Below are 144,179 nucleotides of genomic sequence, written 5' to 3' on the forward strand. Positions count from 1 at the left end.
CAAGTAGCTCAGGTAATCGTGGAGCTAAGTGGCCCTATTAGCTTAGGGAGTCTGCCCATATTGCACCGCAATAAAGGGACTCAGTCAACCAGCCTCCCAGTGAACATGGCTATTGGCTAGACACTAGATTATGGCCGACAGATGCCAGTTTGAAGACAGGGGATACAGTATGGAGGTGATTTACAGCCACTCTGACCAGGACAATGACTCTGGGGAGGAGAGTATATGGCAGGGGGGGAAAGGAGAGCGGTGCAGTGAAAGAGGAGTGAGAGAGAGGGTCAGGCCTGAGCAGTGGACAAAACAACACACAGAGCTGGAGTAATGTCACATCTTACTTGGTGAGTTGAGGATTCATTTTGACCTTACCAGAGGTGATTGTGGTAAGACAAACTAAGAGTATTTCTGTTATTCTTATTTTGTTTATGTCCAGTTTGAATGAAGTGTGTTTTATTGTTACTTCAGAAAGTGTATGGTCACATTTCTGGCATACAGGCTGGGGCTAGCTGGTTAGCATTCTAACTTCAGTAGACATCTCTGCAATACATTACATACAGTAGACATCTTGGGCATAACTGTAACACAGTTGTTTCTTCACACTCTGTTGATAATGTGTAACTAAAATTAAAAAATATTACAAACTGCCGCTTTAACAAACAGCCCTTTCTCTTTCATTCTGGGTCGGACAGTCAAGCATCAGTGGCATCATATTGATGACAGCAGGGGTCCAGTCTTGTTGAAGCCTGCTGTTCTGATGAAAACAACAAATCTCATATATATGTTTAGAAAAATGTTTTTTTTCTTAATTTACAACTATGAATCTAAAGTTATTTTTACAGCATACAGTAGGATCAAACTAAAAATAATGATTAAGCTTTTCACTACAAGTTTCTGCAAAACACCCTCTTTCATTTCCTCTGATCTGCCCCCTCACTCACACACTCGAAATGTACTAGTAATCGGGATATATTTTGTTGTTGCTGCTAAACATAAAGATAGCACAGATAAAGTGAAGTGTGGTGCACAGGACAGGGAGAATAATAGAGAGGGTTTGTGTATACAGCCTCTACCATAATACACCTCCACACTGATGTGTGTGAACAGCGTCACAAAGAAAAACAGCAGTGGGCTGAGAGCTCCAGGAGGCTGCTGAGATCCAGCAGTGGGTGGGTTCAGACACGTAAAGAAGAAGAAGCAGGTCTGCCTCTCTGTGAGGACTCTCTCTCACTCTGAGAAAAGGAAGCTGCAGATATAGGTTTATTGTCTCCATCTGTGCCTGTGTGCAACAGTAACCAAGCGTAGGCAGAGACGGTTATCAACAAGCTGTGCCAATCTCACTCACTAAACCGTGACATGAATCAAACAGACCAAACATGCAATCAGGATTTTATTACCAAATGTTTTATTCGAAAATATTTTACACTCAAATCCAAAACAAACAAACCAGGTAGAAGTGGGACAGCCGAGGGAGAGGTATTAAGTTCACGGATCTGTGCTAAGTCTGTCCATAATTACCCTGCAGTGTTCAACACCACAGTATAGAAAATAAACAGTAGCCCCAAGTTCATCTCATATTCACTGTGTTTCAGTCGAGCTACAATGCTTATGGTCTCCAAACTCAACTCCCACTGTCTCTACAGTGAGCAGGTTTACATGCACAGTATTTCTGTCAATTTAAGGTTATTTTGTTCCCCCACTGGATGTCAAATGTCTAAGTGGCAAGGTAAACCAGATTATTGAAGAACCATAAAATTATTTAGTAAGAAACGGATTGCTTTTAGCAGACTGGTAATAATCATATTATTGTGCATGTAAACACACCCAGTGACTTTAGTTACAGAAAAAACAGGGGCTAAGGTCACAGTCACCATCAGTCCCAAATCACAGTGGGGTTTCAATATCCTGATGTGTCAGAACATATTGTTTGTGTATGACTGTGTGTGTGAGAGAGAGAGAGAAAAGTGAGATTAAAAGTTGTCTACAAGGTCCATGATCCTCTTGCGCTCAGCCTCTTTGAACTCATCACTCTTCCCATCTCCGATGCTCTCGGCATACTCTGAAAAAGACAAAGAGAAGTCGGAGGATTAGTTGACTTGACAGCACAGCCCGTTTGACCTCTGAGGTTACAGAGAACATCCCATGGAGCCAGAAATACACAGATCAACCCAAAGCACCAAATGAAGGGTACATTTGAATAGGAAAATAATACACGGTTTAGGAATTTAGTTCAACAGCAGAATGAGCTTATATTTATTTGATCACCAAAAATGAGATATGAAAGGTGAGTGCCTTTGTGTTATTAAACCACTCCTGAGAGAAAGATTATGTAGAAATAGAGAAGACTTTGAACAGCAGCTGGACAAAATACAAATGCATTCAGTTTATAAAGATATAAAACTCAGAAAAGCAGCAAATCCCTACAGTTGGTAAGCTGGAACCTGCAAATATTTGACAGTTATGCTTAAAAATGGACTTAAACAATTGATTTTAAATCAAATGGTTGTCATTTAATTTTCAGGTAAATCACATTTGTCTCATAAAATTTTGCACATAGCTCTAGAAACCAAACAGCTACCCTTTTAACACATTGCTACTACCTGAATATGTTGTCACAAAAAATAAATCCAGAATAAACTCTATTGCATGATTTTCTTTAAAAACTAAAGATATATATATATATATAACACGTGGAAATATGTACTTAACAAAAAAGTGTAAAACAACTGAAAATACGCCTTATATTCTAGTTTCTTCAAAGTAGCCACCTTTTGCTCTGATTACTGCTTTGCACACACTCTGCATTCTCTTGATGAGCTTCAAGAGGTAGTCACCTGAAATGGTTTTCACTTCACAGGTGTGCCCTGTCAGGTTTAATAAGTGGGATTTCTTGCCTTATAAATGGGGTTGGGACCATCAGTTGTGTTGTGCAGAAGTCAGGTGGATACACAGCTGATAGTCCAACTGAATAGACTGTTAGAATTTGTATTATGGCAAGAAAAAAGCAGCTAAGTAAAGAAAAACGAGTGGCCATCATTACTTTAAGAAATGAAGGTCAGTCTGTCCGAAAAATTGGGAAAACTTTGAAAGTGTCCCCAAGTGCAGTCGCAAAAACCATCAAGCGCTACAAAGAAACTGGCTCACATGAGGACCGCCCCAGGAAAGGAAGACCAAGAGTCACCTCTGCTGCGGAGGATAAGTTCATCCGAGTCACCAGCCTCAGAAATCGCAGGTTAACAGCAGCTCAGATTAGAGACCAGGTCAATGCCACACAGAGTTCTAGCAGCAGACACATCTCTAGAACAACTGTTAAGAGGAGACTGTGTGAATCAGGCCTTCATGGTAGAATAGCTGCTAGGAAACCACTGCTAAGGACAGGCAACAAGCAGAAGAGACTTGTTTGGGCTAAAGAACACAAGGAATGGACATTAGACCAGTGGAAATCTGTGCTTTGGTCTGATGAGTCCAAATTTGAGATCTTTGGTTCCAACCACCGTGTCTTTGTGCGACGCAGAAAAGGTGAATGGATGGACTCTACATGCCTGGTTCCCACCGTGAAGCATGGAGGAGGAGGTGTGATGGTGTGGGGGTGCTTTGCTGGTGACACTGTTGGGGATTTATTCAAAATTGAAGGCATACTGAACCAGCATGGCTACCACAGCATCTTGCAGCGGCATGCTATTCCATCCGGTTTGCGTTTAGTTGGACCATCATTTATTTTTCAACAGGACAATGACCCCAAACACACCTCCAGGCTGTGTAAGGGCTATTTGACCAAGAAGGAGAGTGATGGGGTGCTGCGCCAGATGACCTGGCCTCCACAGTCACCGGACCTGAACCCAATCGAGATGGTTTGGGGTGAGCTGGACCGCAGAGTGAAGGCAAAAGGGCCAACAAGTGCTAAGCATCTCTGGGAACTCCTTCAAGACTGTTGGAAGACCATTTCAGGTGACTACCTCTTGAAGCTCATCAAGAGAATGCCAAGAGTGTGCGAAGCAGTAATCAAAGCAAAAGGTGGCTACTTTGAAGAACCTAGAATATAAGACATATTTTCAGTTGTTTCACACTTTTTTGTTAAGTATACAATTCCACATTTGTTAATTCATATTTTTGATGCCTTCAGTGTGAATCTACAATTTTCATAGTCATGAAAATAAAGAAAACTCTTTGAATGAGAAGGTGTGTCCAAACTTTTGGTCTGTACTGTATATTTATATATATATTTATATATATATAATTGGAAGAGGCCCAGATAAATGTGAAATTGGTCTAAGAAGTCAATGATGAGAAAAGAAAAAGCTACTGACCAAAAACAGAGTTTTTTGGTTTGTTAATTTTTAGGTGGCTGCATGGGATGGGAGAAGGCTTTGGGCTTGGAAATTGGATCATGAGGCAAAAATAACACCTGTGGAACTTCAGATGTTATCAATTTTTTGTATGATTTTTAATTTAGTAATGGACGCGTATATCTGAAGGACATTTGAGATCCTGACACCACTGTTAAGTGTGTAGCAAGTATGTATTTAGATTTGGCCGAATAAAGACTCTGAGAAGAAGCCATGTTAAATTTGCAGTAAATTGTGTCAATTGGGAGGTTGGTATTTGTTCAGAGCACATTATCTGTGCATGTCCGAATATTTGCAGTTGGTTACACCCCTAATATTAACAATAAAATGTAGTACTAGATTACCACAAACTAACTGCCGTACAGTGAACCTGAATGCAGTTTCCCTTTTTATTCTGTTTGTCACCCTCAGTGAGAATTGTAAGCAAGGATCTCTCCTTCCCCCATTTAAAATAGTGAATACTTAGAAGAAGTCAAGAGATGTAGAAACTTCAGGAAAAAAAGAACCTTTTCAGCATTTCTAATTGTACTTACTTATGAATAACAGCGAAATTAAGCTACTCTTTGTGTTTCTAAGGACAAAGCTGAGACACGGTGCATTAAAAAGCTGCCATTTTTTAATAGCCTTTCACTCTATGCTAGACAGTCTTTAGTCTGTCCATCACTTTGTAACAGAAGGTCAAATTACAAGATCTTTCTTTGAAAACATGCTTATATATCTTGAGAGATCCCCTGACAGCGTCTGTACTAAAATCCACCCTGTGTCCTCAGGCGGTGAACAATAACCAATCCAGGTGTTCTGCGCAGAGCTCGTACTTCATTGTGTGCTCCTGAGCGTTTGACTGTTTTCTTCATTTCTCGCGTCAGCCTCCCACACAAGGCCTTTGAGACCGTCAGACGGTCGATTTGTGAGTCTAATGTGCAGAAAGAAAGTTGCAGCTGCCGCAGCCCCGGTGGACTCCAGGCATTCGCTTTGTCTCTCAGCCAGCCTCTGAGGCAGGGATTACACATTAAACCCAGGGATGTTGAGACAGAAAGATGAAAAAGACTACTTTTCTCTGCAGAAAGAAGAGAATGACGGGGGCTTTCCTGACAAGAGCCCACAGGGTTTAGTAGGACGAAACATGGCTGTCAAAGACACCAAGGAGATTTGTTTTTTTGAGGAGGAGAAGGATGTTTTGTGTTATTAGATAGTACATAAAGGATAGTGACAGACATAATGGGATAGAGGAGGGACCTCAGAGATATTGTTGGGGAACGCACAAACATACTTTAACATAGATAATTCTTAGTACAACTAGGGACTTTTACAGTTTTGGCCATCATTTGTATAACGTGATAATGATCAGAAAAAGCCACCAGACAAGGGCTGTCTAGTACCAACCGTGTGGGACACACTGCAAAAACTCGGCCCACAATGCACAACAACAGCCCCGACATTGGTCTACGGACTCAAAGGTGTTTTTACTGTTCTGTTTTTACCAAGTTCCTCTAATTTTTTTTGTGATAAATTGTAGAAATCACTATTCAGTGGAAATGCAAACAAATTGGACATCTGAAACATCAAAGAGCCACAACCAAATATAGTGGATTTAATTAGCTTGTCAGTTTATACATTCAAATAAATGTAGTGGAATTAAAAGTACAATATTTTTCGCTCTCTGAAATTTAGTGGATAACATGTATAAGGTGGCTTAACAAAAATACTAGATACTAGACAAATTACCTCTAAGCTGCACCTAAAGCAACTATGAGGAACTTTCAGTTTTTGTTGATTCTAGTGGCCCCTTTTGACAAAAGCAGTACGACATTACGACTTCTGTTGTAAAGATCTTTGTTAGTGCGTGCCGGTGGTGCATGCATTTGTTTTTGGAAGCAAGTGACAGAGAGACCGCAGGATGGATCGCGATGAGGTGACGTATTTATATGTACAGGACAGCACAGGCATTAATCATAACTATATAAACATAGCTGTCTTTTTGCTGATGGTCTCGTTTGCTGTTACAGGTCATTTATAATCATCAGAGGAATCACGAGATGTTTCATAGACACTTAAAAGTTCCTCGTAGTCACTTTAAAGAAGTATTTCACAGCTGGAGAGGTGGTCCATTCATAAAACTGTGCTTTCTATACAGTAGAAAGACACAAATACTTTTGAAATTGCTCAAAAGCTAGAAAACCTATAACAACCGTAATGCACTGCACCACCCTGGACCAATAGACACTCCCACTGATGGGTAACGTACTGGCAGTTGGACGGTGCCTGGGCTCGCTTGTTGTCTGTTTTGAGATAGGAAACAGCAAGGCAGCTGGCTGGTAAACAATATCATATTACAGCTAGACAGTACACTAAAACATATTCCAGAAAACATTTTAGGAGAGAAATAGACAATGATATGGATTGTGATTCATATCTGATCAATTTTGACTCCATTCACCACTGCATGACAAAGGAGCAAAAAAAAAAATCGAGCAGGTATGCATTTAAGTCAAGAGCAACATGAGATATCAGCAGTCAGAAAGGAGGCAGACCAGAACAGTACGTGAGCAGTTTGTTGAGTTATAAGTTTCACTTCAGAAGACAGTGTGACAGTCGTCCAACTCTGGAGTACAGAGGTCACTTCATCATTGGGTATTCTGAGGACAGTTGGGCGAACAAAGTTGGAGTTAAGTTATGAAAGTGTGAGGCTGGACCACTGTCTGGAGCTATGGTGGTGGAGGTTTACAGATATGCAGCTTCCACAGTGGCTTTGAATGCAGCACCAGAGATCTGAATTCATACACAGAGGAGTGGGATGTTACTAAACTAAAAAAATGGCAGAATTTTAAGGTTGACTGATAAAAGCAGGTAAGGGAACATGGAGAGCGTGACTCAACAAAAACATGAAAACCTTTCATTGCCAGCCTGTCATTGTGCCTGTGTGTGTCTCTCCACGTCTATAAACGGCGGTGCAGTCAGCCACACAGACAGAAAGGTCAGAGATTCGGTGACTCTTCAACTCTCTGCAGAACCTTTTCTTTGGCATGCTGGTACTCTCTCCTTCTGTCACCACGGCAACGCGGCAGAGGACAATACAGTACTGAGCATTGCCATTACTCAGGTCAGTGACTGGGACTGATCTGCCACAAGTACAAGGAGAATCATTTCCAGGAGCAGTCTCTGCAGCAGCAGCCAAGGATAGGGACACACTGTAGGACTTATAGTGTGATTACAGCTGCAGCTGGGACACCACCACTCATTCAAAACACTCTTATACCAGTTTGAAAGTGGTCCGATCATAAGGACAGCTGGCACAGTGTGTTATTCTAACCACCATAATGTTTCCAAATGCAGCGGAGGTCGAAGTTTTTTTCATATTTTGTTACACTGTATTATCCATCTCAAGCATGCAGCTACAGAGGTGCAAGGTCTGAAATAATGCATAGTGGAGAAACATCTCTAATATATGACCATGAAAAGATCAAAAGGACACCTTGAGATACATCACCAGCCATTTGGATGGCCACATCCAGTCAGCCATCTGCAGCTGTTCTGTGAAAATAACTGTTTCCAAGGCTATTCAAGGACATCAGCATTAACAAGTACAGCCCATGCAGCAAACAACTCGGATATACTATAACTGCATTTTGTTCAGCAATTTCTGTAACTTTCCGAAACCAATAATCCAACGTTCACACCCACTTCATGCGCTGTTTTGGCCAGCTGTGTGAAGGTGAGAAAGGAGGCAGTATTTGAACTTCTCTCTCTGGTTGTTTCATGAATGTCCTCCAAAAGGGTCTGTCTGAAAATACGCACCATTATCCCTGTTTTTAAATGGCATCGTGTCTCCCCTCTCTCTACGACGGCTGGCTTTCCACTCCTTCGAGTGTGGCCATGTGAAGCATCTATAAATACTTTTGCCTTCTGTCGAGGTCAAACAAACACGCAGTATAAACTAATTCTGTTGAGGGTAACATGACTCTAAAGCAAAGGCGAGAGCTAGCCAGTCCCTCCAGGATTTCGTGATGTTGCGATTGCACCAATTCACCAAAATTCCACCAATCGCCGTGAATTCTTTGCAATCTTGCAATTTTGTCCAATCACCGCAGCTTTCCCGCAAATTTGACCAATCACTGTAGTCCTGCTATTTTCACCAATCGTAGCAGTTCTCTTAGCTCATGTCATGCACTGACTTCAACAAACTTGCTTCCTTGTTTCCGGATTTGAAAATGCAGATATGTGGTTGGCAAATGTCTCACTGCTAAAGACTGTGCAAAACAATTACCTGATGTTCTGCATGAAAGAGGAGGTAAACTGTTTTGCATGGTGTGCAACATTGTGGTGGAACACAAAAGAAAGTCGTCGCTTGATACACTTGCACTGCAAAACACAGCTGCAGAAATGCTGAAACACGTGGACAACAGGCAAGACAAATCACCGTGACAGAGGCCGTTTCATCCAAAGCTACTGCAAATGCTGAAAGAATAGAGGTGAGTAAGTACTAATACTAAATGTGCATGTTAAGTAAAAACCTTTTGTGAAATATAAGTCAGAGCTAGAGTGATAGAAGCAAGTTTGCCTGTTTGCTTGACAAACTGTGTGTGTGTGCACTGACTAGGGCTATGTACCCTTTAGTGAATTAAAGCAATACAAAAAGAAAAATCACAACAATTTTTTGCAATTTTCACTTGCTCCTGCAACTTCATTGCAAAAATCATCTAAAAAGTCAGTGAAATCCTGGAGGGACGGACTAGCTTGTCACTAGAGCAGATCCATCCACCTGTTGTGGTGGTGTTGCCCATTTAATTATGGATCCCACTAGTTTTCTTGCAAGACCCCCCCCATTCGACTCTGATTCTGTTCCGACAGCTCCTCTTTGGGTCACTTATCCTCAGAGGCTGCTCTTCACTGAGGGAGTGTCTCTGGGCTAGGCCAAGCGGAGAAGCCTACTGTCTGTATGATGGGTTGCAGCTGGTCTAGCATGTCTGTTCTGCCTAATTAGCCCAGAGACACTGCAGCTGCAATCACTGAAGAGGTCGGTGTGTTTACTGGGGAAACTATAACTCATAAATCGCTCTAGCAACTCTATGGCTGGCTGGTTGTTTAACATATCAACTGTGAAAATAACACACAGACAACTCATTATCACCAGACAGCCACTGAACACACAGTCAGGAAATTGTGCACTACCTAGCTAATTCTTTTCTCACCTTTTTATGTTAAAAAAACCTGATGGATGTACAGTATTTAACACAGAGTGCCACGACCACATAGCTATCGAGGCTATCTACAGCACATGTCCCACTGAATGCCCTCTTTTCATATTCCTGTCATATACAGTAGTTCTCAGAGCTCCATTACCATTATCTAAAGGCTAGATACAGTGTTTTCATTTATAGTCAGAGTCTGATTATGCTAAGTCTAACTGCCTGTGACATAACCTACCTAAAGTTTCTGAAGTGGAAAACCTCACAGCAGGTTTTCACATTAGTGAAATCAATGTTCTTCCTTCCAGCATGCTAAGCCTTCCTGCCTGCAGAGCTGCTTCTCATTCAGCCAACTGAAACCATTAAGGTCAAGACAGCAGAGCCGGTGACCTACTCTGCATGTGCTTAACCTTTTTCAGCAGTTTCACATTGGGCAGGTGGGGCACTTGAAATGGGAAGGGGCTCCAGAGTGCGGCCTAATGGGAAGGGTGACACACAGCACGAGCCACACACACAGACATGAAGCAGCAATGTAATGGAGATCAGCAGTGCATATGGACACACACATAGCCTGTGTAAATCACACATACATAAACACATCAAGATCATACAAGGACAAGTACATACGACACACAAATTAGTATGTATAAAGTGCTGCATTTAAATATACACATGCAAGGACACACATGAATACAATCTGCCCACTGAACATGTAAACACCTGCATAGACTTTCTCTCAGATATCTTAAAATGTAAAACATATGCACATGAAAGCAAGCAAGGGCACATATGCACACATACATATGTAAACAGGCTGAAGGCAAACATTATATGTACACACAAACAAAAACAAATCATGTTAGTAAGCAAACACGTCCTGTAAAAACTACCTGAACAAGCAAGGGGGATGTGTATGCAAATATACAAATGAGGGGAACACATTCCCAAACAGACACACATGCATGCACACACACACACACACACACACACACACACACACACACACACACACACACACACACACACACAGTCAGAGGACTGGAGGATTGCCACGCTTGCTGGCACCGCCATGCGTGACGGATGGCTCTATCTACAGTGCTACATGCCACTGAGAGCCAGAGGGTGTGTGAACGCAGGCTCGTCCACGGGCTTTACCTGACAATGATACAGGAAGGATGGATGTCACACCGGGAAGAAAATAACACACCTGCCAGGTCTTTGAAAACCAAACAGAAAACAAATACAACAGGACAGGAAATCTTTGGGATGGGGGGGGGGGAATAACAATGAATGACAGACAGATGGTCTCTGCTCCTCTCACAATGATAATATGATTAAAGAAATTACAATGCGTACTTGCATGCCAGGATTCATTTCTGCATATTGTTTTACCATCTGTACAAAAATAATGTGAATAAGAAAACAATAAAAACTTGTACCAGGGTGTTTCAGATGCTGGATTTTACTTGTTTTATTTACTGCTGCCATAACTTTAAATTAAATTAGTGCTCCACCTGCATTTTTATAACTAATGACCTTCAAGACTGTCATATTATAACCCCTCTCCTCCTCTGTTCCTCTGCTCCAGTACGGCTCCTAATAGCCACCGGTAGGAGACTGTGTGACCAGTAATGGCCAATTAAAGCTGAGTCAATGCACAAATATGCAAAGAAGTTATGTACTGGACAGAAACATGCACAAAAAACTGGCTCAAAAAAAAAAGTTGTTGTATTCTGACACCTAAGTTTCAAAGACACTTTTCCTTTGTCCACAAGAATAAGGAAGAATGACATTTTTCAAAGCATTTTATTTCATCCAAACACAAGCACTTTGGCAGGCGAATAGTAAGGGCTTGCTATCAAACAACAACCACAGCCAAAGAAAGTGCAGTGATTATACCAACATTTCCCCATGAAATGTTGCTTCCTTGCCAGAGCCGGAAACACAGTCGGAAACAGGATTTCGAAAAAGTGCCAATAAAATGCTGAAAGAAATATGAATTGTTTTACATGAAGGAGCAGCCTCTGTAGGTATTATGTGTATTTTTGCCCTGCCAAAATACACAACATTTTTAATTTTTCTTCTTTTCTATCATATGTCACACAGATGAGAAGGATTTTTTTAGGCCTGGGCCAAGTCAACCTGTAGATCTGATAGGGATGCATATTTTTACTCAGACGCTACCACTCAGGTATGTTAAAAGGGTCAAACTTACCTTACCTGCACAGTCCATTCATTCATGTATTCATGTAATGTCAAGTTCTTATCAGGTCATTTTATTAAATTATGTCATGTGTCCTCAATGAAGAAGCCTTCATTTGAGACAAGATAGTTTTATCACATTTTAGCAAGTCGTTACGTTATTTTGTTGACAATTCCTCCATATGTTTCACATTAAAAGCTTCCAGCAGTATGTGTGGGGAGGCATAATCCCTTGCTGTGAAACATCTGCAAGAAGTGGTGCAACAGTTTGCAACAACAAATTACTGCAGAGAAAGAACAGCAACATAGAACAGATTGGAACTACTTTATCTCTTAGTGAGAAGAGTGTCTAGTGAAAAAGAAACATTCAGGGTTTGAAATATGCACAGAGCAACTTGCTGAAGAGCACAAAAAGACTGTGAGGCCTCAGAATTGCTGTTGCTGGTCAATGAACTACATCGCCATGTCATGTTTTTAACTTTCTTGTTAAACCTTCTCAGTTAGGCGAACCCCAGAAGCTTGGTTACATCAGCGACAGCGATGATTTTTTTTCCTGCAGATTCCTGTCGTTGTTGCTGGCTTCCTCAATAGCTAGCTGGTTAACTTTGTTTTAAGCTTCAGAGGCTTAACACAACTAACGTACAAAGATGTGGTGCAGACACTTTTAAACCCGGCATGGGAACATAGGTTGGACGTTTGCCCAGAGATGTGAGTTGATCTGCCAGCTTAGGCTAATGATATTCCACTGTAAACATTGTCATAGGCCAATTCAGTACACATCGCCCAACCTCGGATGATATTAAAGTAAATGAAGTTACGTACCTCTCATGATGTGGCGCACTACTTTAACAGATCCTCCTCTGAGATTGAGAATTTGATGGACCCTCTGCTGCAGCTATAAGCAGAGAAAAAATGGGTCAGTAACTTACTACAGTCGTACTCAATTTGAAATTCTTTTCGACTTAGAAATCAGTATATATATATCCCTATTTGGTCAAAATTGTATTTATCAAACAGACAAAAATTACATTGTGTTCATCTTTCTGCAGCAACAACTTCACCTTCATTAGTGTTCTAGAAATAATCGACAATGACACCAATAGTTAATTGCAGCCGTAATAAAGTTATATACAGTATAAAGGATATACTGCAGCTTTTTAAACAGCAGGTCCAAAGTGTTGTGGTGCCTGAAACATCAGAATTAGAACTGCAAGAGTCAAAGTAAATGAGCCACTGCAGTGCTCATAAAAAAACATCTGATTCCTGTTTGCTTTTAAAGCTTGTCTGATCAGATGTCTCGGCAATAATTAATCAGAGAGAAAACTCATTTGGCAAGCCAGAGTGAGTGTGTGTGTGTTTGTGTGTGTGTACCTGTGATATCCCCGAGTTGCTGATCTCCACCATAATGTAGCAGATCAACTGAAGGACGAATAGTCCGGCGTCCAGGCGGCGAAGGTAGAACTCATCCTCCATGCTGTCATCTAGGATCTCCCCCCGACGAACCATCTCCTGCACACACAAACACACACACACACAAAAGGTAAACACACTCCAAAAGAAACAACACTTTTATGCATAATGAGGTGAATAAATCACAATTTAGTGTTTGTTAGAGGGTTTCTAGTGTTCTCTGCCTACTTAAGACAGATTCAACAAACAAAGAAAACCAGAGACTAAGTTTAATTTAGGTGTTGTTTTCAGATTTCTCCACAAATCCATTTTCTTCATTGACCAGAGACACAAATCAATTGATTTCACGGCTAGGTTGCAAAAGGAGGGGTTGGGGGGAGCTCCGCTGCCGGTGCTCGCACACTCACACATATATACCCACTCTTGCATAGTTATCCATCTTAACAACCCTGTCAGTATGCCAATAACACGGTGCTGCCAATACGAACACAGCCCACATTAATCATCATTAGAGATTAAGAAACAGACCTGAGGGGGACGGGGGAGTCTGGAGTGTAAGCCACTGGAGTGGTACACAAGTACAGACAGTGTGTTAAGTGTTCTGCTGTCACTCTATGCGTGGATTGTAGGAGGAAAGTTACGGCCATACATCATCATGTTAAATCATGTTCATCATGTTAAATCACTGCAGTGAGGAAAACAAAGCTTATAAACTCACTCCTTTATGATCCTTACAATTCTCACACTCCATCCAAAGTTGCTATATTAAAGATGCAGGCTAATGTATGATTAGTCCTGTAGCCATCAGCTATACAATAGTACATTTTGATCGGTAACGTTCCATCATAAATCATTTGAGGTCCAAAAAGGGGGTTGAAATGTAGGTTTTAAAAGGTGTTAACATTCAGCCACTAAGTGTGGCAATCCATCTCCCCCTTCCATTACATTCACGTCACAACACCCGTTTGTATGTTGTAGCTAACGTTGCTAACGCTAGCAAGTTAGCGCTAACGTCACTTAAAGTTAACATCACTAACGCTAGCTAACTAAAGTAAGGGCAGTACAGTATGCTGGGTGCATACTGTAGAAATAATGTAAAGCCTTTATTATGTTTTTTCCCCACAAACTCTTTGCGGTGTTATATTATTGGCTGAAGTGGCAAGCAACAATCAGACTTCTTACACAGTGATAAACAAAACAATCATTTTGAACCCTACAAGCACTGTAACATTATTTATTCACAATCATCATAATGTTTTTAAGGAAAATAGATACTTTTATTCTGCACTTTTCTTCAAGCTCTGTAGATGTAATATTTTGTCTACATTAAAATGCTATCAATATGACCTTTAAGCTCTGATGACTTCAAGTATTCAATTTTTCGAGGGTTTCTAGTGTTCTCTGCCTACTTAAGACAGATTCAACAAACAAAGAAAACCAGAGACTAAGTTTAATTTAGGTGTTGTTTTCAGATTTCTCCACAAATCCATTTTCTTCATTGACCAGAGACACAAATCAATTGATTTCACGGCTAGGTTGCAAAAGGAGGGGTTGGGGGGAGCTCCGCTGCCGGTGCTCGCACACTCACACATATATACCCACTCTTGCATAGTTATCCATCTTAACAACCCTGTCAGTATGCCAATAACACGGTGCTGCCAATACGAACACAGCCCACATTAATCATCATTAGAGATTAAGAAACAGACCTGAGGGGGACGGGGGAGTCTGGAGTGTAAGCCACTGGAGTGGTACACAAGTACAGACAGTGTGTTAAGTGTTCTGCTGTCACTCTATGCGTGGATTGTAGGAGGAAAGTTACGGCCATACATCATCATGTTAAATCATGTTCATCATGTTAAATCACTGCAGTGAGGAAAACAAAGCTTATAAACTCACTCCTTTATGATCCTTACAATTCTCACACTCCATCCAAAGTTGCTATATTAAAGATGCAGGCTAATGTATGATTAGTCCTGTAGCCATCAGCTATACAGTAGTACATTTTGATCGGTAACGTTCCATCATAAATCATTTGAGGTCCAAAAAGGGGGTTGAAATGTAGGTTTTAAAAGGTGTTAACATTCAGCCACTAAGTGTGGCAATCCATCTCCCCCTTCCATTACATTCACGTCACAACACCCGTTTGTATGTTGTAGCTAACGTTGCTAACGCTAGCAAGTTAGCGCTAACGTCACTTAAAGTTAACATCACTAACGCTAGCTAACTAAAGTAAGGGCAGTACAGTATGCTGGGTGCATACTGTAGAAATAATGTAAAGCCTTTATTATGTTTTTTCCCCACAAACTCTTTGCGGTGTTATATTATTGGCTGAAGTGGCAAGCAACAATCAGACTTCTTACACAGTGATAAACAAAACAATCATTTTGAACCCTACAAGCACTGTAACATTATTTATTCACAATCATCATAATGTTTTTAAGGAAAATAGATACTTTTATTCTGCACTTTTCTTCAAGCTCTGTAGATGTAATATTTTGTCTACATTAAAATGCTATCAATATGACCTTTAAGCTCTGATGACTTCAAGTATTCAATTTTTCTAACAGTAAGATGTAACTTTTCTATATGCATTTACTAAAGCTAACATTTACCAATAGAATTCAGTCAGTTTAGTTCATAGAAAGAAAATGAGCACTTAACCCACATATTACAAGTCTAACTTATAATATTTCAACATATATACTGTACATTTAATTCATGCACTCACATTGGCCTAGTCCAGTTCTGTTTTAGTCTAAGAGAGGATGGTCTAACACTAAAAAAAGCTAACCAAGCAATAGCATGTGACAGTAAATCAAGAAAAAGGGCAACTTTTCAAAGCGTTGCTAATGAAAACAAATAGCTTTGAGCGTGGAGCTAAAGGGTACCTCACATGACATTTACATCCCAATGATTTAATCTCGGAGAAAATTAAAACTTTCAAAAGGCCTTGTCCTTAAAGATCAATTACACTGTAAAACCCTATTATAGCTGAAGTTCAGCTCATTAATAGACCTCAATCAAAGGGCAATTCCTGAGGGCTACAGTACACGACTATTCTGGGGACACCATTTGAGCTGCAGGTTGCAGAGCTGTGATTCAATACAACATATCCATTTTTGTGACATTGTGTTTTGAAAGCAGGATGTCAACTGGCTTTAATGATTTCTGATGAAAGAAAAGACAAGAAGACACAACATTCAGAACAAAGCCCTACTGTACAGTGTCAACTGCGGCTTGTTAAAGATGCAAAACAATGCAGATAATTATAACAAGAACCTTTAATAAAGCCATTGAATGTGGGGCATTTGTCTCCTCTGTGTCTTCTGGGTAAAGCACTGGCCCAGAATTCTGTTTTATTACAAAGCGGAGTGTTATCTCATTGTAAAATAGTCCCAAAGCTTTGCCTTGTTGCCGTCAACTAGCGCCCATTAAAGATGCAATAAACTTGAAACAAAGCTATTTGAATGTAAACTGTGTTTCCTCTCTTTCCTGTAGGAAAAACAGATTATCTCAGTTTCCAGGACAACTCTGCTCATTATTCTGAGCCAATACAGTCGCTTGAGGCAAAGTTACACAAATCCAACAATCCAACTTCAGCAAAGATATAATACACAGGAAGTAGGCCTTAATGGCTAATGGATAGGACACGATACGTACATGTGAGACCTGAGGGAGCGTGAAGAACAGCACACGTATACACAGAGGTGTTTCACATAAATGCTGCATTTGCATTGTCCTTCATTGTTTCACTCAGGAAGCAATTTCCTGTCATCCTCATTACTGTTTATGGCCACCAGTGCAAAGCAGAGCTGGAGGCCTTTTCAGAGAGGCCTTGGAGAGTTCAACTACTGTATACACATCTTTCTATTATAGCCGATCAGCTGTGGAGGATGGGACCATAAACAACGTGACTGCAGTTTGGTCTATCATGTATGTACTGGCAAAGTTTGTAGAAACACATTACATTTGAGTACAATGTGTGTCAACAACTAGAATTTAATAGAGACAAGAAGATGATGGAGACTCATAATCTAGACTATGGATTCTCAAAGTTGGAGTTAGACAAGGCAAGCTTCCACCGGGATTCACCTGGTTTATCTTCAGTAGGTTCCTGATGTCTTCCATACTCACTCTAAATGAGTCTCAGTAAATCTTACTTTACTTCATTATATTTTTATCTTATATATATTATATAATAGTAGATTAATACTGAATGTAAAATGTTTTTTCTGTGTCAAGATTTGCATGTGACCCTGCAGTGAGAGGATCTGTCTACTTTATTTACTGCACAAAGAATCTGCCTAGGAGGAAGTTGTAGTCGTCAAAATGACGAGGATGATGAGGAGGAAGAGGAGAAAGCTCAGGATTGGGACACTCCTCTTAACTTGGCAGGGACAAATATATTCTTAAGTGCTTCATCAGCTCCACCTTTAAAAGGAGACAAAATCTACACAAATAAAGGCCCAAAACATAGTATTTATTGTTGTACCCTCTGTCTGGGGGCTGTGATTGTGGCTTGTCAAGGCAAAGAAAGGCAGGAAGTGTCATGACATTAGCAATCCAGGATCAAACAAAGAACAAATTTACAGCAAAAGCAAGTGAATGGATTCATTTCATTCCTTGCTGCTACTGTCTCAATGAGCTAGAAGAGCTCAAAGGCAGCAGAGCTGACAGCTCAGATGATGGACCACTCTGGTATGTTGACTGGCCAGGAATCAGGCAGTGTTAGATTGTCCCAAAGGGCTCATCAGGCAGTTCATCAAAATAACTGACAAATGCTGGGGCGTTAAGAGCTCCACCTTAAATGCATTCAACCACATGAATGCAAATTGTAGCTCGGAATTAAAGCAACCTGCTTTCAGCTTGATTGTGCTCAGAATCTATCAGCTCCCTGTAGAGGTGTGAAGTGAAACTAACCAATTCTGAATGAATTTTCATTTCACGGCAGTGGTGTGGCTCTTTGGACGACAACATTGGTCAACAACTTTTGGATGGATCGGCATAAAATTCTGTACATGTTCAAGAGGGCGAGTCCTAACGACGTTGGTGATACCCTGACTTATCAACTATGAGGTTGATATTTATGGTTTAAAGTGAAATGTCCCAGCAACTACTGGATGGACTGTCTTGAAACGTGGTACATCCATTCATGTCCCTTTCAGGATCAATTATAATAATTTAAGTACTCAACTTTCAATCAAGCACAACCATCACATTAAACTTAAAAAAAAAATTAATCTAATACTTTGATTTGTAGTAGACCTACACAGGTTTTCAGCGCCAACACAACTGTCTTACTATCTCAGAGTCTGAACACAGAGTAGGAAGAGAGGCATACATGTCGCTTGGGTGTGTGGTTTTCAACTGAAACCAGTTCTCAACTTCCATCCCTTGCCATGACTCCTTCTCGTTGCAAGCTTCCAGCAGCCTAGATGCAAGAGTATGATGTCATTGTTTTTGCAATGCACAACTGATAGAAAAATAACCCAGCATCGATAAGAGGAATGTTTCCAGTGGATCGAACAATTTGGAACCAGTTCTCAACTGGAACCAGACTCCCAATCCCTACCAGCTAAATTAATGACATTTCCATGGCCTCCTTGATCTTTCTCTGGCTGCCCACCGATTCCTGGTCAATGACTCTAACCCCTTCTCAGTTGGTGTTAATGGTCACAGGATAAAAGCTTAACAATCTGAACAAACTCTGCTGAAGAAGAATGTAGGATGTGCTTGAAAGCTCCAGAAAAAGCATTTAAGTGGCCCAACAGCTAAGTATTCATTCATTTGCTGTGAATCAATTTTTCCAAGATCCAAGTCTGAACATTTACGCACACACACACACACACACACACACACACACACACACACACACACACACACACACACACACACACACAGTATTATCAATGCTCCTCAAAGTATCTCTTGGATAATTTAAAGGTACTATAGGTTTCCTCAGTGGACTCGAGGAGAAAAATAAAGAAAAACGTTTTCAAACAAGGTGAAGTCAATTGCTTTCAGCCTGGCTGATATTGGATGGCAGAAAAGATGTTGAACACACGATGAATCAAGCCAGACCTTTGAATGTGTATACGGTGAGAGGAAGGATTTGAACCATGACAAATGCGTTAAATATTAATTATTGTGAGCAGTGGAAGTGGACATTTGGGATATTAAAACCTGCACCGTGGCAGGTAGTGTGCGGTATTCATTACAGCGGCAGAGTTTTGTCCACTTGTGAGTTTTGACATTGTGGCTAATATCTTTTGTGTGGCAGCTCTGTCCCTCTGGCAAACACCGGACAGAAGAGGCGGAGAAAGAATAACGCGTTGAAAGGAGGGATTGGACAAGTCAATTACCGCAACCTCAGGGGAGCCTGGCAGCCTCGCTCCAGTACAGACAAAGTAATAAGCAGTGATTTTCAGTCTCAGTCCCTTTACTGTAACTCAGCTGCATTGTATGTGTGTGTTTGTGTGACAGGGTGTGTATGATTTATGGAACACTGTGTGTGCAGTGCGAGTGTTGTTGTGCATATTACAAACCATGTAGGCATGCTTGTGTTCCTGTGTGACATGCATATAGTGTGTGCGTCTTCGAATGAGAGCCTTTATCTGGGTGTGTGCACTTTAAAATATGTATATCAGGTTTTGTTTGACTGTGTATGAGATGTATGAGTGTGTGTGTGTGTGTGGCTTTTTGTTATTCCTGTGCTTTCTTTTCCGCTGGGATGCTTAGATGCAGAATTAAAGTGATTTCTTTGTCAGCACTTTGCAAAAACCCACAGTGACTGCGAGTGTGTGTGTGTGTGTGTGTGTTTGAGTGTGTGTGTGTGTGTGTGTGTGTGTGTGTGTGTAGGGCGTAATGCTCCTTATGAGGCTTAAGCAAACACCAGAAAGAGAGAGGTTAGATATCCTCATTAAAAACCAGCGATACAGAGGTTGATAATGAGGTAAACTTTCAGGAAAAATCTGTAACTTTGTGAGAGTGTGAGACAACATGCTGATTTCAGGTTTATGATAATCTCCCAGAAAAAGAACAGCCCTGTGCTTTGGGCGCACATCAATTAGAGTTTGTTCACAAAGTGGGGCAAAGCAAAACAGCAGTGTTACCAGGAGGGAGGAAGTGCTTTCTACCATTAAACACCACGTCATTTAGCCTGTGTTGAGCTCCAAACCATAAAACGTTGGGCAGGGGAAAACACTTATTACAGATGTAATAAAAAATACACTGACCAAGCCTCCTCCTGGACTGTCTCTTGTGATGCATATGAGACCTGGATGGTTTACTCAGAGAAGCTTAGAGAGGCAGCTCTATGTTGCTCTTTATCTGAGGTTGGGAATTTAACCAGACGTACATTTGCCAAACCAACCACTTAGTCTTCAACCTTGAAGTGTTTTCTCTCATAAAAATGAAAAATACTGTTTGAAAACACTTATGGTAAAGCATTAATCTCACTTATGTGTTGGTTGTCAGAGTTCATTTTATGTGAGTCAAATGTAGGGCTGATCGTTATTGGAAAAAAAACCTTATTGCAATATTTGGTTTTCTGCGCTACATATTGCACTGTGAAAAGACTTTTCTACAAAATAACTTAAATCATTCTAGGATGGCTGAGGTGATTTTGTATGGGAGTGCATTTTTTTAAACAACCAAAGTAGGTCCTCCATTGTTTGATAAATTGATCAACAATGATTGTGATTGGTGGTTTGTTGTGCCTGAATGTCTATTTCAAGCAACAAACTCCAATGTATCGAAGAACCCTTGAATTAGGCTAAATTAGACTTCTCCTGTATAGTGATCACAGAAAATGAGAACATTGTGAGTTTTGTGTTTGTATCAAGCAGCAAAACAGTTGTAGCAGGATGTGTTTGGGTGAATTTGCCTTGATTGACATTGCACATCCTGCAATGAGACTACTGTTTATGCGCACATTGTGATATCGAACCTGTAATGATATTTTATGCAGCTCTGGTGGAATGGTCTCATTGTTGCCGCTTGTGGCTGTTTGAGGAAAAACACCCACTGCAGTTCTTAGTTTCAATTTTTCAGCCCTCAGGCCTCAGCTAGAATCTGCTCTGGACAAGTGACACAAACAGGAGATTTATATGGTAACGCAGTGTACCTCCATACAAATACAAATCATCCACTTCTGGGAAGGATACCATGTTGAGTTCGTGTTGAAACAGATGTAGTGCTGTTGAATCTTTTTATAAAGCACTGAGTTTTTAACATTTAACAATATAATATTCATGCAGGTAGGGTTCAGTGTAAGACTGTCGTAAAACTGTATTAGATTTGGTTAGGTACAGTATATCTCAGTCATGGTCACAGGTGGTCACTGGTCATTTTCAGTGTTTGCCAAGCTTCAAGCGTCTTATCCAATATGAGCCGGCCTGAGGACAGAAGCTGGAGGAGTATTAAAGCAGGGCTCTATGAAGCAAGCATTTCATTTGCAAATATCTGGGTTGTGATAACTGGACTGGAGCTCCCACGGAACCAAATCTGTCATCAAATCTTCTATCTCTCATCTCTCTTATTAGCAAAGAGCACTGTACAAAGCATCTAAGCAGCAGCTTCTTAGTTTTAGCTGGGTGGCTAAAGCTGATTTAAATGACAACCGTCGACAGAGGCAGGTCGTCAGCAGTAAATAGTTTAAGTAAATTCTGTGAGTAAATTGATGGCAGGCCAGATTAAAACTTGCCTGTTGTCAGGTTAAAGTGCTGTCTGTACTCACTGAAGCGGTTTTGTGAGGGAAGAAGCTCCACTCTGTAACATCACTGTAGAACCACAGGTGGGCTAAGCGTTTCTGTCATTGCCAAAGGACAGAATGACACGTCTTCTCTAGTAAAACGATCTAGCTGATCATGTCATGTCAATTTCAGGAGACAGATTCTCACTGTTTCATTTTCATTCATATCATATCGATGATTTAAAGCTATGAGTTTGATAGTTCTGAATCAGGACTTCTAGTATTTGGAGAAAGTCAATAGGATCCTGTCATTGTCAGCGTACCTGACACATGTTTAAAAATCTTGTTTGTTATCTTGTTTAAAAAACTCCTCAAACACCACCTGTTCCCTTACATTTAGGGCATTTAGCAGATGCTTTTGTCCAAAGCAACTTAAAGTACATCTGTCACAAGAAAGAGACCGTTGATAAAGTAGAAAAGAAAAAATGGAAACAATTTTCAAGCCCCCATTTGAGCATGATAGCTGCTATTTATCAAGGAGACCTTAAGTACATAAGTGTTAAGGGTAAGAACATACAAGTGCATATACGTTTTTTTTTTTTGTTCTGTTCACTTCAGCCTACAACCTCTCTTAACTCTTCTTCCCCTGCAGACACTCATCTGTGTTACCATTTTCAATTGGTTTGTTTTTCTCTTAGTTTTAAAAAATTAATGTGCCCTTAAATGTTTGTCTGTGTTGCTTTATATTATTTAATAATTTAAATAAAAAAATAAATGTAAGCTGCTGAATTGCAAAGATTACCGTCTCTTCCAAAACGCCGTTATAAATATGTTGTAAGCTGAGGACTGACACATTTTCCGGCTTCTGGGTGCCAATTTTTGCTGCAATCTAGAATGAATAACCTGCTGAAATGAAATGGACTTCAAGGGTGAAAGCTCTTAAGCTGAAATAAACCAATCCAAACGTTTATGAGCTGGCCGCACTGCAGGAGAAGTTCACTTCTGGAACAAAATTACTCAGTGCTGTGAAATGCTTCACTCATCCTCAATGAATGAATGAGTGACTGAATTAATTAATAGTGATTTATGAAGGAATGATGGATGAGGATTAAAATGCAATGATGAAAGGAAAATACACTGTGACAGACAAACAGTGTGAATCAGGAAAAAGAAAGAGAGTGACGGATAAAGAGAGGGAGAATTTATTCCATGAAGACATTTATGAAAACAAAATATATCACATCCAGGTGCAAAACCAATTTCAACTTAACACAGAGTTTCTTTAAAACTGTCTACTGTCAGCAATGCTAAACCTGCCCCATTCTGCTCTACACTCTTGCTACAGCCCAGTAAAGCAAACACACACATACTGTCTCACACACTCACACACACAAACACACACAAACACACACCAAGCAACTGGGTGCTTAGGTACTAGGAAAGTGCACTCAGGCATTTTACAGTATTGAGGTCGGCCTCAGCCATGTTTTGCTGAGCTTCATCAATCTCCAAGAGCTGTTACCAACAAGCCGTGAGGAGAGAAGGGCTTGGAAAAGAGGTGGAGAAAGAGAGGTGAAAGTAGTTGTATTAGAGAAGAAGAAGACGAGAAGAAATAGGAGAAAATGGGAGGAGGAGGAGCAGGGAGAAGGTGTGATGGAGGGAAGGAGGAGGGAGGAGTAGATGTGAAAGCCAGACAGAAATGAAGGATGAAAGGAGAATGAAACTAGAAAGACGACAGGTGTAAGTGAGTTGATTGCACGCTAGTAAAGGAAGTAGGGAAGATACAAGAAAAAGCAAGGCAGGATACCAAAATTAAGGAGCCCACAAAGGGAGAGTAAAAGAAGACACCTAGGAGAGCAGGGAGCAGAAGAGTAATGGATGTTCGGGGTGAGCAAAAGACAGGAAAGAGGGATGAAAGAAACAGAAGGTCAAAATTGAGAAATATAGCAGGAGGGGTAAAGCAGCTTTAGGCAAGAGAAAGAGCGAATGGGAGGATAGAAAGAGAGGAGGGAAGAGAGATACCAAGGTGGGAGAAAATAAGCAGCTTATTAAAGGGACTGGGCTCGAGACACAGAGAAAGAGCAGCAGCAGCTTTTTCTTTGCTATCCTCCTGAGAAATCTGTGGGTAATATGTTGCAGAGGAAAAACATTTTGCTTACCGCCCCTTAAAAACAGGCTTAACTAGGGGAAACCAAAAGGCACAGCAGAGAGAGATAAAACACCGCTGCTGACGGCAGCCGATTCAGCTGCGGCGCCGGACTAAACTGGGTCTGCCGTCTTTATCACCTTGTTTAACATAACGTGACATTTGGTGGAAGCTTTGATTTACGCACACTTACAGTATCATCTGGGCATTAAGAGTTGTACCAGCAGAAGTGAAACCACTGCATTTTGCTTAATCCCTTGGGCTTCTCAGGACATGGACTCCCTGTTAATAATATGTTACAGTAGTATCAAATTAGACCCTACAAATAATTGACTACATTGCAAAAAATACCAAAACACAACCAAGCAGGACTTACTTGAAACCACCTCTTGACACTAGCTTATAATGAGGTCAATGCAGAACACTGTGACCTCAAAGATTATAACATTTTAGATTTCCTATGAGCAGTGAAACTTCAGAAATTCAAGATAAAGGTGCTTTATGAGAGCAGAGATCTGTGTTTGAATTCAGCTCGGCTCAGACGTTCAGTTCTGACTGTGCCTTTTAATTTTTTTATACAGTTGGTCGAAATCAGGTGTGCCCAATTTTTTTTCTTTAGGAGGACCAAAGACCTAAACTCAGTGGTGGGCCACAGGATGAAAGCAAACACCTACTGTAATGTATTGTAATTATGCAAAAATGGTACTAAAGTTCTCTTAATTGACTGACTTCCTGTGCAGTGTCACTCTGCTCGCCACGCTCAGATAATGAAAACAAATAATTATAAGGAATACTACATTATAAAGAGCATTGTTAGCATTTATGTTTATCATAATTAAAAACATTAAAAAGAAGTTTCTGGCGGGCCAAAGTTTGATTAAGACCCTGGTCTACAATCTATGAAATGATAATGTTTACCACAACAACACACATTATTGCTGAGGCTGATGGGAAAGTGAGTTTTGCAGGTAGATGGTCATGAACAAAAGCACTGGATAATTTTGTTGATGGATCATTGAAGTTGTTCAGATTTCAATGTCAATCCATCCAATAGTTGTTCTGTAATCCATCAATCTGAACCAAAGTGGGGAACCGACCATTGTCAGCATCACTACAGCAATGCTACTAGCCTTACTAAAAATCAGGACCAGTTACCCTGTACAAGATTAGAGTAATATGTAATAATTATTTCCATGATTGATTAATCTGAAAATTATTTTCCTGATTAATGCATTAATTGTTTCGTCTAAAAGACATCAAAACACTGTAAAAAAAATGGCATAATCATAGTCCATGGTGTCTTTAAATTGCTTGTGGACTGCAGTCTCTTCATTATCTCTGCTTTAGAGATGTAGCCTGGAGCCTGCTTTAGAGGCTCCAGGCTACGTTAGTCACTCCTAACATAACACAGCTAAATCTCTAACTGGAACTGTCAGGAGTTGAGCTGCATCATATCAGCATTATGTTTATGACACAGCATTTTTCAAGGACAGAATGAGATGAGAGTCTTTTCTATATAACATACACAATATTACATGTTCGTATTCATGTCACTTTTCATAATACGAGCAGTGTGAGGAGCTTGACATGGCACTAGAGTCCTGTGTGGTCAACTTCTTTCACTAAAATGAATAGAATGTTGCAGCTGCGCCACAAATAGGTATTTTATCGCTTTCTGCCTTATGGGTGCCGAGCTAACTGTATGGCTCTGAACAGGTGAAGGCTGAGCGTGTGGCTTCAAAGATAGTGGCGCACGCAGACAAGGTTTCTTATCAGCAGGCTATCACAAAGTCATAGTTTTGCCTTCCTGGAGGAAGAGGCGAGAGAAGAAGACAGACAGAGAGAGAGAAGGAGAAAAAGAAAGCGGGGTGAGAAAATGTCAAACTGTCTGGCCTTTTCTTGGCAATCCCACCACGATGTCTGTCTGAGAAATTAATCTTCAGTCATCTTTAGATAGGAACTGTACGCTGATCTGTCTCCTCCCACACCTCCCCCCACTCTTCATTCCCTCTATCACTCAAATTCCTTCTGCCTTCTCCTTTTCCCTGCATTTCCCATGTTTCACCATCCACTCCTCTTTTGTTCGCCGTACTTCCTGCTCTGATATTTACAGTATCTCTATCTGCCTTTTTTCTTGTCTTCTTCCCTTTCTGAGAAGAGGATGCTCTTTCCCTCTCTGTTGAAGCCATTATCCCCTGCCTGGCCACTTATCTTCCATCTGTATCCCTCCATCGGTCTGTCTAGCCCTCAGCTCAACACACTGACACAGACACACATGCAGACAGCTCAATAGAGCCCTCACACACAGCTATCAAGTGTGCCATTCCTCTGTAAACTGTCATATTGTTATCAGCAGGATTGTGATGGTTTTTTGGTCTCTTCCCTCATGGCTTTTGATGTGATACTGTGTGGGACTGCTCATCTTATCTACCAAAAAGAGACGACATGTTGAGCGCACACCCCAACTCTTTATAACAAGGATATCTGAACATCTATAATGCAATTTGAATTTTTGTAGGCTATAAAGAAAACCATGAATGTGTGATGGGACTGCACTGGAGTACATGTTTTTTTTCTGCCTGTAGATAATTCCAACAGATGGTTATCTGCGGCACGCACCGCCGCAGCCAAATGGACTACCCTCATTAAAATGAATGGGGAAAGCTGCATTTGACTTTGTAGAAAGATTAGACCCTAAGGCTGAATTCACACTGCATCCGGCGCTGCGGCGAAAACGCAGCTTTCCCCATTCATTTTATTGAGGGTAGTCCATTTTGGCTGTGGCGGTACAGGGGGCTCCGCAAAAAGCGCACATGGCTGCGGTGTAAAGGTTGAAGCCCGACGTCACGATCCAGTGGACAATCACATAAGCTGGCGATCATACTATGACTGAAGCCACTGTGTAACGTAATGTGTCGTGTGCATTCACTCAGTTTGGCATTGTGCACCACTTTAAAACACATCCATGGATGCCGACGATCACTGTAGGACCGGCATGTTTGACCTACTGTGTCAGAGGCTTGACCGGAGATCATAAGCAGAGTAGAAGGGGTCAGAAGCAGGATGTGTTAGTTAGCATGGATAAATACAACAAACGAAACACAACGGACATTTCTCTATGTAGCATTAAGTTTCACTTCCACTTTGGTTCAGCCTTGTGCCCCAGTTTGAAACCTCATCCTGGTGGTTTACTGTTATTTTTAATGCGTCGATGAGGACAAACAATCACTAGTAGGACCAGCATGAACACATAGCAGCTTCGCCTTTCGGCAAACTGATCAGCGGGGGTTCCCAAGACGTCACACACTGACCATGGAGTGACACTCCTACAACGCCGCAGGTTGGTGCAGTGGTGTGGGAATGTCACTCCATGGTTTCGCTGCAATGCCGGATTTGGTGTAAATGTAGCGTAAGACAAGATTCTTAGTTTCCTTAAACACTAAAACTAATTATTTTCCACTTTCTTCCCAGTGCCTGTTTGTGCTTAAAAGTAGCTTTTAAATACAAGTGACCATTACAAGTTTGTAGTCAAGTGAGACTGTTGAATGAGTGAGACGGTTATCATCCTACGCCGTTTAATTTATTTCAACAAAAGACTGTATGCCTCAATACTAGACTAAATGGCTTGGACACCTTCACCCAGTGACACAGACAACTCATTAAAAAGAATACAGACAATTATAATGGCAACACTGACCAGTGGAGTGTGTTACCACAATATTAAAACCATCCTCAGGTTAAGAGGCAAACAATATACACCGTGTGATGAGCTGCAACATGCTCAGCAATAATAAGAGCTGCAATGTGGCTAATCACCGCTAACTGAGCTAACCTTGGGATAACCCTGCATTCACACGCTCCTCAGATGGTTCCATTTACCGTGTTTGGAGGTCGTTATTCCAACCTTCAGTGTGTTCATAAGCTTTTAAGCCTTACTACTGCACAAGCTTGACAACGCATCAGTTTGGTGTCTCAATGAGCTGTAAGGAGCCATTTTATGTGTCCCCTAATACTTCAGTTGTTTAGGAGAATCCTGTGAAGGGCCAGTTTTTACAGACTATGAAACTTGAAAATGACCTTACCTTTTAAACAACATACTGACTTAAAAAGTGATTTTGTCCAACCCTTTTTCTGCACCAGTACATACCCCAAAACCACTACAAATATTGCTCCACCTGCTAATTTTTTCTAACTAATCTAGGCCACTCTATGAGGACAGCAGCTAAAGGTTTGGTATTACAAATTACATTTGGTCAACAAATTGATAGACAATATAATAACAATATATACTGTACAAAGTCGGTCGTTCACATACTTTCCAGTCAGAAAGTCATTTTTCACTGTGTAATGACACCACTGCATTGTTACAGTCTATTACAGTCTAATAAAACCAATCACGTGCGTGTCTCAACCTTTGTCAACCTTTTGGTTATTTAAAACATGGTCTGAACACCCAGCAGTGCAGTAGTCAGGATTTTGGAGGGATGTTTTCTAAACCTGCTGCAAATTACAAGTGGAGCATTTACTGAGACTACAGATGCAAATGAAACCAAACAGTTCCTCTGATTTGAATAAATTGCCAAAGTGATTTGACACGTGTTGTTCTCCAGAGTGGACAAAAAGGTGTTTTTTTGCTGCCTAAATGACTGCTGGAAGGTGGTGGAAGAGAAGATCCTTTTGAAACTTTAACTGTGCGTTCATGCTGCAAGAGGGAGGCTGTGTGTGAGGAAGTATTGGTTAAATAGCCAGATGCAGTCAGCGAAACAAAAATATGAAATTATGAAAATCAGTGAGGAGGACAGGAGCTCCTATAAGCCATTAAAAGTCAGTGAGGAGGGACCTACGGGAAACGATACCTTAACATCATGTGATAAACAACACTCTGTTGCAGTGCAGCTCTTTAGTCTTGTGTTGTGGTTCTAAACTGAGAACTCTGGTAAAATATGCTTGTAATGCATCCTATTATTATTTACTGTTTCGACCAGGCTGTAGCCTCTCATTCTCCCTCTGTTTTTGGCACATAAAACAGTGCAGCAGATTTTACAAGTGCTTTTTCCAGAGTTAAATTTCAGAAACAGTTTCCTCTGCCGCAGTGTAGTCAGTAATACAACAGCTGCAACAAACACTTCTATAAAGGTCCATTCCCTGCTCCCATATTTTACTTCCAAAAACAGAAACCTCCCAAATTAAATATTGCTAAGAAAAAATTATCAACAGGGTGCAAAACCTCTCTGAAGTACACTGGTAAAAGGACATACGCAATCGGGCTGTTAAGCACCTCGTACAGCGCAGTAAATATTTCCCATGGTCTCTGTAGCTGTGGAGCCCACCCACACATGCACGGTCTGTCAGACTAAACAGTATACTTAAACTGGTTAATCATCCAAACAGTAATCACTGACATTTTGTCAAAAAGATAATTGGTCTTGTTTTATTTGACTGTAAAGCTGTAATGTTTAGTGATGCATGTCATTGCACAACAACAACCAAGGTGCTGGACCAAGCCATAACAACACCTTAATATGAGAGTTATTTAGATTCAAAGCTGTTGCCTGGCATCAACTTATGGATGAATTCACCCAATTAAAGCCACCCAAAATAAAGTGAATGTTGGATGACTTTTTACAAGGAACTGATTGATACTGATGATGAATGACAGTCATAAGGTTAACACAGCCTGTCATTAATACTACCACTAATGGTCAGGACTATGGAGCTTGTGGTGGTCAGTTTCAGATCAGGTTTGGATTTCTTAGAATACAGTTGGTTCAGGATCAAACTGCTGGTCTGGTTCATTCACTCACAACACCAAAAAGGTACCGTAGAACATCATAACCTCTAATAATTTCTTTTACACAACTCATTGATGGCATTTCATTTGTGTTTAAGAGAGCAAAGCTGAAAGCGTCAGTGTTTTGTGTGAATGCATTCGTCCAACAAGCTGCGTGATACAAAGCCAGTGTCGAAGAGACGGCACAGAGAGAGGGACGGGGGGGGACTGGTTGAGAGGGTGGGAGGGAGGGATGGGAGGAAAAGGAGAGATGCTTACATGTTTCTCTCCTTCGATCCTCTTGTCAGCCTGTTGAACAGCCTCCAGGTACTTAAAATGCAACTCCATCAGTCGATCAACCTGGAGAGAGAATGAAATTGAGACAGGCAGAGAGAAGGTGAGAGATGCAGCACATGAGAAGGCAACAAGAAAATGAGGGAAATATGAGGGGGAAAGGCCAGAGCACAAAGAAGAGACAGAACAAGATGAGACTCGGAGGGCAAATACGAAGAAATATTCCTACTATTCATTTTTCTGCACATCTATTATTCTTTGATTCTTTTAACTGTTTGCTGCCAACCTCTTAGATTGTTACAGGGGGAGGTTGTAAAACAGAAATCAAAGATAAGTAAAGAAATCATTATCAAGAATCTAATTTGTTGTGTGAACATAAAGTCAAAGACGTTAAATGAACAAATAATATAGGAAGTCCATGATGAAAATGAGACTGTTGAGGATTGTTTAGTGGTGAAGAAGACATCACGTTTGATTTACACGGCAGGTAGCGTCTACGTCACATGTCATTGTGGGAGTAGCGGTAGTTGAGGTGTCTGGTGTTTGATATTTGAATCACTTTCTCAAGATCAGTAACAAGTAGCAGAACTTAATATACTCAAGTACAGAGTAGTGAGAAAGTCCAGCCTGAATATGAACCCCAATGTATTCAAAGCTTTACAAAGGTTGGTGAGATATTCTAGAAGCATTTTTTGTCAAATTTGTAGAAGAAGTCCTGTACACTGTTCACCTCACTTGACACCAGGAATAAACTGTCAATAACAACGTTACACACCAAAGACCTTCATCAGGTTAGTTTAAAAAATAAAATTAACCATTTAAAGTCAGTTTGTGATAATATTGTAATGATAATGACTTCTGTGTCCCTCTCCCCTCCCCCTTTGAAGCCTGATTATAGGTAATTGGCCTTAAAAAGGTACATGGATGATGACAAAGAGGTTTGAACAAAGGGCAAGGAATGCTTATCAACACTGAAAGTAACAGTTTGAAAAGATCTTTGATAAAACCAGGTTTCCTCACAATTATTCAGATTTTTTTTAAATATTCATTTGATCATTATAGTCAAAGCATTACTGCCGTACCTCGACAATATACAAGAAATGAGGAATACAATGCAATGTTACTGATTAGGCCCTGAACAAATACAATTATTAGTATTTACAGCATCTTCTTCTACATCTTCTTCTTCTTCTACACATTTAAGCTATGTGGAATGAAAAAGTAATAATCAAAACATTTACAGCTGCACAAGGCTTTATTTCCAAGTATTAATGGGCAGTATGAGAACAGGAACATCAGGTAATACCATTTTGAAGAAAATAGTGTCTAGCTTTATTTATTAAAAAATAATGTTATACTATTTTCATTATTGATTAATGACATGTCAAAAACAGAACCCAAAGTCAAGTCATTAAATAGTTATTTTTGTCTGAATGGTTGTCCAAAACTTAAAATAATAAATAAAATATATTATATTTACTATCATATGTGGTAAAAACAAGAAGCCAAATCCTCACATTTGTGAAACAAGAACCAACAAATATTTGTAATTTTTGCTTGAAAGTTTTTGACTAACTGGAACAATTATCACTTGTTGACTAGCCATTGCAGCCCTAAAATCATGAAATAAAGACACCAAAATAAACCTGTGTTTGTCCAGTATGATGAAAAATATACTGGACTTTGATCTTAATTTTGTTTTTCTTAAAGCCCCCAAAAGCTTAGTTTCATTTTCAATCTCAAACATAAACATCCTTAATTTAATGTTAAATTAAGAGTTTTGTGCTTAAAACATTCTATTACTGCTTAACCAGGAGTGTGTGGGTGTAGACTGATCAGTTTCAATTGACAGTGTTCCAACAACTGTCAACACATTTCAACATAAATCTTGCTGATTGGTGCATGGAAATAGGTGAAGATGTCAAAAAGAGGAGAGCAGCAAGAAGATGACTAAGATGAAAATGAAACTGAAGATGAAACTAACCTTCTCGCAGTCGTTCTCTGTGAACTTGGTGAGGAGTCTGCTTCTCTGTTGGGACTTGAGATTTCTCAGCATGGAGGCGATGATGGAGCTGACGTGTTCTAAAAACAAGTTAAGTGAGGAGACAAGTTAAAGCTTCCTTGTTAATATCACCAGGACATATCTTAAACGCTTTCCAATAGTTCAGTTTTATTACATGTTTATTCAGAGGAGATCTTACACCCCATAATTATTTAAGTAACAACTGCGATATCTGCTAGAAGCGCTCTCCTCGAACTCTCTAAGACAAACACATACAGTAAGTAAGCCTCCTACATCAAAGCAATTCATCATGGAGCTCATAGTTTTAACAGAGGAGCATTACAGTCACTAAAAACACACCTCGTTCACACACACATCCACAGGCCTCAGAAAGAACAAATCGATTAGCACTTGATAATTTGTAATTACAGCACGCAGTCAGCTAAGCATGGATACTCTTACTGAGAGTGCACAGAATGAGGGGAGGAGAAAATGTTAATGAAATTTTGAAATAAATTTTCAGTTTAAGGGCATGCTGGAACATGCATAACAGTTTTGGCTGGGGCTAAATTACATTTCTCACAGTGATAGAAATGTGTCTGTGGCAGGCCATGTACCATGCGGGAGGTCTAACATTTTAATTGACTGAAATTAGCAACAAAAACTAGTTAGTTCCATTGAGTGCCCTTGTTAACCCAATTCATGCGATGTACGGTGTATTGTTATTCAAAGACCGTTGCCTTCACAGGCTGCACCAGAAGATGACAACCGCAGTATAATATTTCTCTATGATATTGAATAAACAATACACTGTACACAGGGGGAGCAGAATATGACACTGTAAAATCTCCAGATATACAGAGTGGGGAAAAAATGTAATTGGACTTTATCAACAAGAGGTCAATATTCTCTCTCAACAAGGATTCGCAGTTGCTAAGCAACAAGAGCACAGGAATCAATCCCATTTCTGTTTTTTTAAAAGGGGTCGTGTTTGCTGTCAGCTCCTTTTCTGCAATCCCATATGACCCGCAGCGTGCTCACTCACAAGACTTGAAGGCTGAGGAAACTAAGGGCTATAACACATCAAATCTTTCATAATAGTAATAACATAACTGGCAGCACTGAAACACAGTACAAAACAAACTGGACTGTGTTCCTTTAGAGAGAAGGTCCAGTAAAAATTTGATCCTATCAAAAGCTGATATAAATTGAATTTTGTGGAATTACTGCTCAATCTGTGAGCCACAATCAAACCACTGACTTAAAACTCGCCTGTTACCCTTGTTACCCTTCTTACTATCAAACTGAATCAGTCAATGTTTAACCTTAAAACTCTATTAATGTACCCATTACTAATGATGCTATTAAAGCTCCCGATAACTTTGTTTGAAAGGCGCAATATGTTAGAATTGACTACTCAAAAAACGAGCAGCATATCACCAGAGTAACTGCTAACTGCTGCTAACTGTAGCTGTCATTAGCTACTCAACTCAGTTAACCGTGCAGCTAGCGGTCGTATTAGCTGACATTGCCCGGACTGGGAGCTCAGAGCAGCGGGGGAGCGTCGGTCTTTTTTGATACTCAAACTATCACCTCTGGAGGTACAAGCTGGCTAGGGACTACCGGATAGAATGCTTACTATCTCTTTATTTCTTCATATTTTGGTGATCATTTCAGTTAATTCTGTTTTAAAACATGCCTTTAAATCAACTAACATATTTGTACATACTTGAGGCTGACTAACAACGATAGAAATTGGAAAACAACATCCTAACTTACTATTTATTACAAGTGCTTTTTAAGCAGTGAAAACATCTCAAAAATGACCAAATAACATGAAAGCAATCCCTTTAATTATTCCTTAAAGGGGACATAAAACTTAAATTAAGGGTAAATATTTAGATATTGCTTTCATGCAATTTGCTACATTTTAAGGGCTCTATGGATGGTAATAGCTACTTTGGTGCAGTATAGGGTTGAGCCAATGTAAACATTTCCAAACCAGTGACAAAAGAGAGCTCTGGAGTGGAATATAAGAGTCCATGAATGTGAGTATAGCAGCACCACAATCCATCAGGACAACTGTGACACATCAACCAGTCAACTTAACTTTTCTAAGGTTTGACAACAAAATATAAACATAAAACTTGATAGTTGCCGGTCCAGAAATCTACTCAATCCTAGCCCAGAATGAAATATTTTGACAACTATTAAAAGATTTGCCATGAAGTTTCATCACCCCCAGAAGATGACTCCTACAGCCACTGACTTTTCCTCTAGCATCACCAGCAGGATGACATTTTTTGTTTTAATGAAATAGCTCAACAAAAACTTGATGGGTTGTCATGAAATTACAGTGTTTGGTATATTTGCAGGGGTAAATTAAGGGTTAATTAAGGGATTTTTGTTTGATAGTGTCACAGTGTAATCCCCTCTCTACATTTCTCTAAAAGCATGAATATCATGGAATGTCAGAAGAGCAGATAAACTTCACAGTGTTACTGACAGACTAAGTGGCTGACTGGTATGACAGGTAGTACATGTAGTACATGTATTTAAAACTGTGTGCTCTGATTGTACATCAGGTATCTTTAGCCTGAGGTTCACTTATTTTCATGTTTACAAGCTTATTTTCTGTACACAATGACAAGGAGGCTAACTGCCATTTCCGAAAGGACGCTACTTTATCAGCTTGATCCGAGCGGTAATTGATGTCGCCACCTCCACGCCCTGCCGGGGAGGCTATTGATCGCTGGCTGTGGAATGTTCCCTCCAAAGGGTTTAAAACTAAACAGCGACTGCTCCGCTGAGATTTGTGAAGGGGTGCAAGATGGAGGGCAATGCCGAGAAAAAGAGCCTTTAGAAAGGTGTCCAATCAATACTTCATTTGCATGCTTTGCTTTACCCTTGAATGTTGAGTATAAAGACAAGGAACAAACAAGGAAACAACTATTTCCATCAAATCCTTTTGATATTAGCAAAATCCACAGAACAATAGTAATCAAATGCATCATAAAGATTTTATATTCAAAATGTGCATAAGTAAGACCTATTTGTACAATGCTGTTACAATCAACCACATAATCTGTGGAAAGACATCACCAGAGCTGACAGTAACTTGGGTTAGCATATACTTGTAATGGATGTGCGGCAACTCAATATGTAAGAATGTTGGTTAAAGACATTCAAAACTTCACTACAATTATCAGCAGAATGTGAAGGAATAACAATTTTGACATTGTGATGTTTATGCATTGTGTTGCAAAGCAAGCTTAGCATGCTAATCAGCTAGCCCAGACTCGCCCCGGTCCAAAGCTCCTGTGCTAGCTGTATACACCAACACTTCTGCAGTGCCTTGAAATCGCATTCTGGACTGCTAGCTACATTGCTAACAAAGCTAACAGCAGCTACAGTTGGCAGCAGGTAGTGGTTACTCTGGTTAACGTTTGTTCAACAGGCGGCCAATTCTTCCCTATTTCACCTTTAAGGAACAGGTCTGATCAGTCTGGATGGATCAAATACATACAACATATTATGTCAACTTAAATTAGTAAAGCCCAATCTGGTTTCCCACTATTGTCACTAACAAACCAGTAATGGACTCTGCTGCCACTCAGATAATGATCAATTTTATGTCAAGTTGGGTTAAATCCAGGAGCTCATGATATGTGTTCTGACAATAGCATCGAAAGACAACAAACACTGCCCTGGGTAACTGAAGGTGAACTTGGATCAGATAAAACTAGAAGCTAAAGGTTTATGAGTTATAAGACTTGGAGCAGCTGTGAACACCTGAGAAGATAGTTAGAGAAGAGAGAAGAACCTGAGAAGTGAACTACACATCACAGGGCCAGGAGGTGAAATGTAATATCATTCACAAAGAGAGCATTTCTGGTTAATGCAGAGCAACATGGTGTTCAGGGCAGGACAGAACCTCCTGCTGTGAGTGGAAATGCTACAAGCGACATTAACACGAACACGGGCTTCCCTAGGAGCCAACATATTAAAGATTTAAACAACTACAACCTCTGTGGTGACTGTGGCATTTGTATAGACTGCTGTAGAGTTTAATCTTTTAAAAGAAGCACAACGTCAGCACTTACTGCACAGACCTACATCTTTACAAACACTGTGTGAGCAGAGGAGAAAATAAGGTGACTTCAAAAGTCTACTTGCTGCAAACTGAAGCTCCTACAGTGACCCTGCACGCTGGCAAACAATGAAAGACTGTTGTTGGAGTTGGCACCTCCTAAAGGAAATGCATAAAACCCACCCATCACCTGCACCTAATGAGCTCCAGTCAACTTTAACTCAAGGGATATTCACAGTCAGATAACACTATGCATGTCCAAATGCTAGCCTTCACTCATCCTCCACTAATCATTCACCCTTTGCCTTGTCATTGCCCCAGGTGGTCCACAGCACTAAGTTAACATGCAAATAACCATAAGTGGCCTGGATTCATGTATTGATTGACAGCTGAACGAAGTACAGTGTAGCTCTGAACCACAGAGGAGAACAGATAGGTGGTACCTCACTGGGAGACAGATTGGGCCTGGACTAACTGTACCCTGGGGAGAGCAATCAGCCTCCCAGCACCACAGGCTAGTCTGTCAGGGGTTATAGAGACTGCATTCACTGTCTGAAGCAGCAGGAATGAAGGCTGGTGCTGAACTCTCAAAGGAAACAGAAGAACAAGAAAGTCAGGTGGTGTATATATTATTGTAATTGTCTGTTAGAAAATTCATCACAATGTATATTTTAGCAAATTTGAGCAAAGTAGAGCTGCAACAATTAGTTGATTCATTGATTGAAAGAAAATTAGCTGCCAACTATTTTGATAATTAATTAATTGGTCGTCTGTGAAAGGAAACAAAGAGTCTTTGGGCTTTGGACTGTTGGTTGGGAAAAAAGTAATTGGAAGATATCACTTTGGGCTCTGGGAAATTGTGATGTGCATTTTTCACAATTTTTTTGACATCTTATAGACTGAACTAAAACTAAATGGTCGATTAATCAATAACGAAAATAGTCATCACTTTGCTCTTGGGCTGCAACTACCAAAGTTTTGTTGTCGGGTTATTGTTCTGCTTTCGTACGTAACATTCAAACAATTCGCCTAGTCTCTGTTTCCCACCTGGCTCTTCTTTAGCAAATGAAAATTTCCTTGTTCATAAATGTAAAAAAGTAAGGCTTCATTGCCAGCTTCGCGACCATTTTGAAAAAGAGAGAGGCCGTGCAAATGAACTGACAGATGAGAGTCGAGAGGGCTGCGAGTCTGTGCTGAGTGTGTTTTAAAAGCTGCTGTCGCTCTCTATATTCACAGTAAGTGTTATGCTTTATATGCAGGAACAAAGTGTTGAATGTTGATAAGACTCTAAGTAGAACCTTGAACAAATCACTATATATTTTTTGATGCTGTTCATAGTACACCATTAACTAAATATAGCACCACATACTCATATTAAATATACAAGCCCAGTCAACAGCATGGTTGCTTTTATCCCGTTTCTAGGAGACACACTGTAACAACAGAGGGAACATTTTTCACACATTTCTTTCTCTCTATTTACAAAACAATACAATCTGACTTTCACTCAAATGTCTTATGAAACAAACAGCATATTACAATTTATTTATTTTATTTAATGGAGATAAGTTCCACTTCAAAAAACCGCAATACTTCCAAAATTGCTGACATGAGAACGTTAGAGTAATTGAAGTCCAACTGAAATCACATTCAGTGTTCCTTTTTTGTAGTTAATAATAATGTCAGTGTGGTTTTAGAGGTGTTAAACCACAGGGGAAAGAGACGAGGTAAGAGAGCCCCGTAGCCCACAAATCATGGGCTGACAGTGTGTTGTTAGTGCGATTGAAAAGTAAGGAGCACTCCAGCATCTCACTGGACCAAAGAGACATTTGGAGTAATGTTTACATGCTGTTTAATGTGCTGGAGCTGAGCAGCTAATGAGCTATCTATCTGGAAAACTGATGTTAGGAGTGCACTTTCAAATGTTTGTTTGGTCTACAGGTTAAGGTGCAGGACAAGCTGGGTGTCAATGTGTGTACACTAGATAAGAGGGAGACTTTAGCAGTAACGGTAATGTGGGTTGTTTAAAGTCTGTGGCTCAGTGTGACCGTCTGCTCTGCCTATAACAGAAGGTCTCTGCTTCATGCAAACACTTAATTGGCTGTGTTAAAATAAGGTCTCTGTCTATGCATATGGATAATTTCTTCCTTTTGGTGTCAGATTTTTTTTTTTTATTTCAGGAGAACACAGGACAATTGAATATTCTTTTAGATGTTGAGCATATCCTGTCCTCAACGCAGCATATTTCATTAGAGTACAAGTTTACATAGATGGAATGCTAACAATCCCCACCAGAGGAAAGACCAAACGTGAAGATGTTAATTAGATGCGTCTTTACACAGGGATCCAACAGTAAATCTCTCCCTCTGAAATACACTAATAATAGGATTACACAGCATGACTCTGACAACACAGATTAAAATCAAACTCGTATCATGGAAAATGTTACTGATCTCAATCTGTGCCGAAGGCGCTCGGTGCTGGGAGAAGGGTTGATCAAATGGGAGCTCCATTTGATTCTCTGCTTTTGACTGAAATATGTGATCCAAGTTTCATCATTAAATCCAGATAACCAAGTTTCTCTATTACAGTCACTTATCTAGTCTCATATATTCTGCTCTGTAGTCATGCTTTCTAAATCCATTTGTTAATATCAGAGGATAGATACTGGTGATAAAGTAATGGGCTGATAAAATTCCATGTTTTATCTTTGTAATGAAACTGCCATAATTTGAGCGGGAGGTGGATGTTTTAATAAAAGCATCGCACTTCCATTAAATGGGCCTTTCCATCTTTTACCCTTCACTGCGTGCTTCCAACAGAGCCACAAAATGTGACAGATTTTCAGATGCAGGTCTCTTTCCGCTAGCATGCCTCACTCATTACCTATTTCTGTGCATTCATTAGAGAATAAGGGTCATGAAAAGGGCATCCGTTACACTCAAAGGTGTTTGTGTGGCGTTCTAAACATATCAGCTACAAAGGCCTCAGTTCCCTCCCTGTCCGCTCTCTCCACCAAACAAATGGCAGCAAGCACACAAGCACACAAATAGACACTTTCTTTCCCCGAGTTGGAGCGGGAGACGGAGCTATGACTATTGTCCCTCGCCGTGTAAATTAGTTGTTTACTTCTGTCGCCTCTCAGGCTCGCTCGCATCATTAGCCACCTAAATATAACAACCGGCTGCCACCAATTTCCATCATACAATCTCATTTCACTGGTAATGACAGAGTACATAAACCAATAAACTGAGACCCTAAAAACAAGGTGAACCACAGTGTTGTGACATGAATATTCATGAGTGAAGAAATGTTATTTGTTGTTTGGATTTTTTTTCTTTTCCCCTTCAGTTATTTTTCTTCTATCCACTTACACTGTCTCTATTAATTATGCCGTTCTGAATGCTAATGTGGCCTGGCAATCCCTGGTCATTTGGGCTGTGTCATTTTCAGAAAGGATTTCATGGGGATCAATCTCTGCACCGAGGTTTATGATAGAGAGAGCCACGGAGTGAATGTGGGAGAGAGAGAAAGCATCAAGAACAGACAGAGAGGTCTCTACCTCCTAATTACTTTTGTTTGAGGAGGCTGATAGTTAATTAATCTACAGTGTCATTGTGTTATTCTGGAGAACCACTTGATTCACAGCATTTTCAATTAGCAGTCTTACTGAGAGGGAGGGTTCATTCAATGGGCCTTATATTATGACGGGCATCTCATTACGCCTATAGCTGTTAGACTAATCAATGGAGACATGATGGGAAAACCTATACAGGCTGCAACTCTCATCACAAAGAAATAACAATATGAATTAATTATGGAAAAAGTCATTCTAAAAGGAAATGCTGCACATTGGCATTTACATATTTAATTGCTACAATTGTATGGCTGAATACAGACTAATCCACCAGATGATGTATTTGTTGGGCTCTCTAACAACACTGCCATTACTGCGGTGGTCTGTAGTCCAACTAAACATAATGCCACTTACAATTTATCACAGTTTGCGACGCATCTTTTTAAAATGACCCCCCTTTTTTAATGTTGGGCGTGCAGTGGGTAAAGATGTCTGCAAGAAGTGGATGAAGAATATTCTATATTAATTATCATTATAAGTAATTTTGACCCTCTCTGAAAGTCCTGTGGTGGGTATTTTGTTTTTCATCACCAGGAGATTAATGAAATGATCTTGAATACCTATATAAAAAAAGTCATATTTTAAAATGTCTTATTAAATCTGCTAGCTAGTACAGTAACAGTAGTGTATTACACAGTACTTCATCACTAGAAATGTGTCAGATGGTTGAGATGTCCCCCGTTTCTCCTGTATCTATTCTGGCTATTGTCATAGACAATGTCTTGTTAAGGTCGCCATCTATATAAGAATCCTTCATCAGTAACTGGGGGCAACTGTCCAACGTTGTCAATCCAACTACCCATGTTGCTGTTACTGTCAGAGACAGACAGCTTGCCACCGCAGTAATGGTGGTGCTGCTAGATGGCGGAACACACAAATCAGCTGCTGGGTTCGTCTATAAAACGTCAGGAAAAAAGTCAAAATGCCAATCACAATATCCTCCGGCACTATGTGATGTCATTCAATGTCATGTTTTGTACAATCGACAAACCTCAAATATATTTCAATTACTATAATGTAACAAAAACACTATTTTTGCTATTTCAATGACTTAAAACCATAAGGTTTATTCTTGACCTTGGGGACACACATACAATTATTTCATGTTAACTATCTGAACTTTGTGACTTTGATCCTCTGGTCTTCTCAGATTAAATATAATTAACTTTCAAAACACAAGTCTGAGATGGGTTTGAAAGTGGCCCTGGGGTAATAAAATAACACCACTTTTATCTGACCTTTACAGGATGGATATGAAAGTTGTGTAGTGTTAAGCCCTAAGTGGGGTTACTTTTCATAGTTACCCAGCTAATGATTATAAATCAAAACCTGCTTTAAAGAAACTCAAGCAAGTCCAGCTGCCTTTGTGAAGCACTTAGCACAATGTATTATCTGAGTGCAATATCTGAGAGTGTGGTCGTAGAAAGAGCAGGAGGATTTCATGAAAATGTATTACAATTAGTATGGCTTCAAGGAGCATACACCTGTGAGATGTAATTGTTTATTTTCTGAAAATGAAGTTTATTGTTGGAGCAGCTGATGACAGCACAGCCTAGTGCGCCTGGTTTGGGTGATTTGATCCCATAAATCCCATAAAACAGTTGTTTCAAAAGCATTTGATGGCCATAATTTAACATGTAGTAGGTTCTGTAGGATGTCTTTGACATATTAAATAAACTTTGCATGTTTTGCATTCACTGCAGTGTTATTTAGTGGGTGGTAATGGCAACCTGCTTGATTCTGCCTTTAACCCAAGCAAGTCTACATTTATGCGTACTTAAACAAGTTATGTTATTAGTAATATATATGTGGAGGGATCAGAGGTTATTCTTGCATTTACATAGTGGGCTTTGAAGTACTCAAAAATGTCTCCATCAGGGGTTTCACACTGATAACAGCTCTATAGCAGGAGTTGTCAACAAACAGAACTGCTAAGTTAAAAGGCCAGCATCATACTGTGGATCTCTAGGTACAGCTTTGGATGAGAAATACACATAAATCCAGCGCTCACAGGGAGAGAGGACCTTCGGGTTGCATTTCCACATCTCTTTTTAAAGCCTGTCTTTTAAGTGTGTCTGCCACACCAGGGGCTTCAACACACAGGTTCAACTGTTAGGATGGGTTATCTTTCTCACTCTTCCTCCTGCTGCTTGAGGAGGTCAGAGGTTAATTCATCCAGTCCCCGGGTGAGACGGGACACAATGGAAGACAATTTCTTCTTCGCTGCAGGGCTTGGAGGCCCTGGCGGATGAATCAAACTTAATTAATACAGACAGAGAGAGAGAAGGGGTTCCACATTTTGGACGTAGGTAATCAAACAGAGCAGAGAGATGGACAGAGCTTCTAGCTCTTCTTCTTTCCCTCTCTTCTTTATTTTATTTTCTTGCCCTGTTCCACACAGACATCCATTCTCTCTCTCTCTGGCTCTTGTTTGCACTTCCTATCTCTCACTCAGAGACAAGAGAGGTTCAAGAGCGCAGGCAGGAAAATCAATCAAGATTGGATTGATAGTGTAAACTGACAGGCCGAAGAGGCAGCAAACCGTGATACATGAGCAGATTAGGATTGAGTGCATCTGCAGGAAACGGGTGTGACTACACGTTGCAGAAGAAGAAATAAATTACCCTGTCATGATTAGTGCAAGCACTTCAATGAGTACAGTCAGTAATCTATAGATTTCTTTACTTGAAAAATAACAACATTTCTCAGATTTGAAGGATGTTAAGAAGGTAGCCCTGACACTGTCAGTCATTTTCTTCAGCTTGATATCATAATGACAGGTGACATTGAACCTTTAAATGAATGTCACTGCATTTTTGTTGATCAGGTTGGATTAAACCTGTAACAATATCTAAATATTTAGAATCGTTGAAACAATAAGAACTTATTTTTCTGAGGAATGAACTAACCTATTTCACTTCTGTGGAAACAAATTACATCTAAAAAAAAATATTGTTATTATAAAACACTGACCTTCTGACATCCTGCGCATTACTAAATAAAAATCAGATTACATGCATACATCACTGTCCTTTGATGCCCTTGATATACTGATATATAGAAATACCAAATGTAAATACACTGAATGCCTATTGTAGAAAAAGTAGCCAGAAATTGCATGAACATGGGATTTGATTACGTGAAACTCTTCAGAATTCTAACTTTAAATCAGTCTAAAATTTGGGGAGACAATGTGGTTTTCGAAATTAGATAAAGTGCACCACATACACCGATCAGGCACAACATTATGACCACCTGCCTAATATTGTAAAGGTTCACCTTGTGCAGCCAAAACAGCTCTGACCTGTCAAGACATTGACTTAAGACCTCTGAGGGTGTCCTGTGGTGTCTGGCACCAGGGCGTTTTATAGTGGATCCTCTGGGTCCTGTATGTTGGGGGGTGGGGCCTCCATGGATCAGACCTGCTCCAGCACCTCTTACAGATGCTCGATCAGATTGGGATCGGGGGAATTTGGAGGCCCAGTCAACACCTTGGGACCTTTATTGTGTTCCTCGAGCTGTTCCTGAGCAGTGTTTGTGGTGTGTCAGGGCACATTGTCCTGCAGTCACACTCGTCACCTGTTACTTTTACAGAAGCATGTGCAAGAAAATGTGTGTGGAAGCCTGAGCTCATTATCTGACAGACATCTGGTAACTTTTTAGGCAAGTGGTTTAGTTTTCATTGTTTTTTTTCCTTTTTAAAATTTCATTTGATGCTGATTGCATTTCTTTAACAAATAGTGGAATTACATATCTCACTGCAGCTTTCACTGCTTGGTCCAATTGGTCAAACTACTCAACAGGCCAATACTGGGTGCAGCTGACTGCAGCCTTTGTGAAGAGATCTCATCTGCTGTTGCTTTGTTCTAATTAGTCACTGACCTTCATGCTCCTTCTCTGAAGTACCGGTTTTCTTCATCTTCTTGGGGGTTTTCATGAAAAGTGGAAAGATGGTTCGCAAGCCCAGGATGTCCACAAACTTATGGCAGTTATCTGCTCCCTCTGGTCCAATCATGCCATGGTCCAGGACCTTCAGAGCACTGGTGCGAGACAATTTCTTTTCTCTGCAGCAGAGAGAAAATTATGCTTTAGTCAGACATATTAAATGTTGGTTCAAAACATATAAAGAACATGCACATTTTCAAGTGCCCTGAAAATGTAGGGCCACCATTTCTACAGCTGTCACGCTGTTTTGCGTGAACTGGTAATAACACAACGCTAACTACGTATTATTTCAGCTTTGAGCATTTCTAGCAGAATCACTTCTATATATTTTTGCTTATGGGAATGACTGAATCCACTAAAGCATGGGTAAAAAAACAAAAAAAAAAGGTTATGCTGCTACAAAAAAGAATGTCAGTACTCAAAATGCTATGAAGTACATGCAAGAACGACTTGTAGGAACAGATTTGACTGAGATATGCCTCGGGGGCTTTTGATGTTGCTGTTAGAGGAAACGTCCTCTGTGGTACCACATGATGAATGTGACAGTTTAACATCACCTGCTGTATAATATTTTCTCGTCTATAATCTTCACATCCCCTTGACCACCTTCCATCTTAGTCATGGACCATTTTGCTCGAGCTGTAAGTCAACCCATTCACTTCTGTCACAGCATGCTCCTCTAAGGTCACATTGTTGAAAGCTGTACTATTAATATTTTCCAGTTATCTCAGATTCCCTATTGATACTGACATGGCTAAATTTACTACTTTCAATTTCTAAGTAAAATTTTTGTGATTGACACTTGTAGCCTGGTATGGGAATTAGGGGTTTTAATTATGCTGAATGATCAAATCTCACAAGCACGCACCAACTCATGAACACGCGGCATCCATCGTGTTGAAACGAGCAGTCTACAACAAATATGAACAGTTAATACTACGTTATGACATTTTTTAACCTTAATATAACAGCTTCAAAATTCATGTTGATGGTACACTGTCTTGTAATAGGGTGAATGGTGTTTCTGTCTTAGCTACTCCACCCGTCTATTACTTGTTTCTGCACTATGTAACTTCAGTGAGAGGGTAGGATCACAGTGTTACATACATGTTTACTTCAACATACAAGTTCATAAGTTTGTTTGCAGTTAGCACCTACATTACATCTGACAAATTGTTACGGACCAGAGATTTGTATTTATGACAGTAGTGTTGCACTCAGAAACTGTGGGGTACGCCAAATTGCACAAAATGCCAATTTCTACATAAAGAGTTTGGTGGATCTGATTCAGAAGAACACTCATACAAACAACGCTCAAAGAAAAAAGTACAAAGCTCAACATAAGAATACCAAAATGTTCTCTTGCATGAGAAAACATTTTTGATTTGAGATTTCCAGCACACTGCAAACTCAATAATATTCAACAAACTCCAATTCCAACAACAAACATTCCACTCACAAGTTTTTATTGTTAGCCAATCAAAGTCCTGTACACTGCATGTAAGAACTCAAAATGAATCCAATTCATTTTAAAAATACACCGCCAATTTTTCTATGGCACCCAAGAACAAAGAAAATTCCCCAAATGTTTTCTTACACACAACTTACAGTTAAGCTATGGCAAAATCAGAGTATACATTCAACCACAAAGAACATTATTCTCATGATGAGACATAGAAATACCTTCAATGAAATCATGGAAAATAAATGTTTCACCTGAACCTTTTTCAAGGTAGCAAATAAATCCAACAATAAATTACCACAATCAATCTCTAAAGAGCGTTGCTCTCTCAAATGAATCAATTGTAAAATGTTTTATTCACCCGTTTTCCATCATCGAAGCACTGGCTGTTTCCCACTCTGTCTACATCACCCACCACCCAACCCCGACTCCAAGCCTCCTCTCAGGAAATGTAGCTGTCTGTCACTGTGTCATTTCCTCCATTCCCTCCAATGACAGATGACAGTGTTTATCTCAGAGGAGGGACACATATTTCAGGCAGTTGAGTCTGGTTCTCCAGACAGACACATTACATATGATGGACGGTTGGAGAGGCCAGGGGGGAGCGATACACAGTGTATTTTCTGAAGGGAAACTGGGCAATTCAGATGTGGACAGCTGACTTAACTCAACATCCCCGTGTCGTGAACTATGCCGTCGTCAACACACAATGTCCATGTCTGCTGTGCAACACCATGACGGCAGCAGTTTATGACTCGACACAATTTTAGATGAGACCAAACCACTCAGAGACTCAAAGTCTGACCAAAACATTCTCAGATGTGATCAGGAAACGGCAACATCCCTTTGTATTACAAAGCAAAATTCAAAACATAAACATGACGATTAGAACATTTAAAGATTAGCAACAGGCAATATGCTTATTTTCCGGGATTAGTAGAAATGGCTAAATTTCCCATCATCACTCTGTATCAAAACGTGACCAGAAGAATATAAATGTGATACCTTAGGGGTCTATGACTAATGCATATCAACGGCCTGATGTGGTAGGTCACATCCATCTACTTTTGAAATGGTATCGACAGGTGAAATCCAACACTGAGCTATACGTCAGTTATGTCAAAGGGACCTGCAGCTGTCCATCCGTGTTCACCAATGTTCATATTTTAAACAAAACTCACGTTTGTTACTCTGTGCACTAACGTTTACGCAGAATCACATAGATCAGAAATGTACTTATCTTGCCTTCTTGCAATTTCACAATTAATTTCTAAAAGACATTTCATGGTCTGCTCCTCCTCCCACTTTTCTGTCTTTTTCTTCTTCCTTTTCCCTGATGACTAATTTAACAGAAATGGGTTCTTGCATTCAAATAATGAGATATCGATCCAAGTCTTAAATCTACATCTCCAGTGATGTGATTATCAACGCACAGGTTCAGACGCTGTGAAGGTTTCATAAATGCGTGTAATGTGTCTTTATGACTCTTTAAGGTCACATCACTGCCTTTGCTGCGCTCCGCCCACTGGTGATTGATTAGACCGACGGTCTCATCAGGCAATAGGGCCGACAGACGTGCTGTTCAGTGTAGCGCTTAGGATATGAGTGTTCAAATTTTCACAGTACAGAGAGCAGTGGAAGAAAAAGGCTCTGAGCAGAGCTGCGAGGCCCAGATTGTAGATCAAGAGATGTTTTGTGCTGGGCTCAACACCGTATATTCTCCTCTTAAAGAATATCTTTTATAGCACTGAAGCATTTATCACGCGTTTGTTGTAAATTCCACCTTACTATAGCACTTCAGTGTGTTGTAGGAGGTTAATATTACACCAGGAACAATCTTCATACATAATGCATTTGTGTTTCTGGAGAATGTGTGAGGAGTTCTGCAAAAACAAACCTATTAAGTGACGCTGATTGTATCTAATTATTAACTGCAGTACTGCAATAAAGATTTTTTGCATCTCTTAAGTAGATGAGTCTTAAGACTTTGCCAAGTAACATCACCGATTTCCTCCTATATTGCATCTGCATTCAAGTGACACAGTATGCACAGTACCATTTAAAAAGAACTACCCTGCCTCAACTAAATACAACTGATGCAGCCACTCAAGTTAAATAATACACTTGGAGGTCTTCATAGTTTTGTAGTTTTGTCTAAATTTGAAAACTGCTTGCAACACAAAGGTCGCTGTTGCCACAGCTTCCCTCAAGACATTTTAAAACAAATTGAGAAGAAAGTTCTTTCCCACAGTTCAATGGTCCCTCAAGATCTTTCATCTGTTTCATAACAAAACTAAAATAATAGCTTTTCAAATATTAACTAAATAGTCTGCAGTTGTCTCTATATTTGTGGACCTCTAAAAAACATTGTTATTAAAGTTTTCTTTACCAAAGTAGCCCTTTCTGAGCAATTAATTAACAGTAACAAAACACTGCAATCATTAGTCCACCATGCATGGTGGTTAAACAAATTGGTAAGAGATAATGAACAAGAGGATGACGTAATGAGTGACTGTCAAAACCATGTTAGTGATAAATAAAAAATTTATTCCCAGCCACACATCTGAAAAATTAGAAAATACTGTTGAGTTCATAATAACTGGATGTTGGTTATGTTAGTGCCGTAAAGTAAAATGTGTTTTATCACAAGCTCAATCTACTGATTTCTAGGGTGCTACGATCCATTGACTCCGATCAATATATTGATTTAATGATAAAATCATCAATGCGAAGTGAAAACATCGATCCATGTCAGCATCTTTTAAGATATGCCTTTATTTTGAAAGGTCCTACGGCACGTCGGTGTCACTTTTTCCATCAAGTGCACCTCCTTCCACAACATTCAAACAGTGCTAATGACGGCTGGATCATGGCTAGCACCAAAGAGAAAGACGATGAGGATATTTACTACCCTTGCAGGAAGAAATAAGCAGCGTGGGAATATTTCGCATTTCGGAGAAAAAAAACGGTCAACAGACAAACAGGGCATCTTACTTAACCATCCACTAACTTGTTGCTCTCCCTACAGCAATATTAGCTGCTATGTTTACACCCAGACCGATTTCCATTGTGCTATTGAACTACATTTTGTATGTAGTGATATTTATCACTGCCATGAGCGATAACAGCATTTCTTAGAATAAAAACACGATCAGGATTGACAGCAAGCATTAGTTAGCTTATCTAAACAGCAAAAGAGCACCACCTGTTACTCTAGAGTTTTTGAGCACTATGAGCCTGATTAAGCAAAGCTCTTATGAGAGGGTCACCATTTTGTTGTTATCATGCACAAGGATGCACATGCACACACCAGTCGTTGGGCCATGCAGTGCAAATTCCTACAACCAGTCTAGACTACAACCAGTCTTACCCCTTTCCACTGGTTGGTGTTGCAAAGAAAATGTTGTAATATGCCAAAAAAAAAAAAGGCAAGGAAGAAGACTGCAAGCTAGCAAACGCAGACACACAATTCTTTTGTTTGTTTACTAGGAAGCTGCGCATCTGACAAAAGAGGAAAAATATACATCTAAATTAGAAAGATTAAAAGAAGCAAATGTTCCACTTCCACATTCAAGTAGCCTCGGAGCGAGTGCCACTGCTGCAGTCTCACCTGAGCATGAGATTCATAAGCTGAAGCCCTTCCCCTCTGAGGAATCGGTCCCGATTGGCTGGCAGCATCAGGCAGGAACAGAGAGCATCGAAGAGGTTCTCCATCATCTCCTGCTCCTCGGCTGTGGACGGGTTGTGACGTTTGAACACCTGAGAGGGAAGGAGAAGGAGGAGAGAGCATTTAGAAAGGACACCCAGGAAGGCGTGTTGCTCGTGCATGAGAAGGAACTTTGTCGAGCAACAGTCTCTGAAACTGTTTATTAGAGTAGTTTGGGATTGAGGGCGGTATGTGCTCTTTTAATGATGAAAGCAAATAATCATAACTTTACAAAAAATACTAGCCAGGTTCGCAGAATGATTAAGAGAACAGAGAGGGGATAGGAAGGAAAAAGCAAAGTTCTGGTCTTAATTAGAGGGTTATAAAAAATAAATCAAATGTCCAACTCTTGTTGGCTGAGTACCCAAAATGTCACAGGGTGTTCATGACAGCCATCCATGCATTGATAGGGCTAATCGTAAGGCCAAAATTAAGGTTAAAAAGGGGCTTGGCATACACTTACAGGTTATGCACTGTATACATCTGAGAAGTTATTGTGCTTTACCTCAGCCAGGCTCACTTGGATGACAGGTAAATTAGAAGGGTGGTAGTAGGGCAAACTAAAAAATAGAGAGTTAAGCAAAAAATCTTACAGATAGTTGCTGCAGTAACACATCGATGCCATCCATCTCTCCCAATAGTTCTCTGGTATCTGTGAGAGAGAGAAATAAAGAGGGAAGCAGACTAAGAGATACAAATGGAGTAAAAAGGACAACGGGTAGATAACATTGAGATAGCTGCAAAAAAACAGACATTTAGGGAGTGGGATGGAGGACAAAAAACAGTTTGAGAAAAAAGGTTTAAGTAGATGAATGAAGTAAGCAAAAGAGTACAATTCACAGAGAGGGAGGGGGTGGCTGAAGTGCAACAGAGGCATTCAATGAGCTTAAACACTGACGAACACATTGACCATGGGGGACCTCCAGAGAAAGAAAATGAGGAAAATTGAAGGCACTGATAAATATACTGTTAGTCTACAGAAGTTATTCCATCTTCTTTTAAAGTTATACAACAATGCTCTGCCTCATAGCAGCACAAATGACTTACATTTACGGATCTCAACGAAAATGTGTGCTTTGCATTTGTAACTTTCTTTAGGTAGTAGAGCGTTCATAACAAACGGCAGAATTTTACTGAAAAAATTTGGTGCGTCTACAAGAGCCCGACCGATATATCAGTTGGCTGATATTGGGCTATCACAGATCTAACTGTATTGGTATATATGTTGTCTGATATGTGTTCACATTAAATGATTGTTTTTAAATTCTGATCAAAGTTTACCGTTTCAGTGCACTGATGTTTGGACAAAGTTTGATGTAAACCTGTAAAATATTCTGCCTTCATGACATATCTTTGTCACAAGTTTTTGATAACCACATTTGAGAGATTACTGCAAATAAATGTGTATATTTGCAGATCAAGTCAATATCGTAATGTTCTACTCCCTAATATCAGTATCGGTGCTTAATAAAAATAGATTTTCCCTGCTCGGTATTAAAATTTCACATTTTGAACAGGATGCAGTGGTTAAACTGCTATCTATGCGTATTCATAGACAGTATTTAAATCACTGCATTAACTGCATGTGCACCAATCCATGTAGCAAAAATTTGAGACCTGCTCAAGATAATGTTTTCAGACATCGCTCTATAACATTACAAGCAGAACGGCAATCAGCAAGTAAGGGGGATGTTTCGACAGTTCTTGACAAAATAACCTTAATGAATGTGCAGTGCAAGAAACGTTAAACTTACTTATCAACAACTAGGGTTGATGACTGGCCATTTAAGCACAAGGAGAATAAAGTGAAGACAGATAACAGGAAATCCCATCACTTCATTTGTTAGCAGTGTCAGCACTATGATGCTACCACCGCAGAGAAGATTAATCTGCCCATCTCAGCATGGTGACTGGAGATATGGTCCACTTAAGCTTTGTGGAAGGAGAAGGCTTCTGTGACATGATGGTGTTTGTTGAGCCGGAGTACGAGCTAATATCACGGTGAACAAGATATATGAGGAAAAACACTGTGAAACTAAGGGCTGATCTGCAAAGTGCCAACGAGGTAGCCATTACTACTGACAGCGGTGTTAAAGATGTGTCACTAACCCTGACTCCTACCTGCACGTCTGCTTGGGTGTTTATTTGCGGTTACTATTCTCACGTTAAATATTTTAGTCTCTGAATATTTAATGCAATACTTGAATATGAAAATTACTTCAATTACTCCCATCCCTAGAATTGACAGGGTTGAAAGGAGGAATGAGATGTTTTCTCCTTCCCAGCAGCAAAAGCCTTGAGAGAAGATGTTTAAGTCAAACTTGACAGCAAGAAGAAATATTTACATTCAAATTAGAACATCAAGGATTTTCCCCAATTGTCATTTTCCTATTAGTAGTGGTGTGATATGCCGTATTCTTACTTCAAGACACTGACAGTATTTTAATAGGGAACATTATTCATGTGAAAAATAACTTTTTTGTTGAATTTTATTTTGGATTTAAAGGGGGAGGATAAATAGAGGCAGCACTGGCGGAAAAGAGAAGAACCAGTGTAAAATGAATCACGACTCCCACTGAATAACAATACAGTTCGTACCATTAATGAGAACCTGTCCAAGGACCTGATAGTCCTGTAGCTATTTGGGGCTTTACAGGGTTTTAGTGAGGGAGGGAAGGGTGGAGGAGACAGCAAATTGACAAGGAGAGAAGAAGAATAGAGATACTGCAGTAGGGGGAGTGGGGGAAAGAGGAGAGATGGAAAGTAGACAAATGGAAACATGGAAAGTAATATGAAATCAAAGAGTAAAGGAGCAAAATGGTGAAGAAAATGGGACAAATAAGAGACAGTGATGGGAATGGTAATAGAAAGAGATGGAAAGAACACAAAATGGAAGGAGGAAAGAAGGCTGAAAGAGAACAACAATAAGATGGGTATAATATAAAGATAAAAAAAGAAAGAAAATAACAGAATAGGGTGAATAAAGTAAAAGTAGGAGAGGAAAGGAAAGAAAAGGAAAGGAAAAAGGAGAAAGTGCATTTTCTGCCTGTTTGAGAAAGCTGGGAGGTGAACGAAAGCGAAGATAAATTAGCATCATTTGGAAGCCAGAAACCATTTACTGAGACACACTTACTGTCATTGTTTTGCAGCAAGATAGCCAGGATTTCACTGCAGTACAGCTTGTTAGCATCAAACGGCATCTTTGCCTGAGAGCAGAAGGGAAAGAGACCAAATTCAAATTAGCCACTCATCCTGAGAAACTCTGTTCTCCAGAGTCCAAGTATTCTGCAACAAATCATGTTGTTTCTAACCATCAGCAGAGATTCTGCCTGGTAAATTATACAACTGTTGGATACAGCAACAGCAAGTTATAATCTTTTCATTTCTGGATCACATCACTCAAATGTACATTTCAATGTTTGCATACAAGCGCATGTTCAAACTAAAACTACTTCAGTATAACCTAAATTACTTCAGTGTATCATCATCACATGGGCGATTTCTACACATATCAGTCAAATTTCAGTGTTCTTAACAACCCAATAGTGAAGTGAATAAATGTAGTTATAATACAATATTGTAGGCAAGTCTGACCAACTGAGCCTAAAATCAGATTTGAAACAAGTGAAGAAATGGAGTCATACAATTTCACCAATTTACAAAGAAAACTAGTTTGTTTCTTTTGTGGAAGCGACTGATATTATCTCGTGGAACGATGCCCACAGAACAATGTGAAACACATCATGGTGAACTGTGCATGGGTGACCACACCACAAAACAACTTGTCTTGTTTAAGAGGAATGTGACTTACTACTACAAGCATTTTTTTTGTAGAACAAGGTTTTGCAGTAAAGAAAATAAGCAAGGCTGCAACTAATGATTAATTTCTTGATTGATTAATCTAGGGTTATTTTCCTGATTAACAGTTTGGCCTGTATGTCATCAGAAAACAGTTACAATTGCCATCACAATTTCCTCCAACCAGAGGAGATGGAAACATATTTAAGTATAACATTAAGTAAAAGCAGCAAGTTGTCACATCGGAAAAACTTAAACAGGAGACTATTTGGACTTTGCATTTAAATTAGTTAAAACAATGAATCCATTACAAATAGCTGCTTATTCATTTTCTGTGAATTAACTAACTGATCAATCGCTGCAGCATTAAAATCAAATTTAGTCAATGCTCTGCTACATTCTTACCTTAATTCTCTTAAGCAGCCACTGCATTAGTCCCTGCTGAGCTGCCTCGGTGCACAGGCCTGGTCTGAACTCTGCCATATTTTCTATGATAGCTGAGGAAGAAAATAACAACAATTAAACATCTAAATTCAACTTCTAAATGTGTAATTTGACAAATATGGACAGAATCCAAAGATAACTCCAAAAACATAGGGGGCAGCATATCACCACAGTAACTTACAACTGCTGCTTTTTCTAGCTATCCTTGGCTGTAGCTAGGTACTGTTGGCTCAGTTAACCGTGAAGCCAGTGGCCCCAAAGTTTGCCGAGACCAAGATCTCGTATCACGGGGGGAGTCACCACAGGTACAGTACGGAGGTGATTTATAGCAGCTCTGACAGCATCAGCAGCTGTTGAAAATGGCGTGTAGGGCCAGATTATTTTCACATCTTCTTCGGTAGGGGGAGGATTTGTTTAGATCAAACCAGAGGTGATTGTAGAAAGACAAACCAAGATTGTTTTGGCGACTTGTATGTCGTTTATGTCGAGTTTGAATGAAGTGTGTTTTACGATCCCCCACAGGGATCAAAAACGTATTTCTGATTCTTATTCTGCTTCTGGTGAGTTAACAGGGCAATTAAGATCGTCTTATTGTGGTAGAAGAGACAAACTGAGGCTGTATTTTTCTGTTCTTCTGTATTTTCTTTCATCACATTTTGTAAGTATAATTTGTAATATTACACTAAAAACTAAGGGGGGCTTTTAAATGAAGTGACTGCCACTGGCAGGATCTCTCTGCTGAAACTCATCTCTTGTGGTACAAAGTGGTATTACGAGACGAGGCGGAGCTAGCTGGTTAGCATGCCAACTTCAGTAGATATCTCTCCGACACAGTACATAGATGTCTTTGACATAACATCAACACTATTGTTTCTTCACTCAGTATCAGCATCTACCCTCAACTGAGGTGTTGGACAGAGAATTGAATTGAATTTGTCCATCCACACAGTCACACAATACTGGTTAGGTGTCAGACGACATTTGTTTAAGGCTGTCACACAAAATATGCTCAACTCAAACACAGGTGGTTTAATGGGAGAATAACATCTGGAGACATTTGTGTTATGGAATTTTCAGCATGGTTGACACGTTGAGTGATCCAGAGGGGAAAGTAAAACAACGGGTTATTGGTGCATCTGCTTCAGTACATGCTAGCATTTTAGTATGGAGTCTATAATCAAACACATTTTGAAGGAGGAGAACTGTGAAATACAACAGCATCTTTTTATAGAGAGTTTGTCTGGGTTGTGTCGCAGCTACTTCTAATATTATCAAAGCTGCCTCTGCCACATGATATCTCTATCACAGCAGATTGTCACAGAGGAGGACAGAGAGAGAGAAATAGATTGAGGGGTGGTGATGAAAGGATGGAGAAGACGAAAACTGAGGGGACTGAGAGAAGGCAAATAAAAGAAAAGTGGGGAAGCAGATGGGAGGCAAAGGGGTTTAAAGACAAGTCGAAGATGAGGGATGGAAAGCATAACAAACACATGAGAAAAAAGAAATAAGACGAATAAAATACAAAGGAGCAACATCTGGAGAGAGAGGCTGCAGATGATAGAGAAACGTTGAGAGGAAGAAATGGAGGAGATGGAGAGGAAGGGTGCTGAGGGAGAGAGAGGAAGGGCCTTTATCAGTGATTCAAACAGAGCAGACAGACAGCATCCTGGAGGACAGCGGGCTCAGAGCAGAGAGCAGCCAAGGCAGACAAAAGGCTTATTCAAGCTTGGAGAGCTCCCTTGATAACACACATACACACACAGAGAGACACACACACACTTGAATAGAAGATGCACTAGCACTGCTCCCTCAATATAACCCACACTCACACACAGAGCTGAATACATACACACACCTAAACGGCCCTCCTGACACTCTGCCTCAATCTGGCAACAAAGAAAAAAATCATCTCAGTAGACTCATTCAACACAAAAAGAGCTGAGAGGCAGAAAAGTCGGATTCATGCGAGGCTAAATACAGAGACCATGACTTCTCAAACTATCTGCTGGCCCATGCCCTTCTCTTAGACCTTGTGTCCACATTTAATGCTGTTCAACCTGTGACACAATCACTGATTCTGCCTCATTGTTATGGCTCAAATTGAGAAAGAACTCACACCTCATATTTAAAAAGTAATGGTGGTATTAATTGCTTCCTCCTTGTCAAAACATTTAAACGAGACACTGACAGCTTCATTTGTCCGTCAGTGAAAAACTCTAAGACACTTGTCAACAGAAGGACAGACTGTTAAAGCTTGAAGAATACAAATAAAGTTAGTCTACGCCCTCTGTGTAATGTCAAACCCAAGTCAAGGAGGACTCCCTGTCACTGTGCTGCCAAAAGCTCTAACACTGGCTCATACACACCTTAAAAAAGGCACACCTCCCTCTGGAAGAGCTTGTCACGTTTCGGTACCAAACAAGACGAGTGCGATCAATTATTCCTGCTCTGAATATTCAAATGTTATCGAGCTCGCCGTCTTCATCGAAACCTCTTTTTTATCGTGTGCGGTATAAAACCATAGAGGAGAGTCTCTGCAGTACCTACAGTACAGTGTGCAGCAAAATCTGTCCCAGATATTTGTCCCACATGTTTTGAATACAAATGAACACACAATGTCGAGCAGCCACTGAAATCATCTTCTGTTCTAGTTTAGTTTAGTCTAGTTGTTATACTGCTCATAGGAACAGCTTGATTTGTTACTTACATATATGAATGGAAAGATTTGTTAATTGACTTTACGCATTTTAAACAAGTGCTCCAACTCCCTGTCGATTTTGGTTGTGTTGGTTAACATCTGCTGCTTGTGATGAACTTGCACCTGCATTTTAGCTCATTTCTGATCAGTATCAGTGGAAAATGACTTGATGTCTTCCACAGTAAACATCAAATGCTATATACATGGCAGCACTGATTCAATCAACTGTTACCGTTATTATGTTCATGGTGACTCAGTTGGTAATAATGTTTTTCTAATGTGTATATGTGTGTGTGTATTTAACAATGGGATATTATAAGAGAGGTTGAATGATATATCATGAAATCATACTTCATCTACACTTGTTTGAAGGCTCATTTCACACTATCTCATACATCTATATGAGGCTTAGAAAGTCAGACATAAACAACATTAGTCCAACCTGGGCTTACTGTATGATAAGCTAGTTTAACTGGTCTAGGATTCCCTTCAAAGAAGTGATTAATGTTTGAATATAGTATGTCAAGTTTGCCGCTGTTTGATTTAGATTTATTTTGCATACATTGGAAGGTGACTGCATCTCTGTAGGGAAACGTATGTAGGTCCACTAGCTGAAAATATACTGCATACAGTACATAATACCTTTACTGAGTCTCAGTCTAGCAGTTTGCTGTAAGATAAACCGTGCCTGAGTGTCACTGTTAAGGCGTCAGTGTTCATCTCCTTACCCAGTGTGTTGTAGATGCCATCAGCCTCCTCCTTCACCTGTTCGTCCAGCCGCTCCATGTTCTGCACCAGCAAGGCCACCACCTGACCCTCCAACTGCAGACACAGGCAGATGAAGTTTAAGACGGAGTTCTGACACATTTTACTACAAGAGGTAAATCCAAGTCTGTCGGGGATTAAACATTTTAATCCTCTACATAGGTACTATAAAACCCTTTCAGAGATTTCCTCACACTTTTCATTTGCTAAAAGTATATTTCTTTTTGTGTATTGATCAGTGGGCAGCTACAATTGGTTGTATTACTCATCATTTGAACAGAACACTTTTTAATTGTCACAACTTCTAAAATCTTCCACCATGTTGGTATGTGTCTGTAGGAATTATCTTTTTAGTTTGCAGCATTACGTGATGTTTCAGGGAGGGTATCTATGTTCCTAAGCTTCTGTATTCCCAGCGTGCTATGTTCCCAGGGTCCTATGTTCCCAGGGTCCTATGTTCCCAGGGTGCTATGTTCCCATCATTCAATGTTTCCAGCGTCACATGTTTCAAGCGTATTATATCCACCAGTTTAATATTCCCTAAACAAACTTGACCCCTTTCAAGTTAAAATATGTTTAAAATATTATGTCAGTTCCTTTGTCTGTTTGTTTTTTAATGGAACAAGGCTTCAAAACAGCAATATAAACACAACCCTGACCCTTACCCATACAGTAGTGCATGAGAACAGAAAACCCCTTTGACAAGTTCCCACAATAGCCTACATCTTATCAAGCACAGAGCTGTGGAACACATTTTCCAGGTTCCCATTAAGTGCTATATTGAGCATAGGACCCTTGGAATATAGGAATGACCCCATGTTTCAGAAGAAAACTGACAAAATCACCTCACAAAGAGAAAGAAATGTAAAGACAGGTATGACAATGTGAATGTTTGAGTCTTGGCAGAAGAAACTCAGTTCCTGTCCGAGTGTCTCTGAACATGTCCAAGTGTTATCAGTCAAGTCAAGATCGGAGACTCATAGCCAAACAGCGCTCGCGGGGTGCCGCCTCGCTGGACAAAAGTACAATTACAGATGAAAGAAGACGGACAGTCGACAGAGATTTATGAGCCACCAGAGAGCGGTGTGGATCATTCTGATTCATCTTATCAAGGATGCCACCTGGCCTTCTGGCAACAAGGACAGAGGAGCTGGAAGCATTACAGAAAAGAGGAGAGACAAATGGAGTCAACCAACCCTTGCTGCCCCAAAACGGTTTCCCTTGGAAGAAGTTGAAAAGTAGAGTGTAGTTTATGGGCACTCCATTGCACAGTAAATGGACTGCATTTATACTAAGCATTTATCCTGAGAACGTTTCAAAACCACCTGAGCTACTGTCCAAACTGCTGTCACATCTGTTTCTGTCAAGGGTCTTTGGCCTTATCCAGACTGCCAGTCAAAATCTGTTTTTTTGGCAAATCGAGATTGTATGCAGATTCAACTTAGAAAGTCTGGACAGCAAAAGAAAAAACACATGAAATGTGATATTTGCAAACTGTACCCAAGCTACATTTGGAGCTATTTTGAAATGTGATTGCAATCAGATTTGTACAGATGCATCTCAGTTTGGACACTAAGGCCACTCAAATTGGATTTCTAAGTGTCTTCTGCACACTAGCAACCCGACACAAAATAACGTCAAATCCACGGGGATGGAGACGGAGCAGAATCCATGTTGCTACAATCAGTCAGTCATGTTGAGATTTTCTGCTCAACAACTTGAGAGTGCAATTTTTTGGAGGGGATACACAAATCCGACCTGATCGTTTGCAAATAACAGTGCAGACAGTTTGAAATGATTTAAGATTTGCCTGCAGACTGAACAAAGCCTTTGACATTTGTCAAATTGTCTGTTCCTGTCAGATACTAACCAGCCAGCTAGCCAACTAAAAGAAAAACCTCAGGATGGGCTTCAAAAAACCCCAGAGAAACATCTTCTTAAAAAGGTCATATTATGCTTATTTTCAGGTTTGTACTTTTATTTGGGGTCCTAGTAGAATAGGTGTACATACTTTAACTATCAAAAAACACATTTATCACTTTTCTCATATGGTGCATTGCTTCAGCATCCCTTTTCACACTGTGTGTTGAACGCTCCATTTTAGCAACAGAGTGACACATCCCGCCTCTGTTCAACCTTTGATGAGCGTTGCCCATGTGCATTACTTCACGGGTCATGCCGAGTAAGGTAGTGTGATCTAAGGACATTAAAATTAATCCAAAACAACACCACTACAGCTGGTAACCATGGCTGCTGTATAGCTGTATATATTTCATAATATTTATATAAATATATATTTATATAAATATACATGCACCTTTTACATGGACAAAAATGCTACATAACACAATAAAGGAAAGGCTTAAACCCAAAAGGTATAATATGACCTCTTTAAGACATTATCCTACCAATTAGTGGAAAACTGAAATACATTATTTTAACCAACAACAAAGCAGCAACACGACTAGTCACACAACTTTGGAAAAGGAAATCAAATTACCTGCAATTAAATTGGTATGACAATGTCAGATTTCCTATGGAGCTTCTAACATGCAGGTTTGTTGTATCCTCAAGCACATGTAGGTCATGGACTTCAAAGTTGTTCTTTTCTTACCATAATAAATAGAAGAGTGCTGTGGTTCGAAGCCAACTACCTACACAGTGTTACGCTATGCCTGCTCTTTTCTGTGTTGGTCAAACCAGGTCATGACTGCTTCTCTAAAAGTGTGACATTTTCTCACTCTGAAAAACACTCTGCCCAGCCTGAGAAAAAGCCAGTCATTGTTCATGGGTAAATAATGTGTCCCAAAATCACAATTTCATACATCACGGTAGCGTCTCCTTCACTGAACTACTCTATCACATGGTCAAATATGGAGTCAAACTGAACATCAGACAAAACCTCTCATTCATTGTAGTAAGAAACAACGACCAACATCCCTGATGACTGCCACTGGGATGTAACCTGGCATAAAGCACATTCATGCCAACAGATTCTTTGATAAAGTGTCACAGTGACGGCTGGGCCACACAATTCTTTCCTCCATTATAGGTCTATCAGCACATTATTGTAGTTTGACCTTTGTCTGTGTCACTCTAAATGTCAGCACACATAATGGGGCTAAAAAAAAAAATCCTCCCTGTTTCATAGACAACACGACAGGCCGAGTGACAAAAAAAGAGAGAGAGGGGCGGAGACGCAAAGAGGAGATGTTAAACAGAGAGCTGATGCCAACAGACACAGCTGGAGGGTGACGAAGAAAAGCTTTAGAAAAACGCACGGGGTGTGAGAGAAGATGCTATATTTATATGGTTGACATTACACTTCGAATTTGTTTTTCCCCTCAACAAAGTTCTTGTCACCTTCTAAATTAAATCTTAAATGTATTTAATTGCCATGACAACTAACACTGGCATATAGCTAAAAAGTGCACACTAGACAAATGACTATAAGACAGAAAGCACAAAGAAGTTGCACTTTATTGCTCTAGTTAAATTACATTGTTTGTTTACTAAAACAATACTAAATACTAAAAAGGATTTAAATAGAGAAAGAAAACATATTTATATTCTCTTTCTCTATTTAAATCCTTTTTAGTATTTTTAAGTCTACTTGTTTAATGTCCCTTGTACTTATTGTATGTCTGTCTACCTGCTACTGTCACAAGTGAATTTCCCCGATGTGGGATGAATAAAAGTCTAAAGTCTTGTTTAGTTTACAGAAACGTGTTTCAGTCAATAAGAACAAACTGACACCTTGCTTTGATACATTGATACCGTTAATCAATCAATCCCCTTGGCCTGTTTCAGTATTAGCTCCACAAAGTGCTGCTTCATCAACATAATCAAAGACTGATGTAAGTCCTGAACTCACCAGAGCATCTATGAGCACCTCAGCACCCTCCTCGCTCTCATGGAGTGTGTCGATATCTGTCAGCTCCTGTAACAGATCTACCACTGCTATGGCAACATGTGGATCAGGCTAAGGACAATATGAGCTTGTGTTAAAAAGAGAAAACTGATTTGTGCATTACACTCCAATGACTCACAATAAAGTTAACAAAAAGAAAAAGATAAAAATCGATGCAGCAGTCTTCATCATTATCAAAACCTGGTGCCTACATTACCCACTATGCAACTGTGCCGTGTGACATCACTTGAGGCAATTTATCCAACTTTGAGCAGCTTCATCTGGAGCCACCAAAGGCTTGATATAACTTTGTATAAACAGACTGTAGAGTGACGGACTTTGATGTGTAAAGTTGGTGGTTCCCCTTTAATGAGTTGTTGGAGCATCTCAAGACCTCATTTTCTCATTTAGTCTGTTCAACATGACCACAGAGAATTGTATTCAATGATTATTGAGTTTTGTTCTATATAGTATATATAGTTAGTTATGTATTTATTTGTAAAGATAATAGTTTGATTGTGTTTTTCTTTCCAAGGCTGTATGCGTTTATTTGAATTTTAACCAATTTACCTTTAAATGATTCCCTGTTCCCACTTTTTAACAACTGATAATAAATTCTGCTATAATTCACTTAAATTTACAGTTACACTACATATTATAATGGAATTGTTAAGTATATTATTATTTTTTTTTTTTTTTAAATAAGGCTGGCAAAATTCTATAATTTTTTGGAATACGAACAAATACCACGAACACAAAAATCAACAATGTGTGACTCCATCTCTCAATACTTTTTGACTCCCCTACTCTGCCTGTGGCTCTCAAGCCTGAGCCTATTCAGTCGTATCGAGGATGAAAATATTTAAAAATGGTTGAGTTGTTCCATAAAACAGCTGAGCATTGTAGTTTTTAACAAATGCTTCTGAATTCACGCTCTTGTATGTAGATTGATTAAATAAACTACAGTGCCCAGTGCATCATGTGCTTCATTGATGTGTTTTTAACAGTTTGTTGGAATTCTATGGCATACAGGAATAAGATATATCAGGCCTTGGCTACACAGGCAATACATCCAATGTGACATGCCATTTTATAAACAGGATGAATGGATCAATTTGACCAGACAGTCTGAAAACATCTAGAAGTGAAAGGATATCAGTGTTTTCATGGCTGAGGAGGCCGAGCAGTGAGTGGACAGCATTGAGCTCCACCAGCAGGTGGTAGAGGTCTGGCATTGTGGCGATCACGTGCATTTCCTGGATAATGTCGTTCAGATCCAGCTCCGACTCCATGAACCTGGTTTAAGGGGCGAGAAATTTTGGTTAGCATGTTAGCATTCATGTTAAAGTGCATACAAGGAAATACAGTTACTAGTTATATAGATATCCTGTCATGAACTCAAGAGCTTGACTGCTGCCTTTTCAATAAAGTTCATTTTGGTAATAATGAGGCACAGTATAATGTGAAGACACACTGTAATAAGTTTTGCTAAATCCACATTAAATTTGGTTTAATTCACATACTCAGTCAGTTATTAGAATATGTGACAAAGGGAGCTTACTTCTCTGGGTTGTCGGGAAACTTAATCCTCAGTTCTTGATTTTTGTACGACCTTTTCTCAAAGGTCAGGATCATTTTCTTCACGGAACTCTCATCCACTGGTTCTGCCTGTTTGATTAGTACATAAAGAAAAGAGAAGGGAGGGGAAAGGTTGAAGAAGGAAGACAGAGAGAAAGAAAGAAAAGTCTTCAATTGAGGAAACTGCTGCAATAACAATTAAGACACATTAGGGCCGCTCTAATTATGTGAGCGGAGCAGAGAAGCCAGATATTCTCTACAATCGGGTGGAATGTGAGTGTAGGTCAGTGAAAAGGGAATGTGTTTGACCTCCTGATGGGTTAAAAGCCTGTAAATTGCTGGACAGATAATGACAGGTCAGGAAATTTCAATTGTCTGACATTATGGAGCAGTGCAGCACTTTGCTCTGAGTAGCTCTTGACACAGTGAATACTTCAAATTGCTGCAGTGTTGGGTAGTAAGAACAGCATAAAGGATGTACAGTTTACTAAGGAACTACATTATATGGAAGCATTTGGTACTGATAACTTAAGCTTTCCTGGTGATAACTGCCATGAATTTTCCTTTACACATTCACAGCCTTTACAATGTGCTAGTTTTTATTTTATTAGTCTCTTAATAAGGTTAGTCCCACTGAGACCAATGATCTCCTTTACAGGGGCAGTAGCACAGTGGTACAATAGCTAATGTTGTACTGGGACAGAATTTTAAGAGTATCTTATCTTGGTTTTATTATACTTTACTTCTGTCTTTACAGGGGTTGTACAAAGGTAATAAAGTATGTCAATTAATAGACATACATTTAAATCAAATTTCTCATCAGCACTGAGAAGCTGTATAGTAGTGTGCAGCAATGTTTGCTCTATGGCATTCTTCCAGCTACTCGCTGACTTCTTAATTCCTCACAAAAAGTTTTGTTTGTCCACCCCCTGGCATTTCTGAGAATACTGCAACAGAAAGGGTGTTGAGCATAAACACCTCCGTGCTCAAGCAACATCTTGCAGGCCTGCTCCACGACGTCTTGTGTGGGCATAAACCAAGTTTAACTGACTCACATCCTAAACAACAATCCTGGATTTTACCTTGAGCCATAAACAAATTAGTCTTTGGCTACACTCAAAATTGTATAAATGATCTGTATTAAATGGACACTGATTCAAATATTGATCACTTTGAATTTGTCTTGTGTTTTTTATAAAAACAAAGGTGGACACACACAAACACACTCACAAAAAACAGACTCTCTCCACTATGTTCACTGACAGACACAAACATTTTTTCAAAATACTAAAGATATAAACATACAGTATATATATATATATATATATATATATATATATATATGTATATATATACTGTATGTGTGTGTGTGTATACAGACCCTTTCCAAAAAATTAGAATATCATGGAAAAGTTTATTTATTTCCATAATTCCATTCAAAAAATTAAACTTTCATAGATTATAGATTCAGGGCCCACAATTTAAACAATTTCAAGTATTTATTTGTACATAATTTGGGCTTCCAGCTCATAAAACCCACGAAAACAGGAATTCAAAAAATTAGAATACTGTGAAGAAATCACCATTTACTTCTCCGTTTTTGCAGAAAAAATAAGAAAGAAATTAGGATCACATCAAATCAATCAATATATGGTACTTCCAAACGATATGTCAATCTTCAATACTTTGGTTGTTGGGAATCCCTTTGCCTTAATCACTGCCTCGATGAGCCTTGGCATTGAGGCAATCAGCCTGTGGCATTGCCTGGGAGTTATGGAAGCCCAGATTTCCTTGATGCTTGCTGTCAGCTCTTCTTTGTTTTTGGGTCTGGTGCCCCTCATTTTCCTCTTGCAGGGTTCCCCCCAGAAAACTTGCTAAGCCCGGTGGTAGGGTGGCCCACCAGTGAACCACCGGTGCCCAAGCATGTTTTTTTGTGTCAGGGGCCTGACCCTGACCATTGACTGATGGCAGGGCCCTATAGGTAACAGATTCATTAATGGAGTAGTAGAATTTAGAAGGAGTGATTCCATAAGGCTTTAAGATCAATGTTAAAAGTTGACTGGAAATTTGAAAATATTATCATTATTATGTGGTATTATAAGACATTTATGTAACACCAGGTCTTACAGATTGCACTCTTGAAATGCTGTTCAACCAACCACAAAAATAAATAAATAATAAAAATACTATTTAGATAAATAAGATCAACTGTCTGCACTAAAAACTAAAAAACAACTGCCTGGTGTCTCCAGAGATTTTAGTTTTTTTCCTCAGATTTTTACAATCTGGAGTCACGTGAACATGACCACGCGTCTGTTCCGGTCAGTCGTCATGGAAACGTGACAATCACGGATCTACCAAAGACACTCTGTAATCTACTGTTTGGACCAGAGAAAACAAACGTGTGTTAATGCGAACCGTACGAGCTGAAAAATGAAACGCTGGGTCATTTTCACATCTGGTGAAAGCAGCTCGGCTCACAGAAGTCCGGAGCTCTGACGCTGCAGGGGACGACGTGCTAACAGCTAACAGCTACTAGCCGCTGCAGCAGCTGGCTGAGCCTCTAGAGGCCTGACAAGTTGTGACGTTGTCAGGTGATGAAAAAGACACCTGATCACGTGTTGATGGAGCGCAAAAACTGATTTCAAGAAAATAAATAAACGATGCTTAGCCTGGCGAGGGGGCAAGTAAGACCTGGCGGCCCGCCAGGCTTATAATACACTGGAGGAAACCCTGTCTTGATAATACCCCATAGATTCTCAATGGGGTTTAGGTCCGGCGAGTTGGCTGGCCAGTCAAGCACTGTGATGGCATGGGCATCAAACCAGGTTTTGGTGCTTCTGGTGGTATGGGCAGGGGCCAGGTCCTGCTGGAAGATGAAATCTGCATCTCCATACAGATCCTCAGCAGAAGGAATCATGAAGTCCTCTAAAACATTCTGGTAGACTGTTGCGGTGACCTTGGATTTAAGAAAGCAGAGTTTACCAACACCTGCGCCGGACATTGCATCCCAAATCATGACTGACTGTGGATATTTCACACTGTACCTCAAGCAGCTTGGGTTCTGTTCCTCACCCGTCTTCCTCCAAACCCTTGGACCTTGATTCCTGAATGAAAGGCACACTTTACTTTCATCGGAAAAGAGGACCTTGGACCACTGGCCAACAGTCCAGTCCTTCTTCTCCTTGGCCCAGTTGACACGCTTCCTACGTTGGCTCAGGCTCAGAAGTGGCTTGACCTGAGGAACCCGACAGTTGTAGCCCATCTCCCGGATGCATCTGAATGTGGTGTTTTTTGAAGCTGTGACTCCTGCCTCATTCCACTCTTTCTGGATCTCTGCCAGATTCTTGAATCTTCTCTGTTTGATAATCGGCTGAAGCCCACGGTCATCTCTTCTGCTGGTGCATCTTCTCCTGCCACATTTTGCCCTTCCACTAGACTTTCCATTGATATGCTTGGACACAGCACTCTGTGAACAGCCAGCCTCCTTAGCTATAAACTTTTGCGGCTTACCCATCCTATGGAGGGTATCAATGATGGTCTTCTGGCCAGTTGTCAAGTCTGCAGTCTTCCCCATATTGAACCGAACTGAGACAATTGAACCAAAGTGAAGCAATTTAATGACACCTGGTGAAACGTGTGCAGGTGCTTTGAGTTTAGTAGATGATTAGTGTGTGACACTCAGTTTAAAACATTCATGCCCTGCAAAATTTGGGCTGACTTCTTCACAGTATTCAAATTTTTTGAATTCCTGTTTTAGTGGGTTTTATGAGCTGGGATTATGTACAAATAAACAAATAAATACTTGAAATTGTTTAAATTGTGGGCCCTGAATCTATAATCTATGAAAGTTTAACTTTTTGAATGGAATTATGGAAATAAATAAACTTTTCCATGATATTCTAATTTTTTGGAAAGGGTCTGTATACATATATGTGTGTGTGTGTGTGTGTGTGTGTGTGTGTGTGTATGTGTGTATATATGTATATATATATGTGTGTGTGTGTGTGTGTGTGTATATATATATATATATATATATATATACATATATATATATGTGTGTGTGTATATATATATATGTATATACAGTATATATACACACCTACAGTAGAAATGCACATGAGGTTTGGACACGCACACAAAAGACTAGATAATACCAGATAATATTTAAAAATCTGTGAGGAAAGGTCAGACATTATTCTACCCTGTGGTGAGGTTTCTTTGCATATCTAAATGTGAGCCGGGCTGGGTTAAGCTTCTCGTTTTAACCACTTACGCAGAGGCTTACAGCACCCAGAGTACAACATATCAGGGAACAAAGAAGGGGAACGTGCAGATTGACGAGAGTAACAGAAACATGACTGCATTTTTGTAAAACATCCTGCATTTTCACTGAGCTATGGACATTTGGACAACCCTCAAACCTCCACAGACAATTTAATATTTAATTCATCTTTACTTGTAGAGGGACCATGTACAATATTAAACATTAATGTTGCCATTTGATGCATTGTACCAGAGTTAGCTTAGAGCTAATTTACATCTGCAATTGAGAAGCCATCTCTACTCAGCAAATACAATTATTCTACTGAAGAGGAACGGCAGGTGTGCATGCTGGGTGAGGACAATTCATCCTCAAAGCTATCCTATTCTAAAGTTACAGTGTGGACAAGTAGCATGGACAAAATCAACAGTGAAACAATAGCAACAACACCTGCAAATATTTAATAAAGCATATTATAACAGTGTTACCGCTCTTTATCAGAGACAGATTATCTCCTGCTGAGACATATTGGTATCACACATTTATTGTGACTTGCTAGTGACAGTAACAAGTACGTCCCTTGAAAAACTGTGCTGCTCTTTAATAATGAAATATAATGTTCACAACTATAAATTAAAGAGGAATACATGTTTAAATAAAGGCTTTAGATATTATCATGTTTGATCAAGAAGACACAAAGTTTGTGTAGAAAAACAACTGTTACAGTTCTGTAATAATTACAAGAAAAATTTCACCAACCTCAGGTTCCTCTTCATCCTGGTCCATCAGTCTCTCTAGGATCTTCTTCTTGTCCCCTGTAAACTCCTCACTCTCCCTCATATCACCCCCAACTTCAATTCCCATTCCTGCTGCTGCTTCCCGGTACTTGGCCAGCTCCCTGGCACTCAGCCCTTTATGCTGCTTCCCTCCTCTGGAGTCATCCTCTCCTCCCGCTGCTGCTCCATCCTCGTCCCTGGGACGCTTTGCTCCTCGATCGGGCTGCAAGATGAAAGGAGATGGCCAAATGTAATGATGCACACAGGAATTTGGTCTGTTTGAAGAAGTATATATATATATATATATATATATATATATATATATATATATATATATATATATATATAGGAGGGATGCCGTGAGGTATTTAAGTAACTAAGGTTTAGCTCACATAAAAAGTTGAAAGGTATTCTGTCTTACATTTCATGCTTTAGAAGTCATTAGAGACAAGTGATAAAATTGCATTGTGATATCCTACATAACGTGTATGTGCGTATATGTGAAATATGTATCTCCTTGTACCAGGGTAGACAGGACATGGACTCTAGCAGAGAACCTCACTAAAATAATCAGGATCTTCGTTTGATGATGAGTACATGAGTACATGTTCCAGCCAGCTGCAGCTGTTACTCTGACAAATGACAACTTTTACAACTAGCTGCAACAAGCAGATTGAACTAAGGTAACGTTAATACGTTGACATTTTTATGATATGAAGTCTTATTTGGGGCCACTCGTGTGCCGAATTTGCAAATGAATACAAACGATTAGGAAAATGCTTTTTGTCATACAGTATGTAATGCTTGCGTCTAGAATAATGAACAAAACCGCATAAATTCCAAGAATTTGCATTGGACTCTGGCTTAGAAGATAGGAAACGTAAGTGCACTGGCTGTCTATGATAAAAGCAAGTCACCCGAGCCCGTGTACAAATACATATGTTTGTCTAAATGCATCTGTTTACAACTAGCCGAGTTTAAGAGTAACTAAGTGTCGTAGGTTGCCTCTATTTTCATTGCAGACACATAGCTAGCAACCTGTGTAGCTAGCACGCTAACTGCTAACGTCATAAACAAAGACTAGGTTTCGTCGGTGTCGTCCTGTCATGCTGCGCTACCCGGCGGTATTTTAATTCAATTCACTGACGGATAACTGTGAACGTAAACAGACTAACCAAAGTATTTAACGAGACAGAAATAAAGCCTGCATGCTAACGTTCATCAGTAACTGCTAGCAAAGCTATTGCATGCATTCCAATGAATGAGAGTTAGAGTTCCCTAACGTTGACCGGCAGAGAGATATTTCCGATACCTGATAGTTGAGGAGCTCTCCAACATCCATTTCTCCGGGTTAAAAACCTACACGTAAAGATGTTTTGCTCAAGCTTAGGAAATGTATGAAAACGTAAACTCCAACAGGTATTTATCCGGCTAACAACAAGCTATGCACATACACATGCCTGCCATAAACCGTTTGTGTTGACTGTCGTAACAGTCGTAGAGAAAGATACTGTCGTAAACTTTAAATGTTAGCCATGATATATTGCAACTACTGAATTTTACAACCAATGACTTCTTTCTGTCAAGCTGGAAAAAGCATTAAGGCAAATCACTTAACGTTCTCTCCTACATGTCTACAATTAACTTAATTAAATATACATCTTTTGTTTAAAGCTTATATGCACAGAGGTGCTTCAATCAAGATTGCAGACTACATATTTAGCCGACTAATTCTGAAATGTTCATGAGAAAATACAAATCTAAGAGCTAATTCAGGCTTTCTGGTGAGGAAAGCGTTACAGTTTCCCAGTGGTGGACTAAGGTTATCTGAGGGACAGAGGCAGAAAAAATAGAAAGGGCACCTTGTTGACACAGTTCCAAACCCTGGTGAGTATTAAAATTGTTTTACATTACTGTATCTCCTTTTTTTAGGTGCAGTACAAGTGACGAATGTGAACGTACATATATATAACACAGCACAAGACAAGACAGAGGAACTAATAACAAAGAAACACAGAAACAAACAAAAATAAATTATAATAATACGAGAAGGAGGGAAAAAAAGACTAACAGCACCAGTAATTGTAGAAGGAACAAAGGGGGGAGAAATACAAAACAGCAAAAAGACACACAGGGAGAAGATTTGTAGGGTATGAAACTGTATGAAGTGAAAGAGGGCATAGTATATTATATAATATTATATTTGATAAGTGAGTAAATGAAATAATATAAATACATTTCAAAAAAAGGTTTTATATACAGTATATACCAATAATAGTAATAATAATAATCGTATACACATATATATATATTACAGAAGCCCTAAAGGGCCATGCATTCATACATTTTATTTCCTCCGTTTTCTTGTGATAACGGGATAATTTTCTCGAGATCTCGAGATAACGAAACTTTGTTTTCCTGAGATAACGATATAATTAATTCAAGATTTTGAGAAAATGAAACGATAGTGTAGTATATTAAATCATTGCAGGAAACATCATTCAGTGTAGCAATGTCAGAGGAGCAGGAGCATATTATGGAAGCCCTAAAGGGCCATGCATTCATACATTTTATTTCCTCAGTTTTCCCATGACAACGAGTTAATTTCATTTGTTTTCTACAGATCTCGAGTTATTATCTCGAAATAACAACTGCCCTTTTTGCGAGATAACGATATAATTAATTCAAGATCTTGAGAAAACAAAATGATAGTGTAGTATATTAAATCAATACAGGAAACATCATTCAGTGTAGCAATGACAGAGGAGCAGGAGCATTGATCACGGCATCACATATCTTTTCAATCAAGGCCTGACACAGGCTGAAACAGCATTATGCCTTGTTATTACAGATAATATACGCATTAGTGTGCATAATCTAAAAAGACGGTTAACAAGGCTTCAGCTATATCGGCGGCACAAGTGAGCCTGATGTCGTCGTTAACTACATAGCTGACCAGCTATGTAGTTAATGACGAGATCTCGAATTAATTATATTGTTATCTCGGGAAAACAAAGTTTTGTTATCTCGAGATCTCGAGAAAATTATCCCGTTATCTCGGGAAAAGGGCAGTTGTTATTTCGAGATAATAACTTGAGATCTTGAGAAAACTAATGAAATTAACTCGTTATCACGGGAAAACGGAGGAAATAAAATGTATGAATGCATGGCCCTTTTGGGCTTCCGCACATACATACATATACACATACTGTAAATACGCATACATACATATACACACACAAACACACACCGTGTACTAAGAAAAAGGAAAGAAAAAAAGAATAAATAAAAATAAATAAATAAACAAAATAATAGAAAAAAATGGAGCAGAGCAATAATCATAGGGAGAATAATATAACAGTAGCTTTTTGATTGACAGTAACATTACTGTATCTCTGTAACAAATGCACACAGGGAACGATTAACAAGGCTACTTAACCGTTTAAGAATTAATCTTAAGGCCAACTAATTTTCTAACATGGAGAGCAGCCTGTATGGCCCTGCATCACATTGCATTGCATTTTCTCCTCTGGAAGGGCACTCTCTAAAGCAAGGCATTGCATTTTCTCAATTTCAGAGGCACCCATTACTGCACTTCATCACATTCAAAGGGACAAAGGGGTCCTCATATGGCTGAGGGGAATCATACTGTTTGTGTCATATGTTTATACATGCGCAAATAAATTGTCTGAAGGAATTTTTAAAGACTTGTAGGTCTTTGTACAAAGAAAATGAATAAATGTGCTAAATAATATAATTACAGATGTTCAAGGTTCAAAAAGCTTTATTTGTCACAGTTATTTAAAAACATATATACATAAATATGTATACACCCAAGAAGTAATGTTGTAGTGCATAATAGTGTAATGAATGTGATAATAAATGTCACTTTTGTTAAGCTATAATGTTTTTATAGACACTGTGTCAATTCCTTTTACAAAAATATTTTTGTAGGCAAGGGTCAAGATTTTGTCATCAGAAGCTTTCTGGTTATAGTAGTAGTATAGTAGGTTTGTAGTAGTATTGACCAATCATGTTTGAGTTGGCTTTTGGTGCATGCAGGTAAACAGTCCATGTGGACAGCTTAAGAACGGATTGGCCAAACTACAGTCAACCCATCAGGTATGATCTGACAACAATTTAGCTTTTAATACGCTTTTCAAACCTACCTGCATTCATATGCAGTACCAGATATCTATTTCCATACTTTTTTATGCGTCTGCACTTAAAATTCAAATGTCCCACAGCATGCCCAGATTAATACAAGCTGACAAAAATATGTTTTTCATGTTTTTCCTGCAACAGAATCCTTTCAGCTTATTTGCCAATCCTGAAATAAACCCCCTTAATGATGCCAGTAAAACTAGACATGAGTCATGACTGTTTCCTCAACAGACCTCGCACATGAAATCCTGGTCGTAAGGGCTCAATTTAGCTGTTTTCATTCCAGGAGAGCTTTATGTCCAAGCTGGCTTATTGTTCCAGACAGGCAGAAAATCACCTTTTCAATGAGCATCATTGGGAAATGTATGAGTGGTGCATGGTGTAAGAGCCTCTATTGCCACTCCAGTCTCTGGTCAGCGATCTGTGACAGTAGAGCAATAGAAACAACATTTAAAAGGAAGGCCACTGCCAAGCAGTCAAGCTTGACATCCCGGCAAACACAAGGGAAAAAGCACTTGATCAAAGGAAAGACAGAAAGAGGGGAGAAGAGAATAAACGGAAGGAAGAGGGCTGAAAAGAGAAATTTATATGGAAATCCCAAGGCTAGAGACAAGGAGGCAGCTTCAGATGAATACAAAGCATGATTGGGAAACTACAGAGAGCTCTTTTTTTGAAAGGTTGACAACTGAATTTGGGTTACAAATAATGTGTTTACCCTTTTTTACCCTTCATTTTATGATTCTCATATATAATATACAACTGCTGTGTGTATACGTATATAGGTAGATTAGATCAGCTCAGACCAATATTTCCAAAATGATATGTTGATGTTAAAAATGATTCTTAATGGTGAGTTATCGGAGGATGATGTATTAATCACAGCTTGAGCTTTTTGTGTATGACCAGGCTCGTGATTAAATGATAGTGTTGCTGACAGACGGACAGGCAGCTGTACGCTGCATGAAAACAGTGACAATGAGCCACATGTTTGTCTGATGTGGACAAGCATGGATAGTAACAGACAACGGCTGTGGTGAAATATCAAGTCATAATCCATGCATGAAATCTTTCATACATCTTTCCTTCAAATCAATCATTTGGTTAAATGTGTAATAAACCTCACACAGAAATGTAATCACTGTATTAGTTACAAATAAAGCGGAAACATACGGTAGCCTAATGCACTGTTATGCATGTCGTAACAGCTTCAAAATAATTTTAATGTCACAGTGACTTGTAATAGCATGACTGGTGTCTCAGCCCACTGTCAACAGCAGAATCTCTTTGACAGAATGACAAAACATCTTTCTGAGCTCCTTCATATCTACACACCCTCCTGCACTCTCAGATTCTCTTCTGCCATCCAACTCACCGCACCCTCTGTCTACTACCAGGAGGTCTGTAGCCTTCGGCCGTCCGGCACCACGCCTTTGGATCTCACTCCCACAAGTCGTTTGCAATATTGACTCTTTCTCGACCTTCAAATCCCGTCTGAAAACACACCTTTTCAAATAGGTGTACTCTGTCCGACTGGTTACACTCACAGTGAGTTTTGATTATGGATTTTATAACAAGTAATTTTATTAGCTTTTATTTTATATCATTATTAAATCAGTGCAGAAATAAATATCTCCAAATTTAACAAAAAGTACTGGAAAACAGAGGGATGATACCTCTTATCTTCCCATTCTTCCTATCACAGATATCGGTGTGTAGAGACTTAAATGTGCTTCATCACTGTGCTTTATTTGAACCTTCGTAATATTTCAAAAACCAGTCCAAGACCGTCTGAGAACCTTATGGACATCCAAAGTGTTCACTATACAATAAATTGACATTTTTTGATGTATTATCATATGAGTAAATGCAGACAGAATACCATGAAATTGCGAAATATTCCAATAAATAAGTGAAACTATTATTACTATTATTATGTAACAATGTTTCCACTTTCTTTTTATTGCATGATCAGGAATTGCAGCACCTGCTAAACACCATCATTTTACAGTGGATTTTGTTACCATTAGACAGAGCCAGGCAAGCTGTTTGCTCCTGTTTCCAGTCTCTATGCTAAGCTAAGCTAAACTAAACTAAGCCAAGCTAAGCTGAGCAACTGTTGGCTTCTTTTCTAACTCTCTGCAAGAGAATGAATAAGTCCATTTCCCAAAATGTCGAACAATTTCCCAACTCAAATAGTGCGAGGTGTCATAGACACACAAAATGTTGCACATTGTCGCATTAACATGTCAAACTCAGTAAACCAGCAACCTAGAAATCAACCAACTGTGAGTTCCCTCCCCTGCTGCAGCTGCCTTCAAGCCTCCATTATTGCAAATCCTTTTTGTTCTACACAATGATTAACACATTCCACAATCCCCGAAGGAGCCAAAAGCTTTTCATACACAACTGTCTGCTTAATGACATCGCCTCATCATTTCCCTGCAGAATTATTCTGGGGTGTCGCTGTAGGATCATTTCCACAGAATCATACCCCATTTCCTTTGAAACAGAACAATACAATTTCACACAAGCTGTGAGGGCTGATTGCATTAAATCACATGAGGTCAGTGTGATTGTATCACGCTGTGCAGGCCAACATAAGTGTGCTCAAAATTCAGAGTGCCAATGCTATTATTAAAAGAGAGAGAGAGAGAGAGAGAGAGATGATGAGGACCGATTGCCCTCGTCATTTTCCCCCGCTAAGTCAAGTGGTGCAATCAAATGATTTTCTCTCCGCTTAGATATGATTTGAGTTATGCATCACATCAGCAGAGTCCTTCAAAGCCACCTCCCCCACCAACGCACAAATCAAGATGAAGTACTTGTGTTGATTTCCACAACAGTTTGAGACTTAGCAAGTTGATTGTGCCCTTAAGTAAAATAGTTTTCTATTAGTGGACAAGCAAGAAGTTTTTCTATCAACGCTGTATCATCCCCGTCGTGAGGCAACTATTTGATTTGGAAAAAGTCTGAAGTGGCAAAAAACAAGATTTATTCCAACAGAGTAAAGACCATCTGAAATCGAAAATGGCACACAGATGGACTCCTGCGCCAACATGGTTTGTATTGACTTCAATGATGGAGACCTTTCTCTATTGGAATAAATCATGTTTGTTTGTGACTTTACAGCCACCTGATATCAGACCCTGTTTCCATCTTTAGTCTGACATTGCCTCCACTATAACCGATTTCTGTGGAAGAGGGGATTCAAATTTCCCTAACCAATCCTAATCACTAGACACCAACGCATATGTTTGAATCTAGTGTCATTTTAAGTCAACGCTGATGCGTAGGTATGCCAGCACACTGGTTTTGGGTTTTAAGACAGGAGCAGAGAGTGGTATGTGTGGCAATATTGAGAAGACATACAGCAGACAGCCTTGATAGCAGCATATTGTCTGTAGCGGTGGCCATTATTGTTATTACTCTTCCTTGGTTCTCAAGCACAGCTTGACAACGCTTGAAAACAGCTTGACAACGGTGCAAGCCCCCCTGCAGCATTCATTACATCTATTGCTTTTTCAACTGAGAAAGCACTGTTTCATTTCATGCTGGAGTGGGTGGATTCAAGTACTGGACCCAGGCAAACTTTCTTTTTTTTGCATGTTTGGAAAAATTGTATGGATGGATGGATGGATGGACGGATGGAAAGACGGATGGATGTAGGACATGGGGAAAGATCAGGGTCAGCAGTGGAAGCTAACATTAGTTTCACCATGGAGGAGACAAGCTACAACAAACTTGGCACAGCAGAGATGCACAGAAAGACCGGAAAACAAAAAATGGCACTTTTATTCATAAATATTTTCTATATATTTTAATTATGTAATTCTGGGTTAGGTATATACCTATATATAGGTCATAGGTAATAATAACACGTGTTTTAGTTCACAGTGAATTTTTTTTAAGGTTAACATTAATTGCAGGTCTGTGATGGGATGCAAACTTCAGTCTTCCAAACAAAAGTTGGATGCATACATGCCCAATCACCACCAAGACTAAGACTGGAAGGTGCTGAGTTCAAATTGTATGGAAACAGGTCTGTTCTCTTAGGGGGCACAACAATTTAGTGATAGGCACATCTGTCCTGTGGATTATCCTGAGGTTATCCTAATTAATTATTAAAACTGGACCATTTGGCATTTTACACAAAAAGAATAGTCATTGAATTTGTACTAGGACTTGAGATGGATTTGTGCCAAACACTGTTTCCATGTATTTTTCAAAATCACAGAGAGACAGTGCTTTGTTTATCTAATGGACCACACACGAAAACAGAAGAGGAGTAATTTTATGCATACATTCCAATAGAGTGGGGAGTTTACAAATGTGTACATTGGAGAAACCAAGCATCCCCTTCACAAACACACATCAGAGGACAACACTCTGCAGTGTAAACACATCTAGCAGCCAGAAAACACAGTTTTGATGACCGACATGTACACATTACAGAGGCATTTAAATCCAACTGAAAAACCCTCCCTGAACAGAGGAGGGGGGTTCAGACAACACGTGTTAGCTTGTTTGCTGTTTACGACTGCACTAACACCGGTTTCTGGGATGGGATTGATGTTAGTGCAGTAGCTTCACCCACTGCTAAATTAATGACTTCCTCATTTAACAGTGGCTGGGAGGTGTGAGTAAGGTCAAAACATTAGCTTCTAATTTGCATTCATTTTATTTTGTTTTAGAGCTTGAAAATACAAGAGGTAATGTAGTTTGCTGATGTTTATCTCTGAGGTATGGAGGCTGTGCAGTGCCAGCTGTAGTCATATAACACATTAAGTGTGCTTTTATTAAGCTATTAACTGACTCAGCATTTACTGTAGGTAATTAATTTTATGATGAAAATTCCCATTTTATAAGTAAATCAATGTTTGCATTTTGTCTGTCTGTCTCTCTGCATAGAGTGAATTACCTTTAGCATTCATGTTTCGTCATGGTTTGGGTCATTTGTCATTTTGTCATTTCCTGTTTTATTTTGGTAATTATATCCTCATGTGTCATGTTCACTTTCCACTTCCTCTCTTTGTCTGTTTTTCCAGCCTTTTTCTAAATGTCTCATTAGTTAATCACCCTCTGTGTATTCAAGGCAGTGTTCTTCGCTGGTTCGTTTTGTTCTGCCCCCGTGTTTCCTGCTTCTCACTGTCTCTTCTTCCTGTCGTGTGTTTCCTGCTTTTGCTGCCTGAGTCCTTGTGTAGTGCTTTTTTTTCTTTGTGTTGTTTTGTTTGGGGATTACTCTTGTGTTGTTGCTAGCCTTTTTGCCTCCCTTTTGCTTTGGATTTTGTATTTGGGGTTTTTTGGATTTCATGGACTACAGCTTTGGTTACATTAAAGCTCGCTTTTGTTTTCAACCTTCCTGAGTCAGTGTCTTGCGTTTGGTTCCCTTTTTAATTGAGTGTGACATGTTTATTTTTTAATGATTCTGTTTACAAATCTGACCAACTTCAGTGTCTCAATTAGTTTGTCTATTTTTCCCGTTTCTGTTTTTGAATTTTTTTATTGATACGGTACAGCCATTTTTAATTGGCTCTACACTTCTACACCTGTGGTCTGTGGATTCTCAGTTTCCTGTAGCATTTGAACCCTGGTTATGTATAAATATTTAGTTTGCTGTGAAACTTGAACACATTCGCTGAGTGTGCTAAGCGTGGTAAAGGCAGATAAGAGCACAAGTACTTCAAGTTGTCATTTTTATTGGTCTAATCATTCTGAAGGTCATTCCTATATGACGTCAAAGCAGCATTATATTTTTAGCTGATGCACATCAACGATGCTGCGGCTTAGAAAAGGTCCAAATTCTTCAGTGACCTTTTTGCTGTGGAACATCAGGAGAACTTAAATTGACCCAGGCTTATATAAGTACCTGAATGACTATCTAGTAATTCCTTTGACGGTTGAAAAACTCAAGACTCATACTATGTTTTCCCACTCATATTCTGCTCTTCCTCTAACCTACAGTATATGTTAATAACAGCTAAGTATCAGGCACTCATATGCAATGGCTGCACAAAGAAAATTCCCTTTTAGTGTTGTGCTAACAATGTAACTGACAGAAAACTATAACTAATGGATAAATGGATCTGTGGTAACATGGGGCTCTTCTGATAAGGAAGAACAGGAATAAACTCAAGACTATTTCCTATAAATACTTTCAAGGCAGCCAGTAAGTGTCTAATAGCTTTCCTCTCCATTGTCGGGTACAGAAACCTGACACAGATAGTGCTGGAGGCTCCTGCCTGGCCCCGCTATAGCATGGTACAGAGACAATAAAAAAACAGGAGAGCGAGAGAAGATGGCAAGAGGCAGGACACACACTCGACTTAAGAGATAAATGCATGTAGGAACAGTGTAGGAGGGGAGAGAAGGAGCACGGGAGAACAAGAGATAGTGGAGGTGGAGAGTGGCAGGCAGAGATAGAGAGAGGAGGGAAAGCAAATTAATTTTATCTCCATTATGAATATGATGGCTGGGTGTGCTGTGGTGGTGGCCCGTGCCTTAGGACGATAGCGGACCAGTGGTAGCTCACAGGAGCAGCCAAAACACACACACACACACACATACACACACACACACACACACACTGGTGGGGTGATAGAAAAACTCTCCAATGGAACTGATACTGACGAAAGTGTTTTAGGTGGATTAGCAGCTCCTTACAGGCATGAAAATTAATTAAATTAATTAATCTGCTCACCCCTGTGTATGGTAAGTGGAAACCTAATTTAAAGTCACAGAGCCACTGATCCGTCTTCAAGAGCTTGGGAGTGAACAACTGACAACTGCGAACAGCGGACTGACACAGTGATAGAATGCTTTCATATAGACAAAACAAAAAGGGAGGTTTGAGCCATCATGTTTTTCCTTCTGACCTGAATCAAGGCTCTAAGAATAGAAGGTGTTAAACGCTGTTAGACCACTTTATGATTGGAAATTTTGGGCAGTAAAATGAAAAGTGACTGGTTAACTATGTTACAGGGATGAGGTACTGCCATTTTGCCTGTAAAGTGTAGCCCCTTCAGTTAGAAACATAGGTCTGCTTGATCTGAAAGAGTTGTACAGTACTATGCTAGCTAAAAACAGTGCGTATTCTAACACAGTGGTGCTTTGAGCTAAATGCTAATGTCAGCACACTAATAATGACAAAGCTAGCATACTGACGTTTAGCAGGTATAATGGCAACTGGCAACTGACAAGTTGTCTGCTTCAACGTATCATTATAAAGTAACTACTGATAGTACAATATAATGGCTATAGAATACTGTATGATAATTGTATAATAATCACTATACAGTTTTGTCTGCCACCGAGCACATGATTGCCTGGGAAAAGGAAGGTTTACTGGTGATCCAATTACTATTATAGACTAAATGACTGAATAAACGCTCACTCTGTCCTGTGTTGTTCTTTGGGACCCCAACAATAATGCCACTTGGAAATGCAGGAAAGTTGTCTGTTGCCACTTTAAGCATGTTTGTAACATTTACAAATGACCATAAAAAAATCACAAAGTACAGCTGAATGATGATGGGAGTGTAAGATTCACTGGTGCTCCCAGGGTGATGGGGGGTGGGGGCATGGCCACCATAATACAATTGCTGCCCCCTGGTAAGATTGACGGTTGGTCAGAAAATAAAATATTGGAACAAAAGTTACATTTGGAAAGCATTTGACAACATTATGAACCAGATCGTCTCCATTATGTTGTCGCACTTCAACTTTAACAATCTGAACCTGTCAGTGGAAAAAACAAGCACTTTACATGAGGTACACTGATTGCAATCGCCCTGAAGGATTACAATGTAGCCCACTTGGCGTCTTCTGGCTGCAGTCCTCTCGCTCAATACTGGACCAAATTCAGAAATTGTCCCCATTAGTCACTTAGACACAAACACATGGCAAAATGGGGTCCAGGATGATACATACTCAGATTGTCCTTTGAGAGGTAAGCTCGGGTCACAAGTGAAAATGTGCTTGAAAATCAAATGTGTCATTATATCACATTTTAATAAATTTTTCAAAACACAGACAAAATCCCTCTGTATTTATCACTTCATCACTCCCTCTTAGCCCTCACACACTGGATCAAGTCCCTGAAGCTTTGCTTGTCATAAATGACATTGAAAATCCACATACATATTCAATAAAAAAGGTGTATGCATAAAGTTGTACGCACCTCTTGCTCACATTCATATTCTCCATATCTTTCCTTCACTCACATGCTTTAACACACATAATCAAATTCCCACAATACCAAGGTCTGATAGCAGGATTAGCTGTTCAGAAAATTTTGCAATACATGTTGGTGCCCTACAACATTAAATCATGTTCAAAGATTAACTTCTACCAGTTAGAGAAAGAAGAAAGCAGACTTTGTTTGAGGCTGTGTGAAGATAACCTCGTTCCACTTTTTTATCCGGCTGAGTCCAGGGACAATTTACAAAAGTCCTTCTGTAAATGTGCATTAATCAGTTGGGAAATCCCTTTTACCAATGCAGGAGACATGTTCAAAAGTTTCAGAGCTCAGTCAACTACTAAAGTCACAAATTTAGAGTTTGAAAAGAAAACATACAGTAGACTTTATCACAAATAGTAATGGAGCCACTGTTATGTCACCCATTGGTGCATACCCTGCGTTATTGTCTTTTTTACTCTAAATGGAACCAAAATATTACAAAATGAACATCATGATGTATCAAAGAAGTTGAAACTAGCTATTGGGATCATAAGATCATTAGGAAACTGTTTCCTGAATTAATAAATCAAATGCAAAGCAGGGTCATTTTCTCATAAGCTTACATACAATTTGACTTATTGAAACCAGTGGATTCACCTCCTACTGGCCTCTAGAAAGAATGCAGGTTCAAGGCACTTTAGTATTGGCTTCACTTGTCAGACCATTAAAAAATGATGGTTGACTGAACTAATAAAGTTTATCCAGGCAGTCATATTTCTCTGAATTTCGACTTGCAGCTTGTTTCACCTTTAAAAGAAGCAACTCAAACAGGTCTAAAGATGACTGACAGCTGAGAGCATCATTGAGCTCAGTTGTAAATGAATTAGGAGGATATTGCATAAGTCCTTTGTGGCCTGCCATAATCAGTTTGTGAAATATACTTATTCCTTTTCTTGTGGAGATTTAGATGAGAAGATTGATGCCACTCCCTTGTTTGTACACTAGATATGAAGCTAGATGCAGGAAGTTATTAGCTTAGCTTAGCATAAAGCCTGGAGTACCAGGCTAGCTGTTTCTTCCTTCTCCCAGTCTGTGCGCTACGATAAAATGCTAAGCTAAGATAATCCTTCTGGCACTAATTTTGTATTTAGCATGCCGATATAAGAGTGGTCCTACTAATCTGTCAGCAAGAAAATGAAAAGTAAAAAGGTTTTTTTTCCAAAAACACTGCATGTGTAATCCCCACTCTAACTTCAACCTACCCAGGCCTCACAAAAAGTCAACCTAACAATGGTCAAAAGGGCTCTGCTGAACTTCTGTGTTTTACTAGAAGCCAGTCGTTTATGTCAGTGGATTTCTAAAGTCACATCCTTCAGACTGTCGCAGAAAATCCAACCTGAGTACTTCACAAAGAAATCCACAGTCCAGCACGCTTTAAACAGGTTTAGCAAATTGTCCACAGGCTTGTATAAGCAACCGAGAAACATGGGGAAGGTCTCAGTTTTCTCGTCACGTTACAATCTGCTCACATATTGCCAATAAAAAAAGTAATTAATACATATAAATTGCTGCAAATTGTTACATAGAGCCCCCTTTAACCTTGTGGGGATGAGCTGTTTGTCCGCAAATAGGAGGTGACTCCAAACAACAAGATTTACTCTCTATGTATTATGTGTTAATGGAAGTGTGGGTTGGGGGGAAGGAAACAGATGTGAGAGGTCAGCATGGGCTCTGAGCTAACAGTTTGGAGGCTGACATTAAGAAGTGAGATTGCAATAGAGTGCGAAAAACACAATATTGGTGTTATTTCTATTCAATCTTGAGGGAATAACCACAACAGGGATTAGAAGTTGCACCAGCTACATTGAGGAGCCTTCTTCCAGGACACCAGCAGAGCGCCATTCAGACCCCCTCACCCCTCTGTTAGAGGTTTGGACCATTAGTAAACATGCAGCATGTCAAGATATTCAACATTCGGTCACAAGCTCTTCTACTTATCAGCTTTACTGCTATCAGGATACCACTGCGGCAGCATGTGTAAATGTATTTTCTCTGGGCACAAGTGTGTGTGCATGTGCAGGATGTCAACTCTCCTCCCAGACTGCCTGAAGTGGCCTAAATAGTTAATGTAAAGCAACTCCAATCCACATAAAGCCAACTATAGGCAGAAATAAAACATATCAAACTGCCACCAGGCAGCTCAGATTGTGAAATACTTGTCAAAAATGGGATACTTGTGGATGAACAACAAAGCAAGATGAGATGTTTACTGTCACTTCTGAAGGACGTAAAGGACACAATCTGCATTTAGGCGAGGGGAAGAGAAATCCAATTTCGCTGTGTATACCGCAGTCGCATTTTAATGTCAGGCGTAAATGTACTCCAGCTGAATCATATCCAGAAGCAAACGGGGTGTGAGATGAATGTTAAAGGGGCTATAAGTGAAACTGTTACTGCCTCCCAGCGCAGAATGACCGTAATATATCTGCAGGGCTTTGATAAAGGCCTCTGCTGTAATTAGCAAGCTTATTTGTCTCCTTTGTGACAATACGACTTTATGGTTTAGTGACAGTTACAGGCCACCGTGGCTCAGGGCGACAGGAGATGGGGTCAAAAACTTGTCCTACAGTTCAAGCAATCACTTCTCACAGCTTCTCCTACCTTTATAGCTGACAATACATGACATTCAAGGTCAAAGATTACGTAATGACCCTTAACTCCAAGTGTAAGGAGAGTCGTGTCTGTCTGCGTGTCATTCTGTCAGTCTGTCTGTCTGTCCATGTAATCCCCACCTACAGTCCTCTGCAGTGGTGAGCCACAGGCGGTTGGCCTCTCTCTGTATGAGTCTGATCCCCACCGCCTGTGAAGTCAAATGTTGACAGAGAATCAGGAACCACATCAGAATACTAAAGAGGCCAGAGAGTGCCTTTATGTGGAAGAGATAAAGAGAGCAGGAGGGAGATAGAGAGTGTGTGTGTGCGTGTGGTTGTGTGTATTAGTGAGTGTTCATATCCTCACTGTAAAAATTACAAGCTTGGCAAAGGCTTGCATTTTGTAGCAAGAATTATCGCTCTGCACTTCAGGGTATTTTTGTGCAGCTATACTGCTGCTCGTTCTCTTGAATTCTGCTAGTTTCACTTGAAATGACCTCTCTCAGGGAATAATCATAAAGTCTTAACCAAAAAAACTATGAGACAGTTTCTCTGTTTTGAAGCAAACGGCCTGAAACAATTGCACATTGTTGCTGGGAGTCTGCAGCAGAGTAAGCTGACTGAAACTATCCTAAAATGAGGCTGATAAGCTTTGATAGCACCTAAAGTCTCTCGCCAACCCTGTCATTTTTTGCAGTGCATGCCTATTATTCTTTCTCGGCCAGCAGTTGGAGTGTGTGAAGAAAGAGAATAAGGAAAGTAAAGCAGATAGAGATCGAGATGAAAGGCCTGTGTTGACCAGCGCTAGCCTCCACGGATCTGTAGTTTCTGAAGGGTGTCTTGGCCTCTCATGCAAATAAGCTTGCATCTTATCAGCTCTCCACGACACCAGAGTCCAAGTAACGAATACTTGGCCACAGTGGTCTGGTGCACTTGATTCGGTCTGTTAAGCACATAGAAACCTCTAGAATAAAAAGCACTAAGCCGCAGTTGCAGTGAGAGCCGGGCTTAATGAAGTGTGTATAACCTCGACTGAAGAGATGTAATCTCTCTGCATAAAGCTTCAGCATATATCAACAGTATTTCTCAGGAGTGTCACAGAGTTTCCTTTTCTAGGCTTGTGTAAATTTAATGATCCAATAAGTGAAAGCTGAATTATGATCTTATGATGATGTGAATGACTAAATGTATACACTGTATGTGTGCATTATTGTTCCATCTGTAAATCAAATAATGATGAAGAGTTCATTAAATGCACATCTGCTCAGCTGAAATTGCTGTGTTCATACTTATGCCTCATATTATTGTTATTATTTAATAAAACAAAGTTGTTGTTTTCTTTTTTGAATATTAAAATGGTGATAATTACATTTTAAAAACACAGTTGTCAACACTTTTTTATTACATATAAAGACTGTGGTTTATAGTGAAGTCTGAAGCTCATCACATTTTCTTCACATTGTATTAGAGATATTTGCGATGCTTGTCACAACAGAACCTTGTTTATTTGTAAACTACAACGATCATCATGTTTCCACAGCAGGACGCACAACATAGTTTTGCCTGGAAATTTTTACAGCTTACACCTTGAACTTCTGGTTTCTCTTCGAAGTCTCAAAGTCAATTTGTTTTTTAAATGGTGACAATTAAATGCCTGAAGTAAGATCTGTGCTAAACACAAGCTCAAGGGGTTTTCACATTTTGTTTTACGACATAAAATCAGTAAATACCCATCTTCCGAATTTTAAAGCATTTACGTGTCTTACAAAAGGTGGTTGCAACAAGTGTCAACTGGCTGTCAGGGACATTGAATGTCATCATGCCGAGACTGATACACTCACTTGTCGGTCTCTACAGGCAGACTTTAATTGCAAACTATTGTAATTTTACAACTTGTAGACTGATCATTTTATAGTAAATATAGTAAGAAGCGTAGCGGTGATGGTGTTAAAGTCACGCTACTGTGATGTAGTTTGTTTATAGACTAACCTTTGCTATTTGCATTTTGTATGGTGGGTTTATCTCATCATAGCTTTTTGCAGAAAACAGCTGTCTGCTACAGCTGGAACTGAGGATTATGAGAGTTGGTGGTAATTAATCAAAACAGTAACGTTGTGGCCACGAAAAACCAAAACAATGAGCTGAAAGATGCTAAAATGCTTTATAGATCTGAGGAAAATTGCAGAGTCAGGGGATAATTTTTTTACAAGCTTCAGCTTTCATTTCACCAGTTATTTGACCCACCTTTAAGAATAAAAATGTTGATACGTGCAGCTTTAAGGTTGCTGTTTTTTGTCTACACTGAAGCAAAGAACCAGCTGTGGCTTCACTTGTTCTTCTTTTGGTAGTTGCTCCTTTTTAAATCTTTCGAACACTCAGAAGTATCCCTTGTTATTTTGTTTGAAAGTAAGCACCTCCACAAATACTAGTTATAGTTGTGCTTCAGTCTGCTGGCTAATTGATTTGTTTTCCTCCATGTTTTTCTGCCAAACGGAGACAGAGTCTTAATAACAGTTATCCGTCTGATGCAAAGTGATGTGTTTCATGTAGGACTGAAAATATCCCAATAAGGACATTTTGATCTGCAGCTGCAGCTTTACTACTGTTAAATCTCCTGCACCATCTTTTGCATTGTCCTACATTACATGCCCTCTTTGTCGAGCTTTCTGTATTCTACTGTCTTCCTGCTGCAGTCAGCCCTTATCGTCATGGCAATCATTTAACCTTAACCTTATCTTGAGTTCACATTGATTTTCTTGCCAGTGTTATTGCTATTAAAACACCTACGTGAGGAGACTAAGTCAATGTCAGTGTCAGCTTCGGTGTGAGAGGATGCTGTTTGTTTCCCCTCCCAGGCATCTCTTTTCCCATGGCATTATCCAAATTCAGGAGTTTGTGTTTACTCACAGAAAAAAGCGTGGGTTTCAAAATGACTGAGTCACTGCTCTGCCCCGCTGATGAAGTGAGCAGATTGGAAATGGGAAGGTTAATGAGATTTTCACAAAGTGTCCGTCTAGCGGTTTGAACTCAGATTAAATTGACACACTCTGATTAAAATTAATTGACCTGTGAAATGAGTGTGTCCCTCAACAGTTAAGGATTGATGGATATCGCAGAGGGGTCGAGAGGGAAAAAGACAGCGATGGCAAAAAAAAGGGAAAATTAACTTAGTTTGGCTGGAAGTAAAGGAGAGATATGGGAAGAGACAGCTCCTACTAATACTAATGATTAAACTGGAGAGTACTGTGGCGTACAGTGCCATGCATGATGTGTCATGATTCTTGTCACAGAGCTTTTATTTCAAACCTGCTGTAATAAGTTGGAAAGCTATTTGCTTCGGCACAGTTATCTATTTTCTGTTAAAACAGGCAGCTAGTGAGGGAAATGTCATGAATATTGGTGGAGCCAATAAGGCTAAATGTGTGTTATGCCCCCCTGCCATGGAGCCTGTCGTCCACTCTGCCAAGACTGCCAGCTCCAGTAGACACTGCCGGACATTGAAAATTCACAGCCTTCGAGGAGACAGAGGCCAGTTAGTGTTAACTGTGGTAGTTCAGTGTGTTAGCATGCTGACATCATAACCTGATGAAGGTGCTAGAACAAAAGTCAGGGCATCATGAATGTCTGCACCAAATTTTATGCTAGTTCTTCAAGAAGATGTAGAAACATTTCACAGGATAGATGAATATTTGACTGGCTAGTGGAGCTAAAGAAAAAGCAGAGGGTCACCAAAGTCCATTGCAATTCTCCTTTAGGCACCGCGGATATCTGTGCCAGATTTCAGGGCTATCATTACAGAAGTTGTCAAGACACTTTACTAACAGCCAAAAATATCAGGCTCATGGTGGCACTACAAGAAAATTCAGGACTGTAGGCCTCATCCTCTGGGGAACATCCATCCGAAGGTTGTACAGTAGATATATATTAGTTTGGACCGAAGTGGTGGATAGCCTGACTCACCATCCAATGCCAACATACACACATACAGTACATAGCTAAAAATGCACCAATCATCAGTGTAAATACAACAAGAAAGCTCCATTCCATTAACATTGATGCCACATTTGCATTGTTACTAAGTGAAATTTGGAAACTGTTCACCACACCACAAGGTCTGAGCCGAGGATAGGGGGCGATTCAAATCCTCAAAAAAGGATGCTGTGTTCCACATACTCTGCCAGTGACAGATCCACAAAGATGAAAATGGTGGCTGCATTCCTCTAAGGCCCATTGAGACCACCATTGAACTGGTCTGTGCACCTCCTCTATGATAGAGTTCTCCCTGATTGTTGAATGTCAGTGTGAAGTGGTGACTCTAGAAAGAAGTCTTTGCTCCTTGATTTTGTGGGATGGACACAAACACTTACAGTAAACATCCTATGAAGTGGGTACTTGAACTTACTTCAAAACATCAAGTGGCCTCATGCTGCACTCAGCTGTAACTTACAAGTCCATCTACTGTCGAGAAGCAACCTCAAATGTCATCAGCACTTCTACCTGTGTATCTGTGTATCCTATCAGATTATTTATTTCAGGCTCCTGCTGGCATCATCAGACGTGTTTTCTCCTGTATTAGAAATCACATTTTAAATAGCAAACACAGTCACATCATCATAACAACAGTAAAAGTGAAGCACCTTGTCTTTGTGCTGTTAAGATGGAAACACACTGACAAACTACTGTTTCCCATTCAATAGAAATACACACAATAGACGGACAACAACATATCAATGTAAAAATACACTTAAAGAAGCAAAATACTTGGGAATGAGACTCAAAAATCGATTTTCTTACAAAGTGGACTTTTAAAGGTGCAATATGTAAGACTTGTCCAACTGTTAAATTCACACGCAAAACAAATAGGGGGCAGGATATCACCAGAGTAACCGCTAACTGCTGCCAACTGTAGTAACCGTTAGCTAAGTTAGCTGTGTAGCTTGCAGTGTTGGTGTTTACACTGCTACAGTAGCACCAGAGCTTTGGACCAGAATGGGCTGATGCTAGCTGGTGCTAGCATGCTAAACATGCTTTGCAACACAATACACAGAGATCAAAAAGTCAAAATTGTTATTTCTTCACATTATGTTGATGATTTTAGTTCAGTTGTGAATGTTTTCAACCAAAATTCTTTCATATTGCACTTTTAAATAAAGAAGTAGCCAATAACATTCTAAATATACAGATTTATTGTCACTCGATAGTCCACATAGGAACACAATAATATTTGTTCCAATTATAAAAGACCTTGGAAGGAACAGCTGGCACGTATTGAAAGACTCATTGCTAAATCCTAACAAGAAATGAGGCAATCTTTCACATTGAACTCAAAGATTTTGAAAGTGACCTCACATCAGCTGATTCCTTGATGATATGAATATATGGCTGATAAAGCATTTTGGAGTCCACATATACTTTCACTCTATGTGTGGATGAAACTGTCTAATCTGTAATTATTGTTGTAACAGCCCAATGATTTCACCCCTGAGGTAAAACCAATTTTCACATCCCGAATGGCCCCTTTGTACAAAGAGTTGACTGCAGTCCATAGACTAGACAGCATTTGGCTAATTCACCTTTAATTCAAAGTGATGGGAACTCTAATTGAACCACCGTTAAGACAGTAATAAGAAAGACACTCTCAGGAATTAACTGAACAGAACAGAGGTGGGTATTTTTTCCTGTGAAGGGAAAACAGTTTATCACTCTGCTGATCAAATGTTTATCAGAAAGATAGTAACCGCTTAATTACCGTGTTGACTCTGAAACATTGTCCCTGTAAAGACACAAGGCCAGATAACAAGACTAAAGAGGCTGCAAACCTTGCTGGGAGCAGAGATATAAAAATCAATGTTCCTCACATTTGGTAAGGCCATGCTTCACAAACATAACAAGGATGCTGATGGTAGTAGCGACAGTCCAATGAGTGGGCATTATAGCTGCAAGGCCATAGCTGGGGAGTGTTGGATGGATGGCATTAGAGAGTGTCATGCTTGGAAAGACTTTATTGTGTTTTTCCTAAAAGGATATCCTGCTTCACTGGCAAGGGTCAGACAGATACAGCAGAGATGTGACTGAAATGGCCTAGTACAAACCCAGGCTTTCTTTTTTACTCATTTTCTGTTAAACAAAGTCCTTTTACTTCTTTGAATATTATGCTATCCTAAATAAATGGCCAACTTTCCATATAATAATAACTGAACTACTGAATATATGGCAAGGGCACAAAGTACACAAAGTAGATAGAGTCATTTTATATGCGTCATTAACAATGTGGAGACTACAGTCTGAAAACAACGCTGTTTTACTCCTCCGTTCATGACTTGTGATGCTTGATTATTCAGAATTTATTGGACAATAAACAAAAAGCTGTAGTTCCTGTAATTTGAAAAACAAATCAAACTTTTGGGGGTAGTGGAACAAACTAAAAACAGTATTGACATATTATCAACTTAAACTACAGTTGTTATGATGGACCTGTTAGCAATTAGTTGCAAACGTGTTGGCAAATGGTGATATGCTGACACAGAGCAACATTTGCGTGTAATAAAACAGCGTACATGACGATTGTGAGTCCTAAATTATTTTCTTTGTTTTCCAACAACTCCCAAGGGAAACAGCTGGCTCTTCAGCAGTTAAATGCTCCATCATGTACACCAGCTAGCTGCTAAAAGGAGGGTTTATCAGAACTTGTTCAGTGAACCAGCTGTCTGCTGCTGTAAATGAAGTTGATGAGAGCAGGGAGAGACTGAACTGAAACTTTAAAGTTGCAGTTCCAAAACAATGAGCTGAAAGATTCAAAAACCAACACATCCTACTAAATAACCATTTAGTCTTAATTAGACCATAATGAATAGACTGATTGCCAGTGACTTCCAAAATGACATATATCAGGCATAGCCTACAGGACGCTGGTCGTATTTTTTTATTTGAGTTAAAAAACTACATTACTTATGTAGCTTAAGTAATGATTTATACTTGACATACCCTAGTCAACTCACCATTGACTCCACACTGGGTGAAAGGCCTGTGCTATTATATACAGTATATATGGTTCATGTTAAGTTAGCTAATAGTAGGCTTAATCAGCTTACTATCCTATAAGCTAACTGTTTTAAACATCAGCTTTACTGTAACTTTAGCAGTAATAGGGCCTGTGTCCACATAGTGTTTTTTTTTTTTCTGAGGGCCAGCGTCTTTTTTAAATTGTTTCTAATGAGGAGCGAGCGAAAAGCAGCAATGCCATGCGCCTTTTTTCTGAGTGCTACTCCTTTTTTTGTTCGGCCGCTTTGAGCGCCTCGAGTTGATAATCTCTCAACTTTTCTACTTTTCTTTTTCCGGGCCCAGGCGATAATATTCACAAATGTTTTGTCTCCTACGGATCACGTCATGCACCCACATCCTGCTTGCTCTGATATCCCGATGTCAAATAAAAAACAAACAGATAGTAAACCGTGAAGGAGCAGTGTCAGTCATACAGCGGCGGTTGTCAAGATATTGTTGGCACAGAGACAAGTGACACGTGCAGTGTTTTTTCTCTCAGCACACAAACGCACCGCCAGTGCTTTTCTGCCTGAATAAAACGCTAGGTGGACACGGGCCCATAGTCTTTTAGCTCTTGATAGCATATTCTTTCAACTGCTGTTTGCAAAAACAAATGACAGAAGCAAAAACATCCCATACTTTGTGACTCGGAATCATTGTTTCAGCATTTGAGACTTTTTACGTTGACAGTCACATTTGAGTCACAGAAAATTGTTTTATTATTTTCTTTTCCTACTGTAGAGAAATGTGCCAGGCCTCCTGAACTAACCTCATTTTGAAGCAATATCCTTAATTTGGAAAAAACGCTTCCAAACTACCAGTGAAAGGAAATCCCTTGTGTAGGCTACAGTTAAGCAGTATCCTATCTAATATTTCCGGACCTGCATCTGTGTTTTGTTTAAGGATCAGAGACGCATCATGTAGAACAGGTCAAGACTGTTCTTCACTGTACACTGAAGGGATGCTTTTTGGACCTGTTGTGCAGCGGGGCTGTTCTGGGAGCTGAACGTGTCCCAGATGATATTGTTGTCAGATAGAAGAAGTATCTTGTCTTTAACCACATTTACCCCCCCTGCTCAATAAAACCACCTCAAACTCTCCTACAAACACAACCTCAACACCGGGAGATACAGATTATATACGATTATACAGTATTATTCTATTATCCAACATTATGCCATTACACACCGTGTAACCTGTTAATATGCAGATCAGCTCCCTCCTCTTGCTCGGTGGTGACACTGCATAAAGGGAAACGTAGCATGAAAATACAATTACCATGCAAATAAGTCATGTAAATGACACCACTATACGAAGGTGCAGTCCTATCACTGCTGTCCAATCTCCGCTATCCATTAAGGGGCTGGGATGATGTAATAAATCAAAGCAAATGCTTTAAACTCTGTCCGAACCTACATTTGCTCAACACTTTTGTGTTTTTTGTGAGGATAAAAGTTGTTTTTATGAAATATAGAGTGCTAAATTGATCCACCGTGTAGCTAGAGCGAAAGAATCAAGACTTTATTTGTAAATATGTCTTCATTTTCCTCCATCCCTCCCTCTCCTCATCTCTCCCTTCTTTATCTCTCTGGTTTTCTTCTCTCCTCCTCCCTTTCACCTCTCCCTACCTTTCTCCCTACTCCCCTTCTTCGTTCCCTCACCCTCACTTGTTATGCTTCCCTCTCCTTTCCTCCCTCCGTCTCTCCCAGGCCTGACTGATGGTGTGTTGAGGTGAGGCAGACGGACGGTGGGTGAGGGATTGCCCCTGCCAGCCTCTGACATTGGGCCCCATTCAGGCCGGGGAAATGATCGATGTTAAATCTAATTTTAAACACCCCCAGTTTAACTCCGGCAGACAGACGGAGAGTGGAGGCCAGCGTCTGGCAACACAGCTGGGGCATCCTGATAAGACCTACGGTTCAAGTCTACCTGCAGGTGTGTTTGTGTGCATGCGTGTGGCTGTGTGTGTTGCCTTCTTTCTTCAAACAGCTTACTTGACAGAGGAGCCATCTGTCCTGTACTTAAAGGGGAGTTGGAGGGCGCTACTTTATAGACAGAGTTGAGGATTTCTGTGCGCTTCACGCTAAATCCAGCAATATTACCAAATTAGACAGGACGGAAACCAGTAATTGCTGCTATACAACTTGAGGAAAGTTCTGTCAATATTGGTGCAGCTCCTTCCAACACACAATCAAGGCTGTACCTTCTTTAATTGCCATCGAAAATGTAATATTTGTCCTGACTGAACTCATTGATCACATGCAGAAGACAATATTTCTGTAGCTGCATTTTCTAAATATGAAAGCATTTGAGCACACAGAAGCAGACTCTCCCCCATGAGGATAGAAGATGCCAAGGTAGGAGGAGGAAGTGCCAGTGTCACAGGCAGAGGTGGCTTTGCATGCTGTTTGCCAGTTGAGTGAGTTGTCGAGGGGTTTCAAGTCTCTCTGCAGGGCTGACGGGATCGTGGGCATTGCAGGCATGACATACATACAGTCAAAGATCTACCAGGCTGAACAGAGCGCCGATAGACTGAGTGCTGTGATCTGATATGTGATATTGTCAAATGGTTAAATAAGAATTTGGAAAAATTTAATAATTTGAAATCTTTCTTTTTTGCTTGTCAAAAAATGTTTTGATTCAGCCTCCCAAATTTAGCATTCATAAGCAATATACAAACACTTAATAAATGGTTTATAACACACCATAATTCATTTTTTTAAGACTTTTTTTCCTTTATTTGGTTTCACATCTTGAGAGCAATTATACAATCATCTGTAGATATGTCCTTTCATAAAGTGAACCATTTTTTTTGTTTTTTTAACACAAAACAAAACAGACACAACATGGGGTGTTATAACACACTATAATTTAAATTGTATAGATATTTTTGATTAAAAATATAACATCGATAAGGCGGTTAATAGAGCATATACATGGGTGTAATCATAAAATCATAAGCTATTTAATTTCACACATGAACAAATCCTTGCAGTGTGTTATAAAACAATTAACAGTTTGTAAACAAATCCAGAAAAGTACCTGAATTAGACGAGTCACCATTACTGTGGTGGCATCTTGCCACAATGTCTTAATGTCCAGAAAATTGGGAAGAATCTGTGCAGCTCTCAGCTGCTCCAACATTTGTGGCAAACTTTAATTTTGGAACAAAACTAATAGCAGAATACATAAGCCTCTACTTCATGAGGAGTGTGCCTGACATACACTTCACTTGATTACCTGGACATGAAGACCAAGACGTTTGCCAAAAGTGGATCAAGAATATTATATTTGTTATTGATTAATTAACATTATTATTATAGCAATTATGACCCTCTATGAGTGACCTGTAAGGCTCATCGCCAGGCAGTTGGTGAAATAATCTTAAATACCTTTATTAAAAAAAACACACATATATATTTTTATTTTGTAACTGGTCTGTAATGATTGAATGCAGCTCTTGATTATTTATACTAGTTAGAAAATGGTAGTGCATTAGTTCTCATTTATCTATTCCAGCTATTGCTGTTACCAATGTCTCATATTTGTATGGACAAGCCACTGTTTAACTTCTTTAATCCAACTACCCATGCTGCTTTCACTGGCAGCAATGGTGGCGATGCTAGGTGGTGGAACACACAAATCGGTCGCTGTATTCATCTCTACATTTGTTACACTACATTATAGTGTGTTTATAATGTATTATAGACCCACCCACATCTATTAAGGCATACAGTACAAAAACAAAATCCTTAGTATGTGTCTGACAAAGAAAGTAGATTTATCAGATTCAACTGTTAAAATGTCACCTACTCCTACTCCATCATTAAAATTCCAGACACATGAACAAGTTGCACAGAAGATGTCTCCTACTTCCTGTGCTGGAGGTGTTATGCTGAATATTGGACCAGGATTGACTTCAAACTGTTTCTGATGTCACAAAACATGCTCATAAATAGACTCACCTTCTAAAAATCTCATTATTAATGAGCACGGAGAGAATTCACACTTTGAGCCATGAATGTGAAAATATCCTTCTAGTGTCAAACTCTGCATATACATCATTCTACACAGTGAAGCTTGAACCTTCAACTGGAGGAACAAGAAGAAAAACACACTCTAAGTGTTATACACTCAAAATAAGATGTTGTTAAACAATTATTAGGAAAGGAAGGCTTGCGCTCAATTCATGACAGTTAGTATTTTAAGAATCCCTACTACAATCCCTAACCCTGAACACAGCATCAGGACCACTATGGGACACTAAAACTATTGAAATATGAGATGATATTGATTTTGAAGACAATAAATACTTTAATCCTTACAGTGAAAGTGAGCTACTGTGTCATTGTATTTTATAGCACCTGGAGTTTGTTAGATGTAGTAAAACACACCAGAGTCAGGTACAGGCTAACAGCACCCAGAGATGCATTAAACAAATGTACCTCATCTCCTTGCCCTGTGAATTACCCTCCAAAATGGCCATTAGGTTTGGTTTTTAATTACAGATCACAGCAAAATCAAATTTGCCCGCACTGTTCCTATCATCTTGTTAGTGAGTCTTTCATAAAGTGACAAAATAGAACAAAGCCTTTAATTTCTGACAGTTGATGCCAGGAGCTGGTCCAAACACAGCAGGAGATCTCCTTCATGAGGGTGATGGGGATTTCCTGCAAATGTAGGAAGTTCACTCCTCATCCCCTCATTCACCTCCAGACCCCTCAGATCTACTGACCAATCACTGCGCTTCATTTCACTGTTAAAATCCAAAGGTGGTCTGGCATTTTCTGTTGTGGGCCCCAACCTGTGACACAGTTTAACACTCAATATTAGATCTCCTACCTCCACTGATATAAAGTCTGTCTAAAGTCTAAAATATTTTCTTTAGCTTTTTAATAAAGACACGACTGGACACATACTTTCACATTTGCTCTCTTAGCAGAGCTGTTGTGTTTTTATGATTTTATCTAGATTTATTCCTTTTATGATTTGATTATTTACTTATATGCTCTTAATTATATCTGTTTTTTTCTATTGATTTTAATTATCAATCAAATAATCATGTCTTTTTGTCTTTCTAAAGCACTTTGGTTAAAATGTGGTGTTTTTTAACACGCTCTATAAATACATTTACTTGTCTTTTCTGTTGCAAAACTAAAAAATACAGTTTAAAACTCTTTGAATAAAGCACAAATCTCTCTTTTGTGTCTCTTGTTCAATAATGGATGTACTACAAGGTCTAGATAACAGACCCAAAAATCATACCCCACAGATTTTTGAATTGCTTTTCTTCCCTTGAGGAAAGGTTTACAAATATAAAACATCCAGGGTTCATAAATTCATAAAAGAGTCGTAAATGACTTTGTTTGCAGTTCAAGGTGTCCTGTCAACCGTTATACAGGTGTATATTTTATAAATGTCTATGGGGATTGTTGGGCAGCAGGGGAATTTTTTTGAAGCAATACTATGGGCGGACATTTCCGTTCATAATTGGATCCATTAGGTCCGAACACATTTAGATAGTCTGGAAAGCCAAAGGGGTTAAATCATTTTATGCCCATTCACGTTAGCTGTGAGCTAAACTGAAACTCAGCTGGCAGAATTCTGCAGTGCACAGGCTCTACGGGCTCCACAACACGGAGGATGAGAAGCGATTCTATACCCGGGAAGTCAAGCATTTTTGGCTTTATGGGCCACTGAGCAGCTTTCTTAGGAATGAACGGGGCACCACCTCAAACACTGTATCCAGGTTTCCCTTGTTGGATCTGTGGTTACATGCCTATCAGGCCTTTAGCATCAAACTGATATCACAAACTATTTCTTTTTGACCATCGAAACAAACACTAAAATAAGGCTGATGATTTCTTAGAAAAACATGTATGTGTATTTAATTTCTTTTCAAAGTGATTGATTTCAAAAACTTCCACGCACCCAAGTTTTGCGGGCCACCACTCACCACACACTGGACCATGTAATTCAACTTAAACTCAGAAGTCATTGCGACAAACTTCTCCTTCAGCGACGGTGACGTGACTTCTGGTGTTTGTCGGTGGTTCCCCTTTAAGTTTTTGTAACTCAGCCTGATGATGATTTATGGCTGGCTGGGCGAGCTGATTAAATCACTGAACAGAACGCCAGGTAGCATTACCACGGCCATCACCGCTCTATGGCCGTCGCATGGCAACCACTATCTGCCTGTCTGTCGTTTGAACTGCCTGACTGTCTCTCACACTTCCTCTCTTGTTTTTTTTCACTCTCTTCGTCTCTTTCCCTTTCTCTGCACGCACAGAGGGTCTGGAGAGAGAGAGAGCGAGAGAGCCCCAATGAATCTAATTAATCTCCATGGAGACAGAGCTGAGTTTTAAGGTGTGTACTGTTATTTTGCAAAGCTCAACAAAAGAGTGCAGCGACATGTGAGGGCTCTGTAATGGGGTTTACATGTCTGAAGTATATCCATGAAGGCCTCCTCTCCAATATCGCAATCTTTCTGAAATGTGTTTGTGTATTTGTCTCCAGTTGAATGTGTTCATTCATTGTGTTACTGTGTGGGTGTTGCATGTTTTACATTGTTACTCTGAATAAAAATCATTTTGCCTTGAACTTTCTGCCTCTCTGCGATGTTTTCTCCACAAATACAATTCAAAGTTTCAAATGGAATTCCGACTTGCATCCAAAAACCTTGGCTGATCGGCCAGATCTGAAAATATTTGAATTACAAGACCCGGGCTCAGAACTCTGAAAACGCTTTGCTGCAGCACGTTTGTGTTACACACTAAACCTTCATCGATTTGCTCAGGTCCCTAAGGGCAGCATGTCAGCGAACAGGAGAGGGACTGCAGGTTAAATAAAAGTGGTGTGGATAATATGCAATTGTGCAAACACAGTGCGACCCAGTATCAAAGGTTTTCTTTATATGTTGCACTCTTTGTGTTTAAAGCGGGGACTATACCTGCCGTAAACGCTCTGTCATGTCAGACACCTAATATACCGGTTAAACAGCCTCCCAGCAGCCCCAGCAGTTGATGGCCTGTAAATTCTTGATCAGTGGCTTGGCACAGGCAGGGTAAATTGATTCCAGGAGAATCCTCCAGGAGCGAGGCTGTCTCTACAAAGGCCAAATATACAGCCATGCATCAGAATGAGATGCGGTAGAGAGAGGCTGGGTGAAGGTGGAGGGAAGGAGAGAGAGGGAGAAAGAAGTGCGAAAATGTCAGTGATTCAGTGTGTGTCGGAAAGGAGATATGCACAAGAGACACCGCAAGAAAGAGAAAGAATAACGTCAAGAATGAAAGCAATTGTTTATGTGTGTGTGTGTGTGTGTGTGTACATGTGTGAGTCAGAAGCTGAGCATGCCTGAGAGACAGAAGCAGAAACACATTTATAAAGAAACAAAGCAGAGGCAACCATGTTAGACCTCATAAATGAATAAATCCCCTTTTGGGTCAGTCACTAAGACATTACTTTGAAACCTTTAATTTAAAGTGAGATGACGAGCTTCATATCAATCTTTTGTCTTTGCATTTAAGATATAATATGTTGTGTTTCTGCATTAAGATGCCAAAAGACGACAAGACCTTTGTTGTATTTTTTGTTGTGTTGTGTTCTTAAGTTATCCTAAATGTTTCCAACAATGTTCAATCCCTGAGTAATCTGTACTTTTACTCAAGGTTACAGTGTGTTTCATTCGGTCGTCGATCAAAATAACTTCCAGGAAAGAGTCAGAGAATGAGGAAGGAACTTTAAAACATTACTTCAACCATGAACATTTCTGCCTGAGTCAGGTTGATGGGGAGTGTTTACAGAGTTTGAGTTACAACCTGACTCAGGGGGATCTCTAGCCTTAGGGGTAGAGATAAATAAATTAACCATAGCAGGGTGAATTTCCTGTCAGAGAGGGTTACTTATGCTGTTTTTCCATTACATCTGCCAGCCTGGCTCTACCCGGGGCTGCAGCCCAGCACGACCAGGGTTTTGCATTTCCACCACAACCGGGCTACTTGTTTGAAGGTGTGTCTTAAACCAGTGACGCGCTTTGTTTCGATCCCCGTAGTACTATCGAAGAATCACCCCTAACAATGTGACTATACTAATACAGTTACAAACACGTTTCATTTACCATTCCTTCTTCACAATAAAAGCCCCCCTGTTATTTAGTCATTTAAAAGCTTTTATTATGAAGCAGCATTACAAGAAATGTGTTTTCACCAGCAGTAACTAAACAGTGAACACGACTCCTGAAAAAAATGAAAGAGAACACAATGACAACAGTAAAACACAGCAGATGAAAGTACAAACAGGACGAGAGAAACTAATGAGATTCAGTTAGAAGCTACAAAAGTACTGAGAGCTGAACACGATGTCTTTTTAAGACGTCTTTCTCTCAGGTTTCCTGCATAGACATGAGTTCAGTATCGATTTTAGGGGGAGACGGGTGCTTGTCACCATGGCCCACGCAGCTTGGCCCTACTCCGGGGCAGGTCCATCGCCAGCGCAGCTCGGCTCAACTCAGCGAAGCAAAACTGGTGATGGAAAACTAAATCAGCTCGGTTTGACTCGGTGCATCCAAAAGTGCTAGTGGAAAAATGGCATTACAGTCCCATACAGCGGCCTTTTTATTTGGTGGCATGGTAGTTATTCTAAATTGTTGCTTTCTAGTCAATGTATCTTTTATCGGCTGATGATATATACGTCTGCAGCTCACACTTTCAACGGACATAGCTGTTGCAAGATTCTACTGCGCCTGGAGGCTTGGTAGTCACAGCTTTCTATTGGCTCCCAAATAATTTGAACCCAACACGATCCCACAGTACTTACGACTTTTGTTTTGTTTTGGATTGAGAGACCCCTAGTGGCAGAAATTACATACTGCATGTCTAAGTAAGAAGCTGAGTTAGGACACGGTTAGCCTAGCTTAGCTAAGACTGGAAAGAGCGGGGGACACCTAGACTGGCTCTGTCCAAAGTTTAAAAATATTCTAAACCAACAATTGTAAAACCAACCAGGGAGTTACATGGTGTAACTTTTTCTTTGGAAATCAAGAATAGTTCCAACGTAAGCAACCTTTAATCACAAGCTAATGTCTGTACACTTCAGTTCATGTAGCCTACAGTTGAGATACAGTGTGTGTACTTGACATTAGAGCTGGCATTGGAGCTGCTGGAAGACATGTTTTTGACTGTTTAGTCTTTATGCTAAGCTAGGCTAAATATGTCTTGACGCAGCTTAAGCGCCAACCACTGTATTTCTTACCCAGTTTTGAGTATACTGGAGAGAAGTGGTGATATGCATCATTTCCTTTGTGACATCAAAATCTGATCTGCAGTGTTTGTGTGTGCCAGTGCCAGATGGATGGATGAATGAAAACAAAAATGGGAACCAATTTATTGTCCCAGAAAGTCAGACAGAGAGAGAAAGATAGAGTGTGATGCTTTTATCTGTCTACTATATTTCAAATTTCAAATCCACTGCTGGAAATATTGGTACACTTGTATTCATGAAGTCTTTAGGATTCAGAGAGAGGAGTCCACTGCTGCTGCTGCATAAACAACAAGGCGTACAGACTTCCCAACAAGTGCTGGGCTCTCATTTTGCCAGGCCCTTGCAGCCAAAGCCTTTTCTCTGATGTTTCTTGGTTCTTCACTCCAGTCATCAACATGTCAGTTGGCGTGCTGCAGTGACATTGTGTTGCCCGAGGAGCCGAGACTGGCATTAGCTTTCAAAGCCAATCGAGGAAGTTGCGGGAGCGATGTTACTGCTGTTGACCTTCTACTGGCTGGCATCAGAACAATTTGGACATCTGAGGAAACACTTAGTGGAATTACATCTTGTGTGTTTTGGACATGATTGTATGAGGCAGTATTGATGAAGTCATCAAGAAGTCATTGAATGTTTGCAGATGAAAGTGAGCAAAGCCACACCAGTGTTGTTTCATGGTAACTTCATGCTTAGTCCTTGTACCCTAACATTAAATGATACAGAACAGGGAGGATGAGTGATCCAGGAAGTTCTCTCTCCATCTGATGTTGCACTGGACAGTGACTTGGCTGACATAAACAAATGTAAAATCGTATTGCTCATGGCAGAATTAAATTAGTTAGCACTGAGGAAGAAAAGCAAAGGGTTTGGATCAAGAGCAGTGGACTTTGAGGCGATCACTGCCCAAGGCATCTTTGTACTATCCAACCTGAACAGCTGGACCGCCCCAGGGACAAGAGGAAGAGAGCGGGGATAAGAGACATGCTAATCAAGCTTCAATTTAAGGCTGCAACTTGCTAAAGTCTGGTCGCAGGAAAATGAAGTGAATGAAATTTGGACTCATTCTGGCCAAGCGATGGTAAATTTCAGCTTTACAGAGACCTGTCTCCACCTCAACATCTTGGATCAAGCTGTTGAACTTGACGAGCGGACCGTGTTCGGAGCTGGCAGAGAGCAGAACTACAGCGGGACGAGGAGAAGTGCATTCTATGTTTATATCATTGATGCTTGGTGCTCAAAGTTGATGGACAGTGTTTCCCAGATGTTGAACTTTTAATGCGAGGATACTGACTATATTATCATCACCATCTTGTTGCTGCTGTTAATATTCGAGGCAATGTAAATTTAACAAATGCACATTAGAATTATTTGTTGACTTTATAGCCTACCATGTGTTCATGTGTTTGTACATATCCACATGTTATATGTTCGTGTATAGAGTTCATTTATTTTATGCAACCCTGTGTTGTATAATGACAAATAAATCATCTTTAACCAGATAGATAGATAGATAGATAGATAGATAGATAGATAGATAGAAATTGATGACAAAAACACCTTCCTACCCCTTTCAGAAAAAAACAATCATGACAAAACACACCAATTAAAACCTCAGGAGTTGTGGGACTTCGTTCATTATCTTGCAAAGTTTTGGAACAAAACAGAGACCAAATTCATCAAACAAAAGTTTAGAATGTTATTTCTACCCCGCCAGTGTAATTTATCACGTTTAGGGAAGCTGTCATGAGTTAAGTGGATTGCCAGTAATTGTGGCTGGCCCACCTCTAAGCAGAACCGACTAAACCAGCTCATCAGGGACAGACTTGTGAAATGGAGGGTAGCGATCTCTTTATCCCTGGGCAGAGAATTGAAGGTGGCAATCTCTCTTTCTCTTAACTTGCCTGTCTTTTCTGTACGCTGTTTTTCTTTATTCTCTGGCTGCCTGCCTTAATGCTTCAGAGCTCTCCGCTCTGGGTGTAAAACAGATGTATTGCTATGAATTACTTTGTTTTGAAAATGCTTAACAGAGTCATTAAATGCAGATAAATCTCTCTAAATGCATCATTCCCACATGGACTCGGCTGCTCATAATGTTGCGGCATATTTCATTATTTTCTCTTCATGCTGCTACGGATACATACCCTCTATATATTATACATCAGAGGAAAGTAGTTTTACAACTAATTTCACTGCATTAAGTAAATGGGCAAATTCTCCAAATGGCTTTGTTTGGAACACTGTGAATATGAGCGGCAGAAATGTGATTTCTTCCATTTCTCTAAAGTCTCACAGTCTTTGTTGTCTCTGTGTTCATACAGACTCAGTATGTTTGCCTAACTTTGAGGAAAATTAAGAATCCAAGACACATTGATCTGCTCACACAGCAGGCCCATGGACAGGCAACTGCAGCGCTGGATATGCCCTGAACAAGGCCGTGTGTGGGTGCCTATACTTAAAACAGACAGAGATACAGCTCTTCATTCAGGCCTGCTATGTGGCTATTCTCAACTCAATGGAATAGCATACAAAACAGCACTCAACCCCTAATGTTCAAGGTTTTTTATCTAACATTTTAAGATATTTTATTTTTATATGAGATACTTTAATTGATTGTCTTTTCAGCCAGTTGGGTAAAGCAGCTGAAGCTGTGAACACAGCATTTTTATATTATCAATACAGTATAGCAGATGTGTTTGTTCACAGTTGTCTATACACCCAGAGCAACATTAACATTCACATTTCTGTCCCCCGGGTGAAAGAAGGTAAATTATTCACTCTCCTTTCAGCTCTGATTTGGTCTTCCTGAGTAGAACATCTTTCTCTTTGGCTGCTCCACCATTTTAACCAGCTAGTATCTAACTTTGCCTGCCATTTGGACAGATATACAGTGGGCCTAACAAAACATCAGACTTTAATGTGGGAAACCAGTGTTTTATTCCCGTGGATCCTGTTACCTTAAATAAATGTTGTGTAATTATTTTCTCTTATAATAGCCACTTCAAAACCAGTGGTGGACTCAGCATGTTTGGGGGCCAAAACAAATGAAAAGGGCACCCCCTGTATGCGGTGGTGTACCAGCGCTCAGAAAGTCATGACACTTTTCCCACTAGAGGGCACTTAAACCAAGTTTTCTCCATTGGAAGGGACTTTTTGCTGTTGGACTAGTTAAGTAATAATTGCTGGCTTGCTAAGTTACATGTCTTGTATTGTCGCACTTTGCTTGATGTTTGGCTGTGTTAGCTTGTCAATTTTCTAGACCTTGATCATAGGCCAAATAAACCCATTTCAACAGAGGTTACATCTTCTACACAAACAAGCACATACACACACATACACACACACACATACACACACACACACACACACACACACACACACACACACACACACACACACACACACACACACACACACACACACAAACCTCAACCCCCAGACCACACCACGTCTTTCCATGCCAGGGGTTCACGACAATTTCTCAGAGCCAACTGATTTTTAAGAGAGATAGAGGAACTCTAGTCTTATCAGACGAACAGATGTCCCACAGAGAACTCTGGGTAATTACGCTGGGCCCACAACTCCCATCATTCCTATCGCTACCTGTTTTGAAAGGGAGGCTGAGGGAGAGGGAAAATGTCTCCTGTTATGACAGATAAATCAATCCAAATAATTACCCCGGTATGATTTGATCGTACTAACTGAATATTTTTCTATTTTGTAAGCTCCTCAAGTGATGTAGTCTCTGATGAACAGCTGGGATGATAAAAGGACCACATTTAGATTAAAAGGGGGGAAACTTAGAGAAAAGAGCATGTTATGTTAATGTTTGGGGTGAAACTAACCAGAGTTATCGATAAAATGTTAATGGGATTTCTATAATCAGGTTCTTGGTTTTATAACGTGACTCTCTTCCAGTGATAATCACTGATGGTCACGTCTATCCTGTATCTGGTGTATATGTTAAACAAGAACTGCCACTACTTCACATTCCAACCAAGGTGAATGAACTTGCAAAGCTTGTAAAGAGAAATATAGTCAACAATTCCTGTTGCCAGTAGGTGATAAATTCAACTGTAACATAAACAACAGGGGATGTGACTAGGTTTTTGGATTCCTTGTCAACTCCTATTAATAACAGACGTAGTATATAGCTGTAACAACAACAAATATGGAACAAATGTGGAAAATGATGCGCGCGCGTGTGTGTCTGTGTCTTTTAGATGTGTGCGTTTTTGTTAGAATCCAGTTCCATTGCCAGCTGGAGCATGGATACCCGAACCTGTCGGGACCCATCCTATAACTTTGTCAGACTCATGATGGATAGTTTCAAAGGGTATTAAAAATGAATGCAGAACCAGGGGTGAGGTTATTTTGTTCCATACTGTTCATTCTCCTTCCTTATCAAAACCTGATGGCTACATTACCCATGATGCAACTCGACTGCCAACATTTGGGATGGGGATTCAGGTTGGCTATGCTTGCTTGTCAAAAACACCCCAAAATGCTGGATCCTCAATTTCCCACAATGCAACTTCCTCTTTTGCTTGGCCCTCTCTGTTTGGTAGAAGGACATGTCTTGAAAACTCCATGCTCCCAGTTCGTAATGCATGTTTTGTTTTCTGTTATAAATGTGCGGTCTTTAACAGTTTTAAGTGTTTGGAAATTAGCATCTTTCACTTGGAAACAGTTTGCGAAGCTTGCGTAATGTGAATGAGTGCTCTATAAAATCATCAACAAATGTTGCCACTTCCTTCAAGACTGCTTGATTCAGATTTGTCATAACACATTCGCTAAACGCTATTTGCTGCTTTGTTTAAGGGGATTTTTAAGGCTACTTTCTATAGGAGATAAAAGAGATGCATATATTAACTGCAAACTGCATTTATAGATACTGAGACAGTAAAGCAAATTTCTGGCGAGTGTTTGAACAAAAAACAGCTGTCACTACATCAATCCTCTGCCAGGTGGAAAGAGAAAAGAAAGAGTTTTGACTCTGTGCCGTAAATTTGAATTGCAGAGTTTCTTGGTGTGTTTTTTGGAGTTGGGATGGTAATACCTGACTGCAGCTCTCTAAAGTGATTTAATTCCCTGATGTCATTACGCTGGCATCGAGTGTTGATTTGCTTTGTAGTGCTTTGTTCTTGTTCAGAGGACTGTTTGTTCATCAGCTTCTCTGCAGCCACTTTTAACAGAAATCTCTGTTTTCTTTGAGTTTGTGTACACATGTGTGTGTATGTGTGTATGTGGGGGTTTACACAAGTTGTTACTAACGAAGTTGTGCCAATTCCAGGTCTGAGCAAAGAAAGAAAATCAGCATGACTGGCAGCAGATTTCTTTGCACATATTCAACATCCAGTAAGACTTTCTATAGTTTAGCAAATGCAGTTCAATTCTCATACTCAGTCATATGCTAAAGCATTGCCATAAAAACCAGAAGAAAGAAAGGTAAAGCTTGCAAAATTATTATAATTTAGACTTCGCATAAAAAATCCCATTGCACCTACAGTATACTATATAACAAAAATTATTCTCCACTTTAAAAAAAGCTAGATATGCAATCACATATATGGCCCTCTGTAGATCACACTGATAAAGAGACAAGGGTTGGCTTTCAGTGGACCCAATATAGTTTGATTTACCTGCGGTCGTTTTAAAAGGGGAGCACAATATTCCCCCTAATGTGAATTGAAAAGCACTGGAGGAGAAAATCATTTCATCACTCTATCTGTGATGGTGTCAGCAGAGGGAGCGAGAATTGACTAATGTTTGTGTGTGTGTGTGTGTGTGTGTGTGTGTGCGTGTGTGCATGTGTGTGTGTGGCGTTTCAGTGGACCCACAGAGGATAAATGATTACCTCTGTTAAGATGGAGCTTTGAGCTGAGGAGACTGTGTGATGCTGTGATATTGAAGGCCCAGTGTGAATCCTATCGACCACAGTGCATCACCACCCACACAGCCTGAATTTATATAGAGCTGCCAGCTATACAGCGAGTGAACAGTGTCACCGCAACACCTTCTCTTTATTGAGTTGTACCGCCCCATAAACAATACATGTTTTTCGGTGCTTCGAAATCTTCACTTTCAGTCTTCGTTTACAAGGATGGATATTTCCACCGGAGATCTTACCAACAGCTCTTTGTAGAGATGTCAGTGGCTGTGTTGGTCCTGCGGTGGCCACTATAACCAGCAACTCTCTGCTGTGGGATTAGGCTTAGTAACTAATCTGGTCATGTTCCAGCTGAATTCACTCAAAAAGTCAAACCTCATATTTTTCGAAAAAGTGGTTGCTTAGCATCTCACATCTGCTAAAGATGAGCATAATCAAGAGTTTCATTCTGGCTTCTGCAAGTTACACTACAGAAATGGCTCTTCTCACAGTCTTTAATGGTAGCCTGATACACAATGAAGCAGCTGAATGTTTGATGCGTGGCTGGATCTCCGTGCAGTGTTTGATACTGTGCAACACCTTAACTTCTTTGAGAGACACCGCATCTGAACCTTCCAAGTTGTTGTGTGCCACAAGGTTCAGTGCTGGGTCCTATTCTGTTTGCCTTATGCTTCACCTTGGAAACATAATGAGGCACTCTCAGTGTATTTCCTATCACTGCTTCGCTGATGATGTTCAATTATATGTTTCATTAAATCTCAAAACATAGCGAAACTGTGTTTTAAATAATTGTAAATGAAGGTGGAAACTGGATGGCAGATCATTTCTAACAGTTAAACTCTGAAAAAACGTATTTCCACCCCTCCTAGGCTTCCACCTAAGGTAATGGATGATCTTTGGTCTCTTACCTCGGTGGTTAAATCCTCCATAAGAAATCTCGGTGTCACTTTGGACCAGGCTTTGCACCAGGCCCATTGTGTCAGGATGATTGGAAATATGTATTTGTGCTTTTATATCATCTCTTCTTGATTACTGTAACTCCCTTTTTACCTGCCTCAGCAGATCTTCCCTGGATCATTTACATGAAGGTTGCCTGCTAAACTGTTGACCAGGTCCTCCAAATGGTCTCATGACACCCATTTTGATTGCTCAACACTGGCTCCCCGTCAAATACAGAATCCAATTTAAAAATGTTTCTATCATTTATGGAGTGCTTTATGGTCAGGCACCTGCCAACATCAAATATCCACTGCAGCCCTGTGTCACCACCAGGTCTTTAAGATCGTCAAGGTTTGCTGGTGTTTTCTCAATCCAGCCAATCTTCTATCTGACTTAAGACGTGTGGACACTGTGTACATCTCTAAAAAAGTGCTATATAAATAAAGTTACTTATTGACCCACTTCCATGAAGGGTCCGCTTTGTAAGAAAAGTTTATTTTTGAGTCTTATTCCCAGCTCATCACATACTGACGCTTTGGGATTGTAGGTCGGGTCAGTCACTTTTTTGTTTTATACTATTAACTGTTTATGATGATGCTGTTGTAGATGAGTATATTTATTCTCCAGGAGTTAGGACATGAGAGAGTCTAGATCTGATCAGAGACAGTGTTTCCATCTGTTTCTAGTTGACACCCCCTATCATTGAACAAGAATATCAAGTCCAATGCCAACATTTTTAAGATTCTTAATTTTTTATAATATCATCATAATTAATGCTACAGGGAACAACTGTGGCACTGGACTTAAAATTCAGATGTGAGAAATTGTTGAATATGGACCCAGTTTCCAAACATTCCAGTCCATTGCAACCCAACAAAACTATTTGAAGGGTTTCTACTTTTTATGTTTTGGCTAATACCTAGTTTGTGTTAACTCGTTAAAGTAGGTAAATACTGTACTCACCATCATTTTTATAGAAATATTGGAGACCGGGGGCAGTCTACAACATTTGCTCCTCAGATCCTCAGATTCCAAAAATCTATTATTTTTCGTCACTATTAACATTATGCTGGCAGAATATAAGGAAGAACTGTGTTGCATGGCACAATGTAGTGTCTGGGCAGTGTAAAGTGTACACACACACACACACACACACACACACGCACACACACACATACACACACACACACACACACACACACACACTATGTGGAGTTAATCTTCAATGGGAGGAAGCATTTGGCCCCAGGAGACTGTAACTGTCTTCAAAATTATTGCTTTTGACTGTTCTAAAATAAAAATAAAAACTTTCATTCTCACACACGTTTTATTTAGCTCTCTTGTTATGAGTCAGACAGTGACCTTAAACAAAATCAGTTGGCTGAACTACCAATTATGTTTCATCTTGTAACTCAATGGAGTAAAAACAAAACGGAATTATTTGGAACACAGTTCACTGGAGTTGGAGACTGAAAATAGTGGCTCTTTACTCTTACTGCCACAATGACACTCATAACCAATGTTGGGCTTTTCCTGTAATGTTGCAGCTCTTCAGCCGAGCTCCAGTCAAAACTTCAAAAAATTTTGCATTTTTGTGGTATCTTCTCATTGATGGTCTTGTTTGCTTATGTAGGTCATAGAGAGGGATCAGTATTAAATTGAGACTGTTTCATAATCAGTTTAAACTCAGTGCAGTATGTTTAAAATTAAAATAAAATGATTACAAAAATATCTGTGAATGGGTGAGAGAAATTAACATTTGATTTAACCTTTGCTCAAAACATGCAGATTTGTAAGAGCACTCTCAGAGAGAGTAGCAGAGCAGATGTAAATCTTTGCTCTAGATGCTGGACGGAGAAGGCCTTATAGTCCATATCTTTAGTCTGCGCTCTCATCTCCTCAGAAAAGTGCCTAATGGTACGATCATTTCAAAAGGGCAGTGACCAAACAAGATGCTCTATGTATCTCTCTACTGATGTTACTATAGCAACCCAGTCTTCTGCAGTGTGTGCATGTGCATCTCTTTGTTTCTGTCGTGGTGTGTCTGACGGCGTAGATTCCCTACTGTTGATATATAGTGGATGCAGAATCCTGCATTGTGAGGAAGAAAAAGAAAGGAGGCATTGAACAAAAGTAGGAAGAAGGGAAGTGTGTAGGAGAGAAAATCGATGTATACTGCTGAGATGTAAGATGTTCCTTTTTTAAGAACCATAGTTTCCATTAATTTCTTCATAGACCATTCAAAAATCCCAGAACTGACTGCAACCTGACTGGCTTGTACCTAAATTGTATGCAAATCAAAGTAACTGATAGCATCCTCCACTCTGTTGTACAATCAGAAGGAAGACAGCTACTGAGAGCTAAAGAAACAGACTATCCTCTTCAAAATCAGTGCACTCGGGAAAGGTGGTGAACAATAGTAGCAGATGTTTATTCAAACAACCACTTTGTTTGATTGAAAAACATATTCTGCCTCCACTTGGTCCACTCCGGGTGATTTTCTTGGATAATCTAAAACACATTGAATACAAAACACTGCTTGTCTGCCTGATATGAGCTCCTCCAGCTGCAAAAGCCACTGATGGTTAAAATGCTCAAAATTATGGTTGGTTGCAATGATTAACTGACAAGTTGTTGATTTCAAAAAATAAAGTCAATGTCTAAGTTTCCTTGCTATGAAAAGATGTATCTCATTTCAAGCCTGCTGACTTTTCATGTCAAATACACACAGTGCAGCTCTACTAGTTCTAATATTTGAAACAGTGACTGGTTGTGAGGGAGAAAGAGACAGACAAAGGACGTTCGATGAAGAGGAGTGGGCTGGCATTTGTGTATATATAAGAATTATCTCTGTGTAATTGCTTTCTCATTTGAGCATGTAGAACATGTTTCTTCATGCTGGACTTTATAAAGTCATCCATCATTGTCCTTGTGTCGTCACGCAGATTGTAGCACATATTAAATTTTAAAATGAGCATGTGGTGAAGATAGATGCACATTATGTTACGTTGGCCACAATTTCCTCCTTTATGAGTCAGGATGAATTGTGTGTGTGTGTGTGTGTGTGTGTGTGTGTGTGTGTGTGTGTGTGTGTCTGTGTCTGTGGCACTCAGTCCATTTGCTGGTACTTTAAGTTGCACTTACATCCTGGTGTCTTGGCTCTGTTCTGTCCGTGGTCAGTGCTGAAGACCCAGATGATATCTATAGAGTGAAATATAGCTGCAAAGTTAACAGGCTAATTAAGAATCTTTGCTGTTTTGATATTGTTTTTCTTATGATTGCATCATTTCTGATGAAGTAACAGCAAGTTGAAATTATTTAAAAGTAGACTTATTACTCAAAAATTTGTGTGCCCGAGGAAAAAAAAAGAGTTAGCTGCTGTCAAGCTTACAGAATATCTTTTATAAGATATGACATATGATATGTGACATCAGTCATCACAGATAACAAATTAACATTTTAATGTTGACAATGGCTCACATGAATGAAACGGGTGTTGCTCATAGTGATGGACCACAGAATTACCATTCACCCCATCTTGCAATGTTGAGTGAAAGTGGAAGTGAAAGAAAATCCCTGTATCTTTCCGTTTATCCACATCTGCACCAGAAGTTAATGGGCTGAGACCCACTCGCCATCCAAGTTTAGTAGTTTTTGTGTAATCCTACCAACCAACAAACAGACACAGGTTAAAACATAACCTCATTGCCCAGCATGAACAGCGTGCAGAAAACGACGGCAGCTTGTGTATATCATGGCACATTGAGCGCTAAAGAGCCAGATATTTCCCTCAGGAAAAGGGGAAGACCAAAAACAGAGCTTGAATTAGTGAGTGCTGGATTTACATTGATAAGATGAACAGAAACGCATGAGACCATTCTGAGATGTGATCACACCAGACCTAATGTCAAATCAGTGTGTATGGTGAAATACAACTCATGACATGAGAGAAGTGAGTTTGGTGACAGATTTATTCAGTATGCCTAACCATCTACACATGGTCAGCTTTTAGCCTATGTTAGCATTGACATGTATATGTGTTTCTGAAATATAATTATTCTTATACGATTTTATACAAAGAGTCATTAAACATGGTACTACTACCTCTCAGTGGTGCAATTGGTTTGAAAAGTGACTTTGAAAAGTGGTATACTTTTGTGACTTAAGTGGTAAATATACATCTGATAAAGCCGTCATATTTTCTGAATATTAACCAATAAGCCTACTGAACATCACACTCTGTGGTATTCAATAAGGGGTACAAGCTTTACTTTAAAGCAAGGGTGGATATTTCATTTTACTGTTGGGGAAGGCATATAAACAGAAAAAAAATCTCAAGAGCTAATCCTGAAGGGGACTGTTGGTGTTGTTGTCGTGGGTTCATGCCCTCTGCAGCCTGCTTTCGTCTACCTTGTACATGAGTCTCTTAACATGGAGCAGCAGACTGGTGACTCAGGTGTTACTGTGGAACAAGCTTCCTGTACAGTATCTATAGAGCATTTAAAAGCTGATTCAGTTCAGATAAAAACAGACGGGGTCAAGGGCTGATCTGAGGAATACAGTAATATTTGTCATGTAAGATCTTTCAAAAACATACTGCTATACTTTTTGATAGAATTTCTGTCGCTAATTAGGACCCTAATTTTCTTTCTCATTATTACTGTATGATACCCTGTGTTGTATTGACATGCATGTTGTATTATTATATTATAAGTCCTTTTGACAGCTTCTCAGCTCCATAAATAGAAGCAGCTCTTGGCAGGTACAGTAAAGCAGGGAGGAGGCTGCTGGATGCAGACTGAGGCACAGAGTGACAGAACTGAAGAGAGTTCTGGGGTACTGAGGGCTTCTAATGGCACACCATGGATTTTAGGAAAGAGAGCAAGAATAGTCAGATCAATGCTCAACCATTGAGGATATATTTAGTAGTTTTCATTCATGGAAATAATGACCAAATTGTTGTTTTCCAGAGTGTTTCTTATGTGGATTCAACTTGACAATGACAAAATTAGAATGTTATTCCAACTAAAAACCTGGAACAACATACAACGTGCAACCACTATCAACCGACACCCATGTTTCCAATTGACACACACACACACACACACACACACACACACAGTATATGGAATCTTCTCCCTCATCCATCCTAATACTTCACATACCTCTGTGTTTGTGTCAACAGTGGGTGAGCTGAGGTGGTAAATGATGACATTATGTATCAGCAGCTCAGCCTACATGATAAACGAGCTGAAGCTGTAACACAAAGCGGCTGTCAAAAGAGAAACTTATACTTTCACGAACACTCAACGTCCACCACTGAAGCAAGAGAGATATCCGTCTCCATCAACACAATGCACTTTATGCATGAAAATGTAGTTTAAAACTAAAGCAAGACCAACTATCCAAGTTTCAGATGACTGATTTTTTTTAGAATACCTGCAAAAGAAAATGTGACTTAATGTGGAGTTCCATCACCAAGCGTCATGTGAATACTCAAAATCAGGTGCATCAAAACAAACAGCTGGCAGTGCTAATTCTTCTGTCTAGTGCACGGTGCAACGAGACAGTGTAATTAAAAGTGCCAGTTAATCCTCAAAAGCAGGGCTGAAATAAATGAATAGATTATGTTGTAGACTGTATTTTGGTGGTCCTCCTTACACCCACATTCTGATATCTGGTAAACAAACAAGATGACTTAACTGCCATGTGATTATTATTATGCTAATTAATAAAGTTTACCATATGGCTTTACTATTTATATTCAGATATTCATACACAATTGGATAGTCATGTTTATATAGTAAAAGTATAGCCATATGTATTTCATTCATATGCATTACTTTTATATTTTAATACATATCTTTACTTATTTAGATTTCAGTATTTAGCGGTGCAATGTGTAACATATGGCCATCTGTTAAATTCATGCTCCAAACAAATAGGAGGCACAATATCACCAGAGTAACCGCTAACTGCTGCTAAACTGTAGCTGCCTTTAGCAAGTTAGCTCAGTTAGCCATGCAGCTAGCGGTCCTATTTTAGATACTGTACTCTGCACAGAATGGGAGCTCAGAGCAGTAGGGGTGTGTTGGTATTGTTAGCACTACCAGCCCAAGACCTTTGGACTGCTGGGTGGAGAAGGTTTTAAGGTCCAAGGGAGATGTCTTTGACATAACACCAAAACTGCTATTTAATATTTAAAAATTCGTACATATTGCACCTTTAAATGCAAACAAGACATGCTATTTCTTGAATTTTAGATGAGGTGAAACCACTACTACAATACTTTTTCTGGCACACTGAAGCTTATGTGTATAAATAAATATAATGTAAACACTGACATCAAGTTTAAGATGTGACATTTTTTAGATATGAAGATATTTTTTTTAATATTTTGAAATATATGTTAAACAATATTTAGTGTAGGCACTTTATGTTCCTTTCCCTTTGTCCAGGCACCCAACTAGCAAGGAGGCCCAGGCATGTGCTTTGATTCAGCTCAGTTTAAAAGTCTGTATGGACATGATGGAAATATAATGTGTGTTTCATGTGTTCATTTGAGAAACATTCAGGAGACATTCCAGTCACGTGTAATTATTTATTTCCATTGCTTGATTGCATTTTGCTTTTACCTGCACAATGACAATGCTAATATGCAAATGTTTTACAGATGTTTAACATGTTCTCCATTTTGGTTAAGCATGTTAAAATGCCAACCTTTGCTAATTAGCACTGAACACAAATTGCAACTGAGGCTGAGAAGAATGTCATTATAGTTTTGCAGTAGTCATAAATCAAAGTAATAGGCAAATTAATTATTTGACCTGATGAGGTAACCTGGCTCACACCCAATGATAGCTGGGATGAGCTCCATCTCCCCGCGATCCTCCAAAGGATAAGCGCTTAAAGATAACGATGGATGGATATTCAAGCTATCCTCCAAGTTAATAAAACCTACAGGACATGATATTATCAAGTTGTTCTGTTTTATAACTCTCTGTGTTGTGAAGCTGTGAGCTGTGTGTCAGCAGTGACACGCCTCATTTTGAGCTGGTTGGATTCAAATGTTAATCATAATAGGACTGTCTATCAGCAGCCATTGTCATTATGCAGTCTTTAGTCTTTACAAATGTAGAGTGATGTAGGGTGTTACCTGCAAAGTGGGATTATGCTGGAAGGGGCAAAAAGTGAAGCACCAAGAGGCAAAAGCTCTTCAAACATCATTATTATTTTTTCTGATGTTCAATATGAAAAGCGTTGGAGGTAAACATTTCATTTCCAACCACGGGCGTATTGTGGTGTACAAGTGCTTTTCTCCTTTGTCCCCTCATTTCACCGTCCACAAGGAGCCGTAACTACAGCAATAACAGCATCAACGCAGCCTTTTCCTTGTGTTCATAACCTCTCTTTGACTCCACTCCCGGAAATAAAATGAAGAACTTTTAAAAGCACGGCAGCATTTGTGCCGATCAGTTGCGCACAGCTAAAGACAAACATCAAACACTGTATGAATTCAATTATTTCCGAAACAAAATTCCAATTACCTCCCTTGAATTTACATAACCTCAATATAAACCCTTCCCTGTTGCCTTATCTTATTTTCCCTCGCTCCCTCCTTTGTTTGTAAGAGTATCGACTTTAATTCTCTTTGGTATGGTGACTTTTGGCAGAAAATTAAACTTCATATATTCTCTCTCTTCCTCTTTGTCTCTCTCCGTGTGCCTCCCTTTTTCCACCCTCTTGCTGGTATCGAAATGCGTGCAGCGTGAAATTAAAGCCAATGCATTTCTGACTCCGAAATAAATTTGCCCCTCTGATGAGGTTGGAGTTGGTCCAAGGCTCTGCGATGAAAACACTTTTTACACTTATTTTCCTTCACGGTGGAATTATCCAATGCTTATTATTGTTCGGCATACATGACTCTTTCCTCTGGGAATGCGGCTGCTACGCTGGAAAGAGCTCACTGTTTTCTCTGACACTTTATTAATTTTCTTGTTCTTGTGCACGGTCTCAGAGGATCATTGTTTTTCTTCAAATTTTAACCGATTTTCCTTGGTACGGGTAAAGTATTTGATCTGATCATGTCATTCAGAGGCCTTAATGTGGCCCGCAGTCACAGGTATTGGTATAATCAGTAGATAAAACAGAGATAAAGAAAAAGCATGAAACATTTAAAGAAGTAATATGTAAGAATTCTACATTTAAATATCTAAAACAACTGACTCTTTCTTATTTTGTTGAGTTATGTACTTATGTACTAAATCTCCATAATGTTTCCAACATGTTCAGAGCCAGAGAAATATAGTCACCTGTCACAGGAAGCTGGCGTACGTGACTAAATGTAACGTGAATGAAATTTTAAAAAATTATCTCGTCACATTTGTGCCTGAGTCACGTCATTTTTATCAGGCATTCTGATTTCTTACTCTGAATTCCAATTACCTCGTCTGAACTAACTTGACCTCGTTATAAACCAAAAAGATGTAATGCGCAGATGTTTAGTGTGTCTAGCTGAAGCTAATTTGCAGCCAACATCTTTCGTTAGGCTTTTAAATTTATGTTAAATCAACTAAGCAAACAAACAGATCAAACAGATTCATCATAAAAACAACAGAGCAGATGTAACAGACTGTGTGTATGTGTATGTGCAAAAGTTGTTCTGCTCGGCTCGCATAGTTTCTCTGCCATTACAATTTAGATTTCATTTATATTACGAGTTTATTTCAATTCATTATATCTGGGACAAGGCCATTTGTCAAGTTAAATATGCTTTTTATTAAATGGAAACTTTTTAAAGTTGTCATTTTTTCACTTCTTTTTCGAGGCCAACATGAATTCACATAGCTCAAACTTCAAATAAAGAGAGAAAAGTGAAAGCAAACCTGATTTTAAAACACAATTGAAGCATCATTCAGTGACCTTGCATTGCAGCAATCTTGCCCTGAGCCTTTGTGACTACTTTTACAGCTTCTTCTGTGGTGCAAAGAGCTGTTACTGTCAATGTAGGAATTAATAATTGCAGTTTAAGAAATTAAGCAATCAAAATATTTTTTGCCTGTAGCTCACAACTTATCCGGGCTTCTTATGATTAAAGAGTTTACTTCTAATAAATGGTTGGCTTAAAGCAGGGGTGCCCACACTTTTTTGGCTTGCGAACTGCTTTTAAAATGACCAGGTCAAAATGATCTACCTACTTAAAAAATACTAAACATCTATTTATATATACATATACTGAGTATACTTTATATAACACAATGCATAACTGATATTGAGAGAGTAATGTTACCCTTGGTATTGCACATACAAATAGACAGCAGTAATGCACATAGGTGACAAACAGTGATGTCCAATATTGCACACAAGCAACAGGAGTAATTGGAATATTCAATACATTTATGTGTGTGTGTGTGTGTGTGTGTCTGTGTGTGTGTGTGTGTGTGTGTGTGTGTGTGTGTGTGTGTGTGTGTGTGTGTGTGTGTGTGTGTGTGCATGTGCCTGAGGTTTCCAGGTAACAGTAGTTGGTGGCTATAGCTCGCAGGACCTCCGTGGGGTCACACAGCGCGTAGCCGGGAGGGGAGTGGGCCCGGGGTGGTAGTAAGGTCCGAGGACATCAAATGACTGCTGTCCGATTAACTGTGATTTTAGTTCCCTCACCTTTCTCTCTCTCAGCTCGCTTTTCGGAGGGAAGTCAGTGTCGTCCTCTCCCCATTTCCCTTCTTTGGAATAGCAATGATAGATTGACAAATCAGACAAACGCACTTCGAATATGACATCGTGAAAAAAGAGTCCTTCTCCCATTCTGCATGGAAGTAGTGCATTTTTTATATCCCTTCTTTAGTAGGTCACTTAGCTCGCTGGAGTTTTGCAGTAGTTAGCGAGTTTGCGAATGCATGGTGACCCGTGACACGTGATGCGTGACCCATACAAGAAGAGATGTCAGACTGGCATCAATCAGGTGGCATAGATTCGATTTCGCTTTGCGATCTACCCGCAAAACCTTTGCGATCTACTGGTCGATCGTGATCGACGTACTGGGCACCCCTGGCTTAAAGCATGTGACTCCTGTTTTGCTTCTTCTTGCATGTAATAAGATGCAAGTGGCCTTAAGCTGCAAACTATGACACTCCAGCTACCCCTAAACTCAGTTTTGCAGGTGAAGGGGCTCCGTTGTCAAGTAATAATATGTATTATACACTGTCTGGTTAGACTTTCAAAATAAAGCTTGCTGACAAACAGTACAAATTATGACATAGTCTGCCATTTTGAATGTCATTTACATTGTCAAATAGGTGCTGTTTGGTTAGCTTTAGACACAGAAATGACTTGGTTTTAACCCGTCATAAGGTATTTCCTCCTTCTGTTGTCAGCACATGAATATAGCATCAATATGACTGTATAATAATAAGAGCATGTTCTGATGCTCAGTTCTTCTGGTTGACATTATTAGAACTGAGACAGCAGACTGAAATCATTCTTTCATCACTTGTCCTTAAATGACATCAGCTCACACAGGGCAGCAACAGATGCAATATCAGCCCCTTATGCAATAACTTACTGTTTGAAAAATATGAAAGTTGTGACAAAGTTCCGGTATTACATTTTAGCTATTGAATTTCACAGCATTGCTGCCCCAGAGGCAGCCCGAGTAATCGATCAGTTTTGATAGTCTAATAGCACTTCCAAAGCAGCAGCTCAATGATGATATATCCTGGTTCGAGTATGACCAAAAAGGAGCTGAAAGGAAATGAAAATTACTTTGTATCATATAAAATATTGATTATTAAAACATACGATTCCGTTTTCTGGCGTCTTAGGGCTACTCAGCCTCTTGAAAGGAGAGTGTGAATTATAGCCAGTACTTTTCTATTCATTACTTTGTTCCTTATAGCCCCCAGAGGTATCCTTATTGTTCAACTGGCAAATAACTGTCTTTGAACTTTTTCTCTTCTGCACTCATTCAGAAAAATGGCCCATGGATCATCATTATCAGAAACTGTGAGCCAGGACCATATTTAAAGTTTGAGTTTATTTCCCCTTTAATCTTTGATGATTATGACTCACGCAGCTTCGCTCCAGCACTCCAGTGGTGATTATTCATTCACCGGCCCATTTCTCTCTTGGCTGCGGTTGCTCCCAGTCCAGTCATATTAATCAACCGCCGCTCTAATTGACTGATTAAGTCATGTCTCCAGAAGCCAAAATGGCTGACTGACTCATTAAACTGTGACACATATTCTGGGTGCAAAATGGCTGAATGCAATCCAATTTCATTGACTTTTATGGTCACTATGTTTTTTATCTCTCCTTTTCTTCAAATTTGACATTGAGCACGTAGAGAGTAGGCGAGGCATATTCTGTAGGACCTCACATTCACACATTCCTGTTTAATCATGAAACATGCTGAATTGTTAACAAATAATTATACCTTTATTATGCATAATACATTTTCAGAAGAACATGCTGTTTATCTACAGACTGATACAACTCAGATTAAGAAAGAAAGTTGGGACGCTGTGTAAAACAAAATTAAACTGAATGTGATAATTTGCTTTTTCACTATTTGAAAACAGTACAAAGACAAAATATTTAATGTCTTACCTCATCAAGTTCATTGATTTTTGGAAATATATGCTTATTCTGAATTGTATGCTTCAAACAAGCTGGGACAGGAGCAACAACAGACCAGGAGAGTCAGCCTCATCAGAAAAATGACAATATGCTGTAGGTCAATTGTAAAAGCAGCATATAAAGCAAAAGCATACGACTCTTGACGTTTCTTGTTAGGAAGCGACTTCTAGTGCCCGTTGTAATTATTACAGCAGCAAAGGAGGAAGTCAGGCGAAGTAGTATAAAGAGTGACAAAGTCCACTTAGAGAGGAGTTCACCAAACTCCGACCGTACGATGAAAGTCCGTCATGCCTGTCACTGGTATGCTGCAACGGTCATGCTGTGTTGGGAGCAGTGATATATGTTTTGGGGGTCACTGGCAACTGACCTATTCAGTCGTCTAGGTATGAGGATGTGTTTGGGGAAAGCTCACAACCTCAACACCTGTTTGGAGCATTCCACAGGTAAACAGGTTTGTTGATAATAAGTGACGAAAAGGGGCATCCTCGAAAAGTCATTCACAACAAAGGATGGAGTGAGGTTCACCACTTTGTGAAACACATGATTGCATAAACTAGCCCATTAAAATGGTTTTAAATGCTTTGATCCAAATTACTAGCCCCAATAGCTGCATGGTTCCAGAGACAGCCTTGTTGATCTGTTAGTCTGTTGGTCCTTTGTTTCAGACTGAAGTATCTCAACAACTGTTGTGTTAAATAGACTTGCATTTATATAGTTTACAAAATTTGTATCATTATCTCATGTATATAATAATACAGTACAGGCGTGGTCAACATGCTAAACATACTTGTTAAACGTCAGCTTGCTGACAGTAGCATTTAGCTCAAAGCACCACTGTGCCTAACTACATAGCTGCACAGCTGTAGACTTTTTATTCTGATTGATGTTTACATGAATAAACAAAGTCTGAATGAAATAGTACAATGATAACACACTCTCTGACACTCTAACAGTCACGAAACCTAATTTTATTTTTCCTGCAGGCACCCAGCAAAAGTAAGTCTATAATTTATTTCAGGGCCAGAACTATAACTATAATACCTGACAGGATTATGTTGATACATATATCCTCGACATTTAATCACATTTCACAAGATTTAGTTGGACTCCCCCTTGTCTGTTCACTGTGTCTAGGCAAACACAAAATGACCTATGGCAAAATTAGCGATATGTTTTCCTGAGCCTTGGTCCCAGAATTTGTCATATGGGTCCCAGGCTGAGAAATAAGGCCTGCATTAGAGAGCAAATGTGTTATCGGTGGGCTGCCAAGTGCCTGTGCAAGAACCTGCTGGGGCCAATTCATTTATATTAGGATGCCCCATGGGCAGCAATGGTAAGAGTTTGTCTACGGGAAAATACAGTGACCGGGGACATCCATCTGCTCCGAGCTAATGAGCCAGTGCTGTGTGCCGAGTATTGGTCATATTAGAAGACACACACACTTTCATGCTCATGCACTCATGAACATACACACTACACATAGGACAGAGAATCAGGCCAAAATTAAACAAACCTTGAATAAAAGTGTGGATTTCTCTTAAATATTGTATTTTCTGAAACATATGCAGTGTTTTCTGAACCTTTATTTTCTTGATTGTCATATTTTCTGAAACATTGTTGTAAAAACTGAAACATATTTAAGTGTTTTATTAAATGTTAAATGTTAGTGTGTTGTTTTTTAAATGTTTTTTCTTCAATATTGCCATTTGTTGTAAGGCAGCAACCTCTTGTGGCTGAAGTAATCATTACAGCTGCAAAGTAGGAAGCAAGGGAGGAGTGTATGAAGAGGGGGAAGTCCGTAGAGGGAGGAGGTTGGTAATGGATGGTGGGGTTAAACAAGCACAGGACTCTCATTCGGGAGACCACTGTCCATTGTGAAACCGGAAGTCAATGGTGACTTCTTTAGTAATGTCACGTATATAATGCAACGTAAGTTACTTATGTACCGCAGTTATGTTTGTAACTGAAGTTTCAGAAGTTACTTAGTGATTTCAACCCAAACAATGATGTAATCCTAAATCTTACTAAGCAGATTTCTTGCTTTTGCCAGATTTCTAACCAAACTGCGACCATACAACGGCCACTGTGAACGGTCATGCTGTTTTGAGAACAGTGCTACAGTACATGGTCGTTTTTGGAGACGCTGACAATCAACCAGTTAAGTCTTTTAGGTATGAGTTACAACATGAACACACACACAAACAGGATAAAGAAACATAAAACAGATACAATCTTCACACACTGAATACACTGCAGAACACGCATGAATGGATGTGCAGGCATTCATGAACATGTAGCACCACAAACAGAAGCAAACAAAGGCACTCATACACACTCAGACACAAACACACGCGGCCACATTGTCCTTCAGCGGTAATGAAACCCACTCTGATCAATGGTGAAAGACAGGCCAGTGGAGCAGCGATTTAGCCACTACAGCAAACAAATAGCCTGGCTGACCAATGCACCTCAGGCAATTGTGGGCTACATCATAGAGCAGCATTAGCCAGCGTTGCTAATGAGCTATTACAGCAGTGACCTTCGGGACAAACTCATTACCAGGTGACAATAGACGGCAGACAGAAGCTAGATTCATTATCATAATTATCAGCGCCGCCTTTATTGCAGCTCGCCGGGGTTGCTGGTCGAGGTGCATGCTTGTGTGTGTGTGTGTGTGTGTGTGTGTGTGTCTGTGTGTGTGTGTGTGAATGAAAGCACAAGACAGAGAGCATTACAAGCAGTTATAGACCATTACAATACTGTGAAAAATTATCTCCTCGCCTGTACGATGGCTCGCAGCATTTTTACTAGAATTCTCTCATATTTTATCCACTGTAATAAGGAAGCCTGCACTTTCAAATAATATTTGGTCGAGTCCATTTTCCCCCTGTAGAATTTTGAATGAATCTTTTTTTTACCACCGTTGGTTGAAGCTCTAGCTTTAAATCTGGCGAATAGGCCCATTACAAATCCTGTCTCAGCTTGCTCACACAAGTTTGACGATGGACGGCCACTTCAGGGCTTTGCAGCTGTTCCGTCTGTTCAGTGGAATCCATCAAACTCCTATCTATCAATCTGCTCCCTCACCGCTCCCTCTCTTGTCGACTTGCAGCAGGAAGTTTACAAACTTCTGCGTCTCAGGCTGCAAAACAGAGGGAGGAGTGGATTGGCAGGATGGAGTGGATCGAAAATTTGTAATTAAAACACCTCCTTTCGACAGTACAAGGTTACAAGGTCGATTTATTGTCATTTAAAACACAAGAGTTTAAAAACAAATGTGCAAATGGCATTCACAGCCTGAGGAATGAAGCTGTTCTGTAGTCTGGTGGTATGGCAGGGGTTACTTCTGTATCAGACAGCAGGAGTGACGGCATATCACTGATGCTCTGTAGATGGGTACCAGTGATGCTCTGGGTGGTTTTAATCACCTGTAGAGCCTTGCTGGTCTGGGCCGTGCACAAACCATGCCAGTTTGTGATGTTTCCAGTCAGGATGCTTTTTATTTTATTATACTATTTTAATCCCACAAGGGGGAAATTATCGCTCCTCTGTAAAAGTTCACCATAATTTGGCTCTTGAATTCAGCCTTTAGCCCCTAAGTTTCTGGTGTTGACGACCAAGATGTGTTCTCAGTGATGGTAATTCCAAGGAACCTTAAACTGTTCAATCTGCTTCACCTCAGTGTGAAGTTTTCCAAACAGCCTCACAGGTGATGCTGAGCTGGAGTCAATCATTCTGATATAGGTAGTTATTCTCCAGGTGTCTGAAGACTGAGTGAAGGACAGTAGATATGACATTCTTTGCGGATCTTTTGGTTCTGAAAGCTGGTGAAAGTCCAGGCTGGCAGGGATGTAATTAGTGATGATGTGACTTGATGAACTCTCATTGTAAAGCTATAGGTTTTTTATATCTGTACCCACAACAGAATTCAAGTTTTACCTGCTGTTTTTAATCAAGAAATTAAAAAGCATCAATCCCCAATGTCAACTTTTAAGCCATTATTCATGTTACTGACTTATAAACGAAGTGATGGATAGTTTTTGGACAGCTACGTCTTCAGTTTAATATTAAAAGGGGGTGACACCAAAAATTGTGACGTATCATTTTTTGGCATTAAAAATTCTTCAGGAGGATGAATGTAGATGGAGGAGGAACAATAGATGAAGCGGGATAGGACAAAGGCACTGAAGGGCAGAGAGAGGACATGACAAAAGGTGATTGATGCAAAAACATAGGTGGAGCCAAACAAGTCTCACAGCGGTGGCCAGACTTAGACCAGTTTTCTCTTTGGGGTGGCACAGAAATCTGTCTCTTTCTGCATGATGCAGTGCTGCAGGCTCAACGGTCATTTCAGGTCACTCAGCAAAAAAATGAGTGCTAAATGTGCACCAAGCTTAGAGTACTTGTACAGCATTAGGATTGATACACAATCGGGATTTTCTTTTTATGACATGACATGATAGCGGCCTTTTGACAGGAGGTTAAAGGCCAATATGGGACAATTCAGCATTACCCCAGACGAACCTCTTAATGTCTTCATCCAGTGCAAACTAGAAGAGAGGGGAGTAACATAAAGGAGGAGTCAGTTCGTCTGGTTTCTGATTAGTGTACGGCCAGAGATAGAAATATAGAAGCCCAGGGTAAAATAACAGCCAGTCATGAGAGGAAATAAAACAACAGTTTACACTAAATAAACTGCTCAGAAATGAGAGAAAAGAAAGGGAAACAAAATGGCTGCTCCAGCACCCCCATGGCAAAAGAGTTAAAGGTAGGTGCTAAACTGAAAAAACAGTATATATAACAACATGAAGGAAACCTCTACCTATGTCATTCACGCAGAAATGTTTAAGGGCGAGGTCGTTTTTCTTAAGTTTTATTCACGTTCTGTTTCGTCATTTCCTGACTCTCTCGCGGAAGTTATAGTGACAGGCAACCAAATGTAACACAGCGTCACTTTGAGTAAACTTGGCTTACATATTATATCTATAAGTATATTTTGATGCTAATGCTTTTGTACCCCTACTCGAATAACATTTTGACTTTACTTCAGAAGGTATCTGAAGTGTGTTCACCGAAGTCCGTTCTGAATGTGGTGTCCACTCAAAAATGATGAAAGGAGGAGGGAAGACAGTAGGGGGGCATGATAAATAAGACCTGGAGAGGACAGAGGATAAAGGGTCGAGGAGAGGAGGGGGGGGAGAAGGTGAGAAACAAGGAAAAACAAAGAGGAAACAGGAGACAAGAGGGGATAAAGAGAAGGAGGACGGGATGGAGAGATGGAGGATGTAAAGCAAAGGAAGGAGGGATACGCAGAAAGTGATCAAGATTAAGGAGGGAAGAGGTAATGAAGAGCAGCTGGATGGGAGGGATGAAAATCAGTGAAGTCAAAAGGGAGGCAGGGAGGAGGGGGAGAACAGAGGGAGGGAAGACAGATATGGACTGAAGACAAAGGAGGGAGGAAGGAGGGATGAATAGAAAAGGTGATTGGCATTGAGAAGGAAGGAGGCAGAAACATAAATTAAGGACAAAGGGAGAAAGGACAGAGGGAGAGAGAGGGAGAAGAACAAAGTAAAGAAAAAGTGCGATCAACATTGAGGAGCCAAGAGGGAGAGATGGATGAAGAGCAGGATGGTTGAAAAGAGCGAGGGATGAAGAGAGGGAGGCCGTGACGGGGAGCCATTAATAATTTATGATAGCCTCAGCTTTTCAAAGCAGCCCAGCGGTCCCGCTCCCTGCTTTCCCCTGACGTTTAATTTGTCTGAAAATCAGCGAGCGTGGAGTCTGATTATCGTCTCCGTCTGCCAACGCCTCTGCCTCCATCTCACTGACACTGAGGTGAGATCACAAGCTGTTCGGTACACACATGTCAGCCTGGGATCCTTTAGGTGAGAACAATCCTCGTCTATAAGCTGCGTCAGTATCTTCGTGTAAAGGATCTCAGAGCCTCTCAGAGCTTCCTGAAATTAAATGCCCAAATACAGACCTCGGATCTGCTATATTATTCCATTTATAAGACCATTACATTGACTGGGAGAAGTGCAGGACGTGCAGTAAAGTGCCCTTGTCCGAGCTCACTCAGTATAGTTTTACAGGCTATCTGATGGGCCCATTTCTGAACAGAGGAAGGAATGACTTGATCTCTTACAGTAAACTAGCTGCCCTTTCAGCAACTTCTCATCCAGAATCAGGATTACACTTGTATAATGTTATAATAAAATGAAGCTTCCCTCATATTAGACCACATACTGTTGATGTAGAAAATCAAGTTTCCGCGTTGCCTTAACAATACGAGTTAACTGAACTTAAGCTGAATAATTTGTTGAGTTGTGAAAATAAGGTCAACTGATGTAGGTTACCTACTACAAGGAACTTTTAAGTAGTTATTATACAGTCTCAATTTAAATGAGACCTGTTTTACTTTTTGGTTGTTTCCTTTCCTTTAGTTCTTGAAGCTCCTTTCTCCCACAGAAAACACTGCTCCTGAAACGCCTCGTCAGTAGTCCCGCCTTTTTTTCCCTGTGACTTTGTGACATCACACTGCATCACCATGTCGTACATTTGTATAATAAATAGTTTAGCACGTAAGAATTGATTTAGAACAGCTGCTCTGTTGTTGTTAGCAATGCTGGATCAGGTGTGTGTGAGCTGACCAATCAGAAGGGGGGCCAAGACAGGAGCTAAAACAGAGCGTTTCAGATTTTAGCCATTATTTAGGCATACAGTGCTGCAGCACTGGACAGTACAAGAAAACTGATGTGTTTTTTTTTAAGCCTTTAAGTATGTAAAACTATTCCAGCAGTAACCCATAGTAAAATCACGATCCTGAAAATGAGCCTATTATGTCTCCTTTAATACTGATGCCTCTACATATCCTACATCAGCCAAAAACTATTCTTTATAATTATTATACTTATTCTTAACATGTTACCAGGTCAGATTCCAATTTATCTAGATCAGATAAATAATAAAATAAAAACTATTTTTTTGGCTGAGGATGATGATTGGTAAGGCACTTAAGCAAAGTTTCTTTTGTATCTTTTGTACACAGGGGCCCACAGGAATGAAAATAAGACAGTTGTTTGGTTCCTGTTTACCCTGACAGCCAATGTTCATCCTTGAACCATAACCACATGTTAATAGGCTGTTTCTACCACAACGGCGAAGCTCCATGTTTATGAAGTTGTGATATTACCCAAACCACAGTGTTTCCCTCATCTTAACCAAGTAGTCTCTGTGCCTAAACCCCACCAAACCTATACCATAGCTTTTTTACATCATATAACAGATTAATTTTCAGATTTGTAACCGCCTTGGAAGGCATAGACAACAGATGTTATCCTGCCAATGGTGGCTTCAGCTCATAAAGTGCTTCTATCAGAGGGCATCGACAAGCAATGTACTTTGTAGTTTAATTTGGAGGACTTACATTTCTTGATTTGAAGAGTCAGTTCTTCATGACATGAAGGATTTCATGCTGTGGCTGCTGTCACTACGAATACAACTGTTGAGGCAGTGACTGTACAGTTACATGTAAACCTAACGACTGAATTTGGTATTAACTTTCACTGTAGCAGCGTATTCCTTATCATCAGAACAAGCAACCATGACGTATCTTAACACGCTAAAGACACATACAGTATGTATGTTTTCTTTCAACTACAAAACAGGTCTCAATAATGATTGCTGCAACAAGGTCTCCTGCTCCCGTTTTGATCATGTGTTTTAATTTGATCAGTACACAAATGAAAATGTATCAAAGTACAGAAGAAACAGAATGTTTTTAATTTTCTTCATATTAATAGTCTCAGTGATTTTCAGAAGGAAAACATCAGACATACAAGTGGATAGTTGCTGCCACCTAGTGGTATTACTGAGTTACTGCAATGCAGCGCAGTCTGTCCTAAGCTGTAAAAGGACAAGCCACCATTTTTACACATCAAAATCAGTTTACAAAATAATCAGAACAATTCCTCAAATGGCCTCATACAAAAGAAATACAAAAAAGTCACCTTTCCTGAGTGTTAGGAAATATTGTAAGGATAAATAAGCAAACACGCTACATATCAGTATATAACAAAACGAATGTGTGCTTTTGCTGTTTCGTGTTGTTGAAGTTTCTGGCAGGGTGAACTCTTCAGTGTCATTCCCTGGTTACAGACACTTTGTGGAAGCACCTGGAAACGACATTGGGGCTGCTGCTGTGTGAGAAAGTGGCTATCAGCACTTTAGTGCCAGGTGAAGTGGCCGTGATGGACACCTTCTTCTCTATTTTGTCGCCTTGCTTCAGGAAAGTCAGTCTGGGATAGAGAGAAAAGAAACTTAATCTTTTCCAAATTTCAGCTCTCACAAAGACAAACACAGAATATCCCCAGGAGAACTACTGCTTTACACGAGAGTGGGTAATATTAGTAATATTGTGTGATAAATAAAAGGGGGAAATTAGCAAGATATCCCATGTTCACAGAGTGTGTGTGGGTGATGAGTGTTGATTAATACCACCAATTACTCAACAACTCCACAGACAGGCACAGAGATTTTTCTGGCTCCCAGACTTCACGTTGTGCCCTTTCTCAAGCCAGAAAAAGCAAATGCCAAAGCAGTTCAATTGTTCCAGTATTTAGCGTGGTGATGTATTACCTCCCAACTAGATGTGTCTGCTAAAGCTCTTCTCTAATTAGCTAACGTATTCCTCTCTGGGGTGAAACTTTTGCTTCATTGTCCGTGCCAATAAAAAGCCACCAAGGCAAGAGGGAAATGGGACCAAACCAGGAGAAGACAGTTTAGAACTTATCAGAGTTTCACTGACAAAGTTTGTCCGGTGGTAACGGGAGGAAGAGAGAAGAAAGCTACATACTGAAAAATGTAACGCTGCTACATTTCATAGCAGATGCTTATGATAGAAGAATGCTTTCCATACCTTTACCCATGAGGTGATTCTTATCTGCTACAGACAGAAAATGCATGTTTCTCAACCTTCCTCAAGTTTAAAAGGTTGTTTTTTTTTACTCATTTAAGTAAACATAAGAGCCATTTAGTACTGAAGAGAAAATACCAGGCGGCAGAGTAGCAGAGGCAGAACACAACTCTAGCACTGAGCCTGACCGTTGAGACTTGGTCAACGCAGACAGGCCTGGCAACCCAGAGAAAAGACAATTGGTAGGTGGAGATTCAACCTGTTAACCCACACGTCCCAGCCTGAGGTGAAACCAGCAGAGTTTCTTGTATGTTTTTCTGGTGTTCTCATCGTTACAGTCAAGTATTAAGTGATTGTCAGATGTTGCAGTGGGCTGAAAACGAACAAATAAAAGAAAATATGGTGCATGAAATACTGACAAAGTGACTGTACTTGAAAGAAGTGAGGAAAGGAGTACCTCAAAATGAGGCAACTTTTTATATTGTTCAACTTATGTAACTATATTAGTTATTTAATTCTCTTTTTTGAGTTTACTTGTAAAGTAAAGTCAACTTTTAAAATGTACAGTGCAGTTTGCTCTTCTGTTTTTTAGGTTTTCTCATGAAATCAACCTTTGCTATGTCCGTGAAGATTTTGGGACAAACTCATGAAAACTTTGAAGGTACACTACATCCATTATGTTGCACAGTTCACTGTTTGTACACTGTGAGTTTTAAAAGTTGACTTTACTTTACTTGTAAAGTAAAGTTTATTGTAAAGTATTATTGTATTATTATTGTTATTATTGTTTATTGTAAAGTATTATTGTATTATTATTGTAAAGTTGACTTTAATTTACTTGTAAAGTAAAGTCAACTTTTAAAATAAAAAGACCAAAATATTACTTGCAGTGTACCAAAATTGAACTTATATGTTGTTGTTTTTCAAGTCATAAATATTAAAGCAAGTTTCTGAAAATAAATATAATTTTGTTCAATCTATTCAATTTAACAGATTACGAACAGATAAAACGGTTTAAAATGGTGTATAAAAACATAATTAAGGAAAACAGAGTGTTCGAGCATGCAGCTTTCATTATGTTGCACTGTTGACAGTCCTGACTTAACACAGCGTTTTTTAAAATAACATTTTTCAGAGCCATGTTAGCCACAAAGAAGAGGTGGCAAAAGACGGATACAAGGTCAGATTGTTTGGCATGTTTTGATGTTGTTTATTGTAAAGTTTGTCCATGTAGTGTACATAGTTTACTTTAAAGAGGGTATTAGTATGCTATTAATTTTAAGGAGAAGAGATAAAGAAGAGGGGTCATTGCATGAATATATTAGTAATGTAATCCTTGAGTGCAGGCTGTCTTAGTCTAACCAGAGAGCTACAGTACTTGAGCTTATAACACTATGTTCCTGCTGCCCCAAAAACACACCTGACAACATTCTCAGACACTTAAACCACAAACTGTTTTTCTTACAGCACAGATGAAGGAGAGTCTTTTTTTTATCTTCCTTTTGCAACACCTCTGTTATCCTTGGCATCAGGCAGGCAACACCCAGAACTATCACTTAAGAATGATGATTTACTGTACGTTTTAAAGTCTGACAGACTTACCTGGCCTCCTGTTTGTCCTCTAACAAGCCAAATCCCTCTACTGTCAGCACAGCTCCGTTCAGAGTTTTCTGAAAGGTGTTGATGAAGGACACCTGGGCTGTGTACTCCTTCCTGATCTCGATGCTGTCTCCTCCTTCAATCTGTGGAAAAGACACATTTAAGAGACATTAGATAATAATTAGCTCTCGTGCTCAACAGACAGACCCACAGCTAGAAGTTACATAATGTTGACTGGTCAATGGTGACCTCTTAAACTATAAGACTGTTTTATGGTGGAAATAAACTGACTCAAAACTGTTGTGAATGGCAAATTCTGTGCATCTAATATGATGTAAAATAAACATCATGATATGATTTAGTGAGTTTGAGAAGTTCTAAGCTTTAGGTCACCAAACTATGTTTCACAGATGACCAGTGAGGGCGGATCAATGCTGAATACTTCTCTGTTATGAATTTCTGTGTTTGCTCTTCATTACAATAACTGCATCCTGTCATGAACAACTGACACCCACAGATCAGAGTGCAGAAAGATGAAGAAGAAAGAGGAAAGAAGACAACGCTGCATAGTTTATCTGCAGTACTTGAAGCTGGTTGCTACTGTACCTCTATGGTAATCTGGGGTGAGCTCATGCTGAACTCCTGCGCATCCAGGACTCTTTCTTTGGTATTTACGTCCTTTATGACCACTGCCACGTTCACAATGTCATCACCTGCCAGGACCAACTCATGCTCAGAGGAAGGGATGGTGTGGCGCAGCTTCAAAACTGCAGAGAACATGAAAGATGTGGGAAAAAAATAACAGAGGAGGAACAAAGCAAATAAAATACAGGCTGGAAATAATCCTTAGTGTTTGTTTGAAGGTTCCGTAGCCAACAAAGTAATTTGTTATAAAAAATCAAGTACAACTAAATACGATCATGCAACAGTAGTGTCAGACACTGTACACATTCATACTGCCTCACCATCACCCGGCTGTATGTGCACTTCCTTCTGCTCTTTCCAGAAGCTGTTCTGCACGTTGCTGTTGAACTCCTTCAGCTGAGCGTCGAGGTGTTCCATCAGGACCCTCGGGCTGCACGACCGGTTTGTGACCGTCACACAAATTGCAATATTCTCACCCACTGTTGGCTCTCCATCTATGTTTAGGGACACCTCCAAATCGGATGAGGCTTGTGTAGGAGACATGGCTACCGGAGAAACCCATGGAGATTAGATTGCATTATTGTTACAGGTGAAAGATGAACTACTGCTATTGTATCTAAATGTGCACGCTTACATGGCTGTTTTGGTCCTTGAAAGCATTGTTTTTTGTGTTTGATCAAACAGTAAAGGGCCAAAAGTATGTAGACATTACTTCTAATTGTTTCAGCTGCCTTCTTTCATGCCCAAATACACATTTAGGTGTTTATTTTATTTCAGATTGCTCTCCTAGAAGTTTATGCAAATGTGTTAATATTAAATTAGATAACCTCATTTGCATATTTGGATGGAAAATATCTGAAAACTTGTAATATAAAAAATAATTGTCATGGTAAAAAGTTTTGTGGTGATATTTCATATTTTGACCCTGTTACCATTTTTTGTCTCAAAATGTATAGAATTATTATATCTGTCAGAGCCTGATTTATGAAACCTTTTCTTTCTAAAACTTTTTTTTTAGCACTGTTGCAGTATTTTCTGATAAATGATGTGATGAAACAAGACATCCAGAATTCCCTCTGAAAAACCCTTGGCTGTAATATGTCAACACAATAAAACTAGAATTTTTAACCTGGCTTTATACAGATTTCTGTTATGGAAATTGCTATCGGAAGTTTTTACTATCGCCACCAGCCCCAAAAATCGAGTATTGGTTTGGGTCTAGTCCCTTTAAGGTTCTGCAACTGACCTCAAAATGACCAAGCACAACCAATTAATTAACATTTTTAGATTTTAGTCTCAATGTAAAATATTTCAAATAAAATTGGAGTATAAAAAGTCCCACTTGGTCACCTGCAACTTTGAGACATGTACTATTTGACCTCGTGGCAGGGACACATTAAACAAAAAGCATGTCGTTACAGCTCAAATAAAAGGGCTATTCATGCATGTTTCCTGGTCCAAATAATCAGTACAAGCTGTTTGAATTCAGACTGACTGGAAAGCTTTTCACACGTCGGAAAGTTGTGGTCTTAAGCAACTTGCTTTAGTTCAATAACATATTTTCAGTTAGACGACCTGAATACCTAAAGTGCATAGCTTCGCCTTTGATAGTAGTCTACCAGTCTTACAGAAGTCAGTGGTGATGCATGTCAAATGATGATGATTCCTAAATGCCAGAACTCTCAATAAACTGCTCACTACAGAACAAAGTAAAGAGGGTTGATTATGTGGAAAAGAAGTGGATGAATGATAAGCGAGAGAGCATGAATATAAAGTCTAGAATGCTTTCATCCAAAGTTCTTTGAATGCGCACACAAATATTACTACACTAGCATTGTTATTACTACTGCTAAGCATGTAACTACTTATTAGAATATACATTTTTAGTAGTTATGGTACCAGAAGGAATCGAAGCTCCTACTATGACAGTGTTCGTACTTTTCAGTGGAAAAGAACCTGTGGCATTGTAAAAATGAAGCCAATATAGACACTCTGCATATTTATTGTGACAGCATGAACAGAATGGAAGCTTACCTGGTGCACTCAGCGGTTCGAAGGGGCCTGATCTGGGACTCGCTGTAAAAGTGAGAGATATTTTGTCACGAAAGAAGAATATTGAAAAGAATCATTTTGAAAATTAGGCTTTGTAAAATGGAGCTTCATATGGAAGTAGAAATACCCATTTCTTGTCTTATAAATACACAGTTACTGGTATGTGGATATTTAAGGAGGAATTTAAGGTTTCCAGAACAACTGACAAGCTTTGTTGATGTCTGAGTGATTGTGCAGTGAATGGTTGTGTAGCTTAGTTGAAAAGTTTGTCTTGAGGAAATGTATCAATGTCCAAGTGAAAATTGGTGGATGGCTTTTTCCTGGCTCACAGAAACTCCAGCCATAATTGCATCCATGTTTCCCTCACAGCGGCCAATTAATGGCTGATATCCAATAAGGGGGCGTGTTGGCTGGTAGAGATAAGTGTAACCTCGCTCATCGCACCTCAGACCTAAATAAAAACATTGGGATGGCCTGCAAGATGATGGACCAGAACAACTTCCGGTTCAAGTGGGGATAGAGGTCTGAGGACATATCAGACAAGGGACCTATTAAAGGGTAACTCCATCAATTTGACACATTAAAGTGTGTTTACAGGGCTTGGGAGTACTACTGCATATGTAAAAAAAAAATAGTATGAAGTGATTTTTTGTGAATCTATTTGAGGCTGAATGTAATCTGAAAAAATGCCTCCATTGATGTCACTCAGTTGATAAATTGCATTGTGGGTAATGTAGGCTCCAGGTTACACTCACTTACCACTCCTCATGAAGCTTTGTGGCTCTCCTTGTTGTTCCATTGACAAAATGAAAGAAAAAGGAAAACAAAAACTTTATAAAACACGTGGAGAAAAAAGAAGCAAATTCTTTTGAGGGTGAAAACGATTTGTTACATAACCACTGACCTAACATCCCACAGATTAGAGTAGAGCCTGATGGTTGCGGCCCTGGAAAAGGAAAGTAAATGGTGAGGAAATCACATACTGATTGTTGAGGAAAAGCACAGCCTACTTCCTCTGTCTGCCTTACAAGGAAGAAAAAAATATACTGTATTTAACTTGTTTTTCTTCTCTAATTCAGTAGCTCTCTCTTTATAGAAAGCTTCACAGACTGAGGACCCTGTCTTACTTTTCTTGCTCTTATAAGTCTGTGTCAGGTTCTGTGGTTTGTCTGAGCCGATGCTCTTGGTGTAGATGAGCTGTCCAACCCCCTCAGTGTCCACATTCCTCCCCACCACCTGTCCATTGCGCAGAATCAGCCGGACAATGTCAGCATCAACCGAGGCATAGATGAATGGAGTGTCGTAACGGGTGCTGAGGCAGTGTTGCTCGACGGCAACCACTGGACAAGGGCCACAGCGGTATATCCCTGCAGAGAATGATGTGTTTGATCCATTTATTCCCACTTTCAGTTTATTAAATCATGAAAATAAAGAGTTTGTTCATTTAGTTTGTTTAGGCATTAAAAAAAGCTGTCAGTGTTGATCTTTCTCTTCTGATTAAAATGTCTTCCCCAGAACTACATAGTGTTCCTTTAATTATATTGAAATCCAAGTACATGACAGCACTATGTTAAAACCCACTTGGGGCACAGACCTCCACTCGTCTCCTGGGGGGTCGGATCCACCACCTGCCAGCCATCAAACTCTGGACCGAGGTCTGGTCTTCTCATCCAGCACTCCACCCACACATGGAAGTTCCTGCGAAAAGACACAATAATTGATACAAACACATATACACCAGTAATGCATACACCAATGAACATGGCCATGCATGCACAGAACAGAATACATGACACAGGCAAACGACTGCAAGAAAAACAAAACAGACAATACAAAAATGACTCAGATGTTGACATCGACCAGCAGGCCTCTACTCTTCTCTGGATTCATTTATCATTATGTTAATGTGAAAAGAGACAACAATGTATTGGATTGTCGTAAAAAAACAAAACACAAATCAATATAGTGCTTATTGAAGAATGCAGTTGAAAGGAAGTATAAAGGTTTAACTGTCTTTGAATGCAAGAGACACCAACCAAATGCTGTCCTTTGACATGTTGAGCTTCTCTCCTGTGCTCGAGTAATATTCTTCAATTGTCGTGTTGCCGTCAGTGTCGTGGGCTGCGTTAAAAACTGTCACCACCCTGGAGGGAATCCCCAGCACCCTCATCACTGAAAAAAAAAAAGCCTTGAATGTTTGATTGACCAAGATCATCTGTATTAACACGTTTTAAAAAATCACATGTAGTAGTGTAATAGTGATGATGACAATAGGTCAGTTGACGTAAATTACAAAAAAAACAACCAACCATGAAAACAAAAAAAAAACAACACATTCTGAATAGTATCTGTTTGCGGATAGTTTCAGTTTGTTAGTTTTTACCTCAGAAACAGTCTATATTGAAACATCAGTGTCTATCAGCAGACAACAACAGAGGAGAGGGAAAAACATTTATTTGTTTGTAATTCATGTAAACCATCATGGTATTAGTTCCTAAATAGGCCTACTGTATATTGTGGTGTCAAAAACACCACCTCCCCTAAAGAAGTAATTCAAGTGCAAATGGAGCTGAAATTTTTTTTTAGAAACATTGCAACTGTTGACCAATGTGAGAAAGCTTGTATGTAACTCAGTGCAGGCATAACTGTGGAGAACCAACCAAAAACAAACAAAAAAAATCTGTATGTTAATTGCATATCACAAGAAACGTTCACCTGATCTACTGCACACTTAGCAGCTTTGTTGCTGAGGACCCACAGGAGCGCAGTCAAATTTGGTGCAATTTGGACATACAATATTCATTATTCAATATTAAGATATTTTTGAATAAACAGTGAACACATGATTTCATGGGGAAGTTGATGTAAACAAAATGTCAGCATGGTGCAACAACTTGCTGTAGCTTGTAACTTGTTGCAGTCCGGTACTGATGTAATCACCCAGATATTAAATTGTGAAAATCAATCTGTTATTTTAGCCGGGCGGTCATGATGAGTCTGTGAGCAGTTCAGGAAGCTTGAGACTGCATCTGTAAACCCCTCACATTACTAGATTATCTGTGACAAGCTGCATGTTTTGAACAGGCAATAAACCAGTTAAAATTCAATGAGATGCTGGGCAACTGCTCTGCATTGGGGGAAAGCTCAATAACACTTAAATGGCCTAAATGCACTCTTGTGTCACAATCATTTAAAGTACCTGTGCAGAGGACAGATGCAAAGACCCAGCACTGGCCATAGCGCACCGGGTTGCAGTTGGTTGAGACCCAGCGGTGAAGGATGTCTGCGCTGCTGCTCCAGTCCGTAGGCCTGACACCATCCTTGTAGCTACCCGACCACTTACCCATCAATATACCCAGGTCATCATTACAATTTACCTTAGACAGGAGGAGAAACTTTGCTGACCTTTCTTTCTTTCAATTGCTCAATTCATTTCATTCATGACATTAATAGTAACAACAACTCTGGTATGAGAGGGAATGCATGTGCATGTTTGTGCATATCTATTGCACATACAGTACATCCAATATTTGAGACTGTTGTCTCTCACCATGGCACAGATCACCCTGCTGAGGTAGACAGGGTCTGCTCGTCGGTAGTAGTCTCTGTTCTGGTCACTGAGGTGCTGTGGGCTGACCTGTAAGAGCTGCAGACATGCTTCCAGGACCCCAGGCTCATACTGCACACATGGAAACACAGATGTAGCTGTCCTGAATTCTTACAGAATGACCTCTTGCCTTCTTAACTTGGTTGGTCTCTCCTTTTTGTCACATTTGATTGACAACAGTTGAGTGTCACATACCTGACCAAACGACCAGGGACGCCTACTAACGTTTGAATGGCTACCCATAAACAGCACCCCATAATCACTTGTGATGTACTCTTGTATTTGGGCATTCAGTGGCATGTACACTGGATCATCTGAAAAGCAATGACAGTGTTGTGGAATGACTTTTATAGCAACATAATAACAGAAACTGCAGGCAGTAACAGGAAGGAGTACCAGGACATGGACCCACCTTTCAGCCAAGGGTTGCAGAGCAGCACAAATGATCCCACTGCAAAGCTCCTTCTGCTATTTGTGGTCATTATGTGGAGCTGGAGGTTATACAGACCCACCGAGGACAGAACAGGGGCGCAGATGTGGATGGTGACTGACTGAAGAGTCAAGTCGTCAGAGAAGATTCTGGCTGACCATCTTTCTGGGTTGAACTGATTGTCAGAGAACTGGGCTTTGAAATTCTCTGACATGTCGCCTGGATGATGAAGGAAAACACTTTTGAATGAAGATTAAATATTGCTTCCCTCTTCAAAATAAAACATTAAATTACAATAAATCATCAGGTCATCAGGTCTGTACATGGTTAGCATAGCATAGCTTAACAATTCTAAGCAGGGATAATCAGTTAACAGTTAGCCTACCATCACCCACACAGTTCATTAATGATGTCACGAATGTATGTCATTTGTTAAATATGTACACAAAAATAAAAATGAATTGACAATTTGTGGTTTGTTGCCTGCTGTAAATATTTCATGGCAAGCAACAGCTGGACACAGTGACTATTTAGCCAAAGCTGCTACTTAACTCATTAACACACAAGTCCTTTAAATAAAAAAATTCAGTTTTTACCTTTGTTTTTGTGCACGGATTGACGAATGACATATAATGTGTTAGTCTCATTCAAAAGCATATACGTATTTCTAAATGTTAAATGAGTAAAAGAAGTCAGCAAATTGACTCAGTAATACAGTGATAGTGTACCTAAGTGGAGTTTGGTATTATTAGCTAAGATTTGCAACTATGCTAGTAGACTGGGCTGCAGCAAGGGTGCTTTTTATTGCTCATCTATGTGAAGATTTTTTTTGTAAGAGTAGCTTATTTTTTCTTTATACCTAGCCAAACCTCCAGGACGAGGACCTGAGTGTGAAGGTTCCACCTCTCGTCAAACAGCAGCTGGATTTTAAATGGTTTCCCTCGTCGCACCACCAGGTGCTTTGTGCTGAGTCCCTCTGTCTCATGGGCAGTGTGGTTGTCCTGAACCTCAAAGTTCACAAGCTTCAGGTGGCAGTGGTCTGTGTCAGTGCCTGTAAAGACAGCACATGTAAACAGTGCATTGATCTGAAGACTACAAGAAACATTGTTTTCACTCTCAGGAACCATCACAGTGATCTATAGAGAACAATAAAAGTGGAGCGGGACTAGAAATAAAAGAGAGAAGGGAAGAAGGGATGTTGGGAAATGAAGGTCAAAGACATTTTGGTGTGTTGGGGAATGGTAACACTTTATTTTGATAGTCCGCCTACAGAGAGTTTACAGAGTATTTGTAACATTTCAACAGTTTAGTATATGTGACAAATCTTGAACACACCAACATATTTTCAAAATAATTTTGTTGAACATGAAGTATTCACTCAACCTGTTATACAGATGTTAAATTTTAAACAAACATCAGTGTTAGATATTCTATTAATTTGTATGTTCAAGTTTCAACATGTTCAGTATTGAAAAAGCAACAGCAACAGACATGGTGAAACATTTGTTGAATATTTATCTATGTATTGTTGAACATCTGTGCATATATGTTGAACATCAAATGAGCATTAGAATGTTCAACAAAGATTCAAGAAATGTTTCGTGAATATTCACGTTGAACATTTGTATAGCAGTTTGAATGAATAGTTCAACAAAATTATTCTGAAAATATGTAGGTATGTTCAAGAATTGTCACATAAACTCTATGGGTAATCTGTTAAACACCTACCGTCAAAGCAAAATAGCTGAATTGTTGAATCTCAATTAGTAAGCTGTTTAAATATTATATACAAACACTCTGTTAACTTTCTGTCAGCAGAGTATCCAAGTAGAGTAATCGATGAAACACATGATTTCTGGTCACTAGTGGGTAACAGAACAAAATACAAAATAAAAATCTTAGACTAATTCATTGTAATTAACTTATTTTGGTTAATTATTTTCATATTGTTGGGTACATGTTGAAAGACTGTAATGCCTCTGTGTCACATTCCTTTAACAGACCGTCCTCACATTCCTTCACATGCTCTGCTTTGTTTGCAACCATGCTATTTACATTCATAACTGTGAGTCTTTGTGCACTTATTAGCACTTGAAGACAAACACTGGAGTCAACATACAAAAAAAATACATAATATTCAATATAATATACTATTAGTCATTCTAACTCAATCATTTTAACTTGATTTGTGTTGAAATAATAGCTGCACGTGATTAATCTAACCTGGGATAGGGTTAAGGTTTGTTAGAAAGTGTCTTGAGGGTTAGGGTTAGGAACCTAAATGAAAAGTTAACGAAAAGTCAAAAGCATGCACATAACTTTCTCTGTAGCAGAGAAACCTTAAAAGTAAGATACACAGAGTGAACTCACCACAGGTGTCTTTTACTGCCTGTTGCATGTAGTCCATTGTCTGAAGGTGTGGCAGAGTTACAGGTGTCTGAAGGAATGACAAGCAGGAACCACCACCCCACTTATAAACATCTCACTCTCCCTCACTCACATTGGTCAGTGGCAACAGTGGCAAACCACGCCCCAAAGTTTAGAAGCAATCATAGCAGCCTGGGGAGCAGCAGCAAGTGATGATTGTATCTTAAAAAATTACAGTTTACCTAACATTTAGTTTAGTTGACTCTATGTAAAGACATTTCACCATAAAGGGATATGACTATAGCAGGAGTGAATAGCTAAAACAAGCACAATGAAGTCCATTGCAACAGCCCCGTAATAAATACTACCTATGTAAAACGTATAATATTTGTTTTATTAGTTCTGACACAGACGGTTGCTAATTGAACTATGTTACAAAATGTTCAATCACGTTCATCGCTTACAACAGCCTCAGTTTCACGTTCAGGCTTATACAATAATGAGGTTGTTGGTCGCATGATGCTCATTGATTTGAGGTCATATTTTATTACCACATCACTGCAAATACTCTAATCACTAAAGTCACATTTAATAGAGAATTAACTGTTTATTTTTACATATTTATGCACTACATGACTGGGTTTTTCTGCTGGTTTGCTGTTCTTCCAGCAGCATAAATTAACACTAAGTCAGGCAGTGATTAATCAAAGTTTTCACATGAACTGTCTATGGAGAAACAATTTACAATGATGCCTGTAATGACACACCTTTCTCTGGAAAAGTGAAAACCCATCTGGTTTTACGGCATCTGCAGGTGTGGCAAATTGCAACTGCCTGAAGAAATGACCATACCCTGACGCAATCATGATGATGCATGCAGGTAGTATGACTTATTTCATCATGCATTAAAGCCGACAAAGTCCCAATCATTAACAATTTAAAAATGAGATTGTGGGTTGTTGATGAAGGTTCTCAGTCATCCAGGTCATGGTAATTCTAAGTGCTGTATCAGACATTCAGTGTCTTGAAGACGTTTCAACTCTCATCCAAGAGGCTTGTTCAGTTCTAACTGACTGGATGAGAGTCTCAGGCTTTGGGTTCAATAATGCTTTGAAAAAAATGCTTTAAGCGGTATCTCAGTGCATGTTTTCAATCAAGTAAAGCAATACAGAAAAATGAAAGATATGGAGTTTCATCATGTCACTCTGTTGGGACCCACAGATGATGTCGTTCACCGTGGATTTCAAAATGGACTCAGTTTTTTTTTAATTTGAACTCAGTTTCCCAGAATTCCCCAGTCTTTACACCTAGGTGCTAATTCAGCTTTGAGCTATTATTGGTCATGGTGACAGACCCCCCTCTGACCAGATAGTCAAAACTCCAGCTCCTTCCTTTGTTCTCTCTCTTCTCCACCCCTCTCCCCACGGGGCTGCCTGCCCTCAAGTTCTCTTCTTCTGGATTCTTCTGGGCCTAACAGCTGCTGAGAGCTGCAAGCTACATTTCCAGCAGGCCAAAATAACTTCTCCTCACTGCAATGACACAAGGTCCTGCTAGTATTCCAGATCAGTTAGCACCAGCAGCTGCGATGCAAAGCTTGCCAGCTAACTCAACAATCTGAGGAACACAAAGTAAGTTAGCACCAAGCTGCTATTCCTGCAAAGGAAAGGAGTGACCAGTTTCCTCCATCTGCTGTCTTTCATCAGACCTTGCCCAGCAAGAACAGCATTGTTCAACATTGGAATTCCAACCTTCTCCACTAGCACCTTTTCTTCAAAGACTGGTAATGTTGAACTGGGCCTGGATAGCACACAGCATAACATAGCGAGGCTAAGCACAGGACTTTTAACTCTAGTTGATGTAATGCACATGTGTTCAATCTATGTGTTTGTTCACTGTTTTGGTGTTTTTGGTGTTAAAGGTTAAACAGACTGATCCACAAGGCTAGTGACTGTGGGAGTGGAGCTGGACTCTCCGACGGTGGTGTCAGAGAGGAGGATGCTGTCCAAGTTACATGTCATCTTGGACTATGGCTCTCATCCACTCCATGACGTGGTGGTCAGCCACAGGACTACATTCAGCACTGATCCCACCAAGATGCATCACAGAGCACCACAGGAAATCACTCCTGCCTGTGGCTATCAAACTGTTTAATTCCTCGCTCTGAGTGTGGCATTATTGCTCTGTATATATGTACATTTCTTGTATTTTTGCTTTGTTTTTGTTGATATTGATTGATTAACTTTGAATGGAAGCAGCTGTAACACAAACAATTTCCCCTTGGGGAAAATAAAGTATTTCTGATTCTGATTCTGATAATTGTGATCTCAGGTCAGGTATTGGTAGTTTGCTTTGCTACACGGCTAATTTTGATGTTGGTTGAATTATGCTTCACACAGACTCTCTCAAGGTTTTTGCATGCAACTAACCATCTTCTATAACCTGGCATCTTGTCACACGCACACACACTCCTTCAGCCTGGAGCATATCACACCCACACGCAAGAACCAACATTGTTCCTTTGTTCTGCCAGACACACGCACACCTGTATATAGTACATGTTAGTTGGATTGTGTGTTTTCATCTTTGTGTTAAATAACAGACTTTTTGAATCTTCATGCTGTCCATTTAATATTGTACAAGAATGAATATTGCCAACCTCTACTCTGTCAAGGACTCCAAAATCCTTCGACCATTACAGCGGTTATGTACAGTTTAGTACCTTTTCTGAGACTGATTTGGTGAATTGGCTATATTTTCCCTTCTTCAAGGGTGGTGCCCCGAGGTGATCTAATGTAAATTGGATCTATTATTTATCATAATTAACAATTATCCCTGATAATCATTAATTTATTATTGATAGCCAAATTTAACCCAAAACTCCCTATTAAATGTTGCATGAAGTACTACAAATCATTTCCACACACTGACAGATGACTCATCCACTACATGCCTACAGCAGTCCCATAAGTTGTTTTGTGACAATGTGTCTTAGCGGGGTGTATCCACAAGCGCAACTTTCTCTGGAAAGGTGTGATGAGTAATTGGAAATCTGTCCAGCCGCTCTACAGCTCCCTCTGTCAGTCGATCAGTCAAAAAGTATTTATGATAGTAATAGGATCTGATTGGTTGAATTTAGCCAGTTACAGACTGTGATTGGTTTTGTCCAATCACCTTCCAAGAACTTCCAAGTGTCTGCCTCCTTTCCAAACAGTCTCTGGCAGCTCATTTCTAGATGGGTCAGTGTAACAAAACGTCCTGCATATCAAGTTAGTGTCCACCCCAACTGCAACTTTCTGTCAAAGTCCTGTGTGTACCTGTTTTTGTGTATTTTTACTTGTTTAAGTTAAGTTAAGCTGAGAGTCTAAAACTTTAATTCATGGTGGTTTCTATGTAGTAAAAACCTGGTAAACATGAACAGTAAAATCACATCTCGCACCAACACAAGTGTGGTACACTTAAATACCACAAATTCATGCTCCAAACAAATGGGGGGCAGCATATCACCAGAGTAACTGCAGTTAGCTGGCTAGCTCAATTGGCCATGCAGCTAGTGCTCCTATTAGCTGACTCTGTGCAGACTATGAGTTTGGACAGGGAGGAGTGTCAGTGTGTCTACGATTGGACTATCATCTCTTGAGGTATAAAGTGATTTGAGGCTTGTTGGTTAGCATGCTAGCTTCAGTAGACATCACTGCAAGACGGTACTTAAATGTCAATAACAAATGGCTAAACATTTATTTCTTCACACTTTGTTAGTAATTGTAGTTCATTTTTGAATGTTTTAAATCTGTTTTTTTTAATCCTGGCCCTGACACTTAACTTTAAACAAAAAATTCTTGCACCTTAAAATTATGTCAAATTAAAGCAAATGTTGAAAGCGGATAGTTTATTCTTGTTGTCAGATTGACGTTTGTGTCACAGAAAGACAAGATGTGGTACAAATGGGTCGAATAAAAATAGTTAACTTTTTATTTTTGTCAAAGCAAATTTGATACAAAAGGGCATATTGGGGCCCATTAATAATTTGCAAGTACAAACCTGTATTTTTTTGTTTTGTTTTTACCCAGTATGTAGTGACAAAAATAAGATTTGTAGAACAAAAAACAGAATAACTGTGATTGATTGTTAAGTTGCTGGATAAGTTTCCCTTAAAAGCACTTTGAACAGCGACTGGATCAGGGTTGAAGTCAATTCACCTTCGATCTGTTAAACCACAGAAATGTTTTCAATTAAAAATGAACGCTTTACTGTTATTTATAGTGTTGTATACCTTGGATCAAATGTCATATTACATTATGAATTCAATATAGCCCTCACCCATTATTTCAGGTTGGGTTGTGCCTTGACTCCTATAATTCCCAAATATACATGCAGTGAAGTATCTTCTTTTAGTTTAACTGAAGGTGATTTGATTTCAACCCTGGTACAATTAAAACTTTTTTTCAAACAAAACACCTCAAAACATTGCATTCCATCACCACGGCCGCACACACAACAAAATCCTGATTGAATATTCATTAACAATAAATGTTTCACCTCAACAAGGCACTGTGTTTGTCCTGCAGAGAAACAAAACATGACACAAATTTGACAAACGCTGAAAAGATGAACTGCTCACATTCTGCGAATAAAGTTGATCAGTTTAAAAGAAATACGATACAATCTAAGGGTTACACAGGTTATAAATGAAGCCTAACATTTTAATGGCCTGCAGTGCTGCTGTCATTTGAAAACTCCTCTGATGCTGTTGAAATTACACACTGAATTTTCAGGTTTCCAGAGAGCTGACAAGAAAGGAAACACTTAAGAAAACAAAAGCTGACTAGTTGTAAGGTTTTCACACATTGACATGGCAGTCTGAGGCACCCAAAGGCTACAATATAATACATGTACAACCTTAGATTGGCAATGTTGCCTGCAACATGGAGATCACTTCAATCTAACGTGATGTGACAGAGAAAGCCCTGATTAAAAACAATATTCATTAAGTTACACATTAGTCAGTTCAGTCAAAATGACAAATATTCTGTATTTCTGAATATTTGTCTTTTGAAAAATATTTTTTGCATCATTAACCAATGCAAAGGTTGCACATGCACAACAGGTAGGACAGGGAAATATATTCTCTATGGGAGACAAAACATGGCAAAATATAAACATAACTAATGAGATGCTAATTTACAGACAAAGTACTTCTTCTCACCACTAAAGGACACATTTATAAATGCACAATTAGCTTAAATTTACCATGTAAAAGGTCTAAAGTTGCTTCCTGCCAGAAAATTAATGAAAAAAAAATTGTACCTTTTTTTTTTCTCTTAAAACTTTTTTTTTTTAAAATAAATATGAAATTCAACAAATAATTTCCACACACACATGCACACACACACAATAAACCCAATACTTCAGGAATGCAAAATTATGCTAGCTTACATAACTTAAAACAAGAAGAAAAAAAGTTTGATGCAGACATTTCTAACCAGAACAGTACAGACACGTAGCCATCTCATACTCTGAGTAAATGATGTGAAAACATCTTTGTTATTGCTGCTTGTTTCAACTGGAAATCAATGAAAGTGAAGACGGAGCCTGATGTGACTATTGTACAAAAACAAGAAGGAACTGATCCTACTGGGGGCCGAGATAAGATATCACAGGTACCTCCCTTCACATGGTAGAGGTCATTGATTTAAGGCATGAACATTAACTTACTCGAATGATTTGAAGTGCATATTTAACATAACAGGAGTCACTCACTTCTACTTAACCCTTCCTGAAGACATCACTGCTCTACCACTGATCAGATTCGTAAAACGCAAAGCAGCTGTGTTTAATTCATCTACCATGATAAACAGACAACACTGAGTGCTTTCAGAAGACGTGCAGTTGAGAATGTACGGGTTGTCCACATAACAATAACAGATGGGTGGTTTGGGGATCATTCATCTACAGGCATCTGGTGAACCTTTCTCTCTTGAACCCTTGGCTGAAGAAGTTTAAAGAAAAAACTAAAACACACACACACACACACATACACACACACCGCCTGCAAGCATTTACCACACCTGTAAAAACCTATTATCAACCTACACGACACCCATGAGATGCATCTAAAACGGTTACACTCTCACACGTTTGCATCGAAAACATCGATTTAAGACTTCGCTCTGCTCCGAACACCTGAGACTATGGCTAAACGCCTAGCAAACTAATAGAGAAACAACAGATTCAGTATTAGTTTTGACTTGCTAACATGACTGCAGCAAACTATTATCACCTGGTTTCCGACACACCAACTAAACATGTTGACCTTTCAGATTTGATTTGTTTATTTTTCCTTCAAAACCACATTACTGTCTCTACCTTTGTCCTTCAGACTCTTTAAATGGCTTTTCTCCAGATGAATTCAGATTTTTTTCTGTTTAAAAAAAGTTTAAAAATCAGAATTCTGAGAAAAAAGTCTGAACTACTTTTAAAGCATCTTTAGTTCTTGTTTGTGTTCAGATCCATGAAGGCAGCCCATCTGTTGGTCAGTGGGTTCGGTGGGCAATTAAAAATGGACCTAGACCCGGACACCTTATCATCAAGTTGGTGGCAATGACACCTCGAATGTCGCTGTCAGACTTTAGAGACTTTAGAGAAAGCAGTCATTTAGGATTCCAGTGTTTTAGACAAAACTGATCATTGATGGAGAAGCCTTTACGTTTGTGCTTGTGATGACTTGCATCACTATGGGGAAACTGCACCAATAGCTCCAAGACGCTTTTGGACAGGCCGGCACTGAATCGGCACAGTTCATAATGCTGGTTTCCCTGAAGAAGCTTTTCCATTTTTGAGAAAAAAAACTTCAGACTCGAGCCATCCGAGAAACCAGCCTTATAAGCTGTAGCATGTAAGCTAATTGGTGTTAAGGAAACCAGCCCGATGAGTTCATACTCCACACACAAACACCTGCACAATCCACTCGGATAAAACATTATCAACAACACAACAAACAAACTCACTCGGTACGAATTATCAAAATAACATTCATATAAATAATTTAAATAGCTATACTAAAGCTAAAGTCTTGGTCTAAAATGTTTCAATGGCCAAAGAGAAGTGCTAATCATGTGCTGTACAATTTGGGGGACTTTTTGAAATTTTGTACTTGGGCTTGCATTTCAGGAATTGCAACCAATTACGACGCAAAACATTCTCCCACACCCCCCAACACACCGTCTGGGTTTTCGACAAAGATTTGTCGATAAAACGTTGATTTCCAGTCCTCCGTTAGAAGCCCCCGGGAACAGAGGAAACGTCCTAAATCAAGAAGCCCACAAGCTCCTCGTCTCTTTCTCCATCTAACTGTCCCCCAAAACCTGTGATAAGTCCCCAAAGTCACAGTCAAACAGTTCACTGATGCCTTCGTGGTCCTCCAGTCCAAAGTGGTAGTCGTGGCTGTGAGGGGGGGACAGGTTGATGAAACCATCCGGGAGAGAGAAGCCCTCTCCATTCAGGAAGTCCGAGGAGGAGAGCGGTGAGAAGTCAAAATCAGGCATGTCTCCGAGGCTGGCAAACGGGTCGCCTCCCAGGAGCGACTCTGTTAGAGAAAGTCAGATGTCAGAAATACTGAAGAACAGTGACATTTGTTGTACTAATCAAACACATGAATATCAACAGACGTGTGTCATCCATTTTGTGACAGACAGTACATATCATAG

At 39.6% G+C, this 144,179-nt stretch overlaps 3 protein-coding genes across 3 annotated transcripts in view; all 3 read right to left on the minus strand.

The window, feature by feature from the left end:
- Window positions 1-1,371: 1,371 nt before the first annotated feature.
- ctnnbl1 (catenin, beta like 1) lies at window positions 1,372-68,594 on the minus strand. The gene is made up of 16 exons (XM_084365601.1): window positions 68,431-68,594; window positions 67,102-67,341; window positions 62,062-62,168; window positions 61,655-61,796; window positions 60,465-60,560; window positions 56,554-56,647; window positions 53,089-53,180; window positions 52,019-52,091; window positions 49,479-49,537; window positions 48,790-48,938; window positions 43,655-43,836; window positions 32,028-32,125; window positions 30,029-30,109; window positions 13,100-13,237; window positions 12,551-12,623; window positions 1,372-2,053 (listed from the first exon to the last, which is right to left on the minus strand). The coding sequence occupies exons 1-16, from the start codon at window positions 68,458-68,460 to the stop codon at window positions 1,965-1,967; spliced, it is 1,743 nt and encodes a 580-aa protein (XP_084221727.1). The 5' UTR covers window positions 68,461-68,594; the 3' UTR covers window positions 1,372-1,964.
- Window positions 68,595-124,621: 56,027 nt separating this feature from the next.
- On the minus strand, window positions 124,622-136,535 carry LOC311264630 (protein-glutamine gamma-glutamyltransferase 5-like). The gene is made up of 16 exons (XM_084365648.1): window positions 136,480-136,535; window positions 134,969-135,160; window positions 134,092-134,328; window positions 133,875-133,993; window positions 133,623-133,751; window positions 133,272-133,449; window positions 132,109-132,244; window positions 131,667-131,770; window positions 131,200-131,439; window positions 130,977-131,018; window positions 130,832-130,858; window positions 130,055-130,096; window positions 128,341-128,565; window positions 127,982-128,142; window positions 127,379-127,518; window positions 124,622-125,159 (listed from the first exon to the last, which is right to left on the minus strand). Exons 1-16 carry the CDS (start codon window positions 136,514-136,516, stop codon window positions 125,003-125,005), a joined length of 2,166 nt encoding a protein of 721 aa, XP_084221774.1. The 5' UTR covers window positions 136,517-136,535; the 3' UTR covers window positions 124,622-125,002.
- Window positions 136,536-140,431: 3,896 nt separating this feature from the next.
- Window positions 140,432-144,179, minus strand: part of e2f1 (E2F transcription factor 1) — an 8,993-nt gene continuing 5,245 nt past the window's right edge. The window contains exon 7 of the mRNA XM_084366749.1: window positions 140,432-144,058. Coding sequence (XP_084222875.1) covers window positions 143,820-144,058 — 239 coding nt within the window. The 3' untranslated portion in view covers window positions 140,432-143,819. The remainder of the gene's footprint in view (window positions 144,059-144,179) is intronic.

The sequence above is a fragment of the Pagrus pagrus genome (assembly GCF_965226575.1).
Source record: "Pagrus pagrus genome assembly, chromosome: 11".
Taxonomy (NCBI): Eukaryota; Metazoa; Chordata; class Actinopteri; order Spariformes; family Sparidae; genus Pagrus; species Pagrus pagrus.

Excerpts from the sequence above, each read along its gene's own strand:
- ctnnbl1 (XM_084365601.1), bottom strand. The coding sequence starts at position 68,460 with ATGGATGTTGGAGAGCTCCTCAACTATCAG. Across the intron at positions 61,797-62,061 it reads TTTCCCGACAACCCAGAGAA|GTTCATGGAGTCGGAGCTGG; the intron begins GTAAGCTCCCTT and ends CCCTTAAACCAG. Across the intron at positions 2,054-12,550 it reads AGTGCGCCACATCATGAGAG|AGTATGCCGAGAGCATCGGA; the intron begins GTACGTAACTTC and ends TGTCTTTTTCAG.
- LOC311264630 (XM_084365648.1), bottom strand. The coding sequence starts at position 136,516 with ATGGACTACATGCAACAGGCAGTAAAAGACACCTGTG. Across the intron at positions 131,771-132,108 it reads ATGTCAAAGGACAGCATTTG|GAACTTCCATGTGTGGGTGG; the intron begins GTTGGTGTCTCT and ends GTCTTTTCGCAG. Across the intron at positions 128,143-128,340 it reads GCACATACAGCCGGGTGATG|TTTTGAAGCTGCGCCACACC; the intron begins GTGAGGCAGTAT and ends TGTTCTCTGCAG.